This window comes from Topomyia yanbarensis, chromosome 3, assembly GCF_030247195.1.
Source record: "Topomyia yanbarensis strain Yona2022 chromosome 3, ASM3024719v1, whole genome shotgun sequence".
Classification (NCBI taxonomy): Eukaryota; Metazoa; Arthropoda; class Insecta; order Diptera; family Culicidae; genus Topomyia; species Topomyia yanbarensis.
The window spans coordinates 171554437-171698615 of record NC_080672.1 but is presented as its reverse complement, the minus strand read 5'-3'; the positions used below and the strand labels follow the sequence as shown (position 1 = coordinate 171698615).

The 144179-nt window shown below is 37.7% G+C and overlaps 2 protein-coding genes across 2 annotated transcripts; one reads left to right on the top strand and one right to left on the bottom strand.

Annotated features, from left to right (window-relative positions):
- Positions 1-58657: 58657 nt before the first annotated feature.
- LOC131691738 (zinc finger protein 239-like) lies at positions 58658-120890 on the bottom strand. Its single transcript, XM_058978357.1, has 4 exons — positions 120863-120890; positions 120270-120620; positions 60707-61010; positions 58658-60225 (listed from the first exon to the last, which is right to left on the bottom strand). The coding sequence occupies exons 2-4, from the start codon at positions 120275-120277 to the stop codon at positions 58942-58944; spliced, it is 1596 nt and encodes a 531-aa protein (XP_058834340.1). The 5' UTR covers positions 120278-120620; positions 120863-120890; the 3' UTR covers positions 58658-58941.
- A 12401-nt stretch (positions 120891-133291) lies between these two features.
- Positions 133292-137495, top strand: LOC131690381 (pyruvate dehydrogenase phosphatase regulatory subunit, mitochondrial). Its single transcript, XM_058976097.1, has 8 exons — positions 133292-134036; positions 134097-134778; positions 134843-134936; positions 135227-135782; positions 135838-136045; positions 136107-136376; positions 136437-136637; positions 137148-137495. The coding sequence occupies exons 1-8, from the start codon at positions 133474-133476 to the stop codon at positions 137382-137384; spliced, it is 2811 nt and encodes a 936-aa protein (XP_058832080.1). The 5' UTR covers positions 133292-133473; the 3' UTR covers positions 137385-137495.
- Positions 137496-144179: the final 6684 nt, after the last annotated feature.

Genomic DNA, 144179 nt, shown 5'->3' with positions numbered 1-144179 from the left:
CTAGCATAGAACTAAATCAAATAAATCACGTAAAAATCTCCAAAATTGCTATCTTGACCTTTGATTTCCAAAATTCAGGAAGATTTCTGTGTATCTGAATCTATAACTCCTTTGTGGAAAAATGAAGCATTTCACACTGCTATTGAATTTTTCTTGGTCATCCATGAAATTCAAGAACTCAGCGATTATAATTTTGAGGAAGTCTTTGATTATCACAATGCCGATGACTACATGTTAAGAAGACTGATAACTCTTTCCTTCCTCCATACAAACGAGAAGCGACAGAGGTTACAGCACCTCTATTGTGTGAAGGTAGGAAACCTAATGTAAAAATGTATATGTGTGTGTGCATCACTTTGGGAAGTACTACCTTTACCCGCAAGTGGTGCTTCTGTTACTGTCTGCAGATTTTGGACAGAGTTTCGATAAAGCCAACTATGATAATATCAGACGGGAGCTAAGTAGTGTCGACTGGCAAAATACCATCAGTAATGAAGGAAATACTGTAACCGCCCAGAATGTATTTTACACAATTATTTTCAAGATAATTGATGAAACGGTGCCTATTAAGACAAAAGACGACAGAAAAAAGAAGCATCCCGTTTGGAATAACAGACAAATTAGAACATTGAAAAGTAGGAAGCAAAAAACCCATAAGCTATATAAGAAAAACTAAAATAATGATTACTTGGCAAAATACATTTGCGATACACTAAATAAGGCCATACATTCTGCACTTACGGATTAAAACTCAACAGCGGAACAGCAGATCAAATCTTGTCCATAGATTACGTCAAAACTAAATTAAAATCAGACAATTTCCCATCAACAATGGATTTGGATGACAAGGTACATGATAGCTCGGAAAAAATCTGCAACCTATTTGCAACATTCTTCCAAGAAATATATACGACTTTTTCTGAACAAGGCCGTGATCGCGATTATTTCGATTTTCTTCCCGATTTTCCTATGGATATTGTTGTCAATCATGTTATAGTGGAGGACATTTTTAGTGCTCTAAACCATTTAGATGCATCAAAAGGTTCTGGCCCTGATTGAATTCCACCATCACTTATGAAAAACCTTGCAACCGAGTTAACTGCTCCATTGGTCTGGCTGTTTAATGACTTTGCAATCTGGACAGTTTCCCAAAATATGGAGAAAATCCTTTTTAGTGCTTATATATAAATCTGGCAAAAAATCTGACGTACGTAATAATCGTGGGATATCCATAATCTCCTGTATTCCAAAACTGCAGACGAAGAACAGAGACAGCCAACACTACGAATCAGAAGCTTGAAAGCAGTGCGTTACCTAATGTCGCTGTAGTCTAGCATTGAACATGAGTGGAACTGAGTTGCAATTAGAATTAACTCGATAACTGGTACCGTAAACGGGGGAACATAGATCAATTTTTCTACATTTTTTCGAATAACTTTCTTCAAATAAAGTAGATGTAACAGTTGTATTTTTAAAACAAGTGCTGGTACTCATAGACTGAAAACGTCCTAAATGTTTGGTAATTTATTTCGTTTTACTATTAAAATAAAATAAATTTGTAGTAAATTTTCATTAGTTGTTTTCGGGGTAACTTTGATCAGCAAAATATGTGTATCGAAATAAGAAATAACGCTTCAAATGGTGTGTAGATTGCATATCGGCAGGCGATTTTTTGACCCGTTATTGTATCGTCTCGTAAGAAAACAAAATTACCTGGAAGGATGCGGCCGACATTTATCGAACTTCAGGAAAATAGTCGAAATGAAATGATAGCATTAAAAATCTCGGATTTTTTAAATAAATTATTTGACAGAAATATTTACGGTTTCTAAAATGTGATCAGTTCAGTTGAAGTTGGTTGATTTCATTTATATACAAAGAATTGTTTGAACAGATTGAAACGATGCATGAAAGTTGCATAATTTTCATAATATTGTGTTCATAAAAGGTACATTAAATAACGAAATAATCATTGCCGGTAGATGCTGAACATGTTTAGAATATGGTTTGTATTTTGATTTGATGCTTTTGTTAGAGGGAATCATCTTATCGTACGTTACTGAAAAAAGTCTCATTTGATCATTACCCCGGTGATCAAAGATACCCCGTTTTACGGAACATGAGAGAATCTGAATAAAGCAAGTATCCCGAGCAAACGAAAAGCCCATAATACACCCATGCTCATGGGGTTTGACATGGGTGTTTGAAATGGGTTCAACCCATGAAAACACCCATGTCAACTACCGTGGTCCGGTAGATCCCATATAAAATACCATATGTTGGTGTATTTATGGGTTATTGAGACCATTTTATGGTGTCTTTATGGTTGTGAATATTGGCACGGACCACGTTTAAGGTCTTTTCAAGGGGCTATGTGGTGTTTGAACCCATGAGTATTTGCTCGGGTTGCGCCGTTCAGGATTGATTACAAACCCCAAAGTTGGTCATATAAGCAAAAAACAAGCGGTCGTAAAGCAAGAGATAAGCTAAAATGCGATATACTGTTATACGGACACGAAGACTTATTTCAAGAATCGCCAAATTTTTCAAAGAATTTATTGTTGATTTTCTGATGGCTTTTAGAGTAATATGCTTCTTATTTTTCAATACAAAGCCAAGATTTTGGCAATGTAACTAGATTATCAACAATATGTTTGATTTGACTCGGCCAAGGTTTTTTTTTTCATATTTACAAATTGTAGACGAAAAATATGGGTCAATAATGTTTGAGACACAGAGTGTTGGAGTGATTATGCCTGTAAAATCACACATATTGTTGATAATCTAGTTACATTGCCAAAATCTTGGCTTTGTATTGAAAAATAAGAAGCATATTACTCTATGCTAGGCTATTGAGCAGTGTCGAAGCAAACGGCCTGTGCAGATAAATCAGGCAGGCAGGCCGCCGATAAATCAATTTGGCATACATATTATGTAATACGTATATATTAACATTGTTGTGAAAAGTTGTAATTATCTGATAGATCGAATATTCTCCCTACTATAATATGTGTTGAGGGGAGCATGCGCGTGCAACTGAATAGTTGAGCAAATATTTTACAGTCGCATTTATAAAAAAATATTTACATCGCACAGTGGCGGATTTGCCCATAAACCTGGCCAAAAGCTGAAAATTGCATGGTAGTACTTTGGGTTCTAGTACATATATTGTCCTCCAGATGATGCTGCCGCATGCTTTTCAAGTGAAATGCTCCAAAATTTTCAAATTCGAGGTGTTGGCACATCCAAACAATAAACCATCGCGTTTTGCTTATATTTTTTTTTATCGAGCGCTCGAAATATCAGTATTATTCAAGAGGCAGCTGGATTTTGATAAAAGTGCCGGCTTCGAATTTGGAATAATGGAAAGTTATGCTGATGGTATGTAAGCTATTTATATGTATTGATGTCAAAAGATATTATTTTGCTTGTTTATAGAAAATGTCAATAACTTTCACGCTTTTGTAGTAGACGGTTTCAACACACATTTTTGCTAAATTATTGAAATACTTTTTTTGTCCACGTATGTCCATTATGTTTCAAGACAATTTGTGTTCCTTGAACGATTCTCCATTTGGAATATTATAGAATTCTTGCCCGTTTTTTTAGTAATCTTTGATTAGGTGGAGACTGAGACGGATTATAGGATTTTCGCTAAAAATGTGGACTCGTACTTTTAATTACTACTGTACCTCTGGTAGGCTCTTAGCGAATCGCACAATACTGCATTTTGGGCAGGAAGAATTGTGTATTTAGTGGTAAAAATTTCATCGAGATTCATAAACATATTCAAAAGTTATCAAAAGAAACGGAAAAGACGTAAATAATTTTGGTCGTTCATATTTAAAGCCAACGAGGTCAACAGAAGTGATCGCTAAAGGTTCCAAATTTCAAAAATCGGTTATGCATACCATGTTCAAACGTTAACACTAACGTTTGAGAATATTGGAATTTCCGGCCGTGATTTGGCCAACAAAACTCACTTTGGTGTACACTCCAGCTCGGCGAATTTGTTTGTGAGAAAGTTGTCAGTCGTAGTATGTCACACGTGGTTGCTCAAAGCTATATCAGGAAGCAGTACAAGCTTGTTCTGACCAAGTATAACGCATGAGTTTAAATGGACGCTTCATCGTAATAGTGGACTTCGGACAAATCCTCGGTCTAACAATTTAAATAAAACTATGAATCTTAGTGAATTTCATTTGTTTTCGTATTTTTGCAATACTCATTTTTTAGTTACTGCCATTTGCATGCAAACTTGTTGTCAGTTTTCACTTCATACATTTCGTCGCAGAATCGGTTTATTTTCTGTAATTTATTAAAATACTATTTTTCGGTCTTTGAGGAATATGTTCATCTGACAGCAATTGAATAATAATCGCACAGAGAGGTTAAAAGTTTTGTAACTATGTTGTATAATATTTCCAAATACATTGATAGAAATGATTAATTAATAACATCAATTCTCATAATAGCATTAATAACATCAATTCTCATAATAGCTACATCATCTAGACACCCAAACATGCGTGCAAATCAACAAATTGTATCATTCAACTACACATCATTTAAAAGACAATACAACATAAACGCTATTGGCATACACTGGGACCATTAAATCTTCATTCGCTAAAATTTACTTTTATTTATCTTAAAATGTCGGCCGTTTTGTATCCGTCATTCTGAATTTTGAAAATCTGACGTCAAAATCGTAATCTGCTACCCAAAAAACCGTGGTATGTATCTTAGCAGGTCAATCAAAAACATTTTCGAATTTTGGCCAGGTTTTTAGGGAAATCCGCCACTGTGCATCGGGTCGAAATTTCTCCCTGATTTTAATGCAAATTCCCTGAAATTTCCAGATTTTTCCAGGTCAAATACTGATTTTCAGGTTTTTTTTTTCAAAAATCAACACGCTGAACAAGGAGAAATTTTTTTGAAATAAACTTTGCGCGCGAAGAGCACAAAACCTATAACTAAATTAGTTATGGAATTAGCGTTTCGACTTCGTCTCATCGGAATCCGACACTAACTTAGTTAATCGGCTAAGCTAGCGCCGGAATGATAAATGGCTGTTTCATGACAATAAGTCGAAAGGTTACGTGTAACAATGGAAAAATTAGCTATTTTATTTTCACCTAGAAAAGTCAACAATTCCACGAAATAAATATGCTGCGGTGACTATAAAATCTTATATCTTATATAAGTGATATTGTTTGTGTTAATAGGAGCCAAATTTAATAAGGACACATTTCGTTTCTTGTAGTTTATATAGTCGAAATCTGCATCTACAAGAAAGGCACAATTACACAATTAAATACATTTCTATTGAATAATTTCTAAGCGAAAATCACCTTCGCTTCGTGCTATAAAATCAATACTATGTTTTGCTATCCATGTTCAGAATTCAAACGAAATTTCTGTCTGATTTTACTTACTCAAATCACGTAGAAGCACAGAATATGACGGCACGTACATACGGTTTCTCTCGGACCGAGTCAGCAACTTTTTGGAACGACGCTAAGCCTGTATGTGGGTGTTTGCGTGAATGGAAGGTCATAATCTTGAGAGGGGCGGAACAGTGGGTTTCAGCGTTGGCGAGCGAAAAAAAAGCTTTTCGGTGTATTTGTACCGCTAGGCGGACCTTTCCGCGAACGTATCCAATTGAACGACGCGCGTGAGATATGCAATCAGACGCATCACGTACCAACCAACCACCGAGGAGCAGTCGAGTCGGGTGAGAGAAGATACCGTGTTCTTTTGGGACAGGTTGAAATCGCTGGGTCTTTCTTTTGGGTACGTGACATACCAGTAGCAGGGTCAAGCCTGGCGCAGCAGGCTTGCCGTATAATGAATTCCGGTCACATGAGTGAATTTAACAATGGAAAATGATGAAAACTCTATCCATTATGGTGTCGTTTAGACTGTGCTTTGGTTTGAAGATCCAAGTTCGTCTTATTCGATTGATTCGAAAACTACATCATAAAATCTAGATATTCTGTTAAATTTAGTGTACAACACCTTTAAACGCTTTCATCATTTTTTTATGCAAATCGGTTGATTTAGTTTTGTTAGTTGATAGATTTTATAGGCTTCCCCCAATTGTATCATAATCCTTATAAAATCCTTATAAGGTAAATTTTTATTATGGGATCCTTACACTAATTACGTAGGGTAGTTTCGTAGGGTCGAGGGTAGTTTCAAAATATTATCTGAGAGCAGAGGATGTCTGTTTTTTTTTCTTATGTTAAATATCAGTATTAAAAATAAAATCAATTAGAAAATAAATCTTTTCATAACTGTTTTTCATTTGTTCTGTGAATGCTTTTTCGAAAGGGCGGCCCTCGAATCGAAGCGTTTTGCAACGGCAGAATATGGGTGACCCAATTGTTAATGGTATTAGAATAATTTAACAAATTCTTGACTCTTTGGGGTATATTGTTTGGTTCAGGGACTTGAGTCATAATACATCTTCCTAGTTGTGCATGTCCTGCGTTTTTTAAGGCAATGGGAAGCAACGTGATGTGATTTTTACCCGAGAGATTTCTTCTTTCACTATTAGGCACACAACAATCGGTTTTATAGTTCCCGAGACAACTGATGTTTAGAGAAATAGTCAATTTTAGCCATTGTTCTAATATCATTCATTTCAAATGTCCGTTCCAAACCCGCAATGTATTCACAAAATATTTCCTTCTTGCCGGAGGTCTTGTAGGCTGACTATATCGAGAGTGCAGTCTGTATTTACCTTCAAAGAAATTCCTAGATAGCCATTTGGTCGCTATGGGTGTCGTGCTTGCAACTCCGGATATATTCAATAGCTCCCATCAGTTTATTGATATTATGTTGTATTATCCGTGGGGCTTCACGTGGAATTTCCAATGGGGATTTGTCGTGGAATCATCCGTGCAACTTTACGTGGAATTGCACGGTTGTGGGAGGGGGTAGTCTGCGATGAAGAGGGAGGGGTGTAATGAAAAGGAGGAAGGTTTGATGGGGCATGGAACACCCTACCTCATATTATACATTCCACTTGAAACTAGATTTGCGAAGATGGGTTCAGTCATCGCCGAAAAACTAATGTCATTTTAATTCTGGAATATGTCACGATCCCGGAGTTTCCGGAGCTGTCAACAGTGAGCAATATATTAAACGATTAACCATCATTGATCCTGACCTGCAAAACCAAGTAATTTGATATCCATTTTAGTGGAATAATTAGTAACCAACCTGTAATTCTGGAACCAAAAGTCAAATTTGAATGAAATTCAATAGCACCCAATGCTAGTATTTTATCTTTCATTTGAAGTCAAGTTCGTAAAACTCGGTCAAGAAATCGCTTAGAAATTGATGTGATATTAACTTAGGAATTCAGCAAGTTCCCTGGGACACCAAGAACCGTCATAGGTGACCAATGTGGTCAAAGCAATTGATTGGTCACTAGTGATCTAGTCCCGCAAGTCCAACTAATGGTGCACCAATTTTATATGCATCGCATTATTTGGACATTATGGTGATACCACACCCAAAACGGCGCTCTGATTTTCTGTTTTTGGGCTCACAATCTCATTCCCAAAAGCAATCCTTTTTGAACATTGAGCTGTTCGCGCACAATTCGAGATGAGCGCAACACTCACGAAAAAAAAGATGAGACACACTCACACACAAGGAAACTTTGTTAGTATTTGGTTTCAAATCTTTCTTCTACACCTTACATTTCCGCCACCCAACCACCACAAGCAATCTCATCATTATTGCTGCTGCATTGCATTTTGTTTCATTCTTTTCTCCGCTGCTATAAATAGCTTGTGACGTGAATCTTCTAGTAAAAAAAATCCTGATATCAGATTCTAGATTAGAGCCGACAAACTTCTATTCGGTAAAAACACCTCTTTACTACCCGTACCATGACGACACAATAGTCCAGTAGTAAGATGGCATATATAAGCTTCACACTAATGATGAGTGAGATAATATCTTTGCCTCCCCACCGCCGCGTCGGTTTTGCAGCATCGTCATTGACGCATTTTGCTTTGTACCATTTCCCCGCTGTTATTAATCTTTCGTTTATATGTATGTGTTGGGAACTCAGCCTTACTAGAAAAAAAATATTAACGGGCAGCATCAGGACTGGAACCGACAAACAAACATCTACTCGCTAGAATGCCTACTTTACACCTTAGCCCATAACGATACGAGTAGTCATTCAAATGAGCTATGTAAACTTCTTATCATTGCAGTAGCGATCACAAATGGGACAGCATGGAGACGATGGTATGTGTTATTCAAGTTATCTCTGCACTGCATGAGCCAACAGCGTCCAGCTATGGGGAACGATATTGTATTGCACAAGTATGAGATTGGTTGAACGCTAACGCATCGTTTGGGAGCTTTTCGCTCACAGTTCGAGAGCGAAAAAAACAGATGCCTGTCCGCTCTCAAAGATTCGTTTTGGGTGCACGGTTTGTATGGGAATTTTCTGTGTGACCGCACTCTTCAACGTAACTCCGGAACCGAAAGTTCGATCGCGAATAAAAGCCAATATCAGCTCATGGGAGCTTAATATTTCAAATAAAGTTTGGGTAAATCGACTCATCCATATCTGAGAAAATTTATTGACCTTATGTCGCACACAGATCTCGGCATTTACTGCTTGGCTCGTTGAGTAGGCTAGGTTCACCGCCTGGTATCGAATAAATTCACCGCCGATGATTCTAATTGGCTGGGAGCTAATTGGCGCACGAAACAGACATCGGTACCGAGAGTAAGGTAGTTTCACCGCCGGATAATATGGCTCTAGGAAGCGGGTATCGGTGTCGGGAGATATTCATCCGCGGTGACTATTTGAGTAAATGGTAATAAAGCAGAGGGCTGGATGACTCACGGAAACAGGAAAGTCAAACCACGTCAAGCGGGCCTCGAAATTTCCACAAAGTCACCGATTTTCATGAACAATATTTTTTGTATAGGGGACATGGAGTGTAACTTTTGGTATAAATATTTTGTTAAAATTGCTGTTTTTGTTTAAATTACAGGCTGTTAAAATTTTGAAAACAATAAAATTGTACTTTTTTCAATTTCTTATTTCTCAAAAACTATTTAATATAATTGAATCAAATTTTGCACACTTATAGAATGATGTTGACACTGTCATATGAATAGGGTAAGGTTGGGCAAACCCGACCGTTGGTTAAAACCGACTCCCCTCTGTTATCGAAAATCGGCAGCACTACGCGAACTAATATCAATACTATCGTGTAGAGCATCGAAAATAATCATAATGGTGGCATGACAGCATTTTATTAGTCTACGTTGAGATGTTCAAACGACAATAAGTGTGTTTTTACAACTTTTGATTTGATTTTTGTGCATCATTGACTTCAGGATATTTCTAATTGTTAAAGTGATTGCATAAAAAATGTAAGTGAATTTATATTTGTTTTACTCGCCACGTAATGAAAAATGACGTGGTGGGGCAAATCCGACCTCCAAATAGTGGGGTAAATCCGACCGCTTTTTTGCTAAGAAAATGTTTATTTATCGAATTGAAAAATATTTTTATTATTTTTATTTGTTATTTATTTGCACAATGGTTAATAATTACAAACGAAAAACACAAAAACGTGATTAATATAGTATTCGTCGATCAATTGCTCCGATGCAAATGGTAATATCTGTACGTGCTACTGCTCGTGATTTTGACATTCTAAAATTGACATTGAATTCTATTTTCTGCATGCTACAATTCAATAACTTAACATTTATATGTTTATCTATGAACAACCATAAAATTTGGGTAATATATGTACTAAATAAACTTAAAACATAGGCGGTCGGGTTTACCCCACCATTTTTGAAAACAGCAAAAATGGGCTTTTTCGTAAAACGCTTGTATCTCTGAATTTTATAAAGATACGAATAAAATGCTATACATAGAAAGTTGCCCAGAAGTCTAACTTTTAATTTGGTATATAAAACGATTTGATCCGATGTAAAATGAGCATTTGACGGCCAAAACCATTTACTAGGTCGGATTTGCCCCACCTTACCCTGTATATTTATGGAATATTTGTTTTAATAGCAGTATTTTATGTACATTTGTAATTAACAATTTAAAATATTTTTGTGTTCCCTGTGCTATAAAAAATCAAAAAATACGTCAAATGCCGCGGAAAACTCACCTTCAATAATCTGTAAAGATATTTTTGTCCTTTTGTTTCTGTCCAGATATAGTTGTTTTTCAACATGCGGTGCATTTCGATGATGCCCACGATAACGCACTAGCCCACCCTATCTCGACTAACGGGCATGATCAAATTTGCGTTCAGCACATTGCGGTATCTATCATTTAGCACGCGGCAGATTGTGTTGTATAGCAAACTCTAACTTCTATTGTTTAGAACGTCGTCAGTTATACTGTTAAAATTTAGTGTAACATGTGTTAATTAAAATTATTATCATGAATGAGGTTTTATAGTTGTAACGAGGGTAATTTTTCCGAATCGCGGCTTTTTCGAAAAATGGGTTAATTTTTTTGGAAATGGTTCTAAATGGCCTACAACAAGCAATAATAAAAATTCGAGGGGAAAGCTTTAAAGTAGTTTAAATTGGAAAAATAAGTTTTCCCACCTTACCTTTATAACAGTGGCATTGCGCATGAGAAAGTGACGCTAAGGGCGAAGGTAGTGTGATGCGGCTTGGCCGCATAGTCGAGTCCAAGGATTCGAAGCGGCGCAAAGCCGCTGAGAATCCGCTGGACGAGGTGGTCTTGATCTTGCTGTTGAAGGGTGCAATCAAACCTGTAGTCCACTTGTTTGCCCGGTATACTCAAACATAGGGGCTATCCCTAGTTTAAGTCCGACTGAGCGGCAGCGAAGTCGGACAGCACTTGAATGAAGCGATGTGGCGTAGTATGGAAAAAACATTTTAGATCAATTAATAGTGCCAGGTACATTATGAAAATGATGTTCTTCTATTTATATACATTTCGAAAGTGTTTGAGAGAACTAATGATAGGGATCAAGAATACCCAGTGTCACGACGAGGAGAGAAAGTTACAATTCTTTACCGAGTCCAGCGCTGCCACAGTGATGATGATGCCAACGTAGATCCGTGTGTACTTACTTTCCAAAGGGAGTGATTGGCTGGTTACCTCGTCGATGAATAGGAATAGTCCTTCCTGATGCTTTCTCTTACTTAAGTGAACTGGGTTTAGAACTTTGAAACTGAAAACTTAATTTGTTCAAAAAATATTTACAAACGTTATCTTAAAGCTACATGTTGTCCGCGCGATTCATACATCGCTACGGGAAAATTTGTTCCTTTTTATCCTTAAGTTTTTTCCTATTCTCCTGTTATACGGCGTAGTTTTCCTATGGCCTTAAAAGGGTGCAGTTCCTATTTGTTTACTTATATATTTGGCCCTGCCTCTTCAAGACTGACGTATTTAACTACAATACGGATTCTTGCTATACAATCCTAGTCCAGTCCCGTAAGGGCTCACAAAGTATGCGGTTACATTTGTACCTCTTTCTAAGATTTTATTACTATCCTAACCGCAGAGTAAGTGAGAAGAAAAAACCAATGCTAACTAATCGGACTGCGTATGGCACGCTTATGTATATCAGGCGCGGGAGGTTGGTAAATAGACAGTGATCCCTTTTTCTGTGTTCTTTTCATTTCATTTTCGGGATTTTAAGATCTACATCAACCTTCCCTACGCGTAGCAGTGATGCATTTCTTATGCACTGCTGACTTAACTCATTTGCGCGGCAACACCCAGTGTTACATGGATCAAAGATGCCTGTTGTATGAGGTGAACAAAGTTTATTTTTCTTGTTTGCGTTGTGAAACTTTTTATTCGAAAAACATGTTTTTCTAGACAAAATCTCTTAAAAAGTAATCGTCCTTGAAAATATTCATAAATAATTAGTTCGACGTTCTCATACAACCGTTCAAAAAATTTGTGAAAAGATCTTCAAAATTGATTTAAACACATTTTTTCTAAAATATTATACAACTTTTCCAAACCCAATGTCAGATTTGTTTTTAAAACATCATAAACGACCAAATGCTTCACTTTCTTTTTATATTATGATAACTTTTTGCGTATAGATTAGGAGATATGGCCAGGGAATCAAATATCCCCAAGGATCATGTGTCTTCACTCTCCCCTATAGCGGAGTTTCTGTCTGTGATTATCTGATTAAGTTAGCATCTGAAGTCATTTTGGACATGTTCGAAATATTTGAACGCTAAACCGAAACTAAAGAAGTTTCACTGTAACTATTAGAGTGTCCTGATTTTTATAGCATTTAGAGCATTTTTCTAGTAATTTCATTTAGTTAACGAGTGGTTTGTTAGGGGCAAAACGTTTTAGAGCTGTTGACTTTGAAAAATGAGCTATTTTCAACCGAAAAAGTGAATAGATCTATAAATTTAAGCGCTAGTAATTTAATGTATTATATGTATGTTCAATATATGTTTAATCTTTTCTCTATTACCTATTCTGTGATATTGTAGCATAAAAGAATTCATGAAATTGTGCGAGACGAAACAATAGTGCAAGAGGCAGCGAAGATCAAATTTAGTGATGAAAAATGCAACATATCTTGATTCAGAATATTGTTGTCGTTATTTGAATGTTTTAAATATCATTTAAACAGGATTATTTGATATTATATGATACTTGATAGAAATGATAAAATCATATGTATTATAACAGATCAATATTGCTAAAATTTCACGTTTTAAAACAAATCTTTAAGAGGGCCAAACCGAAATACATCTACCCTACCAGCCGAATTTTATTTCGATAAAATGAAAAAGGATGATATCGTGACATATTTTGTATTTCATTTTTATTTATATCTACCACCACCGAACCGAGCAATTTCAAGTTGGATGTATTTACTTTGATCACTTATCATTGTGCAAATTTTCATTTGCCAGAACTTTCTGAAAGCTAATTTTCTAACTTATGACCTTCAGATTGATCTGGTTCATATCTCGGAAACGAGAAGTGAAATAAATGTCTTCAAATAAGTAGAAGCAAAATGATAATAAAGTCATCCACAAGAAACATCTTCGAATACTGTCTGCTTGAGGATTACACCAAATTTTTGGTAGTTTTAAAAAAGATTAATCTAACGATTTCAGACAGAAGTCGGACCCACCGTGCAATTACAACATCATCTTCCACGCCTAACGTATCTTCAATTAACCGATTATTGGCAACTCTGCGAACATACAAACCAAAATAACCCTCTGAATGAGCTTCCGGTAATAGGAAAGATCATCATTACACATAACGGAGAGTCTTGAAACTATCGGCTCTTTTTTCCCAACTGCATCGGTGCCGCACAAAGCCACCGTACACCGCATACCGGCTCCGTCATAATCCACCAAGCATGCATGCAGTTAGCAAATGATTTTGTCTTTCACCGATAAAACTGCAAGTACCAAGCGACGTCATATAAGGTAGATACTAACATATAGTAGTAAGATGTTTCCAAATTAGTTATAATAGTGCTGTAGAAACACTGAACCACGGGTTAGCAAATCTGCTTCATATTGTCTTTTATCTTGTTCGAATGTCGAACTCGAAAGGAGACGCCAGCCCTTGTATTTGGTTGTCGTTTGAAAAGATGAATCAGTTCGTAGATTTTGAGTAATCCACTCAGCCTGGTTGCAGTATCTGTCATATTAGCGGCGGCAAGTGGGTCATATAATTTTCGTCCAAACTAGAGACCGCCCCGCTTCCCATCCGTTCGGCGGCTAAACTCAATTTTACTGTGGAGCTCAACGTCAGTGATTGAACGACGGATTTAATGTACTGGTGCGGTGTGGAGTGGCTGCCAAGAAGCAGAGCGTTTTATTTTCATATATTATTTATCTAACTTTGATCTAAGGTAAAATTGTTCTAATATTTATTATGCAGAAATAGGCAAGGTAAGAAACACTTTTGCCGATCGCTTGTCCAGTCGTTATTGAGTATCAACTGCAAAAAGAATCATACATACATACCTTTCGATAGAGTTTATTCCTTGGGGATCAATAATTTCATCGCCTTTCAGGATCGAATTGATTTGATCAAAGTTTTTCTCAACCTGTTTCTGGAAACAAACGGTATGTTCTCCCTCGCCCTTTCCCATCAAGAGGTGAGCCATGAACAGAACAAGGCGTAAATTGACCTACCCGAGATATGGGCTAAGGCGACAAAAACTCAAATGGACAAGGGCAGCAAAATAAACACATTTAAGTTCGAAACACAACAACATGAGACAAATAATCTGATGGTGAGTGAATACCGAACAAGAAACCTCGTACAGGTACAGGAAAACTCAAACTGCTGATGCTTATCTTATAAACTTCTTGTCAAGCTGTATATCAATTGCCGTCTACCGTTTCACATAAAAAAGAAAGTAAACATAAATTTCTATATTAATAATGCATGCGTGAATTCTTGAAGATAAACATCGGAGATTTCAAGAAGACTAGTAAAGCAAAGGAAATGTAGTTAGTGTCAAGGAATTTTATTGTTTCATTGAGTGAACTGATGGAGCATGGCGCTAATGGAAATATGCTGGAAACGATTTAACATGATAACCTGCGGAACGATTCCGGACAGCTATACAGCTTCTGTTAGTTATATTGTGGGTATTTAGAACCATCATCTAATGTTTGTTTTCCCAAAGGGCTTCCGTTAATCCAACTTTCAAGCTTGTAAAACAACTGAAATTACAGCATCAGATGTCGAAAACCACGTAACAATCAAATAAATTACTTGTAATGAATAAATTATTTCACGCAGTTCTAGCATCTTTTGTGCATTAATTAACAGCAGGATAATTTCAAAGTTGTAATGGAAAAACTTTGCACAGAAAAAAATATAATAAAAACGAATCAATCCAAATCCAATAATAGAACCGGCGAACATCTCTTGCGAATCAGCATTGATGATGCTGGTACTGCAACATTACGCGAAGGAACGGTCACGTGATGCTGTCTGCTTTTTTATGATCGACCCGACTGTCTGCCTGTCCTATGTTCAATGACCGGTGGTAGTGTACTTACGAATAAAGACGCAGAGGTGCCAAATAAAAGTTAAATGAATTTTCGCCTACGTTGAGGATAATAAAAAAGTCAGACTTTAGCATTAAAAGAAAAGCGGGTTTTTTTTTCTTTCGGTGGACCGCTGCGTTACTGTTTGTTGCTGAGTAGGAAGAATATTGTATTAATAAATTGTGTGTGTGTGAAAACCTTCCAAAACAAACTAGCCGCCACTGGGGCCTTGCGATTTTTGCTTTGATTATCCATGATTTCTACAAATGGGACCAAAAAAAGCATATATATATATATATATATATATATATATATATATATATATATATATATATATATATATATATATATATATATATATATATATATATATATATATATATATATATATATATATACAGGGTGTTTGGTTCATGGTTAAGAATCTCTCGGGGGATGATAGACTGCCATATTTGGAGAAAAAAATTGTTCTACACATACCATCAAATCTCAACCGTTACAGAGTTATTGAACTTTTTGTGTAAAAAACTTATTTGTCTTAAAATACCTCTAACTTTAAAAGTATACTTTGTATTTTAAATATTTCAGTTCCATTCGAAAGGTGAGAAAATTTCCTGTTGAATGGTGTTCCCATATTTTTAAGTAATTAGTTTTAATTACCTTTTAGCTGTAAAGTAGTTAAAAGTTAGTGTTTTTGAGGAGGTTTTTGCTAATTTTCTCGAAATAATGAAATATGATTATAGCAATATCCATTATCCAAAAGTTAAGTTTTAGGACAATACATAATTTGTTCTTGGACATCATATTTCTATCTCTTCTCATTTCTTTGTAATTTCATTACTATACTTTTCCTGTAACCGATTTGCAAGTGCTTAAAAGACTCTAATCTAAAAAATATGATTTATATCGTTATTTACAAGATTTCATTGGAAAGCTTAGAAAATGTCCTATCAGTGTATGTACAAATATCTTTTAGTTAAGTATACCAAATGATTTTTTACTAACGAAATAACTCAAAATTTGTGTTTTTTTGGAGAGTTTTTTAATTATTCTAATTATTAATCAACAAAATTTATCGTTACTATTGTTCATTTGATGCTCCTTAATGTTCTCTATAACTTTTTATTAGACACTTTGTCTATATCTCTTTTCATTTTGCTGCTATTTAATAGTTAACACAGCAAGAGCTCGCCACAAATGTAGTGGGTTCGAAATCGTTATTTTTGCATATGAAACGATGTGATAAAAACGATTTTGCGTCGAAACCAAAAGAGATAATTGAACGGAGTCAAAGAAAGAACTGTAGAACTTGCTGAGATGCATTATTTCCATGATAATAATGGTGATGTTTACTATTTACTATTTTAAGAAAATTAACGAAAATGCTAATAATAGCACTAACTTTAAACTAATTTACTTTTAGAAGAATACTAAATTCACTTAACTGAAAGGTATTAATACATTTTTCACTGTAAAATTTTCCTGGCTTTCGAATACAAAGAAAAAAAGTACAATGAGTGCCATAATTTTTCAATTAGAGCTGGTACTAGTGAAAATGAGATAAAAATATCCAAGTTGAATAACCCAAAATCATGAAAATAAGAAAAGGTAAGTGTATCATGTCAAAGAACGAATTAAGCAACTCATCAAGACTAACAATCTGAATTATTAAAATGATAAGGTTATCTATTAGGATTTTCAAGAAATGAACGAAAAATCGTTTAAAATTGTTTAATTTTCAATAAATTACTTTGAAAAGGCTACTTAAACTCATTAGCTGAAACATGTGAGGGCATCACTCAATGCGAAATTTTCTCGCCTTTCGAATGGAACTAAAACATTTAAAATACAAAGTATACTTTTAAAGTTAGAGGTATTTTAAGATAAATAAGTTTTTTACACAAAAAGTTCAATAACTCTGTAACGGTTGAGATTTAATGGTATGTGTAGAACAATTTTTTTCTCCATATATGGCAGTCTATCACCCCCCGAGAGCTTCTCAACCATGAACCAAACACCCTGTATATATATATATATATATATATATATATATATATATATATATATATATATATATATATATATATATATATATATATATATATATATATATATATATATATATATATATATATATGTATATATATATATATATATATATATATATATATATATATATATATATATATATATATATATATATATATATATATATATATATATATATATATATATATATATATATATATATATATATATATATATATATATATATATATATATATATATATATATATATATATATATATATATATATATATATATATATATATATATATATATATATATATATATATATATATATATATTGAAGTATTTAACCAAACAACGCAATATTTCTTACAGGCGTGGAAGTATGTATATTATTTTCAAAAATATATAATTAAATAATACTTCCAACACGATTTCAAAAAAGCGTGTTTGAAATATTATGAAGTGCGGTTGAAACGAAAATCAGGAATACTCAATTAGAACAGTCTGAAAAAGCTTGGCTAAATTGACAGTAGAAGAGACGAAGGAGACTATATTTTTACTAATGTTTGCCGAAATAGCTGCTATGAATTCACTGGATCCCACAAATTTGTTGAGATTTGATCCCCTTCGCCATGATTCATACACACCACTGAACATAACAAAATTGACACCACATTCATTGAAATAATTGTTGCGAGAAAAAAAAACAAAAATATTTTGCCGAAAATGACCGCTTCATCGTATATACACTTAACTGTAACGGGTGTTCAATAAAAAATGAGAATGATTTCAATATCTTTCTGTAATTAAAGAAAAGATCGTAAATTTTTTTCTCTCCAAGAGAATTGCTTGTTGGACTCCCTAGAAATGGGTTGCATGTTTCTATTTACTCGGGTGCTGTCAGTACAATCGAAGATGGCGTCGAAGCAGTCAGCACTCCGCGAGCGTGTTGTACGGTTTTTCGAAACGCATGGTCATCGTGTAAACAAGTTTACGGTAGACCACTTTCGAGACGAAAACGTGCTCGTGAGTACAGTTTACCGGATCCTGGCATCCCTGAGCGCGGAGGGAAAGGCCGGTAGCGACCGTCCGGTAAAGGTAATGACGAAGAAGAAGAAGGAAGCGACAAAAAAGCTGTTCGACAACAAGGACGGAACGAGTTTGCGTGGCGCCGGCCGAAAATATCACTGCTCCCATACCTTGATTCACCGAACCGTCAAGATGAAGGACATCATCTGTGGGAAGAAGACTCGGTCCCCCGAGTACACGGACGAGCAGATGGCGATCGTGAAATCGCAAAGTTACTTTCCGCTTTCGAAGATCCACATCCCAGGAAATGCCAGCTACTATTCCAGCGACAAGTCGCCCACACCCCCCCCCCCCCATGTAAAATATAAGTTTAAACATAAATTTGAAAAAAAAAAGTTTTACTATACGTCGTCATATTGAATAGATGGATTTCAAAGCCGTTGTTCAAGCCGAGCGGTCTGGCCATCAATCAACAAGTGCACCAGCAGGAGTGTCTTGAGAAAATTCTTCTGCCGTTCTTAAAGGATCATCCTGTGGATGGGAAGTACGTCTTCTGGCCGGACAAGGCGTCTTCCCATTACGCCAAGAAGGCGCTGAAGCATCTTGAGCAGAAAAAGATAGCTTACATATCGGTCACAGAGAAAACTCTTATTCAAACCAATACCGACATGAATGCAAAAAGGATTGTTTTTGCTAAAATCGGATCCAAATATCTTGCATTTGCAGTTCTAGGTTCTTGACGGCCGATCGACATCTTGTTGGCCACATTGACTGCCATATATGGTTCTGGAAGTGCCCGGAAAAATGGCCATCTTTCAAAATTAAAAAACTCACATCAGTTTCTCGGCGATGGTTGGACCGATATTCACAAACTTAATCTCAAACGAAATATTATTCCTATAGACTGCTATGAAATTTCGTACGGATCGGTTATATGGTTCCGGAAATATAGAATGAACTGTCCGGTCACATAAGAAATTCCCATATAAGCCGGAACTAAAATAGGGGGGACCCCATGAAATTCCAGAAATCGAATTCCTATTTTTGATGCCGAATGTTCTTAAAATGCATGAAACTTAGTTTCAAATGAACGGTATAACGCTCCCATAAGCTGGTATTGATTTTTTAGTTGATCCTAGTTCCAATTCCGGAGCTACGGTGGTGGAGAGTACGGTCAAACAGTAAAATCCCTTATAAACTGGTAACACCACGGTGTTCGAGTGATGTAATATATATTCAATTAACTTCAACATTATTTGGATTTTCGGGTCTGTATGACTAATGACTTATCAAAGTAGATTTGCCCACATTGGTCACCTATGACGTTTCTGTATCTCGCTATGTTCCTAAACTAATATCACAGCTATTTTCCAGCGAACTATTAACCGATTTTTACAAACTTGATTTTAAATGAAAGTTATAGTACTTTCATTGACTGCTATTGAATTTCATTCAGTATTGACTGTTGGTTGGTTTTGGTTACAGGGTGGTTATGGAGGTCACAAAGGAATTTCTCAGATAAACCGGTACAATCGTAATACCTCATATGTTCAACATTTGAAATGAACATCAAATTACTTCGATTCGCTGGTGATCAAGGCCAGCGGTGATCATGAATCAATGTTTCTTGGAATAATTTATCCACCATCAATAATTCCGGAAGTCCCGGGCTGCGGACATATTCCAGAATTAAAGCCACTTCGGTGATGACGGAACCAATTTTCACTAAACTAGTCTCGAATAGAAGGTATAATATAAAGTTGGCTGTTGCACCCCCCCCCCCCTTCTCCACCCCTCCCCCTCCTTCCTCTCACACCCCTTCCCAACTCTCTCACTCCCCCCATCTTAGGCCAACCTCACACCCGCATTCCCTTCATTCATCTGTATACCAATATATGCTAGGTTGTTTCCAGGGCAACCTCCACTCCCCCCACCCCGCATTTCAAAATATGTTAACTTGAAGACAACATTGAACTCACGCTGATTAAGCTAATTAAATATTATTTTTGTTTGTTTCAAGTGTGTCAGCGTCATGTTGACATGTTGCTCATCAGGTTCGTGGCAGTCGTGCATTCATATATACTTACCAAGTGTAATAAAAATGTAATAGATATTTCCACAATACAAAATTGAACGGAACCAGCTATTAAATCATAGCTTTGATCAATTGCACCACTGAGTGGATTAAAAAAGGTTTTTTTTAAGAATAAACATTATGCTTTCAATAAAAAATACTTAATTAGCTGAATTTTTTGTTTGTTTTTAACTACATGACTGAAAAAATTCTTATTTTTTATTGAACACCCGTTAATTGTTTACAATAGTATAAGTAGAAACCGTGTATCCCACATTTGACGTTCCTCAGCCATAACAACAGACAGCTTTAAAATAATTGATCGGCTTTTTGGAGAATTCGTCAGGTGAGTGATGCGTAACATAACAAAAATAACAATATCCTATCACAACAATCCAATCAATATCGCAATCCATTTATAACGCCTCTTCAATCGTGTGTCGCACTTGTTCGACTTTCATTTGTCTCGAATATCATTAAGAAATCGATTCCTGCAGTTTTTTAGATGTAATTAGTTTAAGTTTCCATCATTGGGGCCGAGTACGGCCTGTTGATGTGCGTGATAAATAAATAAATAAATAACATTTAATGGGGCAAAGTGCCTATTTTGACCCAATTAGAGACGGCTCCACTCTATTTTATTAATTATTAATTTCATTAATTCAGCGTCTTTGCCTTGTTCTTCGGGGTCAATATAATAACAAAAGTGGTCTGAGAATGGTAAAATTCTTCTGTATGAGCGCAGCGAAAACTCGAATCGAGTGCCCCAATTATCGGACTACCATTTGAGCCAATGCGTTGAACAAAGATGGCAGACGCTGTTCTAACCAAACGCTTCAAATGGGTGTGTGGCTGTTCGGCCATCTATGGGAGCTGTCCATCAATGTCAGCTTCTTTCTCCGAACAGCCTAGATAAGCCGTGTAGTGTCGGTAGTGGTTGTTTCAACCGGCTAAGAATTACACTACGGACTACCTGTTCCGGTGGTAACACCAAACAGGGAACCCCAATTCCATAGTGTCATGCGACCCGTGCTATGGGTAAAATTGTTGACGGGGTTTAAAATATTCTCAATGGCGAACGGAGCCTGGGAAGAGCCGGGCGAACTCCCCAGTAACTGGCTGTGGTCCACTAGGAGGTTGATAACTCTATTATCTTTCTCCGGACAAAACCAGCCTAGAGGCCGCGTGGCATCCGGCGGGTTGAAGTATGTCAGTTATGGAAATAACTGTCAAATTCATTCCCAAAGGTGGCCGCGTCACTTATGAGGAGGCAAAGAGCTTTAGACCGATCAGTCTGACCTCCTTCCTTCTCAAATAAGTGGAACGTTTAATCGACCACTACATTCGGGATGGTAGCTTGGGCGAGCACCCGCTGCATGCAATGCAACATGGATATCAGCGGGGGAAGTTTACTACCACCCTGTTACACAATGTTGTCTACAACATTGAAAAAGCATTTTCACAAAAGCAATCAAGTTTAGGAGTTTTTCTCGATATTGAAGGTGCTTTTGACAACGTGTCTTTCGAATCCATTTTGGAAGCAGCACGAGATCATGGAGTACCTTCATATATCACGAACTGGATACACGCAATGCTTAGCAACCGACATCTGTGCTCATCGGTAAGACAAGTAGAGATGAGGAAACTGAGTGTCTTCGGATGTCCTCAAGGTGGTGTGCTGTCACCACTTCTATGGAACCTTGTCGCCGATAGCTTGTTGAGAAAACTAAATGAGCTTGGGTTTCCGACGTATGGTTTCGCCGATGATTGTCATATGGTGATCACCGGTATTTGCATTGGCACACTTTTTGATTTGATGCAACAAGCCTGATGTGTTGTTGAGCGGTGGTGTCTTCATGTTGGACCATCAGTTAATCCAAATAAAACCTCAATGGTGCTTTTCACGCAACGAAGGATTACAACCGGAGCTCGTCCATTGCAGTTTTTTTGACTCTGAAATTATTGTCTAAGATCAAGTTAAGTACGTTGGGGTAATTCTCGACTCAAAACTTAATTGGACTGCTCACATCGATTTCAGGATCAAGAAAGCTTGCATGGCCTTTGGCCAATGTAGACGGGCTTTCGGCAAATCTTGGGGACTCAAACCCAAGTACATTCAGTGGATCCACACAACAATTGTTAGACCAATACTGGCATACGGGTGCCTTGTTTGGTGGCAGAAGGGAGAAGTCATGACAATCCAATCAAAATTAAACCATCTTCAGAGAATGGTCTTGATGGCGATGACTGGTGCGTTCTCGACAACACCTACTGCTGCTCTCGAGGCACTCTTGAACATAAAACCACTACATGTGTTTCTGAAACAAGAAGCAAGACGTACCGTCTTAGGGTTACTGGGCTCTGGAACAGCAACCCAATAGATCGTGTAACTAGCCACACAAGACTGTGGCCCCAAATGGTTACTTGGGATGAATACACACTTGCTCCCAGTGACCTTACACTCACATGTAGTTTTCCTTCTAAAACTTTCAATGTGAGAATTCCTCTTCGTGAGGAATGGCTGTCTGGCTGGATGGAGCGACAACTTGAAGAATACGTAGTTCGTTATACGGACGGTTCTTTGTTGGAGGGCCGAGCCGGTGCTGGTGTCTATTGTCATGAGATGAGATTAAACCAATCTCATTCGCTTGGTAGATACTGTACCGTATTCCAAGCAGAAATCTTTGCGATTCTGTGTGGCGTACAATCCGCACTTCAACAGGGAATTTGCGGTAAAAGAATCTATTTTTGCTCTGACAGTCAGGCTGCCCTGACAGTCAGGCTGGCCTGAAAGCACTTAGTTCGGCAGATTCGAGATCGAAATTAGTAATCGCATGTCGAACTCAAATCGAAGAACTTAGCATTTCAAATGCTATCTACCTTCTAAGGGTACCCGGTCATTCCGGTATTACTGGAAATGAATGGGCGGACGAATTGGCTAGAGCTGGCGCTGCGACTGATTTCGTTTGTCCAGAACCAGTTCTACCACTGTGAATAAGTTGGATAAAGCACAAGATTTGCTCTTGGACTGCATTCGAACATGCCAACCATTGGCGTAGCTTGCAAACTTGCGTTCAAACAAAGGCTTTTCTGCCGGATGTGAGTCCGAAAATGTCAAAAAATGTGTTGCATTTTTCCAAGCACAACTGCAGTATTCTGGTCAGGGCACTGACTGGACATTGCGAACTCAATTATCACATGGCTACTATTCAGCGCGCTGAGTATTATTCATGTGATCTTTGTGAATCCGATTACGGAACATCATATCATTTGAAATGCAATTGCCCTGTATTAATGCAATTGCGCATCCGGATTTTTGGTTCTCCATACAAAGATGAACCTATGTACAGAGAGCTGAAATTTAAGGATATGCTTTTGTTCCTAACCCAGTGTGGTAAAGAGCTATAGTTTTTTAGCCGTATTTGAATGACAATATCTCTTCGGGGGCGTTGTCGTTCTGTTATCTCAATATCCCCTCGGGGGTGTTGATATATCCGCTCACTGTTTGAGTAGAGGTTCTAAATCCCTCCGGGGGTTGGAAGTTTTATTCCTGCTGTTGTAGCACCTGCAGATCGTTCAGCATCACTTCGGGGGTGCAGAATGCTCTGTTTTAATTGTTCTGTGTCGTTGTTTTCCTTACCCTTAACCTTACCACTTCCCCAATCCTTCCCATCAGGAAAATGATGAAAAGACGATTCTTGGCAAGGCACAAATCTCCGATCAACATGGGGAACGTGACATTTGAGCCAGACGCTACTGATTCCTGATTCCATTTATAACATTTAATGGGGCAAAGTGCCTATTTTGACCCAATTAGAGACGGCTCCACTCTATTTTATTAATTATTAATTTCATTAATTCAGCGTCTTTGCCTTGTTCTTCGGGGTCAATATAATAACAAAAGTGGCCTGAGAATGGTAAAATTCTTCTGTATGAGCGCAGCGAAAACTCGAATCGAGTGCCCCAATTATCGGACTACCATTTGAGCCAATGCGTTGAACAAAGATGGCAGACGCTGTTCTAACCAAACGCTTCAAATGGGTAGGGTTATAATAGAAACAAGACAAAAATAGGCTAATTACCCTACAAGCTCTTTTAAACATGTTTTCAAAGAGGAATCAAGTCTCAAATTAGGAATCGAGTCTCCACTAATCTAAGCATTTTCCATTTGTTTGTTGCTTTCCAGCTAATAGTTTTTATGATTTTATGATCCCTAGAAACTATATAAAATTACAAAAAATACTTAATTTTTTATCATTGCACGGAGTTGGATTGATATACAGAAAATGGGATTGTCTCCTCAGTTTCTCCTCCTGTTTACAGTGCTTCAAAATCACTCAATAATCGATTGCCACCAGCAACAAATACAAGAAGTGTAAGAAAATAGACTTAAGAATCCACCAAATGAATTAAAAAGTGTAACAAACATTTAGAAGAAGGCCAGACCTTCCTGTTCGTACTGTTGCAAGAAAATTAAACGTGTCGTAAATATTTGTGCATAAATCGAAACATCGCTCAGTAATGTCGTCATGCAAGGGTCTGACGGTTTCGAACCAAAGTGGTGAGGGCTAGACACTTGTTCGAAAATTGTATCGTGGATATTTGACCAAATTTTTCGGTCTGGCAATGGATGATAATGCTTGTCTTTCTGTACTGCTGTGCAACAGCATGAGGTAACAAAGTAATTTTGAACGATAGAGAAGTCCAATTAACCCAAGAAATGTTTGGTTTGGAATAATTTGAATTATCACAGAATCCAAAAGCCAAAACTTTGTACCAACAGGAACAATCAACTAACAGACAGTGTAGTTACAGAAATAATTTTTCACTTAGCCAGTTCTATGCAGTCATTTGCTTTCATTCCACTACTCCAGGCATGCTTTGGCATCATTATGAAACAAATAATGTCCGTGTTTTACCGAAAGAGTCAAATCTACCAAAAAACTGTCCGGAGCTATATTCTATCATGTGAAATTGGGTTCTCAGAAAGGGAAAGCAGTCTCAATAGAAACATCAGGTAAGAAACAAAGAAAAAAATAAAGTACTATGGAACATTTTTGTTATTATGAAGGTTTTTAGGATCAAAGTAAGGTTGCTGAAGCCAGTTTTTACGCTTTCCATCGATTGTATGCAACGTAATTAATGAAATAATGTGTCCCCCTCCCTAATAGAGCCAAAATAGGTTATTTACCCTACTGTAGGAGTGAGGAGAAATAATACCCAAAACACAGTACATTTATTTTCATTTATTAATTCATTTTATCGCGAGGATCGAAACCGTGACATTGTCGCCCATCCATACTGGGGCCACATCATGCAACCAAGTCGAAACGACTTCTTAATACAAGCTTGTATACAAAAAACCTTTCGTTTCAAGATGCGAAAAGTCACCCCTGCATTGTCCGAACTCTTAACACTTACTTAAAAGGTTAAAAGTTGAGTCTCGACCAACTCAAGAAGAACCAAGCTTTTGCAATCATCAGCTGATAGTGTAAATGATCGTCAATTTCGAACTCTGGAAAATTTCATTATCGGTTGACAGTTATTGTTTTCTGAAATAGCCTACCTATAATATAAATATTCAGAACCCTACTAGAAGATTTAATCATTGCCACGTTTTTCCCCGATCCAAAAACGTGCTACAATAGCAATAACAATAAAAACGGTAGGAGAGGCTCAAGAATCAACATCAGCATTCGGTAGGTAATTCGGCATACGCTTGAATGGTAAACAAATAAATTGACCATGCTCTAATTCAACCACTTCTCCGCCGGTCCGTGAAGCCAACGGAGTAGTACATTACGTTTTGCGGACGGCGTAGCCGGGTTGACGTTTGAGTTGATACGAGATGTAACTGTAAGTGAGGTAAAGGAAAATATTTTCCCCTCTCTCGCTCGTTGCGTTGCCGCCGTTGGTTGGTCGTAGATTGCCCGATTCCGCAACGCTGGGGATTTGGCAACTGGCGCTGGTCATCCGGTTGGAATAACTTTGGGATTAATATGAGGCCAGAGAAAATTCCCAGAGGTAAATAAAACGACCCATAAATGTTGATACCGGGTATGATGTATCGAAATGGAACAGAAGTGCTACCGAACTGCACCAAGAGTTCTGTCGGGTCATCTTGTCGATAGAGCAGAGGGGAAAAAGCTATCGAAACGAATGGAATCGATAATCTTTATGGTATTGGAAAGAAGCGTGAAAGTGGAAAAGCAGATGAACCTGAGTGGATGAAGTAATAAGGCCGGAATTCTGATGTGGCAAAAAGTGACCACATCTCCTAAATGTTTCTGTAACCACCGAATTGACCAGCCCTTGCGATAAAGCGCCGTCTACTAGTTTCAAAATTTTGATAGGATTATCCTTGATTAAACAAACTCACGCTTAGTTAGCATATTCAAACGCGCCTGGTATCGTATTACCAATTTGAATTTGATTGTCTCATCATGTTGTACTTCTCTGCGTTTTACCCTCTTCATTCATAAGCTCCGTCTAAATTAGATTTTCTGGGTGAAAATTTGCGTGAATTAAATTTAATTTGGTTTACAAAGAGCTGTCATCACACAAGTCGGAGAAGAAAGAGCTAATAGCGGTGACATTTTTCATCACTCCTATTTTGAGATGCTGCTCGTCCCGTCGTTCAAGAGTAACTCCCTTTAACGGCTGTTGCGTTTCCCCTTTTTTCCGGCATAGTTTCCGTTGAATCTACTGGAATAATAATTACCCTACATCACGCAATGATTAATTTGCTGAGTTTGCGAACAAATATAAATGTATCACTAGCTAATTGAGAGATTTCGGAGACTATACAGAATAAACAAACAGGTTGCCAACAATGAATGATTTTAATTTTATTTGAAAATACTCGCCTTAATCCACTCAACGGAATAATCATGCCGTTCTAATTTATCATTAAAATAAGAATAACTAGTAAACATGACCCATATGATATGAGCCACTGAAAATAAAAGAACAGAGCGTGCTTTAATTACACAAATATATTAGAATGTAAAAAACCGATATAAACTTAAAAAAATAAACTAGGGGTTGAGTTCTTCGACGGAAGAGTCGTTCAAAAAACCTTCAGCCTTAAAACCGGAAAGAAATATATCCAGTCCATTCTTTTATTCTTGAATGTGCGAAAGAATTATATATATTTTTGTAAGCGATTCTTATGCTAGAGGATCGTAGTCTGATTTTTACGCTTGAAGTCTATATTTGGTTTTTAGATTCGAATATATTTAAGGTTCAACTAAGAATGCCTCAATAAGCGGCCATTTTGGAAAACGATAAAAGCAGTTTTTTCTCACACCGCTGGGAATACTTTAATGAAAATTAATCAATGCATTCGGGGCATTGTTAGAGTATTACTGATCCGTACCTTTGAACAATTTTGTCATGAATATTGAACAAATCTCGCGTGTTTTGACATTAAAAATGTCTTACTCCACTATCTGAGGCTAGGTGTCATTCTAAAATCTAAACTATCTCCCATGTAACGAAACTATGTAAGGTTTGCACGCTTATAACTCCGATATTACTAGATGGATTTTAATCATTCATACACCAACCGATTCAGAAACACCTAACTTAAATATTGGTAATAATTTAATATCTCCCCAATAAAAGCAGACTTTTGGAAATTGGTAAAATTAAAAAGTTCACGAAAACGGGAAAATTACCATTCGTGAGGCAGATTTCTCAGACACAGCCGTCAAGAGAGGGCAGCTTAGTTGCTCAATGAAACACGAAAAGTCATAAATAGAAGCAACGCATGTCCGTTTAAATCAGTTGTTGCTCTTATCCCATAGGAGCAACACCGTCTCCGGGCGATACAATAAGCGCTATCGATTTTCGGTAACGTTGGCATTCGCATCGCACACACTCGCACCGAAGTGACTAAACCATATACGGTTAGTTTATAAATAGAGGTGACGCGTACCCGTTTGAATCAATTTTTGTTCTTATGTCGAACGGGTAAGATCATGGCTGCAGTGTCTGGGCACTACAATAAGCGGTAGACGCTATGCATTTTCGGCAGCGGTGGCCGTGTGCGGATTTTTCGGGTACCAGCACGGTGTCACAGAATGATTTGCAAAGTGGGTGGGTGGGGTGGTTTGGATTTAATTCAATACGGTGTGTGCTGCTTAAGAGTGTTGCGTTTGAAAAAAATATATTTATTTTTATGCATGCGTGTGCGTTGTAACTTGTTAATCCATGTTTACGCCGCTTTATAGCTGCGTAGGGTAAAGAGCCTATTGGTTTTCATGTTTCATATTTCGGTTATATGTTTTTTATCAGTAAGGCATCTGACAACGGGCTTCTGTAGTTATTGCACTGTTCAGCAGCGTAGTATTTTATATAGGAGAGTACACTTAGGTTTTTTTACGCGGATTTTGAAATTTACGCGGTTTTCATTAACGCGTTTTTTTTTTAATTTACGCGGTTTTCATTTACACGGCCTGTATCCCCTGCGTGAAAAATCTGAGTGTAATTGCATCGGAGACAATCACATTCCCAGCAGAACTTTTTGTTTTCTAATTTCAAATACTTTTGTTTCGTACTGCACACAACGGAAAATTTTAAAACAGAACTTACCCAGCAGCAGTTTAAGCGGGTGTTCTTTTTCGATTCAAATTCAAGCCATGTCTTAAGCGTTACTGGACTTAAAATTGTTTTCCCAGTTTATCCAGTCAGAACATCTGTCCTACCCTATATATTTAAAACACAGTTCTAATTGCGTTTTAAAGTATACAACAAATAGAACGGTTGGGTATACTAATTTAAATTTTAAAATAAATCTGTTTTAAATTATGAAACAAACCGCTGTACTGAAGATATAATTATGTCAGTCCTATTACCACATAAAACACCTATATAACATAAAACGCTGCAGAATTGGTTTAATAATACAATGTTTTCACTACAGAGTTATAACACGTTTTAATAATTAGCAACAAGAAAAATGTCACCAAGATAGCATAAAAACCCGTTTTAACTGGTAGTGCGAACGTTGTATAACAATGATGTAATTTATCAAATATTTTAATTGGTTCAACCACTAATCGATCAAGAAATACTTAACCTTAAGATTGTTTACTTAAGTTCATTAGTACATTATTGAAAATTTAAATGGAAAATGAAATTTCATATTTCATGGAGAATCTGTATATTTCCGTTGGCGGGCGTGGGCTTCCTCATCACAGCTCTCAATATGGAACTTTTCTTTTGAATATATTTTCTGGACAGACCAGCCTATTTTTACTAGATGGATCAGCCAAATAATGCCAATCACCTAGTGAGATACTTGAATAATTAATAGATTACCGTTAAAAGACCTTCAATAAATTATGTTTTGATGGGGAGGGTATATAGCAAATTGTGACATATGAAAACAGGCGAGTGAACAAGAACGTGAGTCGATATGTGTGATAGATAAAATTCATTTGCACGCTCTTGAAAAAAGCTACATTTTTAATGTCACCGTGGTCGTGTCCTGTACACAACCCTTTAATTTTTTTAGAAGGACCAATAAGCATACCGTCAAAATTCACTTTGAGATGAAATTCAGGCTTCACCGGAATCGCCAGACCGACCTCGACACCCTACCGCGTAGCTCGTGAGTTGGCTAGATCCACCGCTGGGGATTAGATCGAGTAGACCGTGTCGAAAAGCTAACAGTGGGTTGGTTGGGGCGCCAGCGAACCGGAAGCTACGCTCCATCCGGAATCACTGGACGGACCTCAGCACCTACGGGCTGGCCCGTTGAGTAGCCTGGGGGACTATACCGAGTAGACGGAGCGGGGAGCTAAATAGCTCGCAGAAAGGTACTTCGGTATCGGGAGCAATCTACCGCCTGGAAATTCACGGTGGGGTAGATTCGCCGCCATGGACAGAATCGTGACGAAAAGGGAAACTAATTGGCTCACGAACAGCGTTACCGAGAGAAATTCCGTTGCCGGGGAACTCTCAGTCGAAGTCGGATAATATCCGAGTTGATCCCGATAAAGCTGGCAGCTAAATGGCTCAAGGAAGCGGGTATCGGTGTCGGGGAAAATTCCTCCGTTGGGGAACTATCGGTCGGAGCAGGGTGAGTTCATCATTGGGGACTATCCAAGTTGATCGGATAAGGCCGGGAGCTGAATGACTCACGGAAACAGCCTAGAATCGCTTTAAAACGGGATAACTACGCCTGCGAAAAGTCGACGAAGGCAACGAACGCAATAGCGTAGATGATGCCAAACGTTTGCGGTCCGAGAAGCAGTACGAGTTCTCTGCTAGCTAATGTTTTGTTATCGATAATGCTAAAAGCTGAAGGGAGGATTTCGGCTAATGGCCATACGAGTCGGGAGCGCGTACTGAAGAATTCCGTCGGAGGCAGTATGCGATATTGCCGGGATGATCCTCATCTGAATCAGCCTGGCGGAGGAGATCGAGTTCTACAATCAGAGAATCACCAAAAATGTTAGTATGATGCTGGAATTATTTCGGCTAAGCAGTCTTTGCGTTACTGAAAGAACTTAAGTTGCATCGAAACGTCGGAATAATCACAACTTAAGTTGTTTCAATAACGCAAAGACTGCTTAGCTGAAATAATTCTAGCTTAAAAATACAATACGAAATCTTATAATCAAGTTAAAATGATGGTTAGAATCGATTCGATGGTGAGGTGGCAGTAGTAATGGGATAGTACGGAGAATGGTAGGTGAACCAACCGGCTAATCTCAAATCTGTTGACGTGGGTCAATAGGAAGCATGGAGATGTGAACTTACACCTGACACAGCTCCTGTCGAGCCACGACTGCTTCAGGAAGCATTTTCATCGGGTCGGCACGCAACGTTACCATTATTCCCGGAGAGTGAGAACGTCGAGGAGACATCGGAGCACGTGGCCTTCGAATATCAGAGGTTCGAGGTGATATGCAAGGACATGCTTAAAACAGGGGCGCTGGATATGAATCCGGATGATGTCGTCCTCAAAATGATAAGCGACATAAGTACGTGGAATACTGTCAACAGAATGGTAATGCAGGCTAAAGCCACCGCCGAGCGCTAGTCGAGTAGACCGCGGCCACGGTATGGATCGTCGGGGCGCCAGCGACCATGATCCACGCGGAATCGCCGGACCGATCATGGCACTCTACGGGTTGGCCCAAAATAAATATAGCGAAAACAAAAGAAGAATCGGTATCAAGAGAGCTTCTTTCATCGGAGAGCTCTCCTTCATCGTACAATAGATCCACCGCCGGGGACTAGACTGAGTAGATCGCGATGAAACACCACCACCAGTTGCAGGTCATCGGGGCCTGACTGGTTGGCACTGTTCCGGGAGAGCTTCTCTCGCTTCCGAGTAGTTCGAGAACAAGCCAGAAGCTGAATGGCTCAATGCGGAAGTTGTGCTAAATGGCACGAGAAAGGAGCCAAAGGGCTTAAGGGAGCTGCGGTGCTCTACGGCAGCAATTCTCAACTTGTGGTTCGCGGACCCCTAGGGAGCTGCGAAGTCGTTGCTACGGGTCTGCGAAGAAAAATATATTTTCCGAGTGAATTTTGAAATTGAGTTCATATTGAACTCTTGTCTCCTAACAAACTAAAAATGACATGTTGATAGCATAAAAAAATTGAAGTTTATCCGCAGCAACCCAGGGTGATTTCTAAGGGGTCCGTGGTACGAAAAAGGTTGAGAACCGCTGCTCTATAGCACTGCATAGGTAGCCAAACGGGTTCAAGAAGTAGTGGTGCAGAAAGGCACAAGGGAGCCAAAGGGCTAAATAGTACTAATTCTCGACCCACAGCTAGTTTTCGTTTTGCCATACAGAAATGGCCTACTTGTATGGATTGTCGAAAATCGGTGGTGTGCCGAGGAGTGGTGCTCTAACTCTAGTGCTGGGGAGAAATAAGGTGCGGCGGTTTGAGTAGACATTTTCTGATCTCGACGAACTCAGTTGAATGGTGTATGACACAGGACTCTTTGGGCCTGGATTAAGTTCTCGATTTTAAAAGTTTACATGAGATGGAAAAAAGGATCGTACTCCCCCGGTTTTATTAAAAAGGTAACATTTCCACCAGCGTTTAATTCGCGAATGAATATTTAGCTATCATAGCTGTTGGGAAAGAGACAGATGGAATGGAATAATGTAAATAAACAATTCTCAATCTCATTTGATATCTAGGGAAAGTTGAGTACCTTTCAATGTAGGGATATTTAAATTCTTTTTAGTATATTGTCAAATAGTGGTTAAAAGGTTTATTTATTATTAAAAAAATCAGTATATTTGAATTTAAATTCACATCGATGATTCAACAATTACGACACAATTCGAATTTAAAATATTACCATCATCATGACCGAAGACTTCTTAATCAAATGTAGTAGATTTCCAGGTTATTCGATCTTGTATCGCCATTAGCCAGTCACTAACAGGGCTCATTCTAAATACTGAGCCTCCAAGCAGCTTCCGATGAGTATTGCCGTATCTTTGTTAACTTTTCCATCTGCTATCTTTATTTAACTTTTTCGGCGTTTGTATAATTATTCGGTATGCTACCATATCAGGACTATTATACCTAGCCTTGTGATGGAGCTGCTATCTTGAATACATAGCACTCCTCTTTTGGCCGTATGTTCCGGGACAGACAACATTTAGTACCGCTCCTAACATGGACATATCCAATGAAAGTTTAAAAAAATATTGTTCAAATATTGCATAATTATATGGAAAGTGATTGAATAGACTAAAACTCTTTGTATCGCATTTTTATCGCATATTGAATTTCTCAAACTTGTCTTCAACGCATCCAGTTGTTCATAGGAAAGGCCGATAATAATAGGTACAGAAAAAAGTGGTGATTTGAAAAGCTTTTGTTTGGTGAAAACCTGCCAACAAAATTTAACATCCAGTCGAGTATGAACGCTGTTGTCGTATGTTTTGTTTATTTTTATGACTTTCGGCGTACTAATGTAAATCCAATTTGTCTTCAAATGCTCTACATAATCGTACTAATAATAAAGTGACATCATGAAATTAATAAAAAATTGATTTCTAGGGAAAGTTGTGGGGTGTCCGTTTTTCCCATAATTCCCCTACACACATGCTACAGCAAGGGGAAACGTTATTATGGGGCGATATATAAGGTTGGACTAGTAAATAGATAGGGAAGAATGGGGATTGATGAACTACGGGGATAGGTAGACCAGTAAGGATTACGTCACATACTGAGGATTTTAAAAATAATCGGTAAATAAGTGGCTCATGTATCCCCACTCCTCCCTAGACAGCATTAATTTTTAAGAATGATGCTATCTTTTTGGACCGAATCAACTATTTTGTTGAGCGCCGATCTGGTTTCTCAATGCGACTTGCTTCAGTGATCAGAATCGTACCGAGAATCGTCAAAAGATACAAACAATTGAAATCAGCTAAAGACTAATTGTAAAACCTTGTACATGTTACTTGTTTTTATTGCAATGTATGAGCTGTACGATACATTATGTACTATCGTTCTTTTTTGTTCTTATCAACAAACCACCCTCGCATTGCACTCTAATCCACCCATACAACTTTTTTTCCACGAATTAAGAGCTCTCGATGATATTTATGATATAAAATTGAAGAACATACAAGAGCAAACAAAAAGGAATCTTACTTCAAAATCCCTTTTACGCTGCAGCGCAGTAGGCCCAGCCGCTGAGAATGACAATAAAACAAATCCAGTGTGCAATGAATTACTGACTCCTGGTGTTTTATTTTTTCTGGTGAGCTTCTCTCGTGTCCTGCTATCATTACATTTTCATCATATTTTGACATTTTTATGATTTGGTTGGGATTTCGGTAGAAACTTGGATTTCGTCTGTCTTGCTTAATTTTGCTCTTCTCTCTGCCAGCCGAATTTATGGACTATCCTTTATGAACAGACACAAGACAGGTATGACAAATTGTTTAAACGTAAAAAACTCGTTCTCCTGATTTTTTGCCAATCACTGGTAACTAACCAAGTTTTAGCTTAGCTTTCAATTGTTCCAGATTTGTTCGTTAATTAGACTAGTGGTAAAACAATCATTTCTTGCAGTAGCTATAACAGTTTAATTGAATGTAGACAGGTAAACCGTTCGTGTAACTGTCTGAAGATCAAGATATGCTCTTTCGTCTGGTGTGCCTAGCGGTGGATTTCTGGTGTCATACCAGGAAACTGATACTCATCAAGATAAAGCAGCGTGTAATTCGGAGAAGAGATGGCACTGTCACGAAACGGTTATATATTCCGGAAAGTGTGCTGGACAGGTTTTCTTTATGATGCATAAATTATGTGGGCCGAATCGGGTCTATTTTGTCGCTTCCAGTTGTACTGGACGACGTTTGTTTTTATGAATGACTCATTCATAGACTGCTGGTAGTTTTCATTGCCCGCCTCATCATGTTATCGCCTGAATTGGATCAAACAAAAGTGATAGGCTCGATATTACCCTAATACAAATCTTTGCCTAACCCATATATATGGTTACCAACCATTCTTAACGGGTTATATACATTGCGCTGGGCCAGGAATATCGATTTTTTGCATGTCATCAGTAGTCTTTACTCAAATTTTCATGGCGATCTGCATACTAGAAGTTAATTTACAGCTCTTAATAAGTCGCTACCTCTGAAGTGCATGTGACACATTCTTGCGTGACGTTACAACTATTCTGTTTATTCTATAAATATACGATAACTTTTTTTTAATGAACAGTCAAATATTGTTACAGATGCAGAAAGTAGACAAAATTTCCTACACGAATCGAAATACTTAACTTGGATTCAGTTAAAGACGAATCTTTTATAAGCGTCTAACATGACGTTACAACGCGTTACGAATTAGCACTTTCTACGCAATTTCATAAAAGTCCAAAAGTCTGCTCATGCATTTTATTGGGCACTTTTTTATCAGTGTATCATAATTTAAATAGGAAAGGATGCGGTATTCGATAAGAAATCAAACGAAACTTTTGGTCCGCTGCACTCATCTGCGGCCAGAGTTACAGGGATTTGAGTAACCGAAGTATTCCTGGTATTAGGTTAAAGTTGTAAAACTGACAAAATATTCGACTTTGTTCGTTTTCATTTCAGTTTCTAAATGTTAACAATCACGATAGGATAAAATTTTTGTTCAGGGATGCTATTTATGGAATTTAGGGGAGTGTGGTAATAGGAGAGTGTAGCGTATTTAAGTATCTTTGTGAGGAACAAACTAAATTTAGAGTAATTTGCTTTCTTTTCCGATAATATTCCATAAACAAGTATTTCTTCGTTGCTATTTTCCATTAGGGTCAGTGGCGTAGCCAAAAATTTGGTTGGTGTGAGGGGGGAAAGGATGGGTTGATGAAAATCGTTGATTTTTCGAAAATGCTTTAATTTCATGTAAGTTTGATAAAATATTAAAAGTTTAGGAACAAAATTAATCTAACAGATGCCTTTTATAACTTCTTTTACAATATGTGAATTAAGTCAAAGTATGAAATTACAAAGTGGACGTTTAAAGTGGAATAAATGTTCGAAAACTTTTCTAACGGTCAAGATCAAATAATTTCGAAAGAATCAACTTTGGAGTTTTAATAACCTCAAATAAATAAACGCATCTTTTGATGTAATAATTTTGGTAATCAAGTCTCCTAGAAATAATTATGGAGAATTGACTTTTCAAAAATAGTAAGAGACTTGGTGTCTTCAGTAAAGCTGTTCATAATGACATTTTAAACAACTATGTTGAAAATATGAAGGCCACATGAAAATATTCACTATGGACGCAGGAACAGCAATAGAGTTGGAATAGGTCGAACAAAATCCATAATGAATATTTTTTCTCGCGTATGTCCTGTCACCTTGTGTGCGAACAGCTGAAAAGTAAATTTAGTGCTGGAAACAGAGCTGCAAATTTTCACCGGGTTGTTTTGAACTTGAAGGAAGAACAAATCTCAAATCATGCCCTACTATGTTCAATTCGCAGTTATTCGTTTACACAATTCATTCAAACAGCCGAGCTGTTCAATCATTTTTCATTCATTTTATATTTCATTTACCTTGTGAATATATCTGTACTGGGATATTGACTAGGTTTTTCAAGCAAAACTACTCTGAACATACTTCTTGCTGTTCATGTAAGCTTGAAAACGCAAAATATGTCAACATTTAACCTAAACTGGCCTCTTCAGAGCAGATGACAACTTTGGTTGGTGAATGAAAAAGCATCAATTTGAAATGAAGACGTACGCTTCGGTTATGAAAATCCCGCCAACTTGAAAGTGAATGATTAAGGGAGGCTTTGAATTTGAATTATGGTTGGGTTTGATTGAGCTGAAAGTTGGCATTTGAAAATGAAAATTTGCACCACTGGCTGGAAAACATTTTTTTACGGTCACGATCACATTATTTCGAAACTGTCAACTTTGGATGTTTAGAATATTTGAAGAATAGTACAACGTAAAGCAGCACCTTATCTAATAAAATAATTTTTGAGGTCAATCCTCCTATTAGTAGTTATAAAAAATACTATGCAAACAAATTTAGTTCGAGATTTAATGTCTTCAGCAAAGATTTCGAAAATGCTATTTCAAACAACTTTATTGAATGAAGCGGACATAGTGAAGTTAATCATTCGATTGTCTCGTACGCAGCTCACCTGGGTTCGATTCCCAACCCCCGTTCGTCAGCGGAAAGACCCTAAGGTTAAAGCCTCTATAATCAAAATGAAAAAAACTTTGCTGACGACATTCCATAACTAATTTTGTTGAAGACATGAATGCTCCGTGTATTCAGAATATCGAAAAATATTTGACTATATCTGAAAGAAAACCTTTAAAACAAGTTATTCTGATATTAGCATAATTGTTAAATCTCATCTGCTGTGTATAAACAATATAACTCACATTCTACCTTGAATAGAATCTCTGAAGCTTACAATAAAAAACTATTGGAGAGATCTGGCTTTAAAAGAATTTATTGAATGTCGTTTCATATCTCGATATACTGCATTCGTGTAACCTTCATATTTTCAACAAAGTTTAAAGTTTAAAATTAAATTATCAACAACTTTGCTGAAGACACTAAGTCTCTTACTATTTTTGAAAAGTTTTCCATATTATTTATAGGAGATTTGATTACCAAAATTATTACATCAAAAGATGCGCTTATTTATTACATCAAAAGATGCGTTTATTATTTGAGGTTATTAAAACTCCAAAGTTGACCGTTAGAAAAGTTTTCGAACATTTATTTCACTTTAAACGTGCATTTTGTATTTTCATGCTTTGACTTAATTCACATATTGTAAAAGAAATTATAAAGGCCATCTGTTAGACTAATTTTGTTTCTGAACTTTTAATAATTTATCAAACTTACGTGAAATTAAAGCATTTTCGAAAAATCAACGATTTTCATCAACCCATCCTCCCCCACCCAACCAACTTTTTGGCTACACCCAAAATCCGACGGGTATGTTTCTATTACTTTTGGGTAAGAATCTATTGTGTTTTCGGTAACAGACCACGCAATTGCGCATTGCGGTATTAAACTCATATTCCCGCAAAGGTAGTAGGGGAGAGAGGGTAACAATGAAACATATTTTTTCTACAATTTAATTTTGATGATAATACATGTTATTTGTGTAATCAAAAGTGATACATAGTGCCACTATGTTGTTAACTAATACATATATTTTTTCCAGCTGGTAAAATTCACGGGAAATAACATTTTTTGAATAATAAACAGTTGGTGGTAAAATGTATCAGTGTGCCCCATGGGTAGGAACTATGAAACACGATGTCGTCTATAGTGAAATATACTACTTATAAATTTTATTCTTTTGTTTTGACGAAGAATGATCCTAACGCTTTGAATTAAAGTTATATTGAGGCGAAAATCGTTTGTTTACGAAAGAATCCACTATATCATCGCGTAACATCGAACCACCATATATGCATATTAGCTGCAATCCTGAAATAAGATACAATTTCTACAAAATTTGGCCAAATTTACTAATTTTGCACTATATGAGTAGTATTTACTGTGGAAAATCGGAACCCATTGACATTTTGAGAAAGACCACAAAAACATACAAAAATCACTGTTCCCCATACGCCATCGTTTCACAGTTACCCAATGGGTCTATTCATGAAAATTGTGAAATCACACAGAACCATGAGTAGTTACCAAAAAACTTTGTTCGCGGCAAATGTTGAGCATAAAATTTGCTATAAATAGCAATAGACTAAACATTTATTCAATGAATGGTAATTCATAAAGATGGAATAATGTTTATCATTGCATATTTACTCTGGCTATCACAAAACAAACAAATATCCATTAAAAGAGATAGAGTTATCAGATCTCTTCCAAAATTTAGCAACACGTGTAAAGAATTAGAAATTGTGAAATATGAGGGAATTAGACGATTCCGATCATGCATTGTGATTTTATTGCGAATGTTTCATAGTTCCTGCTGATCCACTGTTACCCTCTCTCCCCTAAACGGTGGAATGACGAATTTCGGTTGCTGTTCATGTATGCGCATCACACAATCAAACACTTTTTCAGTATGTGTCAACCTCGGCTCTGTTCGGATGTAGGATAATTCGGTCGATTGCTATGATAGTATTAGTACCGAGTCAAACCAACCGGAATCCTGGCGGATCTCTGACCAAATTCAGGCTGAAATCTGCCCCAATATTGGCAGAAACCAGCCAGAATAACGGATTTTTTACTGGGTAGGTTGGATAGTGGAATAAAAAGTTTAGGCGGTTCCGGATCCGGCCTAGCTACCAGATCCGAACCAGTCCCCAAATCCAGATCTCCCGGATCCAGACACGTGCCCAGATCCGAACCAGCTCCCGGATCTGGACCAGTACCCGGATCCGGACCAGTACCCGGATCTAGCCCATCCCCTTTTCCCCTTACCAAGTCCGGACCTGAACCAGACCCAGACCTGGTGCTTAAATCCAGACAAGTGTCTGGATCCGGACCCTCGGTTCGGATACGTGGATCCAAACCATAGGTCTTGCTTCCCGTACATGACGGGAAGGACTGTTCATGTTTTATGCAGTCGCTACCTTGCTGTTAACGTCCGTGATAGAAAAGAAATTTCAATTTAACACCAGCCGAAATACCCAACCACTATTCCGAGTCGTTCTTTCTGACTGTGCTTTGAAGCTAGCCGAGTGTGAGCCGATCTTCAAATACGGAATGTGTCGTGTAGAGAAAATCGAATCTCGTCTTTGTCCACACTGTGTTCACTTCACTTGATGTGCAATACAATGACAAGCGAAGTGCTACACACTTCCAGGTAATCCGACGCGATAATATTTATTGATTAAGAATTGATGAAACATGAGTGCGACGCAGAGAAGATTTGAATGTGTTGGTATTGCCGTTTGAGGAATTTTTTGTTGTGACCGTTTTAGCATGAAACGTCTTGCTATTAGAGCATTTTTTCTTATTACCGTAAAGGTATTACGGCCGAGTTTTGGGTGTACGCCACTGACCCTGATGGAAAATAGCAGCGAAGAAATACTTGTTTATGGAATATTATCAGAAAAGAAATCAATTTACTCTAAATTTAGTTTGTTCCTCACAAAGATACCCAAATACGCTACACTCTCCTATTACCACACTCCCTAAGTTCCATAAATAGCACTCTCGCACAAAAATTTTATCCTATCGTGATTGTTTACATTTAGAAACTGAAATGAAAACGAACAAAGTCGAATATTTTGGCAGTTTTACAACTTTACCCTAATACCAGGAATACTCCGGGTACTCTAACTCCCGTAACTCTGACCACAGATGCGTCCAGTGGATAAAACTAGGTGCGTTTGATTTCTTATCAAATTCCACATCTTTTCATATATAAATTATGATAAAAATCCCGCGGCGACCAATTAAGTACCTCTGGAATAGGGTGTCCCAAAATGACTTCATGTTAAAAAAGTCATCGGGCTCACTTCTTAAATGAAAGGTTAGGGTATTGGGACCACTTTCTTCTTCGGAGTGAGTTTGCTAAAACGCTTCCTACTGGTGGCGACTTTTGATTTTTTGAAAAATGGGCCGATTTTGGATAAAATTTCAAATTTATGCCTGTTGAAGTGGTCCTGAACTGTCTTAGATTTTTTTTCAGCATTTTTTATTTTTCTGGAGATCCAAACGGAGAAGTTTGGTTAGTTAGTTTGTACAAATTTGGAATTATAAGAGCGGCAAGGCCATTAAAACTTAGTAAAAAGTGAAATCTAGATTAGAATTGATTAACGTACTTGGAACCAGTCTTAAAAGATCTGGAATTTATTCCAGTTTCTGTGTGCCAATTATCGTTGAAATCCGCTGGTCGATTCCGGAATTATTCCGAATTCCCGTGGGGTATATCCGGTACCCCAGTGGAGTGACGGACGAGTTTTGAAGAAACATCTCTTAAGTTTAAGTATGATTTGTTTGAATAGTGCTTCATATGACTATGTTCCATTGATCCTTCACAAAGGACATGAATTGGACTAATCTTGGCCACCGGAACACTGTTCCGGGTTAACCTAAAACAATTTATATTGATCATTCCGCGTGAAGCAATAAAAAATACAAAATTGAAATGGACCTTCACGGATTTGAACCAATATTGATGAATATATGGCCAACATATAAAAAATCCAAAAAAATTTGTCAATTGAACAACCCCTCGGTCCACGGAAGAACCCCCCGTTTCAACAAATTACTCAAAACCTTTGATTTTCTTTTGCTCATAACTACGATACTATTTATTTTAGAATCAAACCGCGAGCTGTTTTTTGAAGGAAATTTTTCAAGGAATTTAGACAATATATAAGTTGTTAGTGGCAGTGTTGCCAATTATGCAACAATGCAATGAGGTTAGAAATGAAAAAATGCATTTTCTATAGATTCTTGCATTTATATTTTGAAAATTACAATGCCATCGTTTTACTGAGATATTTTTACGCACTTATAATTTCTATATAGTTAGATTTGTTCCCGAGATATAATATTTTGAGTGAAATTTATTGGTCAATTTTGAGAAAATCTTCAAATGGTCATAAAAATGGACCTTGTTCTGCTGGAAGTAAACCAAAAACGCAGTTTTTCATCACGCTAAATACTGTGTAAACTTAGTATACTCAAGTTGTTTTTTGTCGCTATTCGCTTGCGATTTTGATTGAGAAATTGGGAATGTTTTGCTTGAAAATGGTGTACCTCGGGATCACGTCAAATTATGTTGAGGTTATGTTTATTTTTTATGTAAAAATATCTGAGGAGCACAATGGCATAAAAATTTAAAAAATCAAAACATGCGCATTGTGAAAAAATGCGCTTTAAATTTTTAACTGGAGAAATTGCATAATTGGCAGCACTGTCGCTAACTAATATTTTTTCTAGATCCCTTTATCAATTTCCTTCAAGAAACATCTCGCAGATTGATTCCTTATATAATTAGAAGAAAATCAGGTTTTTGGTGGGGGCTGTTTCATTGGACCGAGGGGTGGTTCAACGACACAAAAATTGATTTTTATCTATTGGCTCTAGATGAACAATATCACGAAATTGGTTCAAATCATGAATGTCGACTACATGTGCCTTGACCACTTCACGCGGAATGATCTGTATACTTTTCTGTTATATCAGCTTTTCAGGTTCATATATTTATACAAAAACAAGATTCTTTCACTCATACGGTCCTCAAATGTGGACATTTGATGACATTTTTTAAATCATAGTTTGATTTCCTACAAACTAAAATTCTCGGATTTTTATGAGTAATTGATTTATCTTAGTTGTAGGTTTCTACATACTTGTGCATCATAATGCCTAGGGCACTGTTTTGCACTTTCCTTCGGACGTTATGATACGGTGCTGTAGAGTTGGGTTGTGGGTGGTATCAAATGATTTTGATACCTTATTTCCTTGCTATAACAACTTTGATCCCCAACATTTCCAAAACATTTTTTTGATTTTCATAAACCAGAACTGAAAAATTAATGAATGTTTACGAATAATTATTATGCATTGCTGTATGATTGCACACGAGGGTGACCAAACAAAAAACCAGAAATCAATAGAATTCATAGAAAGATAGTTTTTGATCGCGTAAGCTCTTGTGGTTTTTTTAGTCATTTTTTAGTAGATAGTTTATACATTTACTATTACAAATCTGAACTATTACTAGGTTTTCGATTTATATGCACCGGTACGGTGGTGTGCACTGTTTGACACTTTCGAACAGAAGGCTTAGAACAGCCCTCCCACCAGCGGTGCACGTTCGTCTAAATGTATGAGGGGGTGTGTACAAGCTCCATTTGTGTGTGTGTGTGTGTGTGTGTGTGTGTGTGTGTGTGTGTGTGTGTAAAAACGCCGAATGCTATATGGCTGAAATCATGTGATGACATGTTTGCGCATAGGATGAGTACATAAATAGGAAAAAGGGAAATAAGATAGATTATTTGTTACTACAGTTTGTCGATACATTCAAACGAAAATGAGTGGAACTGAAAGTGAGGTTTCTGACTGCTCTAGTATACCGGATCCAGATACAGTGTACTTAGAGGACGATATTCCGTATGATGGAACAGAAGAAGAGCTTTTTTCCAGTGATATGGAAGACTTTGGAGAAGATTCCGATACGTACATGTCGAAGTGTGGTACGGTGAAATGGGACAAGTATCCACCAAAGAATATGGTTGTTTGCGACGATGATTTTGAGAATCATGATGGCAAGACCCATATCAAGGAAATGTGGTCAACGGACGAAGTCACGAGACGCCTATTTTATTCTGCCGTTATGGGACGGCGTAGGTGAGATTATAACTAAGGAAACATTCCGTATTCCAATTTCAACATATTTTTTTCATCTTATAATTTATTTTACGCGTGAAGGTTTGAGCAGATATATAAATATATACGTTTTGACAATTCTTTGTCGCGGCAACCAGCCCGAGGTTCTCAAGTTCGACAACGATCTGTTGTCAGTCGTGCGATGAAAATTGAAAAACATTCATGCGATTTGAATTCTTCTTTGGAGAAAAGCCAGTCGAAGGCTATCCTGCAAGCTACGTCATCAAGCGCCATAGCGAGTACATCACAGCAAGGCTCTTCGATTTCGACTGGCGGCATGAGTTCTAGTCCGGTGATTGACAAATTACGCCTCATTCGAAGAGTTTCAGATCGAATCAGGAGCAATATTTTATCTGCTTACACACCATCTCGAGATATTACCGTTGGTGAACGGATGATCGCTTTCCGTGGCCGTTGTGGATTTCGAGTCTATATGAAGGGCAAGCCATGTCGATATGGTATAAAAATGTGGTGCGCCGTTGATCCAAAAAATTCAATGCTGTGCAACTTTGATATTTACACAGGTAACTTTATTTTATCGAGTAGTACAAGTTCTACAATATTTTGGTGTACATATTTCCCACTATAAAAAAATATAACTATTGATTGTTTTCTCGGAAAATAAATTAGACCGAAAATCTGACCATTTATGATACAGTTGTCTAAGTGTAATGTTGCTGGTTTTTCAGGTAAAAATGATAAAAAGCCAGAGAAAAATCAAGGCAAACGGGTAGTAACACAGTTGGTTCAACCTTTCGCTAACAGTACCGGACCACCAAAACGACGAGTTACGTTTGATAACTTTTTTACTAGTGTGCAGTTGGTAGATGATTTGTTTGCGAATGGTTTTTACTCAATTGGTACATTACGTTCAAAATAGGAAAGAGATACCCAAAGAATTTCTCAAGCAGAGATCAATCGCTCCCGGAACGGTGAAATTTGGGTTCAACGATAAGAAAATGTTAGTGTCATGGACAGAGAAAAGAAATAAAACTGTTCTTCTTTTATCGACTGACCCTTCAGCGATGCCCTCATGCGATATGATAAAGAACAATATTGAGAATTTGCTGAAGCCACAAGTATTACCTTTGAAACGCTTAAAATAATAATATTTATAATTTTTGGTGATGTTGCTTTTAGGGAAAACCAAAGGTTGTGCATTTATACAACTCACTAAAGGGAGGTGTTGATACGCTCGATAAATCCACGGGAAGTTATTCGTGCAAGCGACGGAGCAACCGCTATACAGTTGCCATTTTTTATAATCTGTTAGACATCGCCAATCATGATGCGTATATTGTTTTCAGTAAAGCTAAACAAACATTTCGCAGCAACGATAGAAGCAAAAAACGAGTTTTTTTGGACTGGTTATCTAAGCAGCTAGCTCTAGAGCACGTCAAGAAAAGGCGAAATGAAAAAAGTCTGCATGCTGATGTGCTACGAAAAATGGACACTTTTCTCGAGAACTATGAGAAGATGTACGGATCGACAAACAGTCCAGTAGCCGCCTGCGATGTTTGCTGCACCAATTTGCACTTGAGTAGCTGCCATGAGTGTAAAATATTGATTTGCGAAGAGCACAGACAAGAAAAAAATTGGTAATTTGTGCGGAATGCGATATAGATACTCCAACGTCCACTAAGATAAGTGACTCTACGAAAATTAGACGATGTGCATTCTGTCGTAGATCTTCAGACATAAAAACCAGTGTTAGCTGTTATATTTGTGGAAGAAGTGTTTGCCACAAGCACCCTACAAAACGCATTACAATAGACGTATGCTGTTACTGCTGGAAAACATGAATACATTCGACATAGCTGATATGCTTCCAAAATAAATTTCATGTAACAATTACAGAACGTTGATCTAAAGATGTTTGCCGTTGTATGGAATTCTATAACTATGACAGTCACTTATTCAAAAAAAAAACCTATGAATTTTAACTTCTAATTTATGAAATCCCAGAATCTATTGTTTGTAAATTTGCAGGAATCAGAATATATACAAACAGCAGGTAAGTTAAACGCACAAGTAGTTCAACTCGCCTGCTAGTAAGCCGAATGCTCTTTATCACATTGGATAAGAAACTTTAGTATGTCTCTGAGTTTCAGTCGTCCAAATATGTAAGGACGGTCGAAAACTCGAAATGGCAATTGCGCTACAGCTGGGCAGTTGCTTATCAGATGATATGAGGTTCCGTAGTCAGATTCACAAAGATCACAAGAAAAAGACTCAGCGCGCTGAATAGTTGCCATGTGATAATTGAGTTTGCAGTGGCCGGTGAAAGCCCTGCATGCCGCAGTGGAGCTTCGAAACATGTAGGAGATGACGCTTTTGTTTGGCGACACGTTTGTGGGTTCCTCTTATAATTGCGGTGCTCGGACGAAGCCCAGAACCAAATTTTTTTCTCTTATCCAACTTGTCGAAATTGGCAGACGGACGCAGGACCAACGAAGTCACTCGCTGAACCTACGCTGAATTCGTCAGCCATTCATTTACAGTAATACCGGATTGCCTGGGCACCCAGCCATGGTAGATAGTGTTGACAATGCTCAGTTCTTTGATTTGGGTTCGGCACGCTTGAACCGTGAGCTAAGGGCCTTGACTGCAGCCTGACTATCGAAGCTGAAGTTTATTACTTTACCCGACAAGGGCCGATTGTACCCCGCACATAATCGCGAAAATTTCTGCTTAGAATATAGTACAGTATATACCTAGTGAGTGAGATTGTTCCAATTTCATTTCACGACAGTAGACACCAGCACCAGCACGTCCCTCCATCAGAGAACCGTCAGTGCAACAGACCACTTGCGTTTGTTGTTGTCTTTCCATAAAGCCAGACAACCATTCCTCTCGAGAGGGAATCTTCACATGGAATGTCCTGTAAGGAAAAGTACATGTAAGTGTAATATCGCTGGGAGCAAGAATATCTTCACCCCATGTAACCATTTGTGACCACAATCGTGTATGACTGGTAGCAAGATCAACATGGTTACTGTTCCAAAGCTCAGTAACCTGCACTCTGTATGCACATGATAGTGCTTTTTTTATTTGAGGTTTATGTGTAATGGTTTGACATTTAGAAGTGTCTCAAGAGCAGCAAACAAATTGGTTATGTACATACATAAACTAAATCATCTCAAGATTTTCTACGCTATACCTGGACTATTCCGATTTATTCGGAAACGGAAACGGATTTGCTATGCCGGAAATAAGTCAACTGTTGTGTTCTATTGCTAAAAGAACAATCTCTTGAAAATTCATAAATTTAACCTAAAACTACGAAAATTCAACGTAGTAATATGAATATCTAAGAATTCTACTCTGCTACCAATTGTCTAGTCTAGTCTACACATACACAGCCAATACATGTAGGGATCCTGGAAAATTGCAGGCGTTCGTCCACAATTTTTGTCATTATTAACGTTTGTGGCACATATGGAATATGACACAAGCATTAAAGCGGCCAGGCCAACTGTGCAGCGTACAAAATGAAGATGATTCAAAATTATACGGCAATCAAACTATTCATTTAATGAATAATTTAATCAACGAATCATTTTGAACCTTGAATAAGGAAGAAATGTGGACAACCGTACACAGCCCTTTCAATTTGATAGGGGTTTGATAAATCGTTGGGAGTGACTTGGCTAAGAGGGTTAATGTCACTCCTTTGGTTCCGGGTTCCTGGGATGGGGCAGAGGTTATTGGCCCTGTCCTGGCTAATGAGCCAAGGTTATAGCGCCTTTACTCGCTCTCTGAAATAATGATAGAGAAAATTGGCCAAAACGGTTAGTTATTGTTAAACATAAAGACAAAAGGCAAAAACGCAAAAAAAAAATCCCACGAAAACGCTTCTATAAAAACAAAATTTCAATGACTTTCCTGTCAAGTGCATGTGTGTGCGCCAAATATTGTTTGAATACATAAATACTTGCATATTTGAGCTGGACGATAACTGAGAAGATTAAAAAACTTGGGAGACAAATTATTGTCCTCGCCACACTTCATTTCAACAAACCTACTTTTGATAAAGCACTCCGGGCTGAAAACGATACCACAAACAAATCAAAATCGAAACCGATTAGTCGCCACAATCAGAGCCCATCCCGAACATCTCCTATTATCACATTGACGAGCATACACACACGGTCATAAAATCACATGTGCAAGTATCTTGACACATCTCCCGCACTGTGGATCTGCAGGGTCATGTACCGATCATATGACGAATTAGGAGAAAAGAGAAGTAGTAGTATTAGTTGAACCTCAAAAAGGCTCGCGGATCCTAGTCCGCCGGTAGGTTCGTGAGGAACGGTTGGCTATAGACTCGAGCAATTCACCAACATACGCCGCAGCGTTGGTATGGCTTCGCTCCCCCCGCTGAATGAAGTCCTGCTGGAACAGTCTACTATAGTTCGGTTGGTGCAGCTCGTCTTATTGCAAGTATTTACAAAGTTTCCTTCAACAGAATGGACGAAGTGCGCGACGATAGAAAATTTTCCTCTGCACTTGTTTTGAGGCAATAAACAACATTGTTTCCAAGGCAACTGAAAACTTTTCTGGCAACGACGACACCATCAGTTCTATTTTTGCAAGCTCCTCCATCTTGCTACCTTCAAGTTTGGAACAAATTCCGAGGCCAACAACAAAACCCTAGGGTTTGAACCTTTTATTAAATCGAAATGAAATTCCATCGGTTTGGGTTTTGGGTAGAAAACCTGAAAACTCGACTATACGAAATATAAATAGAAAACTTACCGCTCCAGTCCGCGGACGCACCGGCGTATCAGTTGTCGAAACCGGTGTTGAAAATTAATGTGAATTGTGAGCGCTGCGTCCGATCCTGAACCTGCCCACTCATACAAAACTTACCGCTTCAGTCTGTGGCCGCGTCGGCGTACCAGCCACCGAAACCAGCGCAGAACAACACAGTTAACTGTGCACGCCGCATCCGATCCTGGACCTGCTGAAAGCAGCACTCATTCCCCGAATACCTCTGGGTGGCTCGAACGTTCTGCGGGGCGTCGGAGTCATTCGGTGTTCTTGATGAAGAGACCTTCCCTTCAAGAACATCCGCAAAGCTTCGAACAGAGGAACCGTCTTTTTGCTTGATCACTGCTTGAATGCTTCCGTGGCTACACCAGCATAAAGCCACTACACTACACTATCTTGACGAAAACCATCCAAAATTCGCGAATAAGCACTTCCAAATGATTTTCCCAACAAAAATGCTAAAAACATGACACCGGATGCTAAAAACATGACACCAATTTTTTTTCGACTGCTTGGTACCACAGCTTACTACGATCTTCAATTCTACTCTGCTACCAATTGTATGAAAAAAGTTGACGTAGATATCATATCGATCCATACGGTACAAGTGCCAGAGTATCCATACTGATCTTGAGTGAACAGTAGGAAGTTATGAATGCAAGAATTTCACATCGCGCGAAATATCATGAACTTTTGCACCCAACATGCTACGATATGGAATATATAGGTACATTTTTGACCTAATATGAGCCTTCCTGGAACCGACAGATCCGTAGTAATCTAAAACTAGAAAATAACAATTCTTTATGAAAACCCACCAATTTTTGAAACCCTCAAATCTTTTGTTTAGCAAAAGTCCTTGTCACCTTGTTTGGATCCCACCCATGTTTGAGTGAACGATCCTCGGTTCCGACAGCATGAAGTAACAAGTTACTTTACGCTTGTCCGGACATGCCGTAGACTCAGGTGATTCGCATTTCTAATGCCAAAAGACCCTGACTCCTACGGTAGCAGACAAAAAGTTAAGTCGCCGGTGAGCTCTAAGCTTGCATATATGATCCTTCCACGCTTTTCTAAACTTTCTCCCTTCAACTCCTTGCTCTCCCTTGAGTACTATGGCTCTAAATATTGAAAAATATACTTCACCTTCCAGTCCCTTGCTAATTAAATGCCGTAACAACTGTTGACAAATTGACTCAATAGGTCGTTAACAAAAATGGTTAACAAAAAAATGGTAAAAATAGATCCTAAGTGAACTTTAGAAGTTTATGATTATGTAGAAACTACGAAAACCAAATTCCTTGTGATGATGATTCTCGAATTTTGATACCCTACAGACTTTGTTGTATAAAATGTCACCGATTGACATCCATCCGATTCCATATATATATATATATATATATATATATATATATATATATATATATATATATATATATATATATATATATATATATATATATATATATATATATATATATATATATATATATATATATATATATATATATATATATATATATATATATATATATATATATATATATATATAAGTTTTAATTTTCAAAATTAAAATACATGTATTGCGAGGAAAATACCGCTGTATGCTCATTAACATCCAAACACTAAAAGAGCGCCGAGAATATGCAATGGTTTCATTTCTAAACGATATAATTTCGTGTCGTATTGATTCAGTCGAACTTCTATCTAAACTTAATTTTTATATACCTTCCCGGCAGTTACGAATCCGAAATACATTTATAACAAACAATTATCGTACAAATTATGCCAAGTTTGGACCATTAAATCAGATGATGGCAACTTACAACAAGCACTGCGAAGCTATTGACTTAACAATGACAAAAAGCAAATTAAAAAAATATTTCAATTCTATTCGCTTATAAAGAACATCCTAAAGTAGTGCTATGTAAACCAGATAGTGTTTAGTTTAGTTATTAGTATTTTATGTTTTAAGTGTATACTATATTTTATCGTTGTAACAAAACGGTCTACTCTTGTTTGACGACAATAAATAAATCTTTTCTTTTCTAACTGAAAAAACTCGCATAATTGACAACACTGTCGCTAAAAATTAAAGATTCCTTGAACAATTTCCTTCAAAAAACCGCGATGATTCTAAAGTAAATAAACCGCAGTTATAAGCAAAAGAAGGTCAAGGTTTTGGTCAATTTGTCGAAACGGGGGTCCTTCCATGGACCGAGGAGTTGTTCAATTGACACAAATATTTGAAGTTTTTATATATTGGCCATATATTCACCAATATTGGTTCAAATCCGTCAAACAATTTTGAATTTTTTATTGCTTCACGTGGCATGATCAATATAGGCCATTCCGCGCGAAGTGATAAAAAAGATAAAAACTTGAAATCGACCTTCACAGATTTGAACCAATTTTGGAGCAATTGTTCATCTAAGGCCAATATATCACCCCTCGGTCCATGACAAATTGCTAAAACTCTTGATTTTCTTTTGATTATATCTCCGGTTCTAATTACTCTAAAATCAAACTGCAATACCGATTTTTGAAGGAAATCATTCAATATAATTTGAAGGAACAAACTCGAATTTTACCCTATAAAATTCTATTTTTATCTGCCCCTGATCTGCTAGAGGCAAAACAAAAACGTAGTTCTTCGTTATTTCTCGTGTACTTCACGATAAATTATCTATGAGCTCAGTTTACAATAGTTGGATTTTTGTCGTTGTGCGCCCGCGCGTTTATATTAGAAATTGAAGTTTTTTCGCTTCAAAACGGAACACATAATAGAATTACTACTCTGCTACCAATTGTATGAAAAAAGTTGACGTAGATATCATATCGATCCATACGGTACAAGTGCCAGAGTATCCATACTGATCTTGAGTGAACAGTAGGAAGTTATGAATGCAAGAATTTCACATCGCGCGAAATATCATGAACTTTTGCACCCAACATGCTACGATATGGAATATATAGGTACATTTTTGACCTAATATGAGCCTTCCTGGAACCGACAGATCCGTAGTAATCTAAAACTAGAAAATAACAATTCTTTATGAAAACCCACCAATTTTTGAAACCCTCAAATCTTTTGTTTAGCAAAAGTCCTTGTCACCTTGTTTGGATCCCACCCATGTTTGAGTGAACGATCCTCGGTTCCGACAGCATGAAGTAACAAGTTACTTTACGCTTGTCCGGACATGCCGTAGACTCAGGTGATTCGCATTTCTAATGCCAAAAGACCCTGACTCCTACGGTAGCAGACAAAAAGTTAAGTCGCCGGTGAGCTCTAAGCTTGCATATATGATCCTTCCACGCTTTTCTAAACTTTCTCCCTTCAACTCCTTGCTCTCCCTTGAGTACTATGGCTCTAAATATTGAAAAATATACTTCACCTTCCAGTCCCTTGCTAATTAAATGCCGTAACAACTGTTGACAAATTGACTCAATAGGTCGTTAACAAAAATGGTTAACAAAAAAATGGTAAAAATAGATCCTAAGTGAACTTTAGAAGTTTATGATTATGTAGAAACTACGAAAACCAAATTCCTTGTGATGATGATTCTCGAATTTTGATACCCTACAGACTTTGTTGTATAAAATGTCACCGATTGACATCCATCCGATTCCATATATATATATATATATATATATATATATATATATATATATATATATATATATATATATATATATATATATATATATATATATATATATATATATATATATATATATATATATATATATATATATATATATATATATATATATATATATATATATATATATATATATATATATATATATATATATATATATATATATATATATATATATATATATATATATAAGTTTTAATTTTCAAAATTAAAATACATGTATTGCGAGGAAAATACCGCTGTATGCTCATTAACATCCAAACACTAAAAGAGCGCCGAGAATATGCAATGGTTTCATTTCTAAACGATATAATTTCGTGTCGTATTGATTCAGTCGAACTTCTATCTAAACTTAATTTTTATATACCTTCCCGGCAGTTACGAATCCGAAATACATTTATAACAAACAATTATCGTACAAATTATGCCAAGTTTGGACCATTAAATCAGATGATGGCAACTTACAACAAGCACTGCGAAGCTATTGACTTAACAATGACAAAAAGCAAATTAAAAAAATATTTCAATTCTATTCGCTTATAAAGAACATCCTAAAGTAGTGCTATGTAAACCAGATAGTGTTTAGTTTAGTTATTAGTATTTTATGTTTTAAGTGTATACTATATTTTATCGTTGTAACAAAACGGTCTACTCTTGTTTGACGACAATAAATAAATCTTTTCTTTTCTAACTGAAAAAACTCGCATAATTGACAACACTGTCGCTAAAAATTAAAGATTCCTTGAACAATTTCCTTCAAAAAACCGCGATGATTCTAAAGTAAATAAACCGCAGTTATAAGCAAAAGAAGGTCAAGGTTTTGGTCAATTTGTCGAAACGGGGGTCCTTCCATGGACCGAGGAGTTGTTCAATTGACACAAATATTTGAAGTTTTTATATATTGGCCATATATTCACCAATATTGGTTCAAATCCGTCAAACAATTTTGAATTTTTTATTGCTTCACGTGGCATGATCAATATAGGCCATTCCGCGCGAAGTGATAAAAAAGATAAAAACTTGAAATCGACCTTCACAGATTTGAACCAATTTTGGAGCAATTGTTCATCTAAGGCCAATATATCACCCCTCGGTCCATGACAAATTGCTAAAACTCTTGATTTTCTTTTGATTATATCTCCGGTTCTAATTACTCTAAAATCAAACTGCAATACCGATTTTTGAAGGAAATCATTCAATATAATTTGAAGGAACAAACTCGAATTTTACCCTATAAAATTCTATTTTTATCTGCCCCTGATCTGCTAGAGGCAAAACAAAAACGTAGTTCTTCGTTATTTCTCGTGTACTTCACGATAAATTATCTATGAGCTCAGTTTACAATAGTTGGATTTTTGTCGTTGTGCGCCCGCGCGTTTATATTAGAAATTGAAGTTTTTTCGCTTCAAAACGGAACACATAATAGAATTACTACTCTGCTACCAATTGTATGAAAAAAGTTGACGTAGATATCATATCGATCCATACGGTACAAGTGCCAGAGTATCCATACTGATCTTGAGTGAACAGTAGGAAGTTATGAATGCAAGAATTTCACATCGCGCGAAATATCATGAACTTTTGCACCCAACATGCTACGATATGGAATATATAGGTACATTTTTGACCTAATATGAGCCTTCCTGGAACCGACAGATCCGTAGTAATCTAAAACTAGAAAATAACAATTCTTTATGAAAACCCACCAATTTTTGAAACCCTCAAATCTTTTGTTTAGCAAAAGTCCTTGTCACCTTGTTTGGATCCCACCCATGTTTGAGTGAACGATCCTCGGTTCCGACAGCATGAAGTAACAAGTTACTTTACGCTTGTCCGGACATGCCGTAGACTCAGGTGATTCGCATTTCTAATGCCAAAAGACCCTGACTCCTACGGTAGCAGACAAAAAGTTAAGTCGCCGGTGAGCTCTAAGCTTGCATATATGATCCTTCCACGCTTTTCTAAACTTTCTCCCTTCAACTCCTTGCTCTCCCTTGAGTACTATGGCTCTAAATATTGAAAAATATACTTCACCTTCCAGTCCCTTGCTAATTAAATGCCGTAACAACTGTTGACAAATTGACTCAATAGGTCGTTAACAAAAATGGTTAACAAAAAAATGGTAAAAATAGATCCTAAGTGAACTTTAGAAGTTTATGATTATGTAGAAACTACGAAAACCAAATTCCTTGTGATGATGATTCTCGAATTTTGATACCCTACAGACTTTGTTGTATAAAATGTCACCGATTGACATCCATCCGATTCCATATATATATATATATATATATATATATATATATATATATATATATATATATATATATATATATATATATATATATATATATATATATATATATATATATATATATATATATATATATATATATATATATATATATATATATATATATATATATATATATATATATATATATATATATATATATATATATATATATATATATATATAAGTTTTAATTTTCAAAATTAAAATACATGTATTGCGAGGAAAATACAGTTTTCTTTTCTAACTGAAAAAACTCGCATAATTGACAACACTGTCGCTAAAAATTAAAGATTCCTTGAACAATTTCCTTCAAAAAACCGCGATGATTCTAAAGTAAATAAACCGCAGTTATAAGCAAAAGAAGGTCAAGGTTTTGGTCAATTTGTCGAAACGGGGGTCCTTCCATGGACCGAGGAGTTGTTCAATTGACACAAATATTTGAAGTTTTTATATATTGGCCATATATTCACCAATATTGGTTCAAATCCGTCAAACAATTTTGAATTTTTTATTGCTTCACGTGGCATGATCAATATAGGCCATTCCGCGCGAAGTGATAAAAAAGATAAAAACTTGAAATCGACCTTCACAGATTTGAACCAATTTTGGAGCAATTGTTCATCTAAGGCCAATATATCACCCCTCGGTCCATGACAAATTGCTAAAACTCTTGATTTTCTTTTGATTATATCTCCGGTTCTAATTACTCTAAAATCAAACTGCAATACCGATTTTTGAAGGAAATCATTCAATATAATTTGAAGGAACAAACTCGAATTTTACCCTATAAAATTCTATTTTTATCTGCCCCTGATCTGCTAGAGGCAAAACAAAAACGTAGTTCTTCGTTATTTCTCGTGTACTTCACGATAAATTATCTATGAGCTCAGTTTACAATAGTTGGATTTTTGTCGTTGTGCGCCCGCGCGTTTATATTAGAAATTGAAGTTTTTTCGCTTCAAAACGGAACACATAATAGAATTAAAATTTTCAAGCACAATGAAATTGAAATTTTCAAAATGGAAACATATATGTTGCGAGAAAAATTTAAAATTTAAGAAAGAAAATTTAACTGAAAAAATCGCATAGTTGGCAGCACTTCCGCTAAAAACTAATATTTTTTCTAGACTCCTTGAGCGATTTTCTTCAAAAAGCAACTTGCGGTTTGATTTTAGAATAAAAGGAACCGAAGATATAATCAAAAGAAAATCAATTTTTTACCAATTTGTTAAAACGGGGGGTGTGTGCATGGCCCGAGGGGTTGTTCAATTGGCACAAAAATTTGGATTTTGATATATTGGCCCTAGATGAACAATTCCTCCAAAATTGGTTCAAATCCGTGAAGGTCGATTTCACGTGCCTTGATCATTTCGCGCGGAATGATGTATATATATTTTCTTAGGTTAATCCGGAACAGTATTTCGGTGGCCAAGATTAGTCTAATTCATGTCCTTTGTGAAGGATCAATGGAACATAGTCATATGAAGCACTATTCAAACAAATCTTACTTAAATTTATGAGATGTTTCTTCAAAACTCGTCCGTCACTCCACTGGGATACCGGATACGTCACCCACGGGAATTAGGAATAATTCCGGAATCGGTCAACGGATTTCAACGTTAGTCGGTACACAGAAAATGGAATAAATTCCAGATCTTTTAAGACTGGTTTCAACGAAATCGCTCCAAAATTGACAAAATTAGAGCAAAATTAAAGTGAAATTTTCGGAAAAATTTTAGCCTGGTACTGTAAAGGTTAACTTTTTCCACAAGCGTCATATAATTTCGCGGTCTTCGAGATTATATTTCCTCGATAAATTTCCCATCAAAATCAATTTCGATTTATTTTTAAGAGGCAATGGGCGGCTCTTTAAAGATTTTTTTTTCTAATGTGAGGGATTTGTTCACTTGCATTCCACGTTTCTTTTAACCGCGAGTTTGATGTTGGTATATGAATACATAGATCGCCATGCAATCCACCTAGCAGTAATAGCTTTTTCGTATAGTTCATATGTACAGTGTGGCTGATATAAAGTGCTAGCTATTCAGAAACCTATACCATCTTTTCGTTCAAATATTATTAAACTCATTCGATGACAAAAAATCTTTAGAAATTTATAATTTAGAATTCATTCACCGAATGTGATAATCTCTTGGGGATTTGGTCCATTTACAGGCCATAGTTTTCTTCAGCAATACAATACTAGCGTATTTTCTACTTCAAACATTACTCTCCAAAATAGAATGAATAGAAAAGATTTGCGTCGAATAGAAAATACCATAGGCCGGCGCCGGTATTGACCATTAATCACTTTAGGATTATTAGAAATTGCACATTGAAAGATGTTTCGCTACTCCCAAGCATAATTATCTACTGATTCACTGTGCAACTTCAGCTAGTCCAGATCCATAACGGAGTAGCAGCCAGGGGTGGTCACACAAGCTCAAGCTCTGCGACTACCTTTTATGAGAACTAACTACGGTCGCCACAGCGCTGCACAGTGGCGGCTCTTTAAACAAAAGTCGGACAAAACCTCAAATGTTACCTAATTTGGCTGAATTTAAGCTAATTTTGAGGTGCTGAGCTCATTTTTGATGTCAAAAGTCGTAAAATATTAAGTGCATTTTTCCATACAGTGTCGTTGAACTTTTCTTATAACTATGATCCCGTTTTCATGATAGATTTTCCGTTACCGGTTACCAATGTCAACAATATAATAAAAAATGAAGAACACTACTTAAAAACCATTGTTGAACGTGTTGGTTTACTGTAGATTGTCTATTTTACACAAAGCACCATGCGTCTCCATATCAGCAACAAAGCTTCAAAATCTGCTTAAAACTTTTTGCGCAACTAGGCGCAGAACGAAACCATGATATTCGAAAAGTAGAGGTAATTTCACATAGAATGTATACTATATGACCGTTCCGAACTGATTCCGAAATTTGTACAGAATACATTAGTGAACAAAGTATTTTTGATCTGACCACCTTAAACATATTTAAACTAAAAAGTCATAGTTCCAAGCAAATTTACCAAATGAATTTTACTCACTAACCAAGTTCTTTCGTTCCTCTACATAATGAAACTAGTTGTGCTAAAATCGGACCAAAATCAAAAGAGCAACATGCATTTGAAGTGAACAGAGCAATGGTGGTTTCGGACTTTGGTACATTTAAACTCGTGTTAAAAATCGTGTTCTTATACAATAATCATAAAATTTTGAATATACATCATTCAGTACATGAGAAATTTAGGAAAAATATAAAATATCAATATTTCAAAAATAAATTTTTGAGGTTTTGGCCAGCCTCCGGCCACTGTGCGCTGTTACAGAGCTTTAGCGAGTTTTCAATATAGTTGCCATAGGATTCGACTTCCACTGGAGCAGAAATATGATTCCAAACAAGTTTTTGTCTATCCTCTGACTGGAGCAGAAATATGATTCAAAACAAGTTTTGTTTAGGGGATGATCCATAAATGACGTAGCATTTTTTTGAGTGATTTTTAACACCCCCCCTCCCCCATCGTAGCATTTCGTCACAAACCTCTAAATACCCCCTGGTAATTACGTAGCTTGACGGTAACTCTGCCCCCCCCCCCCCTTTTCCCCGTAATTTTTTTAAAAATTCTATTCTATTCCCCTTTAAAAGAGCTACGTAGCATGACATGACCCCCTACCCCCCCCTGTCGTCGCACATCATCACAAAATACAAAACTCCTCCCTCCCCCATATAATGCTACGTCATTTATGGATGATCCCTAACTAGACTAAAAACCGCCATTGGGGCCAAGGGGTCTGTTGGGGTAAACAAATAAATTGGTCAAATAAACAAAACATAATGAAAGAACAAGGTAGTTATATAAGAAATATCTCATCTCGGCCATCTTGCGCCCAACCATCAATGTTGGCCCTTTTCCCTTCATGATTTTTTAATTCGTATCCGTTTGTATAATGCGTTCCCTTTAGTATAACCCATACATGGTTCAACATTCAACTCATTATGACCAGATCATCGTCAGATGAAGCCGACAAAAGGAACAAGTAATCCATCATTCTTTTAGATTTTGACTAATTTTTCATTGTGGCAACCGTGATAGCAACAACCGGTGTGCAAAAGAAAGACTAAACTGAAATAGCTCAAGTAGCAATGCGTCGATACTTTGAACCATTTTACGTGAAATCAGACATGTACTGTGGTGTTATTACCACCCAAAGAATCTTCTTAATTTTCATGAGTATTTTACTTTTCATAGCTTTGTGTAGCAATACTACATAAGATTGTGCTTTCGGCCTTTAATCACTTAGTATAATGTCATGGGAAACGTTCGTCATATTTTTATCCAACCTGCCACGATGAACGTAATTAACAATGACACGGTGTCTCATTTCGCTGACATTCGGTCATCTTTGTCCCCTTCTGTAGACAAATGTCTTTCATGTGAACAGTAGGTACTGCTATTCCCTTGATACCCATATTCAACGATTATTCTATTAGGCTTCTTCATAAGGTATAGCATAGGTCATTAGAGCCACGACGCCCCTTGCGTTCTATTTACCCACACGGATGAAGCGTCATTACCATTTTATGACTTATGACGCGTGTTCTCCACGCATATATGAGGCACTGGGAAGACCAAATGTACCAACCTTCTTTGCTGCCAAGACGACAAAAACCATTCTTACGGGCCGAAATGGGAATAGACTTTATGTTTCTTAACACTCTTTCCCCTTCCCTTTGCCACAGACGTTGCTGTCGGATTGAAAGTAGCAAAGTGTAAAGGGACAAGATGATATTTCTAATCTCGCAAGAGGATTTCGGAAGGAGCACGCTTTTATTAAATTAAAATAAACCAGAGCAAAGGTACGGTTCCAGATATGACTAATATGGTTTTTATTGTAATTTAAATTTATGAAATTATTGCCCTGAAAGAGCAAAGCATTCCAACTCTTTGCCTTTTGTATCCTTTCGATGGAGATTCGCTGCACGGGGATCTTTTCGGGAACGCATAATTAAAACTAATCTTATCCTAATCTAAATGTGGTACAACACAAGAGTCCTATATATTTATTATACATATCACAACACTTTTCCTTTCGCTTATCTAGGAATGCATAAAGTACGAGGGCGCACGTGTAAAACTCTATCCCTTTGCTAATTACGCCTGACTCAGGTTCAAAATCCCACACATCCCGCACTGGAAGGGACAGTCGTCGGCTTCATGCAACTTAAAGTGTGTTGTCAGTTCACATTCCTTCTCGAAGGATTTGCTACATATGACACATTTAAAGGGCCTTAGTTCCACGTTCCTGTGCACGGTTTGGTTGTGATTTGCTAAAGCACTTTCCTTTTCGAACAACAAACCGCAAATTTCACATATTAACGAGCTGCCCTTGCGGTGGGACTTTTTGTGGAACGTTAGGTGGCTTAGTTTAACAAAAGTTTTACTACAAATATTGCACTGATGCTGAGTTTCGTCTCGGTGGATATGCTGCATATGGCGCTGGTATGAGTTTTTGTAGGCAAAATTGCGTCCGCACTTTGTGCAAGAGTACTGTTTATCCTTGGTGTGAGTCATCAAATGATCCTCGTAATGTGATTTGAATCGAAATGTTTTAAAACACGTGGAACACTTGAAGGCATGATTTCCGTTGTGCAGTTGAAGGTGAGCCTTTAGATTGCAAGATTGGGTGAATGATTTCCCACATACATCACAGATAAACGGCCGCAGGCCTTTGTGTACTTTTTCGTGCTTCTTAAAAGCAAACTTTGACATGAAGTCCTTCTTACACACATCACACTTGTACTCTTTTTTATCCTTGTGGAGCTCTTTGTGCACGGTTAACGCACTTCCCTGCACGAAAGTTTTCCCACAGATGTCGCATCGAAAAGGACGCTCGCCGGTGTGAATTCTCAAGTGCTGTCGTAAATTGGACCGGAGCTTGAACGTCTTGCCGCAGATGTGACAACGGTTTGAGTTCTGGCCCGGATGCTGCAGACCGAGATGCTCCCGGAGCAGTTTTTTCTTCGAAAACAGTTCCTCACAGATTTCGCATTTGTATGATTTATGGCAGCTAGCTTTCCGCTTTTTCTTGTACTTGATAAGCGCTGAATTAATGTCCTTTCCATCGGTGCCCTCTTCCTCTTCCTCCTCCTCGTCGTCGTCGTTGTAGTCGCCGACCACGTGGCTGCGGTAATCGGTCTTGTCTTTGGGACTGTCGCTCTCGATGGCGTTGTTGTTGTTGTTGTTGATATCGGTAGGACTTTGATCATCACCGGAATCATCCGTCGCGCTGAGTCCAATGCCTTCATCGATACTGGAAATGGAATCTTCAAATATCGTGTCCGGGTTGACTTTGGGCATTTGTTCCGTACAGAAGGATTCCAGCGGCGGATATAAGTTATGCATTGGGAGTTCAAAGCTTTGGGGAGATGGGACGGTCTGAAATTAAACAAAATGAAGAAAGATTATCAGTTAAAATCATACGCCGAGGGTGAAAACGATTGAATGGAATCATGGTAGGATGTAGTAGGAATTGAATTACTAACTGATTAATTTAAATTTTCTACAAATAGACAAACGGCCTTTTCTCAAAGATGATAAATAAATTATGCAATTTTTGGTATGTTCTGATAGTTCTTTAGATCTGATGGAATCAATGGGATTATGCGCATCATAATTATCAGTTGAGTAGAAATTAATAGTCGCCTATCTGTCCGGTTTTATGTTAAACATTTATGATTTATGAACTTAAACGAATCAGCGAGATTTTCGAAATCCAAGATTTTCACAATGTCGTGAAACTTATCAAGCATGTTTCAATTTGACCATCGTGATTAAAAGCATTTTCCTCCAATATCAACTAAATTATTATAAAATATTTATAAATATTGGAAATAAATTAAAATTAATTTGAACTCACTTCACTTCTAGAGACGAAACTATCCTTGACGAGCCAGTTTTGTGCCATCATCAAATCCAGATGACTTTCTCCACAATCAGCTAGAGTCGTCTTGCTCACGCTGGAACTCATCCGGTGCCTTCGTTTTGCCATTTTCAGCTGCTGGGCCGCATTCCCATCCAGAGGTTCGCCGGACGCAACAGGATCGTCACCACCCAGAGGACTTTGGATGTCGTTAACGATTTCCACCGTGGCATACTCGAGCGTAGAAAACTGGACAGCAGGTGTATACTCGACCGTATGTGGCACGTACACAAGGTACAATCTGTTTGGGCAGAGGGGAGAAGAAAAAAGAAAAAAAAATGAAATATGACACATATAAATGACCATCAGAAACCATTTAAGGATACATTTAATATCATTTCGGTGACTTTAGACTTGGTTCCGGATTTCGGACGTCGCCTGACTGGGCCGTGGATAGGCAGAAATTTCATCCGATATGGGAATAATCGTATAATTTTGTCATTTATTTTGGCTCAGGGATGCAATATTGCTTTATTACTGGCTATACAGGGGAAAATTAAAGTAATTTTGCACGGCCTGTAATTGGCCATGGGCGGGGTGATTATATTGAACGTTTCACAGCATCAGTAGACTTTTTGCATTTATCCTGGATGCCAGTAATAATATTAGGGAAATATATAAATTCAGTTAGATAGTTTTTTCTCGCTGATCTTGAATTTGTTTATAGTTATGCGAACAGAGCATGAACAGAAAATTGATGATGTTCTCAATCAAAACCTGTTAGTGTATCATCACACTACTGGTATGGCGAATATACAGGGTGTTTGGTTCATGGTTAGGAATCTCTCGAAGGGTGAAATTTGAAGGAAAATATCGTTCTATACATACCATTAAATCTCAACCGTTACAGAGTTATTGTACTTTTTCTGCAATTCACTTGTTTGTCTTTAATGTCCTCTAACTCAAATCGTATACCTTGTATTTCAAATAATTTAGTTGTAAGGTACGTCATAACTCAAAATCTACTAGACCAATCATTTTGAAATTGTGCACCATTCTTCTTCACAGTATTGCTCAGGTAGTGACGAAAGCTTTTTTTCTCAATTTTTGAATTTGTCGTATCACTTTGAAGCCTAAATCCAAATTCTCGTTAAAAAAATTAGTTAATATGTTATTTTAAAAATAATAATAATAATTTTTTAAAACGCTCCCGGTGTTACCTGGGCAATGATGTGAAGAAGAACTATGCGCAATCTCAAAGTGATTGGTCCAGAAAATTTTGAGTTGCTTCGCTATCTGTCCCTTCCGAAAATTCCTTTGCTCTTTTGGATTGCTGGAAAAGGAGAAATCTAGCGTACCCTAGACTGCCTCGTAGGGGTGCCAAGGTGTTGTCCCCTGAGAGTGCGCCAACTATAATTCATAAATCCAGCGGAAGTGATGCCCTAAAGCGGAAGTGATGCCCTAAAGCCGAAGTTGCTCCAGGACTTGGAAATTTTAATTCTAACATGGAGTATCCACCACTTCCAGTGACACCAAAAACCACAAATGTCCCCTTTTTTCAAACAGATACTCAATCCAGTAATAGACTAATCAAATTTTATGACATAATTTTGCAGCTCTCAATGTTACTGATCCTTTTCAAAACATTTTGATAAGTTTTTCTCCTATAGTGCAAACATTTTTTCAAGCAGTTGACTGCTAAATGGCCCCTCTTTGAAGCGATCGTATCCTTCGATGGCTCAGTCAACAAACGAGGTCACTGATTCGATCATTGTCTTACAGTGGAATTGCAGAAGTATCCTCCCGAAAATCGGTTCCTTCAAATTTTTACTAAACAGTTTAAAATGTGATGCTTTAGCATTATGTGAAACTTGGTCAACATCCGATATAAATCTCAACTTTCGCGACATTAATATATTTTGGAGGATTAAAAAGGGTTATTTGGGGGTATTTTGGGGGATTAAAAAGGGTTATTTTTTCAACCGAATTAACCTCCCTTCGACGCCAGGCATAGAAATTGTCGCTTGTCAAGTTCTTATCAAAGGCGACCTTTGCATTGCTTCCATCTACATTCCTCCTGGAGCCTCGCTAGGGCACCGAACGCTTTGTAATATCACGGAATCCTTACTGGCACCGCGCGGAGACTTTAACTCGCACGGTACGGTATGGGGCTATCTTCATCATGATAATGGATCAACATCAATCCAAGATCTTTGCGACAATTTCGACATGACCATCTTAAACACGGGAGAAATGACATAGATTCCAACACCACCAGCTCGCGCAAGCGCGTTTGATTTATCGCTATGCTCGACATCACTACAGTTAGATTGCATGTGGAAGGCGATCCCCAATGCCCACGGAAGCGATCATTTGCCTATCGTGATTCCAATTGCTTAATTGTTCAAGACCATTAGAAGCAATCAATGTCTCATATGACCTTACACGGAACATTGATTGGAATCCACTCAAAAGCTTCCTCCGGAGGAAGAGTACTAGTTTTTGGCTGGCTTGATTCTCGACAGCGCGAAAACCTATGGGCGGTCTCCCACCCCGTGGTAGCACAAGGAGTGCTCAGAGCTTCCGGGACGACGGGTTACTCGCTAGCTATCAACAGTACGCGTCGTTAGAAAGGTGAATGAAGAGTTTAATGAAAGCCAAAAAACGCAGTTATTGGCGCCGGTTCGTCGACGGGCTAACGAGAGAAAAAGCGATGAGCACTCTTTGGGGTACGGCTCGACGTATTCGTAATCGAAACAGTACCAACGAGAACGTGGAATATTCAAACCGCTGGATATTCGCTTTCGTCAAGAAGATATGTCCGGACTCTGTCCCGGTAGTGAAAACATACCGCGCCGCGTCTCCTCATGATACCACGAACGAAACACCGTTTTTGATGGTGGTGTTCTCACTTGCATCACGATTTAGCTAAATGAGTCTTCCCCAGGGCTCATGTCTAAATCCCCTACTCTACAATTTTTACGTAAATGACATTGACGATTGTCTTGCCAATTTATGCACGCTAAGGCAACTTGCAGACGATGGGGTGGCCTCTGTTACGGGATCCAATGCTGCCGATTTGCAAGGACCATTGCAAGATACTTTGGACAATTTGTCTGCTTGGGCTCTTCAGCTGGGTATCGAGTTCTCCACGGAGAAAACTGAGCTGGTCGTCTTTTCTAGGAAGCGTGAGTCGGCGCAACTACAGATTCTATTGATGGGTGTAACGATCAATCAGGTCTTCACATTTAAGAAGTAGAGATAAGAAACTGAGTTTCTGCGGATTTCCTGAAGGTGCTGTCACCATTTCTATGGAATCTTGTCGCCGATAGCTTGTTGAGGAAACCTAATGAGCTTGGGTTTCCGACGTATGGTTTCGTAGATGATTATCATATAATGATCACTGGTATTTGCATTAACACACTTTTTGATCTTATGCAACAAGCCTTATGTGTTGTTGAGCAATGGTGTCTTCTTGTTGGAATATCAGTTGATCCAAATAAAACATCAATGGTGCTTTTCACGCAACGAAGGATTACAACTGGAGCTCATTTATTGCAGTTCTTTTACTCTGAAATTATTGTCGTAGATCAAGTTCAATACGTAGATGTAATTCTTGACTCAAAACATAATTGGACAGCTCACATCAATTTCAGGATCAAGAAAGCTTGCATGACCTTCGGGCAACGTAGACGGGCTTTGAGCAAATCTTGGGGATCCATACCCAAGTACACTCAGATGATCTGCACAACAATTGTTTGACCAATACTGGCTTACTGGTGTCTTGTTTGGTGGCAGAAGGGAGAAGTTATGACAATCCAATCAATGCTAAACCATCTTCAGAGGATGGTCTTGATGGTGATGACTGACGTTCTCGACATCTCTGTTGCTTTAGAGGCACTATTGAACATAAAACCACTTTATGTGTTTCTAACACAAGAAGTACTTTTTTGTGCATACCGCCTTAAGGTTACTGGGCTTTGGAACAGTAACCCAATAGATCGTGCAACCAGTCACACAAGACTGTGGCCCAAATGGTCACTTGGGATTAGTGTATACTTGCTCCCAGTGACCTTACACTCACATGTAGTTTTCCATTTAAAACTCTCATCGTGAGGAATGGCTGTCTGGCTGGATGAAGCGGCAACTTGGAGAATACGTAGTTTGTTATACTGACTGTTCTTTTTTGGAGGGCTGGTGTTGGTGTCTATTGTCGTGAAATAAGATTAAACCAATCTTATTCGCTTGCTAGATATTGTACCGTATTCCAAGCAGAAATCGTTGCGATTCTTTGTGGCGTACAATCGGCACTTCAACAGGGAATTGTTGTAAAAGAATCTTTTTTTGCTCTGACAGTCAGGCTACCTTGAAAGCACTTAATTCGGCAGATTCGATATCGAAATTAGTAATCGCATGTCGAACTCAAATTGAAGAACTTAGCATGTCAAATGCTATCTACCTTTTATGGGTAGTACCCATTGGGTACCCGGTCATTCCGGTATTACTGAAAATGAATGGGCGAACGAATTGGCTAGAGCGGGCGCTGCGACTGACTTCGTTGGTCCAGAACCGGTTCTACCACTTTCGTTAAGTTGGATAAAGCACAAGATTCGCTCTTGGGGTGCATCCGAACATGCCAACCATTGGCGTAGCTTGCAAACTTGCGTTCAAACAAAGACTTTTCTGCCGAATATGAGTCCGAAAATGTCAAAAAATTGTTGTACTTTTCCAAGCACAACAGCAGTTTTCTAGTCAGGACACTGACTGAACATTGCAAACTCAATTATCACATAACTACTACTCAGCGCGCTGAATATTATTCATGTGATCTTTGAGAATCTGATCACGGAACATAATATCATTTGATATGCAATTGCCCTATAGTAATGCAATTGCGTTTCTGAACTTTTGGTTCTCCATAGATAGATGAACCTATGTACAGAAAGCTAAAACTCAAGGATATGCTATTGTTTCTAACCCAGTGTGGTAACGAGCTATAGTTTAAGCCGTATTTGAATGACAATATCTCTTCTGGGGTGTTGTCATTCTGTTACGTCAATAACCCCTCGAGGGTGTTTATATATCCGCTCACTGTTTAAATAAAGCATCCATCCGGGGGTGCAGAATGTTCTGTGTCCCTACCCCTAACCTTACCACTTTCCCAACCCGTTCCTCCGGGGAAATGATGAAAAGATTCATGGTAAGGCACAAATCTCCGATCAACATGGGGATCGTGACATTTGAGCCAGAGATTTCTGATAAACGATCAATCAGGTCTTCACATTTAAATATCTCGGGGTCTGGTTCGATTCTAATGATACCTGGGGATGTCACATTAGGTATCTGAAACAGAAATGCCAACAAAGGATCAATTTTCTCCGTACAATAACTGGAACATGGTGGGGGGCCCACCCAGGCGACTTGAACAGGTTATACCAAATAACGATATTGTCGGTGATGGAGTATGCTACCCATGATCGCAAAGTTGTCCCGTTTTCTATGGGATTTCCTATCTTTATGGGACTGATATGCGATCATGGGCAGTATGAGTGTTTCTACCCCGCTGTACTGCTAACATACACTTCATCAAATTGCAAAGAATCCAGTATCGTTGCTTGCGCATTGCTTTAGGTTGAATGCCATCGACCCATACGATGAATCTCGAAAAGCTGGCGGGTTTCCCCCGCTGAAAAATTGATTTTGGGAACTCTCATATCGATTGCTCATCCGATGCGAAATTCTGAACCCGCAGGTGATTAAAAACTTCGAGAGGCTTGTCCTTGTATTTCGACTACATCAATCCTTCTTCGTATAGTCCCAACCATGTCCGTTTCCTAGATACGATTTTACTGTATTCTTCGATACATCCATGAAGGAAGAGATTCGTGGAATCTCGGACTATATACGCCCGCAGGGAATCCCCAATATATTTCATAATAAATTCCGAGAAATGGACTGTGACAAAATGTTCTACACCGACTGATTCAATCCGAGAAATGGACTATGACAAAATGTTCTACACTGACGGATCAAATCTCGATGGGTCCACTGGCTTCGGTATCTTCAATAATACTATCACCGCTCCATTCAAGCTCAATGATCTCGCTTCAGTTTACGTCACAGAGTTACCTGCTATTCAGTACACCCTTGGGATCATCGACACTCTGTCCACAGATCACTACTTCATCATTTCGGATAGCCTCAACTCTATCGGGGCTCTTCGTGCGATGAAGTCCGAAAAGCATTTCTCGTATTTTCTGAGGAAGATACGGGAGTCCTTGTGTACGTTTTTTGAAAAATCTTACCAGATAACATGTGTTTGGGTCCTCTCTCATTGCTCTAACTTGGACAATGAAAAAACTGACTCTTTAGCAAAGGTGGGCATTAGAAGGTTCAACGATTTTTTAGTATTTGTCGTCAGAGGACAAAACCTCGTGGAGCAATGGGGAACTTAGACGATGGCTACATTCTATTATCCCAAAGGTATCAACGAAGCTTTGCTTCATGGGGAAGGATGTGGTTCGGGATTTTATTCGTGTAATGTCCCGGCTTATGTCCAACCACTACACGTTGGATGCGCATTTGCGGCGTATTAGGCTTGCAGAGAGTAGGCTGTATGCTTGTGACGAGGGCTATCACGACATCGAGCACGTTGTCTGGGTATGCATTTGGTATTGTGACGCCAGGTCTCAGTTTAAGGGTTCTCTTCAGGCTCGAGGTAGACCACCCAATGTCCTAGTTCGGGATATGTTGGCCAATCGCGATATCCCCTATTTATATTTTCATGAAAACGACAAATATCCCAATATAGCTCCTCTCTTTTATTTATCGCCCTGTGGAGCCGATCAGCACCAGAGTGCCACTATGTGTCCGCCGTCATCCTTACTACGCTATTTGAAGCGAGAGCGACCCGATTCTCCGCAGGTTCGATGAATTCCACCCATCAACCCGGGTCTTGACGCCTGGATAGCATGAGACTCTAAGTCATGTCTGATCCTCTTCTTTATATCCGCCTACTCTCTTCTGTCCCTGATATAACTGCTGCAACACCGATGTTGGAAATAAACCAAATTTGCATTCTGTATTCCTAGTTTTAAGATAACTGTATTTTTGTCATAAAAAAAAAACTATTTTTTCCTACCTTGTGTATCGAATTGTATTCCTGGTTTTAAGATAGCTGTTAAATTTCACTCGTTTTTAACGAGGGAAAGTTTCTTAGTTTTAAGATAGGTGAAAATAAAATTCGTAAAAAAAAATTAATGTTCCCCCTTTTGTATATCAAACTGGATTCCTAGTTTTAAGATAGTAGCAAAAAAATCAAAAAAATATTGTATTCCACTATTGTATATAGCATTGCATTTCTAGTTTTAAGATAGCTGTTAACACTTTCCTCTTATTACAAAAAAATATTTCAACATTGTAACCTCCTAGTTTTAAGATATAAAAAATGTAAAAAAGAATTTGGCACCGCCAAGCTAACGCATTTGTGCCTATCAAATAAACGAACTGAATAAAAGAAATCAAGATTGCCTTTTACGATTTGCAGGGTGATCTATGTGCACTTTCTGGAAGCTGGTAACTAAATTTTGTTGAAATCCTTGGAATGTTTTAACACTATCTGATGTTTCTTGAATATTTGCTTGTCAACTACCTATTGACAGCGGTTTGGGGGATTCAAAACGATAGACCAATTATATATGTACAAGCAATATCATAAAATGTGGTTCTTCCAGCAAGGGTTGAAGTACATGATGGCGGCATTTGAGGTGCGATTATTCTAGATTCTATTGGATAACTACAAAGAATAAAAACCAACCACAATAAATTTGTCAGTCATCATAATTAACATCCCAAATTGGCACGACCAGAAATAGATATCGAGCCGATACACCCAGCAATAGGCAACTCGGTATAGAGGAAATTCCCTCATCGTTCCTGAATGATGATTTATGGTTCTGTATCGGGGGGCGGTTGGTGGCATCGAACGAATGGGACAAGAATGATACATAATTTACTGCTGTCGATATTACATTCCTGGCGGCGCGTTACAGCACTATGTTCACTTGCTGGCCTCTTGAATTATGGAGGAATTTTTCATCTTAATTTTTTCTTCTTCGACTGTTCTGCCAAGTGAAATCAACCCTTGGGCAGAAGGGTGCGATTTTTTGCACTTGCTTGCCTACTAGTGTTTGGTGATATAACGGAGGGTTCAAATCCAATAATTTGTCGTTTTAGTAGGCAGGATCTGCCTTCTTATTAGGGCATTACGGGGCAATTTTTTTTTCCTTCCACATTACCATTTGGTTTTTAAATTAAAGACATTCTTCTTTGGTTGGTGTTGAGAGTCCGGCCTTCCATTAATTAATGAAACATGAAGTACAAGTGTGAGGAATTCTCGAATTTTAATTTTTTCTTTCTTAAAAAAGACCGTAAAATGTAAATTCGATTAAACAAAGGCAATAAAAATTCTGCTGCTTTTGCTCAGTAAGACTGTAATCCTTTTGATTTGTTTAAAAAAAATCGTCCAAGTTTTACACAGCGCTGCAGCGGGCCGCTTTTTCTAAATTACGCATTGCTAGAATACTGTCAACCGAAGAAGCCCCAAACACTTCATAAATAACAAAGTGAAGCTACGTGAAAAAATTGCTCCCTCGCGACATGACAGGATAAACTGCAAAATACACAACTCAAGCAATTATAATAAACACTGTAATCATCTTGTAGGTATAGGCACTGCGCACTTTAGTCACCCAGTACAACAAGACGGAATACGTTCTGCTTGTTTTATTTGAAAAAGATGTACCCATAAATTTTACATCTGGCGCGCGGAGGTGCAATTTGGAATGCAAAACAGGTCCCGGTTGAGTTTTTTTGACTTTCCTTTGAAGAACGGCAGCAGAAATGCTTACTTCATAGTTAGAGTAGGGGAAGGAACCATTTTTCACATGCAAATCATGCTAAATCAATTTTGAATGTGGAAGCTAACGTTTCTTTTTTTACTGTGGGCTTGAAAAATAAGAAGATTTTCCAACAGGAGCGCTATTCAGTTTATCGTATCGTAAACAAAATGCAATAAGCCAATACGGTAATTTTAGAATTCTGTATAAAGAAACTCACTTGTAACTAGGTGAGAGGATTGCATGATGGCTAAAATCTTTACTTGACTAAGCGACATGCGACATTTGTTTTGAGTTACCCATGAGGAAGTCATTACTTGACGGGTTGTATCGTTCACCCTAAAGCCTCTTTGCAGTATCAACTTTTTGAACTGCTTTGAACGATCCACTTTGTTTGTTGCGTTCCGGTGATCGCGTCTTTGCTCCATTTCCGGAGGAATGTACAACGCCATCACTGAATTTATTCCAGTAGGCAATGATCACTTCTGTGCAAGTCACTTACCAGAAATGCGATAATTTTGGCAACACCGATACCACTATCCGTTTCGTTTTGCTCCGCCACTACTGCGTACATTTCGCCGGTTGCTTGCCCTCGACGTACCGTTATGTCGCAACTTAAAGGCTACCGAACAGCCGCACAGTGTCCTTCGCAACTACGAAATGTTTTCCAACCGAGAAGTGGCCTGAATGTTTGCACCAAATAGATTGGGTTTTACAAACGATGTGTCCTAAAAAACGGGTAGGCGACACATTGAATACACACGTTTGGCATAAGTGCGTCGAATTTGTTATTCGAGAGGCGTTTTGAGTTGCGACGCTTATTTAGTGACAGGACTAAGCTAGTGCCGGATTGATGCTAGTCCCAGATCGAAAAAACAATTTGTATTTTTGAGCAAACCCCTAGTGCTGAGTGATGACCTGCAACAAAAGTAGTTCTGATTAAGCTGATGATAATCATTGGAACCGAAAAATGGTTGTGGAGTGGCGAAAATTTGGGTAAAAACTATTGTTTCTCCCCTAAGGAGAAAATTATTTTAAACCACATTTGCGCCTGAAAGGCACAAAACCCTTTAACTAAACTAGTTATTTGAGAGGCGTTAGTGTCTCAGGATCTCGGATTGCCCTGCCTGTCAGGAAAAAGGCCGAAGGACTGTATCCGTAGTATGATTCATCCGTTTTTAAAACCGTTGCAGTGGCAGTAACCTTCGGCAACACCAGAAAGGTCATGCTGCAAGCGAATGATGCGCTTCGCGATCGTATTGAGGAATTGATCTGATGTCGCACTCTCCTAGAAGTCAAGCCAACTCCCGACACAGAAATATCCACCCCATCCTTAGAGATATTCATGAGCTTGCACAACCTTCCAGAAATAATTCTACATTCTGATCCTAGATCGAGTAGAGCACGTGTCGGATGACGTTCCCCATCATCATCTTCGACCAGAATTACAGCTGTTGCACGATGATGTACCTCGTTAGATACAACTATATTTACCACCTTTGCATCTTGTGTATTTGTAGAGGCTTTCCCTTCTCCAGAGGAAGCCTTGTTACCATTCTCGCCGTCCGACTTAAAACCAATTATCGTATGGTTTCGACCTTTGCACCTTCTATAAGACAATTTTGAAGGGCAAAGGGCAATTCCGGCAAAGAGAATGTGAGCAAAGAAAGGACTCCTTTTGATAGCAACTGACAATTGTTGGAACGATGAACATAGGTGACACCAATGGTTATCCGAGCAAGCAAAATATTTCCCCGTTGACGATTTTGATGCGTTATGGATGGTGCGGACCGCAAGGGGTTTTCTTCTGTCCATTACGGAATCTGGGCGACCTCCCGATGACTGGAAGTGATTCAAAAATCCGAATTGTCCGCTGAATGAATTCTGTTCGATCCTTTAATGTGTCTTGGTCCTTGTCAGGAGACAACTCCTCCCATCCTCGTCGTGTCAGGGCTGGCGGAAAGCGTGGGTAGTAAGGGTAGTACTACCCACTCGAAAATAACCGAGTGGGTAATTACCCACTCGAAATTTTGAACTATTTCAAAAAATTAGATGTGCAACGCATGTATCTCGCACTACACACATTTGAAAACATCGATGTACCACAATTCCATTTGCATAAACGAACGTGACTTAATGTGAATGTAATGTGTATTGCGAAAAGGGAAAAAATCATTACTAATGGACCCCTCACCCTATGCTTTCAACCCACTCGGGTGTAAAGTGTTTCGCCGTCCCTGTGTATATGGATCTAATCTAGAACGGAGGATGTCCACCAATAGAAGGTCCTTATAATCCACTGACTGCACTATCTGATCCATAATTTTCCAGTAATTTGTGTAGCTCGGTGGGCGATTACTTAGCCCATCAGGCAGTTTAAACAGTTCTTACACCTGCTCTTTTTAGGAGCTTACTATTGTTATAGCATTTGACCATCAAACCCCAGGCAATTTGGTAATTGCCTGTTGTTATCTTCAAGGGATTGAGTAACGCTTCACCTTCGAAGCATCCCATGAGATAATGAATCTTCTCAATCTCTCGTAATTCAGTATCCCAATGCATCAATGAAGTGAAAAGATTCCGAGCCATTCATCGACGTTGCCATCAAAGTTTTGTAGCTGTATCTGTGGGAGTTCAACGTGATCCATGGATGTGTGCTGATTCGTGTCGGTTTGTCTAACTGACTGATGTAAGACGGAGGTATCTTGCAGCTCTCTTGCCTTATCCATCAGGACAGATATCGCATCGTAGCAGCGATCTTCGAAATCCACGCGTTCCTTGGCAAAAACCTCTTCACTTTCCCCGAAGTCATGTGTGTCTATACCCTTGTATGCACAACCAATTCTAGTGCTGTTGGATCCAGTATTCAACGGGATCTGGATGTCACTCAATAGCATATGCAACCTATGAGAAAATGAAATGTTATTCGGCAGAACATATAAACTCTTGCCTCATCTGGACTAAAAGATTATAGTAGTAATCGAAAAAACTAACAGTGAAAACCGTTTCTACGGTGAATAACCAGAGCTCTCATCCAAAGAAAAGTTACTCCACACTTTGTCGAAAGAGATAATTTATTTTAATGGGCTGCATCAAAAGTCCAGAGATATGGAGAAACTGTGACAAAAAGGCTTTTTTGAGATTTACTGTCAACATTCACAACAAAGTCAAACAATCTACATATCTTGAGAAAGCTTATTTCAAATAAGCAACAGTCTGTTGAAATCGTGTTTTCTACTTTTCCAATGAGATTAAAAACAGTTTCAGAAAATTGACAATCGTACCATCTTCAAGGCTAGATTGAAACAGTACTTTTAACATAGGCTTAACGAAATATTTAATTAATGTTATTGTTTTATAATTTAATGTAAACATCCGTCAGCAGTATTTTAACTTAACTTTGATTTGATTTATAATGTGGACCCCTTAACAGGAAATCTATTTCCACTGGGATTCCACCTTAGTTAATTATCTTAACTTAATTGCACAACAGATAGATATAAATGTCTGTGTCAGCTCAGCTTGCTTTGTTTTGTTGCCATTGTTCATGGGCTAAGATAAGTTGCGACCACTACCAGGGGGCTCTTGAATGAGTTCTTTGGTGTGGTGGGTAATTATAAAATAAAAAAATATAATAAAGTATATATAAAAACATGCATTCAATTATTAACGACAAAGCGGCTAATTTTACTCCAATAATATCTTCGGAGCATTTATTGTAAAAAATTTCTTTCTTTTCATATTGTGTTTTTATCGATTTATCCCCCTATGAGTGAGATATTTTCATTAATTTTATTTTAAGTGATGACGTCTTCGGAAAATTTATAGTATTTACTTCTGCTAACAATTTTGTCGAAGATACTAAGTATCCATCTTGAATACTTCAGAATTTATAGCATGTTGTTCATGGATTCATGTTCAATATAAGGATGATCCGTGTAAATAAACCAGCCGAATTTTATTTCGATAAAATGTAAAAAGATGCTACTAGGACATATTTTGTATTTCATTTTTCTATCTACCGCTAAAAATAACCAACGAACAATTCCAAGTTGTCAGCGGGTACCTTGATCACTAATCAGTAAATAAATTTTGAATTTCCAGAATCTTTCGGCAGCTACTACCGGATCAATCGGAAACATTTCTTAGAATATGTGAAGCGATATAAATCGGAGTAGTAGAAACAAAGACCTTCCTCATCCACAAGAAACTTCTCCGAATACTGTCTATGTATTATTATTCAATGTGTCCCACATGAAAAGGTACAACTCATTTTTTTGAGGACTTTTTCTATATACTATTTCAATTTACCAATTTCTGCCAATGGGTGGCGAGTATACTTCGTTTGGTAGGGTAGTTTATGTTACAAATTGTGTCCTAAATACTTAAGGGTTTATATATGTTTCGGATCGAATAAGAATTTTCTAATTTCTTTTACCAAAATGGCAAAGTTTTATTAAATTAACTATTCCATTAATTTTGTTGTCTATTGTCGGAAAATTTAAGGCTAAAAGAAGACAACGAAATTGAAAGACGAATAGGTATTTTAGCGCGAATCAGTTATAAACTTAGAACGGAAAACTAGGACTAGGCAGGACCAGGGCATTTTTATTAAATGCGAATCACCTTAGTCAGAAGCATGTCCGTATAGTGTCAAGTAACTTAGTATCTTATCAAATCAAATTGGCTCAGCCTATTGAGCCAAAAATTAGACAACATAAAAAGATATATAAATAATGCAATAAATTAAATTGATTCAAACTAAAATTACATGAAATGAATAATAGGAATGACTGAACAGAATCAATACAATTAGTAAAATAAAGAAACTGAATGAAATGAATGAACTGGAAAAAATAATAAAATTAATCAAATTAAGAAAATTTAAATGAACAGAATAAAGGAAATGAACAAAACTAATAAAATATACGAAATGAATGAAATGAAAATGAATTGAATAACATAGATAAAATAAACCAAACATTAAAAACAATATGGATAATAAAATCAATAGAATAAAGAAGCTAAATGGAATTAGTAAAATAAAAAAAAGGAAAAATAAACGAAATAAATTGAATTCAATGATTAAAGTGAAAAAAAAACTAAGCAATATTAAAACAGTTATTAAAATGATAGGATAAATTGATATGTGCCACATTAATAATCTGCATGAAATGAATAAAATGAATAACTAAAAAAATGGATTATCAAAGTGAAAATGCTGAATTAAAGCATTAACTGGAAAAAATGAATAAAATGGATAAAATGAAAATAATGAATAATATAAGTTAAATGAATCGTATGAATAAAATGATCTAAACGTATAAACTCATCAGAATAAAATAAAAAAGTTTTCAAAGTTTGAGCGAATCCTATACATTTCTTTTGTAAGAAATGTAAAAACGAATAAAACAGATAAAATGAACTGGAATGAACAAAATTAATAAAAAGAATGCTTAGTGAAATATTTGGAAAAATCCCATTATTTAAAGAAGATAGTTTCGACAGCATAAAGTGCTAAGTTGCTGAGTCGTTTGTTCAGTATTATGAGAAATACTATTGTACCGTCGGAATCGGCATTGCAATCGTGATGCGGAATATCCAAGATCGGCCATATCATGTACAAAACTAACATGTACACACTCATTTTTGTTTTGTTTGTGTTTATTTTTAGTATTCTGTCAATAAACCTGTGAAACGACAATAATCACCTGAAATTGCAAATTAAAACTCTAACGAACAGTTTAAGAACAAGTTTATATAGATTCGGCTGAAAATGTGTCTTAAAACTGAATTCGAAATCCGGGTAAATATAACCCGCTAACACCTTATTCGTAACTTTTTTGTACAGCACTACAGGAATATCCGAAACTTCTGAACTCTATTGAAATTAGTTGCTCTCCATGAAAGAGAAAAAGTCAAGAAATTCAAAACTTCTAGGTACAAAACTTAAAAAGTTATAGCATTTTGAAAGTTCATTTTGGGTCATTTCGATCCCAACACCTAAAGAAGGTTAAAAGAGAATCAACAGAAAGTGCTTGAGTTTTGAAAATATTAAGATTAGTAAGTTAATTGGTCGGTGTTAAGTGACAGTGCATTGATTTCGAGAAAAACGCGTTTAAAGTTTGAATCGCAGCATCCTTTACATTATAATTGGAAAATAATTTTTACCATAATTCTTGTTTATTGTTTCATATTTCAAATCTGATGAAAGTGGAATGTAGAGGAAGAAGTTCTTTATCCGGTGCTATCATTAACTCATTTTTTGATGTTTTGCGACTTGGTCCGGTCTGACTTAACACCGACCAATTAAAACTTCATAAAACAATAGTAGCAAATAATTTCCATTTTATATTTTAGCCTGTTGAGATAACCAAATTCAGCCATCAGAACGAAAGCGACAATACTACCGCACAGAGTGTATTACACCAGAACAAAACACTTCACCCAGCACATTTATCGAGAGCCATAATTTGATAAGACGCGGCAACATCAGGGTGGAAAGTCACCAGATCTCCTTAGCTCCACTATCGACAATCCAATAATCAATCGATGATCCCAGTCAAGTATGAGCAGAATAAATGCTTTTTATTGAAATGATACGTTCGGAAAATAGGGAGAGACACATGACAGCACTCAAAACGTCACTACCGAGCGCGACACGAGCCATAAACCGAAACACCTTCCTTCGATTCTTTCCAAGCCAACAATGGCGATAGTAACTTTTGATGTTCATACAAGATTTAGAAGCTGTGCGATGATGCGACAGAAGGCCGACGCACAATAAAACGGCATTACTCGGTAATCTTTTTATAGGACGATTATGAGGGAAGTAAAACGTGCCCACTCTGATACACTTCTCACTTTCAACAAAATAACAACACCACCGGATTAGGTTTCCGAAAGTCAGTCGCTTTCCTTGGTTTGAATTTCGCTGGGGTTATCGTTTTCAGTTTTTCTGTTATTCGAGCTAAAGAAGCTGCTAAGGTAAGCATTGAGGAGGTGAGTTTCCCCCATGGGTATTGTCTGCGAATTGTCGAGCAGGGCATAGGATTTTTTTTTCAAATTTGGGGAAATGAGGCAAAGAGAGGTGGAAAAGAAAAATGGTTCTCCAGAGAATCAGCCGACAGGAAAATAGCAAATTTATGAAAAATCCAAACAATCACGGCGTCAATCGTTTGCCGCATGATGGATTTATTGATTCTTGTGCGAATAAATTGTGATAGATGCGGAAATCCATTTGCACGCAGTACAAAACCTTCCAGGTGCGACGCAAAAAAAAATTACCCTATGTAGGGGTAGCAATATGTATCGCAAATGTCGGACTAACATTCCCTATCGAATTTGAACAGATAGCTTTGTTTTTAGTGTTAATATTACTAGCCAAAAAAGTTATGATAAAGTTAAAGTTCGGAGGTTTCTATCAAGTGTACTGCCATCAAGCTCGAGTCCTAGTGAGCTACTTTGGTCGACATAGTGCGCGTTATGCCGTAAACGTTGCTCTTTCAACACCTTTTTGCCCTTTTCATACATTCCTTTCAAGATTTCAGTCGCATTCCCAGGAATCATCACAGAAAGGACATAAATCTTATTGATAAGCGAAGATCAAGCAGCGAAAATTTGTCGGGATTTATGTAAAAATGTCATCCTCCGCGCTTGTACCACGTGGTGTTTCTATTCACACCCTCGGCGCAATATGTTGAATTTCTTCGTCGGCCTCCCACATGTATCCCGCAGGACCCGATCAAAGGTGGTATTAAATATTTAAAATAAATTCAATAGAGTTTTCGTCTGCTGCCGGGCATAACGATCCGACGGGGTTCAACGTGCGAGTAGAATAAATCCAATTTAATGTGACTTGTTGCACCGCACCTATCGACCTGGCTTTGTGGTAGTAGCTCTGGGGTGGACAGATTTTTCCTACCCTCCAGGGCGTCCGACAGCCACTGATGTTAGGGAATGAGTAAGGAGGTTGCTGCTTTTATGTTTTCGGGCGGTAGCCTAAACGAGGGAGACGACACCAACAACAAGAACAACAACTGCGACGAAAAACGAAGCATGACTGAATAGGAACATTTGGCGGCGGTAGCTAAGTGGTACAAAAGGCGCGATTTTTTTTTTTCTTCTACTGAAGTATTATCAGCCTATAGGAAACGCAAAAAAGTCTTTTATTTTTATCGCCTTCACGCTTCTTCTGTTCAGACATTATTAAAAGCCGTTCAAAAATGCGAACAGTCCTACTGCTATCAAGTGGGATAGAATAGCAAATGCGAGGGGATGAATGTTTTCAGATGTAAAACATATTATTAGGTCTTGATGTTTTTTTCTTTAAAAATTATTGCTAATAAATTCGGATGGAATTGAGAAAATATGTTACAATACTGATACTTTGCTTTGGCATTACATATAAGGGATTTCAGATTGGAAAGTAGTATCATTTGTCAAATTTCCCTTTAACTAAAATCGTATATTACGTAAAACAGGATGGATGATTTCAAAGTACATAGAAACAATTTAGTTAAATAAACACATGATTTGTGTTAGAAGCATTGCGATTTCAAATAATATAGTTATAACGACCCGAACAAATCTAGCAGAGCATACAGACTCGAGCACTGCTAGAAGCTATAGAAACATTAACTGTACAGATTATCTTCGATTTCCAAGAAAATCCGTGTATAATAAGTTGCTACATATGTATATAATGGTCATTCTAGCCCAGGTACATCAACTTTCATGAAATAAAACAAAAATTTCGAAAGAATTGTTCCCTGGAATCTAATGTATTTGTAGTCAGCTTGCTGATGAAATCTTTCTCAGAATGTTGACGTTATTCTTCTCGAGAATTCTAACTAAAAATTTCTGATGAAGCTTTTCTCAAGATTCCGGTGGAGCCATTCTCACGATTCCAATTGAGCTTTTTCAGAATTTCGAAGGAATCCTCGGAATTCGTATGAAATACTGTTGCAATGCCAAAGTCATTCTCAGGATTATGGTGGAATCCGATTAAAAATTCTGATGGAATCCTTCCCAGGATTATTGTAGAATATTTCGCAGGATTCTGATGGAATCTTCCTCCTGTTTTTACGCTATTTTGCTCAGAATTCTAATGCTTTTCTACTCAACATTGTGATCTTATTTGAATGTTACCGCTACTTGGCTTATGGCGCTATTTAGCTTACTCTGTTCAGGATGTTGATGACCAGCATGAGCATGATGACTGTACAATTCAATAGTTACTACTCCGTAATTGGCAGAACAAGCGAAATTGCATAGAGAATCAACGAGGGAGTAGATATCCATTTTCAATGTGCACGTTCCGAGAGTTCTATGCTTTGAATCGCCAGTAACGGCGTCGGTCACGTCCTTACAGTCATCGGGTAAGGAAAGGAATGTTAGTGTATCAAACGTGTACACCTCTGCATCTCCACGTTGGCCATGGGAAGGAGCGTGTCTCGAGATATTTGTCGATATATTTACAGGGTGCACCATCTGAATGAATCCTTTTTCAACATTGAACAACTCCACCATTTTCCAGCCGATTTTGACAGATATACACAATTCTGAAACGTCCTTCAGTGCCATTTTAGCTATTAGTTGATTTATGAACACGCTGAAATCGTAGGAATATGCAAATGCTGTAGCAAGAATGATTGATGCAGAGCCTGATTTTTGGGACAAAATTTTAATGACGGACGAAGCTCACTTCATCCTTTCCGGCGGAGTAAATAAACAAAATTGTCGAATTTGGGGAACACACAACCCACACGTTATACATCAATGCTCCAAAACAATCATCGGTCCTTATTTTTTCAAAGAGGGAGAGACCATAGATGACGCACGCTACCGTTGGATTTTGGCGTCTGCCCACAAATGCAGAAAAAATATCTGAAAAACTTCTATTTTTAACAAGACGGGGCACCTTGCCACATCGCAGCCGCTACAATCAAGTTCTTGCAGAGCGAATTCCCAGGACAGGTAGTCTCAAAAAATGGTGATTTGGAATGGCCTCCTCGTTCTTCGGCTTTAACGGTACCAAACTTTTTGCTGTGGGGTTACTTGAAAAGTAAAGTTTATTCTAGCAAACCTAAGAACCTTGACGAACTCAAAGCTAATATACGAGCTGAAATTGCTGCGAATAAGCTCGAAATGTTGTCCAATGTCATGCAAAATGCCCGCAAAACAGCTGCTTTTTGTATATCAAATGGGGGTGGTGATTTAATCGACGTTGTATTCTAAACCTGGTTTATAATAAAATATCCTAGAAAAACTTGTTTACTTGTGAAAATCGGTTGAAAAATGGCAGACTTGCTCAATGTTGAAAAAGGATACATCCAGCTGGCGCACCCTGTATGTAATTAAAACTTGCGTAATACACGTATTATTTAGCGTGTCTAAATTTTGGTATTATTATTAATAACAAGTATGTATTGGCTTCTTTCTCCGTAGGCTATTGATTACGATGTTATAATTATTATGCGTTGTTATGCTATATAAGGCACATTTTAAACGATATAAAATAAGCTTTACCGAAATACCTGCAACGACTAACTTTGTATGTCGGATATACAACCGATAACTTTTACGCTCATTACCAGAACAAGGTTGAAAACAATTAGAACGAAAAGAAACTAACTTGACACCTTTTGCTTCAATAATCAAGCTACAATATTTTTATACTCATCAAGAAATATGGTTAACGTGACAGTAATATAGTGCATGTAGTACTGCAAGTATTCAATACAATAAGAACAATTAATATAATTAATTGATGATTTTGTGGACTAAAACTAATGAATATGACAATAAAATATTAAATTCTTCGTGCTGATATGACTGCCGAAAATTGATAACTGGTTTTGAATTCTTCTTGCGATTTGTCAATTCTCAACCCACATACATAATTCAAAAGTCATCATTCATTTAGACAAGATCATGCGTATTCCCCACGCGCCTACCCAGTGGATTAGATATGTGCAATTCAGAATATAACGAAATTTAAACTGCTTAATTATTTGCATTAAAATAAGATCGGGAAAGTTAACGGGTGTTCAATAAAAAACGAGAATCATTTCAATACCTTTCTGTAATTAAAGTAAACAGCGTTTTTTTTCTCTCTCCAAGAGAATTGCTCTTTTGACTCCCTAGAAATGGGTGGCAAATTTCTTTTCGCTCGGGTGCTGTCAGTTTAATTCAAGATGGCGTCGAAACAGCAAGCACTCCGAAAGCGTGTTGTACGGTTTTACGAACCGTATGGTCATCGTGGAAAAAAGTTTACGGTAGATCACTTTCGAGACGAAAACGTGCCCGTGAGAACAGTTTACTGGATCCTGGCATCCCTGAGCGGCCGAGTAGCGGCCATCCGGCGAAGATAATGGTGAAGAAGAAGAAAGAAGCGTTGAAAAAGTTATTCGACAACAAGGGCGAAACGAGTTTGCGTGACGCCGGCCGAAAATATCACTACTGATGGAGGACATCATCTGTCGATGGAAGAATCGGTTCCCCGAGTATACGAACGAGCAGATAGCGATCGTGAAATCGAAGCGCCGGTGGATGACGAAGAACTACCGCGGGACATCGTTCGTGCTGGACGACGAAAGTTACTTTCTACTCTCGAAGACCTACATTCCAGGAAATGACAGCTACTATTCCACCGACAAGTCGCTCACACCCCCGAAGTAAAATATGAGTTTAAGCATAAATTTGAAAAAAAATTATGCTGTACATCGCCGTATCGGACAGAGGGATTTCAAAGTCGTGGGTCAAGCCGAGCGGTCTGGCTATCAATCAACAAGTGTACGAGGAGGAGTGTCTTGAGAAAATTCTTCTGCCGTTCTTAAAGGAGCATCATGCGGATGGGAAGTACGTCTTCTGGCCGGACAAGGCGTCTTTCCATTACGCCAAGAAGACGTAGAAGTATCTTGAGCATAAAAATGATACCGTACGTGCCGAAAGCAAGGAACATGACCAACTTGCCTCAATCGGGAGTTTTTCGGCTCCCTCAGTGCACTAGTGTACAAAAATAATAGGCGGGGCGAAGGATTCGAAGCAGTTGACCACCAGGATCCGGAATTGTATCCGGAAGATGGACATCACTGCCGTCCAGCGCTCTTGTGAGAGCATCGCGACTAAGTTGCGTCGTACAACTGACCAGTGCCCCTTTCCCAATATTTATTGACGTTTTTTAAAGAATAAACATTATGCTTTAAATAAAAATACTGAATCCGCTGATTTTTTTTTGTTTTTTAACTATATGACTGAAAAAAGTCTCATTTTTAATTGAACACCCGTCAATTGCATACCGAGGGTGTTCATTTTCAAAGGTAGCACTGTTGAAGAATCATGTTCTAAAAATAAGAGAGGCGGACGAAAATAGCTGACTACGACCTTTACCCTACTCAGGATAGTGATGATGCAGAAATACTAAGAAGGATTTCATCACAATAGCGAGCATTTTGCTAGTATTGTGTGGGATTCCGCCAAAATCTAAAACTCCAATACCTATACATTTAGATGCGTCATGATCCATAACAAAATGTCATAATAATCAAAGAGAGTTTCACTAAACTTCAGGGTAGGATTACACTTAAATGCTAAGAAATATGGCATTAGAATACTGAGAAGAAACCCATTACAATCCTGAGAAGGATTTCATCTGAATTCTGAGAAAGATTCTATCAAAATCCTGGATGGATTTCGTCGTAATCCTAAACATCATCATTGCAAAATACCCCTCATAATGTGCTGAAAATCCATCAGAAAGCGAGAGATTCGCTATTCTGAAAAGCATCACTTCCAAATCCTGCAAAAGCATAATAAATCGAAGCAGAAGTGACCGAACGTGGTCTTCAGTCCAGGTAATAGCCTTCAATTTGCTTAGATCCAACCGACTTGCCATTGCAATGTTTCCTTTTGGTAATCTTGGATTGAAACACGATATGATATTATTCTTTATCATTTTATTTGGTAGTATCGGGAGCCTTAGGGTGCCAAGGACTTTGATTTGCATGACAGATCGCTTGTCATATATTTATTCATTTTATTTATCATGTATTCATTACTTAATGTTCGTTGTGTTTCTTCACAATAGTTAGTACATGTACTATACATATTTATTATTAGTAGCAATTTATTTCAGCAGCACGTGTATTTTATCAATTATTCATCTTATTTCATTATATTCATAATTATTATATGCACTAAATTCCCTTCACTGCATTTATTAATTATTGTGTTGAAGTCGGATGTGGATTCCATGCGTTATGGTCGGACTAAGGTTTAATCCTTTATTTATTAAACATATTTGATAGATTTATTAATTTTATTACATTCATATGTTTTATTTTATTCCTTTTAAGTATTTTATTACTTTTTATTTTCACTATTTGTACTACATTCATTACATTAGTTATATGTATACATTATTTTCATGAGGTTTATTCATTTTATTATTTGAGCAGGGAGGGTGCATCAGAGCATCATACAAACGGTGTCATGGATTAGGGTACGTGGACCGCCTGTCTCTAGTCAGATGCTAATAATATCCGCACTGACTTCCTAATTCTTCGGATTTATGTAGTTGCTGTGAGTATTCCTATCTGTCAAGGCACTATAAGTTTGACGCGCTCTTCTCACACAAACCATCAGGCAGTGTCTTAACGAGTATTGCAAATGCCGCTATTCAAACTGCTAGATTTTATTGTTAGAAGGAGATTCTTTGTCCCTGTAGAGTGCGTATAAGAACTTCTGCTTATGGATCCAACCCTTTTTGGCCCTTCATACAGCGATAATTTGAAAGTCGTTTGATAGCAAATTTTGACATTACTGTTTAGAGCAATTGCAGTTACTGGCGTAGCCCTTGCACTGATGGTGGGTTCACTACATCATCATCATCATGAGTAGTGGAAAAGCAAACTACTAGAAGGACAACAGAAGCAGACTAATGAAATAGAAGAAAAGAACACATGTAACATGCGATCAAATCAATTGTACTCTCTTGAATTCCATGATATTTGCAACATAAAACCGTGATAAATTCTCTAAATTGATTATTAAATTTCTTTTGTTAGGTTTGCTATTCAACTACATTGACTATTGTAGGTGCACCTTTGAACACATAATAATTCGATAAAAAGCGAAATTTGGATTTCCACTCTGACCTAGTGCTACTATTCCATTATGTAACAATAAAATATTTATATTAAATGTGTCAAACATGGATCCCTAATGTTAATGAATGAGAAAGGCACAATTTCACTACTAGTTTGATTAAAACTGTTTTTTTCTTACTTTGTATCACTGTGTTATAGGTCACAGGATCAAGAGTTAGCCTATCGCTTTCAAATCGAATCACAAATAACATTACAGTTTTTACTGAAAACAGCGTCAAGCCAATGTTCTGGAAAATGCTAGGAACCGCCTTGTCATAGCATGAAATTGAATGCTAATAAACTTGACGGAAGAGAAATGGTCAATACTTTCGTTACTCGATTTCCCCAAAAGAATAGAACATTTTACCTACAACAAACTTGAAGAAACTCACCAGACACTCCATGCCGCTCCTCTGAAAAGGGCGAAATTGACCGATAGCACACAAAACTTCATTTATCACGACGGGTTATCTTGAGCCGGGCGTGCAAAATTCATTCAAATCACGTTCCAGATACATATTGTCGACAATATATGGTTGACTTTTGCCGTGGCCCATAGGAAAACTCATCAATTATTTCTGTACGGGCCAATGCTACCATCTCCACGGTAAGAGCTAGAGCAGAGCGAAAGGTTTACTTCCACACGCTACATCGAAAGAATGAGTTTCCTGCCTATTTCCGTTTGATATTGTCTCTTTCCACGGATTGCCGACGGGGAAATACTTGTTGGCCTTGTGCTGCTGGTTCCGATAAGCATAGAAAAACTTTACACATTTATTAATATTCTATAGTACTTGAATGGGTACCATATGGTTTCACACTCCGGGGCATGTTTCTTTAATTTGAGTTTTAGTATTACCTAGTTTATATTAAAAGTTCTATGAAACGAATTGATTGCTGATTTCATGTGTCCACTGTCGAATCATACATTTCTCACACTATTATTTGATCAGTCGACCTCTTTTTAATAATTTATGAACCACTGCTACCGTCCCTTGTGTCGATGGAACTGATCTGGCAAATCCTCCGGCTACTCCCCGCTTAATTGTCTTGCTAACGTTTTGCCCCATCCGCCCATTGCACATCGACTGTGCGCTCAATTTGCGTTACGACAGCGAAAAGTCATGTTGGCTATAATTACGTAATTAAACCGTAGTATTACACAAATTGGGTATTTATGAAAATAAGTTTTTCGCACGCCGAAGGGAGCAAGCAGCAGCGAAATAACGTTGCCAGAATAAAGCAGGGAAAATTGACAGCCATCAAATTACACACCCAGACACCCGGCGAGGCCCGGCAACTAGGACCTGGAGGGGAACACAAAGCCGATGAAAATATGATGTGAAATTTGCGAGCGAAGCGTTTTACGAGTGTGGAAAGATTAAAAAGTTTTTGGTTTCTAATTTTATTATTGTGTCACTTCGTTTAGGATGCGGTGTCGAATGGCATGGGGTGAGCAATTGGCAAGAATGTGAGGTTTTGTGGTTCGTTACGAGGGAACATGTGTTTATTATGGTTCAGTTTGGTCGGGACGCTTGAAATTGGCAGATTTTGTGGTTAATACGAAAGTAAATCGAATCGAAATGTATATTCTCCAATCAATATTATGAAACAATGATAAAGCGTATGTCATCGTTATTTAATGGAAGATTTTTATAAATTTTATTGGCACTATTTAGTAATTCCGACTTTCTGAAATCAGGGAATTCTAGGCTAACTTTATTTGAATGATAAATGTGAGTGACAGCGGCAGATTCATCAGTGCTGTAAGTTTAATACCATTTCTAATATACGTTTAATTTGACAGTTCCAGTTCACATATATCATATTTTAGTTACACAACAGGAGTGTCAGGTCGTATCGGCGGCCAATGCATGTAAAGACAGTAGGTTTGTTCCAGTACACGGAAGTCACTCCGGAGTAAACAGGAGCAAAAAATTTTGCTCCTTTTTACTCCGGTTTGCTACCAGAAGAAGAAAAAAGAGAAGAAGAGAGTACAGGAACGATTTTCTCCGGAGTACTTCCAGTTTCTCCTGGTACTGGAACAGACATAGTATATCCTGGAAAATGACAGACGCTCTCTTATCATTTTTCTTATTTCTACTATTGTTTATGGAATACAATGATACCGTCATCAGGGCCTACTGTACGCCAAATATTGCATTTTTGTACAATATACTCAAGAACTACCATTACGCAACTTCAAATATGAAACAGTATGTTTTACATATGGCAGAAGTACCTCCAAAGACGGTGAAAAGACCTTTTGGAAAATCAAGATTGAACATGAGATATACAGAAATAAAAATTGTCTCAAAGTCGCTTCCGAAGGGAGGCTACTTTACGCCAAATATCTTTTTCTAAGATCATGTAAACTTCTTGGTTTATTATTAATGATTATGCTCGATTATTTACGTGTGAATGTACATTTGTGTCGTGCTCGTAAAAATAATAGGGTATGTTCAAAAACTGCGTAACATGCATCAGTCAATAAGTCTTACAATGAAAAACAGCAAGCCGAAAAAACACTGTTCAAGATGTACTTTTTCATTGAGCCTTGATTTAGACAACCTTGTTAATATTTTTCCCAAAATATTTTTAATTGTGTTCCTGCATGCAAAGGCATTTCCGACAAAAATGCTAATGGAATGCTATATTTAATAGGCACGTCAATTCATCCATCTTTGATGAGATATCCATTTCTAACATACTGAGCTTGTTAACACTTTTATTTTTTATTACGTGTTTTTCGTAAAAACCACGAATCGACTCTCGTTGGCTTATTACGAATCGGCTTCATCAGGCAAACGAATTGTTCGCTGATATATACGTATGACTTTATAATATTTATGGGCAGCATTCGTCAAACCGTCAACGTCAAAGGAGCTTCAATAGAGGTAGAATATGGTGTCGTCGTTGCCATACGTCAGATAATTATTGATCATCACGACGGTTACATAATCAATAACCGTATCCGTGTTCGCCAGTTTCACGAAGATTTCCTGAACCTATTTCGCTTCCAGTTGATCCAGAATCCGAAACAGTACGGATTCGATCGGATTCAGTTGAGCCATCGCGAACTGTTCGTTGATTTTGTATGAATAAAATTGAGTTTTTCTCTCTTCCCGGGATAATTGACAAAGAAACCGAGCTCGATCCATATTCTGCCGGAGCAATGCCAAAATAATATGCTAATAAATACGAAAACTTTTCTAAGATGAACGAATATGAATTCGTGCGACCAACGAAATTTTTCGTAATATGAACAAACATTTATTAAAACAAACGAAACATTTTGTTTCATTCACGAAAAATAATGTTATCAACGATAACATTCGTGCAATGTAATTAAATATATAAAATTTACGAAAACTTTCGTTCAACAAGCGGCCATACTTCAGTTCATGAAATGAACGAAACCTACTATTTAAAATGCTCAAAAACACTTCGTTGCAGAAAACGACGAATAAACTCGTGTATTGTACGATCAATTTCATTATATTTACGAATTTATAATTTCATTCTTCACTACATCCGGCATCCCACAAGGAAGCCATCTCGGTCCAGTAACATGCCTCTTCTACTTTAACGACGTCAATATCAAATTACAAGGACCCCCTTTCTTTCGCCGACGTGAAAATTTTTCGGCAAAAACGGGTAGAACCAATGCTGAGTTTGTTTCTTCAGAGTGAACTGGAGAGCTTTATGACGATGTAACGTAAACAGAATGGTTTTGAAACCGAGTAAATGCTCAATCGTTACGTTGACGCGGAAACGCCATCCGATTCAGTTCAACTATCATTTATTCGACTCGAGCATTCCAAGACACTCTCACGTGAAGGATCTCGTAGTTATCATGGATTCGGCACTAACCTTTAAACTCATAAACCGTGAATAAGGCACCAAGACAGCTTGGGTTCATCTTTCGAATAGCGAAAAACTTTAGAAACGTACACACCAAAAATGATGAAATTTAAACGACATGTAAATCAATAAAAATGTAAACATACAAAGCTTGAATAAAAAAATTTATTGAATTGAATTCGGTGCACTCAATACGAGAATCAAAAAGCATGTGATTTTACACTTTCGTTTGTGTGATATTACATGTCATTTATTTTACAGCAATATTGGATTAAAAATACATTGATACATGAAAATAAATTTAAAATAGCAAAATATTTTTTTCTGCGTATACTGTTTAAAAGCACTATTGCGAACTGGTTCGATCAATTCTAGAATATTGTTCAGCTGTTTGGAATCCATACTACCAGAACTAGGCGTTGACAGAATCCGTCTAACGTCGGTTCATACGCTTTGCACTTCGACATCTTCCTTGCCAAAACAGATTTCAGCTTTTGACTTCAACTTGACGAGGAATTCGATAAAAGCTTAAATATTATCTATTCTGAAATGTAATTAGTTTAAGCTGCCACCATTGGGGCCTAGGAGTCTGTTGTTGAAGGTAATAAACATAAACATAAACAAATGGGAATTTTTTTTAATTTTATGCCTTGATTGAAAAACTATGCCCAACTTTTACTTTCATTTTCACAAATAGTCAGCTCATTTTGGCGACATGCTTGACCTGATGCACACTCCGAAAGAATGCCTACTTTTGGCATTTTCTATAAATCATTAAAAATATGTAAAACTGACATTAACCCTAGAACGTTGCACTGGGGTACAAATGTACCCCACGCCTTCTTTGGAGCTGTATGAATACTAGAATTCGGCATTTACTGACCTAGGGCCCTAACCATAATTCAATTTAGAGTTCCTAGTAAGAGTGTGTAAAGATGGTAAAGCCAGTTTGCTTATAGCCTTCGTGGAAGCAGGTTTCAAAATTGGCGTGGGGTACATTTGTACCCCAGTGTACGGTTGCCGTTAGCGTTTCGTCAGGTTATGTGCTGTCAGTGGAAATGTGACTCGTACAAAAACCAGTTTAAACCGTAAGTAACAATTAGTGTTATATAATCGTTTTTAATCATTTGTTCAATTAATTTAATTTAATTTTGAAAAAAAAAAATCGTTCTCATTTTTGCTGATTTTTATTGTTTTATTGTTTATTTTTCATAGTACATATTTCAAAACAATGGCTCGCAAGTATAATTTGCGCACAGTAACTGCTGTAGTAGTAACGTTGCCTGTTACCAATATATTGCTGGTCAGAAATATTTTTTTCATTTCAATTTCCACCCCATTTCGTGGTATTTTCCAAAACCTGATTTTTAAACTTTCACGCTTCCAAATAATTGCACTTTTTCAACAATATCGAAATTCCATTTTCAACCATTTCTAGACCATTCTTTAAACTTTTAGAATCATTTGATTTTTTTCAAATTGGTTGAAAATTCGCAAAGTTATAGTAATTTTTGTAAAAAAAAGTCAAATCGACGATTTTTTCACTTTTTTTGTTAAAACCAATTTATGTATCATTCATTCAATAAATTCCGTACACAACCGTTTCAATTTGATGGGGGTTTGATAAATCGTTGGGAGTGACTTTGCTAAGAAAATTTAGCAAATAATGTTCGGTATTGAGAGATCATAGAAATTATACCATGAGCATATAAGTGGTAACAGTCCTTCATGTCCGTGCTAAGAACGATATCAACATTCCATGATGACTAAACTAACTTTCAAAAAGCTGATTTGATCTAGATATTTATGTGGTCAACATATTCTTTTTTCACAACATTCCTTAAACAATAATGATTATTCAATTATAAGCTCATAGTGTTCATAGATGAGAAAGGCACATTGCTCCACTAGGTCACCCAAAAAAAAAGGTTTTTTTTAAAGGATTGAATCTAAGCAGTGTGTTAAATAATTTGTTGAACCCATTTCGTCGCTGTTGTGCTATCTTATGACAAGCGCCATTTTGCACATTTCGAGAAAAACGATTTTTAAAGTTTGAGATTGAATATCTCGAAACTTATAAATGGTATAAAAAATTCAAGGAAGGCAATTGATGCTTCTGTCTATTCTGTGTTAAACACTCAAATTTTATAAAGATCAGTTGATTATGTTGCGAGCTTTTAGTATAAATGTAAACAAAAGTCGCACTCACACGTGTCATAGATGTGTATTGATGTCAAAATTTGTATAGCGTGTCATAATCGTGCATGGAAAATTTTCCATAGAAAAAAATCATCAACTATTAACTTTTATTCATATCTTTGGCTTCATTTGGTCTATAAACAATCAGTGAAATGCATTTTGAAGGAAATAAGTCAGGGAATCTAGCAAAAATAGTTATTTTTGGTACAGTGTTGCCAAATATGCTATATTTCCAGTTTAAAACTTAAATAGCATTTTTTTTCATAATTCGCGCATTTTTGTTTTGAAAATGATTATGCCATTGTGTTTCTGAGATAGTTTTACATATAAAAACATCTTATTCATCAAGATAATTTGAGCCAATCCCACTACACAGTCATTTGAAGCAAAAAAATTAAGAATTTCTCAGCACATTTCTCGCTATATCTCAGTAACCATGCAGAAAGTCGAAATTCTGTAAACGCCACTTTGTAGAGATTGTTTGGACAAGTAATGTGGCATATCTCACTCAGTTTACCTCAAAATGGCGTTTGTCATAAGATAGCACAACAGCGACGATTTGTTATTCTTGGTTAGTGGTGCTTGTTAAAAGCTGTATGCTGCTCCATTTTGAATTAGAAGATTAAAGCTAACTCAAATTGTTCTCAAATAAGATCTGTATCATATATAGTACGTCATTGGCAACGACAAGTTCCCAGAAAATACTGCACCGTCAGGTGTCTGTGCATTTTCCATTCTATTCACTGAGTGTATTCGTGTCGGGAATCTCAGAAGAACTTTCTATAAGATGATAAAATTTATTTGAAGAAACTATGTGCTTGAAGCTTCCCTTTATATTCCGGAAGGGTGAACGACTTCCACCTACCCAAACGCTAATTCAATCAAAATGCTAATTTCGTTCCTTTGCAGTTGCAAAGATTTGTGCTTATTCATCCTTCAGGAATCAGGTATATCACTTGCTACGGAGAAAAACAACTCCAATAAAGACGCTCAATCGAGCTCATCGCCTGCTGTGCTGACGACGCCTGGAGTATGTGTATGTTCAACGATATTGTGAAATCTTAATAGCAATCGTTGAAAGCACGCATAAATTTTCGTATAATTGCTAAAACTTTGAAAAGAACCTTTGCAGATGAACTTATTAGATTTTAAAACAGATTGACGTCGGTCATAAATATTAATTTTCATTTATTAGCTCTAAATCATTCATGATATCCCTTTTGTAGAAAACCTACAAATGATCGGCTCGACTTCATACTCTACATCACTTACAAATGGATTCGCCAACTGCCGGAATAGTTCCGTTTGCACACATTCCCTAGCATAAAATGTCCAGGAGAAGACCCACAATTGACCCTCATTAGAGAGTTAATCGACCAGCGTCAATGAAGATGATTGGAAGAGATAAAAATAGATTGCAGTTTCCGCTGGTTGACCCCGGAGCACACGATTATTGCTTTTCCCGATCGGTATCACAATTCAATCGAACATGCAAAAGACGAGCGGAGAAATGGCACAATCGAAAGACGAGATCCGTTTGACTCAAGGGATGTTCAACAAGCGTCACCTTCCCATTATTATTATTTTTATTACTGCCGGCTACTAATGTCTGGGATTTCGATTGCCGATATGCTTACATGTAAAACACCCACTAGGACACCCATGCTTTTGCGGCTTCAGCAAACCGGAGGCACGTGTGACATACGCCTTTCGTATTTTACATATAGATGTTTATCTCATATGAAAAATTGCTGGGATTGGGACTATCGCTATTTCCTTTTTTTCCACCCTCCAACTTTGAAGGAAGAAAAGATGTTTCCATTCGGATCACCCCTTCGGAGATTTTTTTCTAGACTTTTTTTTTTGCTTCCAAAAACGAAGAAAAACTTTTTGGGGGAAATCATAAACTGTTGTGCTAATAAACACAGGCCGCACTCGAGATTCCGCTCGACAAGTGTTCAAGAGGGGTTAAACCATCTCTAGTTTGTGTTGTGCTTCCCCCATGAAGACAGTCCCGATTACGGCAGTGTAATCTTTCTGATGTACACCCTCATCTCTAACACTTCGAGCATCGCATTTCATACGTCCAAATACTCGGGTCACGCTCCGGGCTGACTTGCAGACTGCTTGTCGCCTCGGGCTGAAGATATTTCAATTCCTGTGCGCTGTAAGGTCCAAGTCTGTTTGGGTGAATTCTGGACTTTTGAAACAGCACCAGAAGGGTGACTCGGCTTGAACTGAAAACTGAATTAATGCAGACCGGGACTCAACTGATTGCAAGGAAATTGTGCTGAATACAAATGTTTTCCCAAAAGCCTATTGATTTGACGAAAATTGTCCCGAATTGATCGAGACCTTTTGTTCGTTATGTCGAAATAAGTGAAATAAATAATTCATTAGATGATAATCCGTCGATAGTGCGAGCCGAAATGACCATGTGTGTGGATTTGAGTGCTGGAGGTGAAATGACCACCACTGTCGCCGTTCTCTCTTTCAGTGTGGATTGAATTGTAATGAAAGCTGCAGCTTGCTGGTGGGTGGATTTCATATCCTAAGCTCGAACTTGCGATTACTGGTTGAAGTAAGTTGACTATCGTTTGGTGTGTATGTCAACTGAATGTGGCACTGTAATTATCTGAGAATCTTGAGTGCGGTATTCTATGTCTGAATTTAGTATAATTCATGTTAAAGGGTGTTACGATCAAGAATTGGTCAAATAGGAACGTGTGTAAATCAAAATTAAATCATTAAAAAGGTTGTTTCTTTTACATGCTCATTTCATATACAATAAAAAAAACCATTCACTTGAGCTTCGAATGATAATTGCTCTTTAATTTAACTCCTTCCATCAAATTTTGCACAGCCTCCTTGGTCAATTTCCTCGCAGCAGAGCACCAATTTGCCCTGAACTATATCTCGCCGGCAACTGTCTTTCGCGTCTTCTTGAGATTTTACTTGACGATTGCTCAATGTGGTGGGAGGATTCATGTCCTTGGGCACTCCCTGGGCGTTGTCTGTGGCAACTACTCCATGGTCTTTTTTCCAAAATGTAATCCAGCCAAAACAGACCTTGAGATAAAGCAACACACGTTTTTCCAGGGGCTCTTGCACATAAATATCCTGTTTGATAGTTCCGGTTACGATGTAAATGTCGCTCTTCAAGCCACAGCAACACATGGTCTGCCACACGAGATATTTCTTTGCGAACTTCGGCAGTTTTATGTCTTCGAAAAAATCTTGCCACTTTTCCTCCTTCAGACAGCTTATAAAATTTCTGTTCAAAAAGTTGTTTAAAGTCTAGCTTGACGTAGGTTTCGTTATTCTGTACCACGCAATCAAACTTCCTCAGTATCTCCATGTACTGGTTAAAAAACAGGCCCGTAGCCAGGATTTTGTTTCGGGAGGGGCTTTAATTTTTTTTTGTATAAGTGTATCAATTCTGATGACTTAAGATAGTCAGGTACCTGAAAATGCAACGTATTCTAGACCACATGTTTCAAAGGTGTGGAAGACCCAAAATTTGAATGAGTAGAAATATATCTAAATAACCGGTCTCACTTTACATGCAATTGCTAATCAAATCGTGTTCCGCCGTGATGGAGGACAAAACTAACGTCAAGGTTATTCATTCACAGATCCTATTTTTTAATGACTTTGATACTTTTTATATGCATTGGACTCACGAATTAAAAATATTGCAGACTAGCTTTTCTAGCTCGAAAGAATTCCTAGATCCCTGAAACTATGCTAAAAGTCAAAATGTAAAGTGTGTGCAAAAACTACTGATTTGACTGCAAAGCAAGAATAAGAACCTTAGCTCTATTGACTTTTAGTAATCTTGCAAAACCGTTGAGACTTGATAAGATTACCTAGATTGAAAAAAATTTGTGTGAACGCTTGAAGGTTTAATTTTGAAATTCATGAGTTTTTGGAGATATATATTTCAATGATTTAATTTACTAATGGAAACTACCCAGAATTTACTGAGGGAAATTGCTCAGAAATTGTTCACTAATCGGAAGAAAATCACTTAGCGCTGATTACTGAAAGCTTCTGATTTACGTAAAATTTGTTATCATGACATTGACTACACCACCAAAATAACTAGAAACTATAAATATGTGTGTGTATTTAATAATTTCAGCATCACTTGCTTCCAACATATGGAAGAGAATACATCGCACTTTCTTCTCCTACGCGTAAGAGGCTTTCTTGTAGAGTTGTTTTTAAATTACAACAAATTATCCGATTTCTGTGAAAATTTGTCAATTTGTTGAACAAATATGTTGACACTAATCTGCTCAGTAATTGGTTAGTTTTTGTACAGAGGCGACGTAGGGTTCCACCGTCAACCTGTTCAATATACCACAAAAGCACAAAGTCACAATCATCTCTAAATCGATTCCACAAGACGTTTCTGTTCAACTGATTATTTCGATGTCGATTCCATCCAACAGCTAACGAACAATACCCATGAAAAATGTTCGAAGACATTTGTTGTCAAAACCCACCAGTAAATTGTCCAACAAACGTCTTGTAGAATGCTTAATTTACCGTGGAAAAAGGGCAAAAATATATAACATATTTAAGAAAACCACTACTTAATTAGATTGAAAAACTTTACTTAATTGCAATATAAGCGATACAACATCTTTTAAGGCAACCTAAGAAAACAAGCGTTCGACCAACAGCTATGAACGTACGGCACAACGTGTTTTAAAATTAAAAAGCGCTCTCGTTTTGCACACAGCTTCAACGCCCACACGGGCATCGCAGAAACGCACGCTGGTTCCATATTTGATTAGAACCGGTGCAAAAGAGAATAGAAAAAGCCTCGCTCATGACACTCATCCTGCTATTCCAACCGTCGCTCATACAGCTGCTCCATTTGGTGAGTGTACGAGCTGTGTGCATGTTTCTGGCTGATCCGGTCATAGGAAGGCAGAAATTTTCTACTCTACTACTATTTTGTTACTTACTTTTTCGCGCTCAATAAGTTACATTTAACAAAATTTGATTCAGATGCACGAGAAAATGATAAAATTAAATATAAATGAGCAAATGCACCAGAGTCCGAACTTCTTGTTTTTTGCCAAAGGTCAATTCCATTTCTAAGTTTTTTCACAATAGCAAAACAAAATATGTATGATTTATGGCATAGAGTAGAAAAGTTATTAGGAACAGGGAGTTTTTGGGAAAAACTCTCCCAAAACTCCAACTTCCCGTACTTTTTGAAACACGAAAATATTTCCATTGAATTTTTTTGAATATTTGCTCAAAAAGGTATACATTGTAATTTTCTAAGTAGAGTAAGGTAGGGTAAAAGTGCGCGCAGGACAAATGTGCGCATTGGACTTTTCTAAGCATACAAACGTTTGAAAATTATAATCTTTAGAATAGCTTTTTGATAACTTTACGATTCCAATTTTTTTTATGAATAAAGGCTTCAACATTTAAATCATCATATTCGAAAGTGTGCGTCAGCCGATTGTCTCAGAAAATAAGTAATATCATCTCTTAATCAAACTGCAATCAAGTAAGTCAACTAAACACCTGGCTGACAAGTTTTCCGACCATTTGCATCTAAAAAATGTCTATACTCCTAACCGCGGAACTTTGAAAATACATGTGGAAAACGCAAATATTAGCAAATCAAAAAAACGCGTCAAAAACATATTTCAGTGTATTAACAATTAGATGGTCATTTGTGCAATGTAACGATCATTCAAAGTTTATCGTTAGCGTTAAAAGATATTTCTGAAATAACGATATAATCTTGATAAAAGTTTGCTGCCAATGCTGATTAGGATATCATAAAGATAACACAATGAGTAATAAATATCAACATGAGATATAATTTTGATAGCTTTCTGTTATGACGTTCTGATCGGGTACACACCCAAAGAATTTTGGAAAAAGTGATGATTCAAATTAATTCGGACAAGCTCGGTAACATCGACAAAATTTTGAAAACACAGCTACAAATTATTCGTGACACGATATGCATTGGAAACGTTGCTCCATATATTTCCACATAGGGTTCGTCGCGGTTGCTGTAATTACCGCACCCGCACCGCAAAATCTGCGGTGCGATGAGACACTTTTTCCCGCAGATGCGGTGCGGGAAAGAGCTTTTACCGAGCGGTTTTACTGCAACCGCGCCGCAAAAAAAATGATAAAGTGATAATTTTGATTATTCTAATTGATAATGAAAGAAAATCTAGCTGTGTCCGAAATATTTTGACGACATATTTTGGACTAGTTATTTTATACTTCTAAGTAAAACTTCATAAACTAACCATTTCAAATACATAAAATGCAAGATCCAAATAGAGACAAAATTATTAGATAATTTAAAAACAATACATGTTTACTCTTAAATCCAATTTAAAGGTGAATCACTTCTCTCGATTTCTGTTAGAGATCGTGGAATTATGAATCGAAAATCATCCATTTCATTTTCATATGTCAAAAACATTGAAAATATGAAAATTTAAAAAAAAAATATGCAACTTCATTTCTTATTACATTTTTATTCCACATTTTTCAATTAACTGAAGGGTTGCTAAAATAAAAGTTTTCCTATTACTGCAGTAGAACGTTTTTGAATGTATAATGTTTGCCTTGGTATAATGTATAATGTATGGAATTTTATTAATAGAAAATGCAAAAGTTGATTTTTTCATAAACATTACATTCTGAGGAGTCTCTTAAAGTTAAATTTCGTGTGAATAAGAATAACATTTTATTATATATGGTTACACAAATGTACAATTTTTCAACACCTTTTTAAAAATATAAAAATTTTACCGCATTTACCGCATTACCACGCGGTGCGGTGCGGTAAATAAAGTGCGGTTGCGGTAAGCGAAGCGGTTTTATTATTTTTTTGCGGTTGCGGTGCGGACAATCCATTTACCGCCCACATCCGCACCGCGACGAACCCTATTTCCACATGCAAATGTAGATTTCCACTTATTTACGCAACAATATCTACCAGACGCCGTTTTTGAGCACCTGACTTTGATTCGAAACCATTTTCAATTCTACAGTACATATTCCGCAAAGCCATCGCAGAACGCAATCTAGCGGACACAAAGCCGAAGCGTGACGGCCACGATCGATCGTTTTCTGTTTCGGTATTCACAACACGCTCGCCGCGACTCATCTTCTCCGCCGCAGTCGAAAATGGGGTGGGTATGGGCGTAAATGCGGCAGCTCGATGACGGGTGGAGCATAATAATCATAAAAACGAATACGCATGCTTTCTCCCCTTCAGCATATACGCTGTGGTGGGTATTGGAGTCTGCTCATGTGTGTATGTAGAATTCGTGTATCGGAGCTGATGTTAGTTAAAACGTGCTGTCACGTACTTGCATCAAACCGACCGGGGATCGCTTCACCAAAGCATAAAGTTCTTCGAATCTCACAGCTTGCGGAATAGATAGGACTTCCGTCCTGTACAGCTCTCTCTATCTAGCTTCCAAAGCTCTACACAATGGACTACACGCACTTGACTCCTTTTTACAGCCACTTACCCGCCAAGAGTTTCAACAATAAAAAAAAGAATCGTTTGCATAGGAATTTTTCTTCAGGCAGTAGTCAAGCGCATTTATTGCTTTATGTAAATTTCTATTTAAATTTATTGCCAGACAATGGAAGAATGTTTTTCTCCATTTCGTTTGTAAGCACTAAGCTGCAAGTCTCTTTTTTACGCTTCCTGCCAAAGTCAAGTGCTTGAAAATTCCTTCTTATTGCTTTGAAATGACGCTAATGCAGATTTATTGGAAATACATTTAGAAAATGCTGTAGTCACCTTCGAATTCGCCACTGAAGCGAAAAAGGGTGAGGGGATATTTTCCGGGGCTTTCCTTATTTCCTTCTGCATTGCGACAGCTGGAACACAACGACGGCGAACAATTTGGTCATGCAAATTTAAATTTTATTGTTATGAACCAGTGCTAATAGCTGATGAGGGTAAGCATAAGTTCATTTTGCCATCGAAGTGTTTCTTAGTTATTTTTGAGAGGAAAGAAATCGTAGGATAATTGCATTATATTGAGGCCAAGTGCAGGCTATTGAGAAAACAAATTGGAATCTGCTGTCTGGAAAATGGTTTGATTCTAATTAGGGTTGAACAGAGAATGGACTAAAATCGAAAACGAAAAAAGCAGGTTTTTCCACACCGTGTGTTGGATCTTCAAAAAAATTATTCAGCAGTACTGAAATAACATTCTATATAAGCTGCTTTTTTCGTTTTCAATTTTTGCCGATTCTCTGTCCAACCTTAGGGTCGTGTAATCGTTAATATCGATATTTGACCATAGTATATTGATATCAAGTGGACATTTACATTTTTTCGTATAAGAACCTCAAAAACATTGCCCATCAATTTACATTCCCAGCACCAATACTCTGAAACAACACCAGTGCCACAGATATTTCGTTCGTTTTTCAATGTTCCACCATAACCTTCCGACGCGCAAGAACCGTACGTAACAGTCACCTACCCGTCATCCCCATACAGGGCAAATTTGGTACTATATAATTGATTTCACAAACTCAGTCAACGAGGCCCAAGTGATCGATCGATCGATCGTTCCGGACGAACCGATCGGTATGGTGTCAGTTAAACTTGACCAGCCGGTTTGTGCGAAATATGTATCAGAAAAACACGCATTGCTTAGCCCAAAGTACAGAAGCAGGAATTTCGCATTCCCTTGATCACGCAATCACAACAGAATCAGGAAGAAAGGAGGAAAAAATGTGCAGAATTGGAAATTAAACGACAGCAAAAACAATCTCTTAAAAATAAATTAGTGAAATGAATGCTGGTTTCTTCTGGCAGGACTGTTTTGTGATGTATCCTTGGTAGTGGTGGTAGCACACAGTGTTGAAATGTGACTTTATCGAAGTTAGGTCACCTAGTGTTTCATAATTTCTTTATTGACTCTTTTAGATTTATCGTATATGTGAATAGAAATTCGGTTCGGAAGCAAATATATTTTGTGTCGACCAAAAAATCACCGAAAAAGTAACATTTTGCAAACTCTCGTTTATCGTATCATCATCATCCAGGTCGAACAATTCACAGTAAAGTCTCAGCATTACAATCCCTTTATGGTATTTTCGCCTTCTGTGTCAACAGACTTCGGTGCTGATTCTTAGCGTAGAGGACAATTGCATGGCTACGATTCTACTGACCCTAAAATTCCTTTCTGGTCGGGTCACGAACACACGACCAGCGCAACATATTGTATATGTACTTGGGATGAGTATACACTTGCTCCCAGTGACCTTATACTCACATGTAGTTTTCCTTTTAAAGGACGATTCAGATGATACATCAGCTTCCGTCAACGTCAATAGAACGTCACCGTTCCGTCAGGATAAGTTACATGCAGTTAAATGGAGGTAGTCACACACAACATCAACGGCACGGAACGTTTTGACGTAAGGCACGTGTGAACGGGTACAAGAGAAACGCATTTAACTTATCCTGACGGAACGGTGACGTTCCGTTGTCGTTGACGGAAATTTATGTATCGTCTGAAACGTGCTTAAAACTTTCAGTGTAGGAATCCCTCCTCCTTATTCTTTGTTGAGGGTCGAGCCGGTGCTGGTATCTATTGTCGTGAACTAAGATTAAACCGATCCCATTCACTTGCTAGATACTGTACCGTATTCCAAGTAGAAATCTTTGTGATTCTGCGTGGCATACAATCGGTACTTCAACAGGGAATTTGCGGTAAATAATATAATTTTGCTCCGACAGTCAGGCTGCCCTAAACGCACTTAATTCGGCAGTTTCGAAATTAGTAATCACATATCGAACTTAAATTGAAGAACTTAGCATTTCAAATGCTATGTACCTTTTATGGGTACCCGGTCATTTCGGTAATACTAGAAATGAAATAACGGACGAATTGGCTAGAGCAGGCGCTGTGACTTGGCTCCGAACCAGTTCTACCACTGTCGATAAGTTATATAAAGCAAAAGATTTGCTCTTGGGTTGCATCCGAACATTGGCGTAACTTGCAGACTTGCGTTCAAACAAAAACTTTTCTTCCGGATATGAATTCGAAAATTTCAAAGAATTTGTTGAATTTTTTCCAGCACAATTGCAGTTTTCAAGTCAGGACACTGACTGGGCATTGCAGACTCAAATATCACACGGCTACTATTCAACGTGCTAAGTATTGTGATCTTTGTGAATGCGATTGAGGAACCTCACAACATTTGATATGTAACTACTCTGCAATATTTTTGGTTCTTCATACATAGATGAACCAATTCTGGTTAGTTGTTTTGCTACCAAGCAGAAAACGCTTCAAAGGACTCAGAGCAAAATACTGAAAATGGTTTTGAAGCGTCCTCCCTGGTTTAGCACAAATGAGTTGAACAGACTCGCAAACATAGAAACATTAAAAATTATAACGAACAAAATTATAAGCAATTAAAAATAAAATCTTTGTTTTAATACAAATTTAAAGAGACCATTGAATTTCGCATCTAACGACCTATTTATCATTAAAATCGGTTGGAAATGGCAGAGTTATTAATTTTTCTCAAATTAGAAACTTGCTCGCATCAACTGTTAAAGGGTTAGCGAGGCATTATCGCGCTATACTGCCGTTATAAGCTTAATTGCCCCATATTCTGTGGGATTCCCTATATACATGAGACAATTATGTGTAGAACGGCAGTATAGGATTCTAGAAATATCCGTTTTCACCAATTTTATCTTCACCATACACATACGTTTAAATGTATACATAATCGAGCAAAAGAAACGGTTCTTTGATAATTGTATATGAGACCGTCCCCTTAAAAGTTCATGTGAGCAAGTTTCTAATTTGCAGTATTTCTAACTTTGTCATTTTCAATCTAATTTGATCATAAATAGTTCGTTGGATGCAGAGTAGATTGTTCTCTCTAAATTTTCATTAACATAAAATGAAAATGTTGAACGATTTTCATATTTTTCAGGAAAAAAAATCGTAAAATAATGGTTACTTTCATATTGTTGTCCCAAAACTTTTCAATAAAAGAACATAACATAGCACACCGTTGGAAAAGCAATTTTCTTATCCTTTCCAGAACATTCAAAGAATTGAAAATCGAATTAAAAATGACGACGCAGAATTTTTTTTAATGTCGAAAGTACTGAAAAATATATTTTTTTCAAGATTTTACGGGTATATTAAATAATTCAAACATAGTTTTGTTTTGTATTTGACTAGACCTGCAGCCTCTAACAGATCACTTGAAAAGTACATTAATTTTTTATATTTTTAACACCGTGTAAGTTTTCGTATCAACTTGCCTCGGTCTCTTCTACAATCCTTGTCAAAGTTGTGGAGCATATAATATCGAGGAACTTTGCTGCAGATATTAAATTTCTATTTCTAAGGGTTATATAGTGCGACTATTTTAATGAAATTACTAAAGGTAAGTCTAACTTCCTAATTTTTACATCTCGTAAATAGTAATTTCAAAAGAGTTTTGAGGCTTATTTAGATTTATTGAGGCTTATTATGATAATTTGATGAACACAGAATTTAAACATTCTGATGATCATAACTAATATCATTTTATGAAAAACATCGATGGTGATATATAAATATTATAAAGGTATGTCAATTCAGAAAAAAATTACATGTCGCCATAAGTAACCATAATCATTAAGCCATTGCACAATATTGGATATACATTTGCACTAATGTTGCATTGAAACTCCATTATACAATTAATAATGCAATAAAGCTCAATAATAGCATCATTAATGCATGCATGCATAGCCGAAATATAGCATTATCGCTTGCTCTGTATACGTGTATAAAGCTGATATTAGGCGTACATGTTCAAGGATCTTTAAAGCATGTTTGCTTTGCATGTGCATTTAATGCCACTATATATAAAATATATAGCCGATACAATGCTAGTATAATGCTGTGGGTTTATTCGTTATGAAACTCCTTTTGAAGATTATATTCGGCATATTTCACTTCATTCGAACATATGTAACCCGTCTGGGTAACAATTTAACATTGAGTGGAAATATACCTATTTGTGCGTACTCTCTCCGTAGAGCGTATTGTTTACGTAAATTATGCTCACCACTGTGCCATACGATCGTTGACTTTTTACGTAAAATTTTCTTCATATTTTTGTTTGTGAACGATTTTATTAGTTCAGATAGGTGTAGTAATTTTTGGTAAACATGTGTAAATAAGTAGCATTGGGTTTAGTTAGGCCACCGCTCTCCTCTTGCTGCAAAAAGTGTGCTGGCTATGCTTCACGAAGCGATGACAACTATGCGGCGGTGCGTTTTTTAGTGTTTGTGTTGGTGGAGTGCAGAAGGCGGCCATCGTGATAAAGGAGAAAGTGACGGACCACGGTAACGAGAAGACCAGAAAATTGTTGTTTTTTTTGCGACAGATTCCCGCTACCATAACCAACGTTCAGTGCGCGTGTGCGACGGTAGATTTCCGTCGAAAGTGCCAGCCCGTGGTCCGGGTGCTCGGTGTTTTATGGTGTTGGATCGCCGGATATCAGAAGCTAATCGCCAAAGAGCCGCTCGCTTCCCCGGCTAAATAAAAAGGACCCAAGTGACACCAGTACCGTTCTCACTGTGGAGGATCAGTCGAACGAGCCTAGCTCTCCTCCACAGTTAATCGCAAAGGAGAACGAAGCAGGGCGGACAAAGATTCCCCTTGTGGTAGGTCACTTCGGTGTCTACCTGGGCCATTCACGGGGAGTGGGTGGACCCAGCGAAAGTTCGCCAAAGTCGTTAGGGAGGTTCCAACAAAGGAGCCAAGCTCGCCTCTCTAATTAAAAGACAAGGACCGCTGCCGGAGCAGCCAACGTAGATACGACCGAAGGAGAACACGGCCGTTGTTGACCCGACAGGTCGGAAGATACCGCTCATTGCCAGCAGCAGCCGATTATCAGCGTGTAGAGCAGTGAAGAGAGAGTGGACGTAGCGAATAAAAGTCGGTAAATCTATTAGATTATTTGTTTTTTATTTTTTTGTTGTATACGAAAATCCGAAATTCTGATAGAAGCACCTAGGCCGCCCTGAAAAGAAGGGTCCGCCGGGCAAACAAGAACTAGAGTAGTGGGTAAAACCGCTATTTACACATATGCAATAAAACCTAGACAGCAAAAGCTGTGCACTTGCCGTGAGGAACGAGGCAAGGTACCTCTGTTAGAGGCTTACTAAAGTTAATTTTCATAGAACACAATTCATATCGTGTGAGAACGAAATTCTGATAAGGATATGCATTGCGGTGCATTTACTGTTACAAACAATATTTTTATATTTTTCCTTTTTGTTCATCATACCGAAAAGGAAACATAAAAAAACGATGCAAAACCACATTGCGGAAAATGACAGCCAATTCAAGCTTTCTAATAGCATGACATTTGTGCACTGGTGCTATATAATAGCATTAGTACCGCACAAACGGGCTGTCAATCTCTGCACAGTAATATCAGTATATTTCACCTTTACCTTATATAATGCTGGTTATATCACAGAGAACAGACATATAAGCTAGAACAAATTTTTCCGAAAAACCTATGTAAACATATGAATGAAAATACGTTGAAAATGATCACCGCATGCAGGTTCGCATGTTTGAATCCCCATTGTATTCAGGTTTGCATACAAGGTTCGTCTTGCGATTGCTGAAATAATTTCTTCATTATGCAATTGTATTTAAAATATTTCCTTTCTATTAGGCTTTTGTTGACAAAAAAATTAAGAAAAGATAAAAAGGGGATATTTTTTAGTTTAGTAGCAGATATTTACAGATTTTTTAGTTTGGTTTCAGATATTTTGAAAACAAAGGCTTTTGGTGGCACTAGTTTCAAATTACAGCTTTATTTACTTCAGAATTTTCCTCTATAGGCTATTTCTCTCTACTTATCTTGGGCTATAAATGCACTATTTTCGTTTAATATAATGCATCATTAAGAAGTTATTTTTGGTCTAGAATAGTTTTCCTGGCATTCTATGGACCTCCCAGACTTTTAAAAGTATTATTGCAGACATTTGAAAAAAGTATCTGGCATCTCTGGATGAGATGTGCAAAGCTTCAGCTTGTCGGATTCGGAGATTTTCTAGATTAGTGGATGCATCTTAGTAGAATTGCGCATATTGAAAAACTGTTTGCATATATTTTCTTCATGAAAAAATTATGAGCCGAGAGTTTCTTCAGATATAGATGCCGCATTAGCCAGTCGCCAGTCGGTATTATTATAAATAGAATATTGCGAAACTGACTGCATATGTTGGCAAAACAGTATGTTTAAATAGTCTACACAAACAAATACCTGACCTGTCAGCACAAATCAAATTAACAGGTTTTAAAGCATGTACATATGTTTTACTTTCGCAAAAAATAACAAAATCGTTATCGCTAGATCCTACAAAATCACCCACAAGCTGAAATAATAATACAAGGGCATCGAAAAGCATATTAAATTCTCCAAATTAGTTGCAATTCATTTCTCGTACATTCGGCATTTCTATCCTGCTTTAGAGGTGAACTAAGTAATTTCAACGATGCATAATATTAGTTTCAGTAAACAACGCACATGGCCATCAGTTTCCGTTCGATTTGAGTCATTGAATTATTGATTCGATTTCGGAACAGTTGGCCGCATTTACAAACAAAAATATTAACATCTGCAACTATGTCTTGCCCAGTGTGCATTTAATTTCGCGATGAGAAATATTCAAGCGTTGACGAACGCGAGCTAGCTCTTTTTTCGAAAAATAATTATGAAGTTACAAGGAATGACCATTGTGACCGCAAGAAATTGGTCAGCTACACTCGCTTATTGCAGATTCCACTCTGGATCACTGGAGTACGTACCGTAGAGAGATGCGTGAGTTAACTGTGCTGGTGCTGCTGCCAGACTTTTGTGTTTCCATACCGGTCCCGGCAAGCTGCGCCGGCACCGGCATGTGTGATTGATATGAAAAACGGAGCCATCAGCCGGAGCAGAAAAGAAGCGACAACGGAGAAGGAAAAACATACAGATCAAAAAGGTGGAACATGATAAGAGCAAACGACAGCGGTTTCGCGGTTCGCTCAAAAACTGGTCCGCGGTGATTTATTTGATGATTGTATTTTTACCGCCGACGCCGCCTGCGATGGTGTAGCTGGAGCCCAACGCGGGCTACTGTGTCTGGAAGTTTGCTGAATATATTAACAATTGAAATTAAACGGATGATAATTGAAATTACCACATGTCGTAGCTGACTTGCGAGAAAAAGGGTTGATTGGGGCGTGCGATTGACTTCCGAAAGTATTTTAGTTTAAAAAAAGGTACCTGAAAGAATAATTTTAATTGTTCCATAGCCATTCCGTAACACATAAGATGTCATATTCTTTGTTCGTTAAAACCAATCTGGAAAAAGTGATCTGATATAAAACACACATGCTATCAAACATTGCCAAATTCAGACCATTTGAGGCGTTCGACCGCAGTAATCCCACATACATCACCCTTTCACCCTAGTAGTTATTTCGCAGCAAATACATGCTTAAAATTATTTATGAGTTTAATCCGCAATTTAATAACTTAAAATGCCTCCCCCTGGGGGGAAACATATGCTTAGAAAGCATGGTACACATGATTTCAAAAGGTCACAATCGGAAGAGGGAGGGTAATGGTTGAAGCTGTAGTCAACCCCTTGGTTTTGTGGTCGCAATAAAAAAAGATTTGTGTTTTAAGCACTGGGCGGTGGATTAGCAATCACAAGTGAAGGATTACGTCGGAACTTTGGAAGCGGTTATAGAAACATCTTGTATTAGGATGATTAGCTTAGGCCACTAGCTTATTAGAAATATTAAAAAACATCTCAGATTGAAAAAAGCTGTAGGATCGAATGTTATATATGAGTTTAACCGAGTTTGAACCCTGGATGAATATCTTCCGAATTCGGTAAAACTTTAGCTTTGATAAAAAGCAACTGTCAAAAAATTGCTACAGCCTCTGTCATTACCATGCTGGTCATCGGAAATCATTATGTCACTATTATTCGATCCGAACCCTCTAATTCGCATGGCAAAAATAACAAACCATTCTACCCATATGAGTATTATTTCTCGGCATTGGCGGATGCTGAAATGGAGGGATGCGAAAGGCAAAAGGTCTGGCAGAGCAAGCTCAAATAATCATTCGATTCGAACGGTGTGGACCGGTCTTCCTTACTGCATCGGCTGGCTGCGATGCATTCTCAATCGCCTTCTACAGCATGTCAACGTTCTCCGGTACGTATCCCCCTAATCAAGCCAAATCAATATAATTTGAGCGAATAATTTTGGGTGGAATTGTGCAGCGAAAAGCCTGGGAAGGTTATTTATTACAATGTCGTATGTTTCTGGAGAATTTCTAGAAACACCTTCAACATATTTGTATGATAAATGTTACTGAACGAATTTTTTATTTGCATTCTTAGCAAAGAAACTGGTTTAAGATCAGGGATGATGAGTTTTTATACTGTTCAGTCGGATATGACCATTTCCATTATGCATGGTATACACTTTGTGCTTAAGTATAACTGTAAGTTACATGTTTAAAAGTTTGGATCTTGGATTTGGAGCTTGGATAAAATTTCTAAAACTATGGTTTGGCACTTACGCCTACGTCACAATAGTGAAACTAATAAATAATATAGAATGTTCAAATACACTTAAGAACCCCGTCGTTCGAGAAGTCATATTGATGTGCTCCGACTTCGATAAAAATTGCTTCGATTTTGTTTGTTTGAGCTTATGTGCAATGTACTACAGTTAAATATCAGATTTCTACTTTGATGGAGTCTGAAGACATTGAAAATTGATCCGAAGAAACATGTCAAAATTTTATAATCTAACTCTAGTTTAACTTGCTGAAATCTAATTCTGTTTAGGTTTTCTGAAAGGGACTTTAATTCAAGAATTTATTTCTTCCACAAAACTTGTTCATTCTATTTTTTATTAATTCTGAAGCTATTGCCATGTGAAAAAATATTTTGGGAGACCATAAACAATGTGATAAAATACTTTATAGATTAAATATCACTCTAGACTACGTACACTAGACTACCCAGAAAAGTACTGAAGTTTTGGAAGCTCAATCGGGCCACCCCTGAGTTCCACCATGAGTGCTTGCTCCACATGTTAAGCAACGTGCCTGAAATTTGTATATGATTTTTCGGCAATTTGCATGGTTAAAACTTACTAGTTAACATTGTCATCACTGCAAGTCAATCCGACTTTGAAGAAGTTATTGAACATTTAACAAAGTAATGTGAGTCTTTTTTGCACGGGGACCAACAGTGCATATAGTTGTTTACTAACAATCTCACAAAAATATACTTCATGGGAATCGAGTATTGATACATAACCATGCAGTGCTAGGACCCATGCAAAAGTGACTCAGGCATCATTTTGTTAAAAGTTTAATAACTTCTTCAAAGTCGGATTGACTTGCAGTCCTCGACAAAGTTGACAAAGTGGTGAAAAGGTGAACTAGTGGGTTTTCTCAATGTGAATTGTCGAAAAATACCATGAAACCATCAGATACGTTGGTCTGGGAGCTATACATGTTCAATATAACCTCTGAGCACTTCATCACTCACTGGAAGACTCTCCGAGGCTACTCTCAGAAGGTAAAGGGAGACCTCGAAAAGTGGACAGACCGCGAAAACCGAGTTGAACAAAGAGCGCTATCTCGCCTCCGCGTGGGACATACGAGGCTCACCCATGCCCACACCATTACCCGCGTCAACTCTCCAATATGTACATCTTGCAGCACTAGACTCACGGTGGATCACCTACTAATAAACTGCAGGGAGTTCGACAACCTACGGCGGCATCACAACTTGCGCTCCTTGATTCGAGACACACTGGCAAACGACCCAGTGCACGAAGAAGCACTACTTGTTTTCCTGAAAGATGCCAATCTTCTCGAATCTATCTAAGACAGACAGTGAACCGGCTAGCTTCACACCATCCTCTACTGCAATCACTACCACTACTGCTCAGCGGGCCCTCCGCCACACGCGAACCGGGTGCTGGGGAGGTTCTCCCGCGGCCCTTCTACAACCGCAATCCGTCAGCCCAACTACTACCACCGCCCAGCGGGCCCTCCACCACACCCGGACCGGGTGCTGGGGAGGTTCTCCCGCGGCCCTTCTACAACCGCAATCCGTCAGCCCATCTACTACCACCGCCCAGCGGGCCCTCCGCCACACCCGGACCGGGTGCTGGGGAGGTTGTCCCGCGGCCCTTCTAAACCGCAATTCGTCAGCCGAACTACTACCACCGCTCAGCGGGCCCTCCGCCACCATCTGGACCGGGTGCTGGGGAGGTTCTTCCGCGGCCCTTTTAAACCGCAATTCGTCAGCCCAACTGCTATCAACGCCCAGCGGGGCCCTTCGCCACACCCGGACCGGATCCAGGGGAGGTTCTCCCGCGGCCCTTCGACTGCGACAATCTGCCAGCTCATCAATCAGGAACGCTCAGCGGGACCTCCGCCACATCCGAACCGGGTGCTGGGGAGGTCCCTCGGCTAACTGCAAATAAACAAGTCACCCACCACCATCGTTCAGCGGGTCCACCGATATACCAAAACCGGGCGCTGGGGAGGCTCTCCCGCGGCCCTGGCAAGCTGTCTTCATTCCGGAGCTCAACACCTCATCGATCCAATAGCCAATTGAACTCAAAGAAGATAAACTTAATTCTGTGAAATGCATTGCACCTATCTCTCTTCTTATGGCGAATGACCCTGTGCGGTTAAAGCCCAATAAATAAAATAATGTTCAATATACTTAAAATTTGGAAGAAGTGCTCCTGGTGGGACTAGGAATCGGCTTATGGGTGGGCCGGTGGGGGTCATTTTTCTTGTCATTCTAACGTACACTGATGGCTTTTTGCAAAGAGCAGTCTTTCGATCGTTCAGATTTTTTCATAAAATATATTATTATATTTTTTTCCTTTTTTATTAACGGCTAAGTGTGAGTCAATTTTCCTTTTTTATGATGTAACGATATTTAATTAGCAAGGGACTGGAAGGTGTAAAACATTATTCAACATGAAGAGCCATAGTACTCAAGGGGAAGCAAAGAGTTGAGGGAAGAAAGTTTAGAAAAGCGTGGAATAGGGTCATATGATTAAGCTTAGAGTTTCCCGGCGACATTAACTATTTGTCTTCTACCTCAGAAGTCAGGATATTAAAACACCCCGGCAGGCAATTAGTGAGGGCAAAAACTAGCTCATTTAATAAATTTCAACGTGGCAAATGCTTAGTGTGGAAGTTTTTCGTGACTTATTTTTTTGTCGGTTCCGACACCATGAAGTACAAAGTTACTTTGCGCTCCAGGACATGACACAGACTACGGTGATTCGCATTTCAAATGCCAAAATAACCTGACCTCTGAGGTAGAAGACAAAAGGATAATGTCGCTGGGAAACTCTAAGCTTGCTCATATGACACTATTTCACACTTTTCTAAACTTTCTTCCTTCAATTCCTTACTCTCCCTTGAGTACTATGGATCTTAATATTGAAAAAATATTTCACACCTTTCAGTCCCTTGCTAATTAAATGTCGTTACAATATAAAATTATGCATGACTATAATATGGTCGGTGTTAAGTCAGACCGGACTAAGTCGCAAAACATAAAAAAATGAGTCAATTTCTTCATCTACATTCCACTTTTATCAGATTTGAAATATAAAACAATAAACAAGAATTAATGTAAAAATTATTTTTTTTTTCGAGGGTTGTCCTACTGGAGCTGTAGAGCTAGGTTCTCGGAAGGGCTCCCCGTCAGAATCACATACTACAATTTGCAGACGAGACAGGCAATGTCGCCCAATAAAACACTGCAATAGGCCAATTGTAGCGGGCCGTGATTCTGAATGTGATATTCATTGTACGTTTCAGGCATGTGCGGGCGTAGGGACTCGCGATCGCGTGTATCATCGCGAAGGGCTCGAACATTTGTACGTTAACGTGCTCGATTGCGTTTGCATGTCGCGTGTGCTAACGTGTATGAACTTCGCGTGTATAAATTCTATTTCATAACCGTGTGCCTTTCGCGTATTCGCGTGTGTTCTAGAATGATCGCGCGCGGACCGTGAATCTGATACTTAATTTTTTGTGTACGGTTCAGATTCCAGAAGAAAGTGGGTTCTTACATATCATTAGAATTCCCATTCATGTCGCCGTAGAAGGCGTGGACTAGTGGATATGAGCTTTATTTTTTTTTGATTGGTCCAACTGAATGTATGGACCTAAATTGCTAGAATGAAGGCTAAAGATTTCCGGACGTGACCGATTCATGATCGCGCGCGTTTGCGGGTTCGCGTTTGAGACCGCGTTTGTAACTTCGTAAGTACTAAAACGTTCACACAATTGCCGAAGTGTTATCAAGTTTACGCGATCGCGGGCATAGGTGTGCGTAGATGATCGCGAAAGGCTTAAGCGTTCGTATGTTTTATTTATTTTATTTATTGTTGACGTGTTTGTCGCGTGTGCTCGCGTGTATGTGACTTCGCGTGTATAAATTCGATTTTGAAACACTGCGGCCATTCATATATTCGCGGACCGTCTTTCTGATCTTTAGCTTTCGGTGTACGGATCACATTCTGACAGGGAGAGAGTTACCCCATATCACTAGAGTTTCCGGTCATGTCGCCATGGAACGTTTTGTCTAGTGGATATGGGAGTTATTTTTCAATTTTATTATTTTTTTTATTAATTAACAAGGACCTAGATTGTTGGTACCGAGGATAGAGTCTTCCGGACGATCCCGATTCATGATGGCGCGAGCGCGGGAGTTTGTAGGTTGACGCTTGAGATCGTGTTGCTAAGTTTATGAGTGCTGAGATTTTCACCTTATCGCCGGGGTGTAATCATGTTTGCGAGTGCGTGGGCTTAGGTTGCTTGGAAAATCGCGAGGGGCTCTAACGTTTGTGCGCTGCGTGATTTTGTAACGTGTGTTCTTGAATGGTCGCGCGAGCCGTGAGTCTGATATTAAATTTTCGGTGCGCGGTTAGAATTCTGGCAGAGAGTGGGATCGTTTATATCGATAGGGTTCCCGGTTATGTCGCCATGAGACGTGTTGTCTAATAGGTATGGGCGTATTTTCTTAATTGGTCCAGCTGAAGGCATGGACCTAGGCTTCTAGGATCAAGGATAGACTTTCGGACTTGACCGATTCGTAATCGCGTGCACGATGGCATTTTTGTAGGTTCCCGCTGAGACCGCGTTTGAGAATGTGTGAGTGTTAAGATGCTCACTATCACCATCTTTGTTGACCCAGCTGAAGGCGGGTGTATAATGGCAGTATAGGACTCGAAAAGAAGAAATAAAAGACAATATATGAGAGACGTAATAGATTAGATAGGTACAAGATACAGCTGAAGTTATGATCATCACATGAGACATACATTAGTACTTCAAACACTACTAATACTTGAATAGCCAATCACCACACATAACACATCCTTTCTCAATTATCTATTTGTTACTGGTTGATTGTTGGTCATGAGCTGGTAAATAGAGGAAAGGTATAGAACAGAAAAAAGGCTCATATCAGCCCTCCCGGCCTCCTCGACACACCACTATCGAGGCGTATTGTAATCAACATCTTGAAGCGGGCTTCTTATATAAATCAAATCCTCAGTAGTCATAATGTTTGGTGGATTATTAACATGAGAACTAATTAACCTCTAGTAGTAGAACTTGGTGCAAATAAAAACTAAAAAGAGCGAAGGTCCTTATATTTAGATAACTCTATTGAATCTATTGTGGCTTGATGATGTTTACAATACCGTCAATCCCATCAACCTGCGAGAGGGAAGAAATAATGTAAAAATTATTTTCCAATTATAATGTAAAGCACGCTGCGATTTAAACGTTAAACGCGTTTTTCTCGAAATCAATGCACTGTCACGTAGTCCGGTCTGACCTAACACCGGCCATACAATATATGAAATTGGGATATCATTATCTGAGGAACCTACAGTTTGTTTGAATATAAATTGTTCCATTGCTTCAAGATGACGCTAAAGCTGAGTTTTATGATCAAAGACTGTTTTGATACCCTACTTCCATATATTGACAAGGAAACCGTTCTGATAACACGGGGCATGAAATATTTCACAAAATCATAAAATAGATAAAAATAAATTTGATGCATGGTTCCGATATTTTCACGTGAACCATTTCACAGAACTTGAATGTTATACAACGATTCATTTTCGCTTCGTGAATGGGGTCTTGATTTATAGTATATCATTCACTATCTATTCTGCCTTGTCGTGAATAAGGTCACGAGCTTGTGAATAAGTTTTATTTCATGAGCTTATTCGTAGTGGGGATCGCCTGCAATAAATGATGACTTTGGGGCAGGCAGTCGAATTGTTCAATTGAGAGGATTGAATACCCGCACTGCCCACGTGCAGTGGCAGTTCTTCAACCAATCGATGTATTTTGATTTCAGCCAAAAGGGCGTTAATCGATTATCAATTCTAAATTATTTATTCTAAATTTATTTGAGGTGATTCAGCTTCCTATAACTCAAATTAGTATCTAAAACCTCATTGATATTTATTGCCAATTTAGTGCTGAGTTTATTGGTTATTGTAATGTTTTGATGTATTAAATCAGAGACTTGCAATCGAAAATATCGAATTCGAGAACTTTATTTTGAAGACATGTTTTTATCTATTGCGAAAACAGATATCTCAATGAAGCAACTATACCACATAAATTATTGGTGAATCATTTATTATTCTGATAAATCAGCCGTACCCAGACTGGTAAAAATTAATAAACTGCAAGTTTTCTCAAGGTAAAATACCGGTACTCAAAAAAATAAAAGAAAGGAAAACACCCCAAAGTGATCAAGCGTTGATGATTTTATTGGTGAATATTTATAAGTCTAAGGGGAGGTTCTTTTTCTTTTGGACAAAAATAAGGCAAAGTTTGTTAACCCGCTGCTGCCGAGCCCCACCTTTTGGCGGGTTACGGGAATATCGCTATAGAATATTCAAAACGCGATTGAATGTTGTCACCACCATGAAAACCTCTACACATTTCCATTAATCATACAAATACAATGTTTACATTTTGAAATCACTATGTTGAATACATTCAACGTCGAAAGTTGAAAATTTGAGGAAAACTTGAAAAAAAAAAACTATTTTAAGTACGGCAGTGCAATTTAGTTCAAAAACGTTTATACTTTTTTTTTAAGAAAAAAAATTTAAGTTGTTAGCTTGCAGTACTTCTCTGTAGCTGTGAAATTATGTTGTGAACGATGCGGAAATAAAAGTAATAAGAAATAAAATCTTGACTCGTTAATTGTCCATGTTGGACATTTTTAGAGGTAAATGAAAAATCCGTAGTTTTCATGAGGTGGCAATATATTTTTCGGCTTTCTCATTACAAAAACAATCTACAATTCATTTTTAAGCAAAACAAAAATTTGGGCTGCAGATGGTTAATTTTTTGTGGAATAATTATAAGGCGTTAGAGGTTTTGATGGTTAAAAAAGACTTACAATCATAATAGTCCAAAGGTGAAAGAACCTCCCCGTAACAAGTATTCTGATTTTGTCGAAGATATCTTCGTCAAAGTAAATACATAATCCTCATGAGCAGAACAAGAATATAAAGTAGATGTTGCGATATTCGCATCTCGTTTGTATGTAGCGGTATTCGAAACTGAAAATGCATAGTGAGGCAAATTGGTCAGGTTGCCACATGAATGATTTCAACATTCAAGCATATATCATACCCTCCATTTGAGACTTGGTTTGTGAATATCGGTTCAGTCATCGCTGAAGAACCGGGACTTTAATTCTGGAATATACTTGGGACCCAGGACATTCGGAATTGTCACTGGTGGACAATAGGAGTTTATTCTAAAAAATTTTTGATTGGTCATTTGCGAATCGAAGTAATTTGATGTCCATTACAATAGATTTTTAAGCTCTGAAGGATTGCACCGGTTTATATGAGAAATCCCTATGTGACCGCAATGATCAACATGTAAATCTGATACCAAAAGTCAGATCTGAATAAAATTCAATAGCAGTCAAGCAGAAGTATTATATCTTTAATTTGAAATAAAAAAATCGGTTGAGAATTCGCTGATAAATAGGCGTGCCATTAAGGTTGGACAGAGAATGGGCAAAAATCGAAAGCGAAAAAAGCAGTTTTTACCAAACCGTGTGTTAGATCTTCATAAAAATCAATCAGCTTATGTAGAATGTTGTTACAGTACTGCTGATTGATTTTTATGAAGATCTAACACACGGTGTGGAAAAAACTGCTTTTTTCGTTTTTGATTTTTGTTCATTCCCGTTCCTCCTTAACTTGGGAATGTGGGGGGTGGGCCAGCAAGAACTGTTATAAGTGGCCAATGTGGACTTTGATTGGTAATTAGTGATCCAGACCCGCGAATCCAACTATATTTGCAGCCATTCTAATTGCATCATTTTGACATCATGGTGGTGCGATTTTATATAGGAATTTGCTTTTTGACCGCTCTCTTCAACCCGTAACTTCGGCATCGGAAGCCCGAATAACTAAAAATTCCACAGCAGCTTTTGGAATTGGGCTATGGGATCATTCATAAAATACGTAACGCAAAAATTGCCCAAAATTGACTCCACAAAATTTTAAAAGCATGGGAACCACTTCAGATAGTTAAGCTATTGAGGCGTAAACAATACTGTTCTACAAAATAAAATAATTCGAATATGCTTAGTCCGCATTTTGTTTTTCGGAAAATTACGAAAGATGGCGTTTTCTGTTTTTCTCTAATACATCAGAATCGGTTTTTTGAGAATATGACGATATAAAAAATTTAGTATAACAATAACACCCTAGCTGGGTTTAAAATCACGAAAATTAAACAAATATGTCGAGTTAGTTGCAAGTTATGGTGTATATTTGAATGCTGAATTGATTGCCGTATTCAGATTCCGTATAAGGTCTCATTTCCGTGTTAGGTACCTTAGAGCGAAGGAAAATGCAGAAGATTGAGGTGAGTGTTGAAAATTTGATTTTTACGGTTTAGATCACAAAATTCTGAAAAAAAAACAAGTTTTACAATAGAATACAGCGCATCTTTTGATACAAAAATTTGGTGATTAAACCTCCTAGAAGTAATAATGCAAAATTAACTTTTCAAAAAATAATTGGAGACTTCGTGTCATTAGCAAAGTTATTATTATTTTTATAATTGGTGGCACAAAAAATCATCAAATCATCATAAAAACCGATAATTTGAAGAGTTTCCTATACTTTTAAAATTTTGTAGATACCCAGTTGTGCCCCCAGAAGTAATACCGAGAGGTAGTTCCTGGGGGGAACGATGGCGGAGCCCAATGAAGTTTAGTCGGTATTAATGGCAGCGTCACCATTCGAGCCCGACACGCCCCCAGTACACCCCGTGTGGTAGCTTGGACACCTACCAATAACACGTGTACAGGGTTAGGACGTAAACGTCTTCTCCATAGTAAAAAAGATACCCAGTTGTGAAGAAAAACTAACGAAAAACTCCAAAAATTACATTTTTTTTACTAAGTTTTAATGGCTCTGTCACTCATATAATCCAAAATTGGTACAAACTAACTGACCAAACTTCTCCATTTGGATCCCCAGAAATATAAAAAAATGCTAAAAATATCTAAGACAGTTCAGGAACACTTCAACAGGGATGAAATTGAAATTTTACCAAAAATCGGCCCAGTTTTCAAAAAATCAATATTCGCCACTAGTAGGGAACGTTTTATCAAATTCACTCCGAAGAAGAAAGTGATCCTAATATCCTAATCTTTCATTTACGAAGTGAGCCCGATGACTTTTTTAACATGATTTTATTTTGGGAGACCCTATTGCATGGCCTTTCTTTATATTAGAAAGCCAAAAAACATAATTTACCGTGTTTCCATTTTACTGTACTGGGACAAAACGGAAAAAAGAAAATAAAAAAATTACGCACAATTCTCAGAAAAACTTAAAAATCGTCTTGTGAAAAGTATTAGAGGACTAAGTTTCATGCAAGATACATAATTTTTTTATTTCAATTTTGATCATCTAAGATCGTTGACTTTCTTAAGGTTTTTACTCTTTTACGATCATTTCATTTTTGGTTTCCTTACATCATGACAAACACAGAATAGACGTAAACGAGATTTTTTCGAAGTTCAACAAGTACACTATAACGAATATCGTTGGAAATTTTTGAATGATTTCTCGATAAGCCCAAAGGTTGATATTAATTATTTTTATTTATTTCTATTGTACTCGCTCATTTACTACAAAAGATTTTTATAATCAAAATCATTTTACATGCACGTTGTCTCTCCTTTCTAAAAAACTGCAGTATGAGATTCATCTGTCAATAATAATATTTTAGAATGACGTTTCTAAAAATTACATACAGTTAGACAGTCTTACGATTTTCTAAGAAATCAAGAGGTTTGAATTATATATATGATTATATTATATTATATTATATTATATTATATTATACTACGTTCACATTACGAGTTAAAACGTGTTTTAACGCTATCTTGATGACATTTTTCTTGTTGCTAATTATTATAACATGTTTTAACTCTGTAGTGTGAACATGGTATTATATTATATTATATTATATTATATTATATTATATTATATTATATTATATTATATTATATTATATTATATTATATTATATTATATTATATTATATTATATTATATTATATTATATTATATTATATTATATTATTATTTTATTTTATTACCATATTCCTTATATTTATTATTTAAAATCATGTATAAATCCGCAATCAGAGCAAGACTCAAGCTAGAATGGTGACTACATACATACATTATTTATCATGATAGGATCTTTGGTCATTATATTCGTAACATCCATTATATGCATTATATTCAGAATTTCATTTTATACAAATTTAGTAACAGGGTATCATTCAAGTTGTAACTTAGACTTGATGTCGTGGGTCGCCAGCTTCTAGTCACAAAATAGGAATACTAATTTAGCGTCGTATTTTGACAAAAGCAAAACATAGTATTATTCGCTGGTTCAACACAAACATAAAAATGGATATAGGTTTAAGAAAATGCTTGCAAGTAATCGTAGTAGGCGATGAAACTGAAATCTAAAATATACTTAAAAAGTATTGTAACTTAAATGCTTTTGAGAAAGTGCGATATACTAGTCAAATTCTTAGATAAGGGACCGTACACTAATTACGTAAGGCTTTTTTAGAGCTTTTCAACCTCCCCCTCCCCCCAGATAAAAGTTCGTAAGATTTTGGTGAACTCCCCCTCCCCCTACATAAGATCTTATTATGATTATCGTAATTAAAAAATCAAATTGTTAATTCATCATATAATAAGATAGCGAAAACGATATGTATAGAATTATTACAAGAAAACTCATGACAAAATTTAACTGTAATCATCTGCAGAATTTTAATTGCATGCCAATCTCGCCCAGTAGAAAGAATAACTGTTGTCAGATATTCAGTAACTCCAATTTGGTCCACATGATCTACTTTGCTATATTCCACCTCCTTTGAATCTATTTTCTTGTGATGTAGAATTTAAAAGAGTGTATAACCTCTTCTGGCATGAATTTATTCTGAGTTCCAGCTGTGACGCTTATCGTACGCATAGCTCTGAGTAAACCATCTTCGAATTTTCTTGAATTAAAATACAGTTCACACTCTGGAAATATTCGACACTCAAGATCTTTGACAATCGCATGTTGGAACATTTTTCAGATACCTTGCGGGTTTGAATCGAACGTTTGAAAAGAACAAAGTCGGTCTAACCACACGAAGAGTATCAACACTTCTTAACTTGTAAGGCATATTGTGACTCCAGTTTCCGAACAGAACAATGTACAACCAAGAGCCCAAAAATTACTCATATTGTTTGGTATACAAGGATTATATGGTATGAATGAAAATAGTTCCCTTTTCTTAATAAAAAGAATATTTTCCTTATGGATTTAATTTTTTAAACTTGCTTTATGATATTACGTAAGAAAGGACAAACCCTCCCTCTCCTCAGATAAGAATTTGTAAGATATTTTGAAACTCCTCCTCCCCTCATATGCCCTTACGTAATTAGTGTATGGCCCCTAAGAGGATTTAGATTACATGAAATTAACCTGGCAATGAAATGCAATTATTTGTGTTTGTACTTTTTATCCGTATTTTTGTTTGTTTGGAAATTGGTGACCATATGTCCATTTTATCTAAAATTGGGGATACTTTACGCCAAGCTTTACTTAAGTCTATATTGCACAATCTGTATATTTGATCTAAAATTTACTCTTATTTTGGGATTTGATTCTAATTCAAAGCAGATTTTTATTAGCGTACTAGTTTGACTGTTTTGAAAAATAACAGTAATCGATAATTTGCAAGTTGAGTAGTGTAATTGCAATGGCACACACATATAAAAACGCTATCGTTTCTTGAAGTATTTAAACTGTGTATAGAAGCGATTTGTTGTGGAATGATAGAAAAAGCTGCTGGAAATAGTTCTGCGGTGAGGTAAATGACCTTATGGTTAAAACCTTACTAAACAAAAAGGTCCTCAGTATATTGGAAATTGATATCTCATTAAAGATGAATGAACTGACCTGACCATTAAATATAACAGTAGGGGAGAGTGAGAACATTTGATCCTTGGGGATATTTGATTCCCTGGCCATATCTCATATTCTATACGCATAAAGTTATCACAATTTAAAAAGAAAATGAAATATTTGCTCGTTTATGAAATTTAAAAAGCAAATATGCTGTATTACGTTTGGCTTGGATAAGTTGCGTAATATTTAAGAAAATATGTGTTTAAATCTAGCTCGAAGATCTTTTTACAAATTTTTTGAACGGTTGTATGAGATCATCAAACTAATTATTTATGAATATTTTCAAATACGATTACTTGCTAAGGGCTTTTGTCTAGAAAAACACATTTTTCGAATAAAAACTTTTACAACACACACACAAAAAATTAAATTTTATTCACCTCATACAACAGGTATCTTTGATCCGTGTAACACTGAGTATTATTGATCCCTATCATTAGTTCTCTCAAACACTTTAGAAATGTATAGAGATAGAAAAACGTGATTTTCATAAAGTACCTGGCACTATTAATTGATTTAAAATGTTTTTTCCGTGACCAAACTACGGTATTGAAGGTTGGAAAAGCCAGTTAAACAGCACTGATTTACCGAAAATACTTGTCTTGACTTTCTGCTGTAGTTAAAGTTTGTCATGCATCTAAAATGGTAGTCTTATTAATTAATTTGTCAGGAAAGGTTATTTGCTGAACTTTCGTGTCTATATGTCATAGTGTGCTTTGTTTCTTTGGCCCTAGTAGGCGGGGTATCAAGTTACCACACTTTTTTATGAAAACCTCGTTTTGGCATGATTTTCAAAACTGTTCGTAGTACTGACAGGGCATAGTATTCGGAATTACACATTATTCATAGCCCTTACAATTCGAATTGACTAAAAGATGGCGAATTTTGCAATTAAAATTTTGATTTCATTGAAAAGTTATGCAAAAAAACAAAAGTGGGATCAATCGTACCCACTCTCCTCTACCATTCGCGTTTCTGATAGAAAAGCCTTTGCACTCCGGAAAACAATTAAAGCTACTTTTAGAAAAAATACTAAAACAAGATTGTCTAATTCATAAGGCTCAATAAAAAAGTATATCATGAACAGCGTTTTTTCTCGGCTCCATTGTAGGACTTATTGACTTTCCAAAAACAAGGTTATTGGATGCGTGGTACGCATTTCTTGAACATACCCTTTTATTTTTACGAGCACGACATTCATTTACATTCACACATAAATAACAAGCATACTCCATAACAATAAATCAAGAAGTTAACATAATTTTGAAAAAAAAAACTTTTTGGCGTAATGTAGCCCCCTGTGGGGGCGACTTACGTCAATTTTTAGTTTTGCATTTTTTATATGGCTATTCAACAAGAATTGCACTTCTTTAAAATGTGCAAAGAATGTTGACAAAACTTTTCTAAAGACTCCTAAGTAGGAGCAAATGAAGTGAAAGCAAAAAAGCCAGTGGGTGATGTTTATCTAGAAAAGGCAAAACAAGCAATAGGTGATGTTTTTCTAGAACATTGCATTTTTTGTTTGTTTTGTGCGGATCATCCAGCTCTTAGTTGATTCATTGGTATTTTTGTCTTATATCTAACATCGATAACGCATACCTAAATATAATGTAACTACCGCCTTAGAGAAAATCTCAAAAAAAATCTACAATCTATGCTATTTTCAATCACATAGTGCACCAATATTATAAGAACAGTCGAATTTTTTATCACTATGCTCCAGTGTACATTTAAGTCTAAATCTCATACTTACGTGTTCATGGTTCTCGCTGAAGGTAACAAGAGCCTCGCGCGGCAGGACCAATTATTTTTGCTCCGACACGCACGAGCTGGATTGAAAATCGTTGATCACAGGTTACAGAGGCCGCGCTTTGTTGGAAATCCGTCTGTTCCGTGTTCGACCTTCAACCAGGAGGATCTTTTGTTGTACAGACTATAACCGTATCTTGTCGGTGTTAAGTTTGGTCTTCCAGGGTTCGATAATGGTAGCTCAAATTAAATCACGCCCCTGTACGAGCTTCCATCATGAATCCGGCCAACAGACACAGTATATACACTTGTACGCTTATATTCTTCTTTTTTCTACTTTTGGGGTACTGCACACCTATATAATAGATATTTCAACCAATTTGCAGTGCCGTCACGTCGTTCGGACGAGCGAGCTGAATATGAATGAGGAAGGATTATGCTTTATTCTTCAACTCACAACACCCGCACTTGCCTTGGACTAATCACTAAACGATCCATTCACATAGTACAACGTGTCAAAAGCAGTCCAATTATTCCACTGTCACGAAATCCTCTAAAGCACAATTTGAACTTATTTTTGAAATCTGAAAAACTCACCACCGGATTTATCAAAACAGCGAAAAACTACCTGCCGAAAAACGTGTGCTTCTACTGCAAAAGCCAACAGAAGAATGAAGAAGCGACAATCCTCATTCATTGGCCATGCAGCACACGCGATTCCGTGCTATATCCGATTCATGTGAATGTGTGTGCAAGCCAAGGCAGAGCCTCCTTTCTGGGTGGGGAGAAACTGCGCATGTGTTCGAGTTTTGTTTACCTTTTCGTTCAACCACCGGCATTTCACAAAGTAAAACAAAACGCTGTACTCTACTGTAAACTAAGATTGCAGCAAGTTTTTACCAGATACTGAGCTAACTGGACGAATGTTATCTGTACAATCGAAGAAATATCCAAGAAAATATTTAAATCAGGCTCACATATTGTCATTGATCGAAGCAAATTCAGCCGAACAGTAGTATGGCAAATATCAAACGAAAAGCTTACGCAACAGGTTGAAGGGGTATGCTAGTGTGTGTAACAGCGGTTTGCATCCAGAACGTGCGATACAGCCAATCGTTTGTTCGCTTTTTTGGTAAGCGTGTTTCTTGGTTCCTGGCCAATCGAAAGCCTGCCAAGTTGGAGGGGAGGAAAATTTTGTCTTCATGCTTAAATATGTTGACCCTTCTCCGCTGTCGAATCAAAGATGGTGTCCAAGTCATTTGCATTCCGCTGCACTGCTGTATAGACAAATTACGTATACAGGCAAGGTATTGTAATGAATATTGAGAGTCGGTTGGTGTTTTAAAGGTGTAAAGTATTGATAGGCTATCCTAGTTTTTATGTTATAAGATATTAAAAAAAATTATAATAAAATTAAGGAGCACAAATTGTTAATTCCGAGAGAAAAAGACTTTTCAATCGTTGTCACAACCTTCCATCACTTTTTTGTCAATAAAACGGCTCCATGCTTACCCTCTAGGACTCATAACAAGCAAAATAAGTTAATTTGTTAGATAGCTCACTATGAGGTCAGATTAAAGTGAGTTTTCTTCATCTAACTTTGGCACTACATCCTACTTGATTCAACGTGTCCTCTATTTCCACTAATCCACATTGGTCACGCCAATAGAAACTGGTTCAACAAACAACAACAAACAACAAACCCATCTAAATTTTTAACAATACTTTCGATTCGACTTTAAAAAATGAACCTAATAACTTTTCCCTATGGATACTGGAATACTTGCAGTAGTTGGCAGATGTGTGCGCAACCTCTTCCATTTGGGGGAAGAGTTTCTAATTCACGATTTATATAGTGTAATTCAACATGAGGTTTTTTAAAAACATGGCATTTTTTAGCGGGTAACGGGTGTTAATAGCAAACTGTGATGCTATTAAACGGTGCTACGAAATAAAAAAAATGAATGTACTTTTAAAGTGATCTGTTAAAGGTTGTTGGTCTGGTTAAATACATCACGAAACCGCGTTTGTTCAATTTTATATACCTCCCAAATCTTGATCTATAACAAAAAAAAATTTTTTAGATCTTTCGGCACTAAAAAAATTCTGCGCGGTCATTTTTCAACCGATTTTCAATTTTTTAAGTGTTGTGGAAAGAAGAATAAACGTCTCCAACGGTATGCTATGTTATGTTCTTTAGTTAAAAGTACTATGCGTTGAAAAATCACCACGTAGAAGTTTTTTAGCACTGAAAGTTCCGAAAAATCGTTTTTTTGCTATTAATCACGATTTTGAGAGTATACAACATTTTTCATACATTATTTTGTGTTGAATTTGATGAGATCTACACCCCATACTAGGTCACTTTAAAAGTACAAAATCACTGTAACACCGTGTTATTGTTCAGTATTGTTTGCCATTTCATAATAAAACGACGTATACCGGCATACTATCTTCAAATTTTTCAACAGTATTATGAGAATCAGCGTTCTGTGAGGAATGTGTTTCGTGCGCTTCGACCATGCTATGGTCGACATATTCAGTCCACTATTCGCCATACAATCGAAAAGTTCACGTTATTGGATGATAAGCTACCAAATCGTCCACATCCAGCTCGCAGTGCAGAAAACAAAGTGACACACAGTGGTTTCATTCCTTAAGAGAGGCGATCATAAATATATGAAATGCAAATATCGATACCCACATAAGAGTGTGATATAACTTTTCTTATTACACTAATCATTCACATTTAATTATTATTTTTTGCTCTAACATTTTTAGAACTGAGTCAAAAAATTTTGAAAAAAATTAAAATTTATCTTACTTTATTATTAGTTCCGATCTTGAAATTATATAGATTAATTATTATGTTCACAAAATTTGTTTTCGATCGGATCATTTCATCTTGAGTTATATTAATTTATTGGACACTACTTTTTGAAACACATGCCCGTACGGAATATTCAATGCACGAGACAAATAGCTCACGCCACTACAACAAGACGCTGATTAGACCGGTGGTCTACGGCCACGAGACCTGGACTATACTACAGGAACAAGAAGACGGGGTACACAGCGAGCACGGTGGTTCGACCAGATAGAGGACGACCTGCAGACCCTTCGAAGACTACGAGGCTGGCGACAGGCAGCAATGGACCGAGTGGAGTGGAGACGGCTACGTAAGGTAAGTAATACCACAACGATTTTCTCGAATACGGATTTTTTGAAAAAGTCCAAAGCGATTCATACGATATCCGCAGTTCCAATTTACAAATACATTTGAAGTCATGAACTGTTGCTGCTTTTTAAAATAATTGGTACCATAACGAGGGTATTTTTATTTACGCGATCTGTTTTATTTTTACAGTGGGTAAACTCTTTGTATTCAAAAAAAAACTACTTTTAGGGAAAAATCACATTTAGTTTCAAATTTTGTCGTGAACTTGCTAATATAATCACGAACAACATTTCAAATTGATCATTGGGCTGTGAGTTGGTTCACGAGATATCATTCTCACTGGAAACGATATCAAAATATTGGCGTTCAAGCACAAAAGCTGCAGCTTCGAGAATTTTTAATGAAATATTTTGATTTTTTTTACAATCGCATCAAAATTTTTACTACTTGATACTCTAAAAAATTAGAGTTAGAGTAAAAAATAATAATTGAATGTGAATGATTAGTGTAATAAGAAAGGCTATATCAAACAGTTAGGTGAATATAATCAATCTTTAATCGTGAAATTCGGGTTCGGCGACTCAAAATTTACTAAAGAAATATAGTTTTGTATCGATATTTGCATTTAAGGAATGAAACCACTGTGCTATGGGGAAACCACTGTGCGACAGTGGCCGAGTTTATGTGATGATGGCGAACAATCCATTCGACGCCGTTCTCAATAGCTTAGCTTGTTGTATGCAACCACTTGGCGTACTTTAAGGAAGGATTATCGTTATCGTGCCATGTTAACAGACTACTTACTGTCTGAACTTGAAGCCCGTAGTCTTGGTAACATTTCGTTCCAGCAGGACGGTGCCCCAATTAAATTAGAATTAGGGTAATTTTGTGAGAGATGCCGCACATATCTAAAAATCAATCATGCATCAAAATAAACCACACAATATTTGATTAAATCATTTTCATCAATTACGATAAGTATCTAAAACACACTGAAACGGTTTTTGCCAAGAAAAAAAACACCAAATTTCCACGAACATTTAAAGAAAATTTCATTGCCACAGAAAACGGTCATTGCCACAGAGATGCCGCATGTGCGGGTGAGACGCTGCACCTTGGTCCCAAACTAAAAAAATAGTTAACAAAATTACTTTTTAGCTCTCGGCTAACACCTTCACTTTTTTTTAATTCGTTTATTTGACACGGCTCAATGTGTTAGCTTAGAGGAGCCATGGGTCTTTTATATATTTACAAGATGTAAAAAACAAAAATTACGATACATTTTATTTTAGCCTGTAAGATCCCGTGCACGCAACTTGCTATTGCGAGCGGTGATCTTTTTTCGCGTCGGGAAGATGTTCCTTCTCTCGCCAATTTCGGGGTTGTCGATGTCTCTCTCGTTGTCGATTACGCCCGTATCAGCTTCTTGATTACTGCATTGATACTCGCGATCAGATGTTCTTCCTGGCTTCTTTCCCTTGCGGGTCACGAATGTGAACACTCCATCCTTGGTGGTAGTTTCTTCACTGGTGGTATTAGTCGTTAAGTTTGAAGTACTTGACGCAGCATTTACAGTTGTCATTATTGCCTGAACAGCAGCCACAAATTTGGCAACCGTTTGTGGTTCAGGTGAAGATATTGGAGCTTGGGTGTTGGCATTTTTTTCTGCAGGTGAGCTTTCCTCAGCGGTTTCTGGGCAGAGTTGTCCGTAGTGTACCTTTTGTTCACAGAACTGGCACGTATTCGTTTGTCCTTGATATGTACAAAGAGTCCGCTGTGTAATGGTATCACCCCCTTCTGGTTTGTACTGCAGGGTAAGGTTGGTCTACCCGCATTCTCACCACAAAGACACCATTTGAAATACCTGGGAAGTAGTTTCTCCATGTGTCCTCCGTAGTAGATTCCACTGCTCCGAAATTCGACATGAATTTTTTAATTGCCACTTTGCAAGTAAATAGAGATAAATCATGTAATTTAACTTCAATATTTCCATTATCCATGTATATAGGGATCTTGATTTCAACGTTGTCACAAATAAGCACGTGTTTCAAGTTGTTCTGCGAAATAAATCTTTTCGCCTGGGCGAATTTGTTGAAGGTTATCAGCACCGCATGCTTGACGTGTTCAAGCTGTTTGGAGGTGACTTCCGAAAACCGAAGCTGCATTTTCACTTTCAGCAGATGTTCCACATCACGAATACTTGGTCTTATGCGAAAAGACCTGAAGTCAATCGCCACTGTGTTAGGCCTAATAATCACGTTTTGTTGATGAGACTCAGTCATCTTGAAAGATCACCCAAGAATACAAATAACGGTATCCTTTGTTCTTCAAACAATGCACACAAGTAACTGTTTTTTTTTCGTTCGCTTTCCACTGGCTCGGACAGAAGCAGGAGCACACTGTGTATCGTGACCTTGTCTTTGATGGTTGAAAATAGATTGACCTTCACTTTTCTTAAGGAGTACTCCCATTTCTAGAAACACTTTTTTATCCCAAAATACAAAAATATGTTTCTTTCGCAACCTTGTGTAATAGTTAAGTGGTAGGGGAATTATGGTTAAAACCGACACCTTAAGCTTAACAATTTTTCTAAGTTGCCACCAAACCAATAAAATTATAGTTTTTATGCAGAATTCTTCTTCAGAAAATTCTTAACAAGACTTAATTTTTTCAGCGCTTCAAAAAATTAATTTCATTAAAAATTATTGGTTGTAAAACTTGGAAAACAAAGTGACTTTTTGTAGGCACTGCGGGTAAAACCGACACCCTATAGGGGTAAGATCGACACCCCCTTTAATTTATTTTCTCTCCACTTTATTAAAATCTTTATGTTTATTAAACATGAGATATATGCGTGAATAATTAAGTGTGAGTATGTATGATGCTAATATGTGCTTTTTATTGCTTCATCATGTAGTGAGGGGAAGAAAGTTCGAAAGCGTAGTACTATAAATAAGAGTATTTTATGCTATAGGATTATTTATTGATGAGTATTTCCAAATAATCCTTGCGCACATCGTTGCAACCTCCAGTTTCATATTATTTCGTAAGAGAAGATTTGCAAGCGTTCTACGTTCTGCTAATTGGATTCATTCACTTATAAGTGACACACACACTTCTTAGTAAAACTATCTTTTTCAGATTTGATTTTTCGGACTCTGATCATCAACGATCTATTGGTGTACACATAAGATCACTGTCTCATTGTGATAAAGTTCGTCTATGACAAACCAAGAGAACACTAGAAATTCGGTTTGATGAGCTTTTTGCAGAAATAGCAACAGCTTCGATAGAATCAGATAAGCAAAAATTCCAATTTTCGATTTTTAAAGAGACTTACAAGAAATAAACACAATAAGAGTATTTCTGTGCATTTCTGTTGATACTATAGTGTTCTAATAGGCTAATTGAAGTGTCACAAAGATCCCCAGTATTTTGAAATGAATCGCAAATATACACAACCATCTTAACAGCGTGTCGGTTTTACCCTAACCATAGGGTGTCGGTTTTACCCCAACAGCGCACATTTTTTTATAAAAGCGATTAAAAATATTGAATTTCTCAAACTCGTCTTCAATGCACCTAGTTGATCATAGGACAGGCCGATAATAATAGGTAGTGAAAATGTGGTGATTTGAAAAGCTTTTGTTCGGTTAAAACCTTAAAATCTACCAACGAAATTTAACATCCAGATGAGTATGAACGCTGCTGTCGTATGTTTTGTTTATTTTTATTACATTCGGCGTACTAACATAAATCCAATTTTTCTTCAAATGCTCTAAATAAACGTACTAATAATAATGTATCATTATGAAATGAATAAAAATTTGATTTCTAGGAAATGTTGTGGGGTGTCGGTTTTACCCACAGTGTCGGTTTTTCCCACAATTCCCCTAGTAACTTTGTTAAAGTGGGGGTAAGGATTCCAGTTTTTTTGCCAATTTTTTTTTTAGAAAGATGGGTGAAGCGAATTGATCGAAACTTTTGTACATTATACTACATCATTGAATCTCTCTGGAAAACACGATTTGCGGTGTTAACTGCCATTCAAAAACGACTTGACCAATTTATTTCCAATTTTGCATACACATTCTAAGTAAATAATACCTAACCCCTACGTTGAGTTTTTGTGATAATTTTTCAATTAAGGGGGCTTTTTACTCATAAAATGGCGAAATTTTTCTTGAAATACAGCGATTTCGCCATTTTATTAGTAAAAACCCCCTTAATTGAAAAATTATCTCAAAAACTCAACGTAGGGGTTAGGCATTTTTACATAGAATGTGTATGCAAAGTTTTTCCAGAGACGCTCCACAAAAAGCTTCATCACCAAGTCGCTTGTAGATATTTTTGCATGAAAAATTTACAGATGATCAGAGGCTGATCCAGAAAAAAAACTTCGGGGGGTCTGAAAATTCGATTTTAAATTAAACATTGTACAATTCGTAATGCATAATAACCTTATTTAATGATTATATATTTTGTTAGTCAAATTTAGCTTGGAATGATTTTGAGTTTGAAACTAATGTAAAATTTAAACTAATTTAAAATTCAAATTTAAAAGTAAAAAAAAATCGGAGGGGGTCCGGACCCCCAGGGGATCGTTGTGCTTTTGTTGTACCTTTTTCTTCTGCTCTATCTCGGAGCCTCACTTGGTTCATGGAATAGCTCGATCTATGAGCTTTGATTTAACTTTCGATTCTTCTCTTACTTCTTGTCTTCATCTACTACGTCGCCATTAGCTCTCGTACCCGTGAGCCGTTTAATGGTGATGATTTCTTGAGTCATTTAGCTCATGTTTCCGTGAGTCATTCAGCTCACGGCCTTATCGCGATCTATTTGGATAATACCCAACGGTAAACTCACTCTACTCCAACCGATAGTTCCCCGACGGAGGAATGTCCCTCGACACCGATATCCGCTTTATTGAGCCATTTAGCTCCCAGCTTTATCGAGATTAACTCAGATATTATCCTACTTCGACTGAGAGTTCCCCGAAAACGAAATTTCTTTCGTTACCGGTGTTTGTTTCGCGAGCCAATTAGTTCTCCTTTTTTGATAAAACACGAAATACCGTGAATTCCCCGGTTGCAGATTGCTCCCGATAACAATGTACTTTTCTGTGAGCCATTAAGCTCCCCGTTTCGTCAAATCGGTTTAGTCCCTGTCTAGTGTTTCGTCGGCAGTATTGCGGGGGGAAGCGGCGCGGTAGATCTTATGTGCCCAGGTGGAATCCGCACAAACCTTTTAGGCGAAAGTGAATATCCGACGGTTTGAATATTCCCCCTCTCTCGTTAGTACTGTTTCGGTTTCGGTTTCTCTCGTTAATCCGTCAACGAACCAGCAACAGTAAGCGTTTCTTGGCTTTCATCAAATTTTTCATTGGCACAGGTAACCCGTCATTCCGGTTGATCTTGTTTGAGCACTCTTTGTCCCACCACGGGTTGGGAGAACGTCCACGAGATTTCGCGTATGGTACACGCTTTCTGAGCTTGAATAGCGGTGTCGAGAATAAAGCCACCCAAGAACCCGTACTCTTCCTCCGTAGGAAGCTCATGAATGGACTCGATTTTGCAGGATGTCGCGGATGCTAATCTCTTCAATCAATATTTCGTTTGAGGTCATACGAAACATTGATTGTACTCGGTGGCTTCGAGCCGTTAGCAATAGTAATTAAGATTGGCAGAGGAATACTGCCATGTGGATCAGGAAGTACCTTCCACATGCTATCTAACCAAAGGATGTGGAGCAGAGGGACAAGTCTAAGGTGCTCGGGTGCGCTGGGGAAGCAGGGATCCGTGTCATTTCACCGTTGTTCAAAATGGTCATATTGAAGTTATTACAAAGTATTTGGAGTGAGGTAGATTGATTATCATCTTGAAAGCAACCCCATGCTATGCCGTGGGAGTTAAAACCAGCTAAAACTGACATTTTATACAGTATCCCAACGTATATGGATATTGACAGTATTAAAATAAAGATACATGACCTGGCACCACGTACTAGTTCCTCCGCTATCAAACAAATCATGTGGAGAGGTGAATAGTGTTAAGGAAGATACTTGGAGGTACTTCTTCCCAGGACTCCGCAACGGCGTTCATGTGATGGGAATGCGTCCGACAAAGCCTACTCCCTCTTACTTGAATTTTACATGTAAATCACCTCAATGAGTTCAATATTCTCAACGAACGCTAGTAACGTATCCAGAGCAAATTCCTACATGTCAATATTGTGATCAGCCGCTACACCACGGGAAACCTTGCGCAGATACTGCTAAGGAAATTCCACCTGATACGACCAAAGCCGGTATACCAAACCACAACCGGTTGTTAAACCAACGACTGCGGGCCGGGCATTCACGAACACCAGCTCAACAACGATCGGGCCCAGTACGACTAAACCAATATGCAATACCGATGACGACATGGACGTAAACGGAAACGCGAGAGAAGACGGACCGAATGACCTCCAAGGTGCGGCAGACAACGCACCTATCATTTCACCATCAAGGAAGAGGATCTCAACACGCAGCAGTAAAATGCGCCAACAAGACCCGACGAATAGGCCGTAACGATAATTTTTTTTCTATTTTTACATCTTGTAAAAACACGGCTCATTTGTGCTAACGCATCGAGCCGTGTCAAATATATTTAAAATAAAAAATTACATTCCACGACGTCATTCAAGTTTTTCTGCTTGACTAATGTTTTCGAACATAATCAGTACTGCATGACGTAAATGGTGGAATTGCACCGCTTTAACTTCTGCTACGATGAGCTTCATGTTCATCTTCAACATTTGCTCCACTTCACGAATTGATGGTCTTACCGGACATTTCGAGTAGTCAATAGCAGTATAATGCAGCCATCTCACGATAAATTTTCAAATTTTTTGCGCAAATCGCCCCGAAATACTTACAAGAATAGATTCCAATAGATAAAGCCAAAGATTTTTAATATCTTGGCATTAAAATTTAAATAATATGCAAACTTGTCAAAATATCGCGCATTTACATACAGAAGATAGCGCTTCCCAAGCCCGGTACGACAGATGTGTGTACCTACTTCGCTACGCTTCTATGAATGACGTCATCATCGACTATTTAAAGAACGGATTTGGCCGGACAAGCTCAGTTGCCTGTTGAACGACAGGAAGAGCAAGATCACTGCGCTGTGTGCTTTCATAGCCAGTGTAGCTTAGTTAGAAGTCCGTTATACTGCTTGTGGAGGTACGCTATCCAGTGCTATGCTTTCTTTTGTGTTGTGCTCGTGTCCAGCACACTTTTATGTACAATCTCGAACACGGTTATTCCTACACAAAATCGCTTGTACATTCTCCATTTGCAAACACGGTTAACATAGTATCGTGTTACTAGTTGTCTCTTTAGCTCTACCCGTCATCATCAGCGTTGACTCATTTTGCTTTGTTCGCTTGGGTTCAATGTTTGAGGCGAATGTAGGTATATCTAATTTGTTGACAGGGTTACTATATTCACAGATTTTTCTGTAATGTCAGAGATTTTTTCACAATTTTTTATCACAGATTCTTTTTAACAGATGGTAGATCTTTTGCATTTTGATGAAAATTTGATAGATTTTTGGATTTTTTTATTGTGATTTTTCACAGATTTTTCAGAAATTTATCACAGATTTTTTTCCTGTTTCACTTATCACAGATGGTAAAATGATATTTTTGACCGAAACGCAGATTTCAATGTGGCATCCCTGTTTGTTAACGGATGCATGCGCAACCTGCATGATAGCAATCTGTGCTTTCATTGCGCAAAGACGAAAACTTTCTCAGCAATAAATTAACGCGGATTGATAGAAAGCACAGATATATGATTAAGACCACTGCACTCGTTACATTTGTATACGTACTTTAGGAAAGTTAAAATGATGGCAAAATAAAACTAGAAAGCTTGGTCTATACATAAAATGTGATTATATTGTCTAAAATTTGATTTTTCTTCACCGGTTCGGGTTTTTTTTACCACACGCAATCGAAGTTTTTACAATTTTTAAAAGCTGATCTTGTGCTATAAAGATTTAGTTTCAGATATTAGTTCGGTCACGTTTTTCTGTCTTCTTTCTTCAGATCTCAAATAAGTTTAATTGGATTCGATCGCCTACTACAAATGAAATCGTCGCTGTTGTGCTATCTTATGACAAGCTCCATTTTGCACATTTCGAGAAAAACTATTTTTAAAGTTTGAGATTGAGTATCTTGAATCTTATAAATGAAATAAACAATTGAAAGAAGACAATTGATGCTTTTATCTATTCTGTATTAATATCTCAAATATTTCGAAGATCGGTTGACTATGTTGTGAGTTTTTACTATAAATGTAAACAAAAGTCGCACTCACACGTGTCATAGGTGTGGATTGATGACAAAATTTGTATGGCGTGTCATATTCGTGCATGGAAAATTTTCCATAGAAAAAAATCATCAATTATTAACTTTTATTCATATCTTTGGCTTCATTTGGTCTATAAACAGACAGTGAGATGAATTTTGAAGGAAATGAGTCAGGGAATCTAGAAAAAATAGTTATTTTTGGTTACAGTGTTGCCAAATAAGCTATATTTCCAGTTTAAAACTAAAATTGCATTTTTCTCACATTTCGAGCATTTTTGTTTTGAAAATGGTTATGCCATTGTGTTTCTCAGATAGTTTTACATATAAAAACATCTTATACATCAAGATCATTTGAGCCAATCCCCAGACACAGTCATTTGAAGCAAAAAATTAAAAAAATTTCAGCACATTTCTCGCTATATCTCAGTAACCAAGCAGAATGTCAAAATTTTGTAAACGCCACTTTGTAGAGAATTTTTAGACAATTAATGTGGCATATCTAACTCCATTTACCCCAAAATGGCGTTCGTCATAAGATAGCACAACAGCAACGAAATAGCATGATAACCAAGAAGGTTTGGTTCAATGTGTAACATTCGATGTTGCTTGGTTGTGCTTAAATTATTCGTAAGAAATATATTTGATTTATTATTACACTAAATGTACAAAGAAAATAAATGTTTTACATTAAGATAGTCCTACGTCTACAGTTCGTGCAACCCCCCCTTGTAGTTTTACATTTCTTATAAAAGAAATGTATAGAATTCAAGATTTTTTTTCATCGACAATAACTTACGCACTCCGTTCCCTTCAGAAAACACAAGATTGAAAATCGATTAAATTCAATTTTCTTGTGATGTATGTATGTATGTAATGTTCAACGAATTTCCCGTGCCCTTTATTCCTAGCGGAACATGAGCATTGCATACATACAGTATTATCATTATACATTAATAAACCAAAACACTCAACACATCTCCAAGCTTGGGTGTTTTAATGTGTAGGATAGTAATAGGAGAACAGTGAAGATTCCCTTGCCTCGTAACACTAATTCAAATTAGTGTTACGAGACTTGGAGATTATTTCGATATAGTTGCCTTATTCAAACTTATGTGAAAATGGCTCCATATTCTACATGGTAGTGACTTCTATTAGCTAATCTGATTTTACTGAGTCAGGTGCCAACCCCATCTGCTATCAAAATGACGATTTTGGGGTCACCACGCTATAGCTCCATCTATCGTTAATTATTTTGTGGTGAATAAAATGTTTGGTTTCAGCACCATCTTAGGTAATTTTTGCGTGAGATATTGAGCAGTAATGACACCTAGTTTGGATTTTTTTTAAATATGCCCGTAACAGGCATCATTCTAGCAAAAAAAATGTTCGTGACAAATTATTCTGATTGCAGTTGAAAACTGGAAAATCCAACCAGCGAAATTTTCTCTGGTTCTAAACAATGGAATCACGTCGGAAATAGTGCGCTGTAGTTGTATAATGATGTCAAAAGAAAGATTGAGATTAGTTACAATACCTTTGATCGTACCCTAGTGCTATTTACGTTTTTGTTTATGGTTTCTTTCCCTAGTTTGACAGTTCTCAGCTGATCGAAAATTTTGTGACAAGTTGCAATCGGATATGTGAATGTTTGTTTTCAGTAATAATTAAAATGTTTCCAGCCCTTAAAAAGTCTCGCTTATGCAATTATTATGTGACTTTACACAGACGATGGATTTATCCACCGATTGGTGCCATTCACAGCAATGGGTTGTTAATTCAACGACGGCAGAATGTAATTGCGCGTTTCCTGTGCTCTTCGACCACCAAACAGACTGCCGGTGGAGATCGCTGGGGTGAGGAATGCCAACAATATGGACTGAAATTTGAATCCCTCAGCAGCACGCCCCCGAAAAATGCCCGGGTTGTAATATGTGGTGGTGGAATCATGGGCGCAGCCGTAGCATACCAGTTGGCGGAACGCGGCTGGGGCCCGCATACGGTTCTTATAGAGAAGGGACGGATTGGTGAAGGCAATCCATGGCATTTCAGCGGTTTGCTAGGTGAACTTAAACCGTCCTACTCACAGGTGCTATTGGCTCAAACTTCACTAGACCTAATAAAGGAGTTTGACAAAAAGGGTCTTCCTACGGGCTGGAAGCAAACAGGCTCGCTCAATCTGGCCAGAACTAGGGATCGCATGACGATGTTCAGGAGAATGAAATCGCAGAGCGTGTAAGATATGCAATTTTCATTGATCCGAACTAAATAACCATGTAGTTTTGACTCTTATAGTTCATGGAATGTAGCTTGCGAACTCGTAACACCGGAACGATGCAAAGAGCTTTGTCCGATAATAGAAATTGACGATTTGGTAGGCGGACTGTGGATTCCGAATGACGGAATAGGCAATCCAAATGCATTCTGCCACAGTCTGGTTAAGGAATCGATAGACAAAGGTGTAACCGTAGTGGAACAATGTTCCGTCACAAAAATAGTTCAGGACGACTGGAGAGTGAAAGCAGTAGAAACCACTAACGGAACCGTAGAGTGTGTTTATTTTGTGAACTGCGCTGGTTTTTGGGCACGCAAAGTTGGTCAATTATCCGAGCCATACGTTAAGGTACCTTTACATGCTGCCGAACATTATTACTTGCACACGAAACCGATCTACGAACTTAACTCAAGTATTCCGGTGGTTCGCGATCTTGATGGTCATGTGTATTTCCGAGAGAATAATGGATGCTTGCTTGCCGGTGGCTTCGAAACGAAAGCTAAACCAGCTTACGAAGACGGGGATGTTCCAGTTTCGATGGCAGAACGAGAACTTCCAGCCGATTGGGACCACTTTCATCCGTTGCTGGATGAGCTTCTACATAGGATTCCTTGCTTGAAGGATGCAACATTGGAGCGACTCTCGAACTGCCCCGAAGCCTTTTCGCCCGACTGCAAGTGGATTATTGGAGAGGCACCTGAGGTCAGTTGCGGGTGCTTATGGCACTAACGTTGTTTCATACTGATTCCAAGTTGTATATTTGCAGATTCAGAATTATTTGGTAGCCGCGGGAATGAAAACCATTGGAATGTCTGCTGCTGCAGGTGTTGGTAGGGCGATAGCTGACATTATTACGCAAGGTAAGATTTTAATTGTGTGGTCTTCATGTCGTTTTGATTGATTAATGGCAATAAAGGTCTAGCTCTGGACATTCGGGAAATTTTTCGCAGTCCATACCGACAGCGTTTTCCTTTAGGTGCTGATCGGAAAGCATGGTGAAATTTTCGCTATTGCTACCCAATTGCTTATTTCTTGAAAAAAATCAACAGGACGACTAGCAAAATATTGAACTTTGTTGAATTTTTCCGGTGAAGTGAGAAATAGAATTAGATTTACAGCTAATAAAGCAGCATTTCATTTGAAATTTCAGGATATTCAACAGTAGATCTACACGAACTCGATATCTCACGTTTTCTCGGGCTGCACAACAATCGCAAATTTCTCCGGGACCGAGTTCGTGAGGTACCTGGTCTGCACTATGATCTGAGCTATCCATTTCACGAGTTCCGTACGGGACGAAACCTGCGCATGTCACCAATCTTCCCTGCACTCAAGGAAGCTGGTGCCGTGTTCAGTCAGGTGATGGGCTATGAGCGACCTGCCTGGTTCGATAAAAACGATTCGCTTGATGAGAAAGGTATTCCCAAGTTTCGAATTGCAACGACTGAAGGTTTTGGTAAACCACACTGGTTCGATAATGTTCAACGTGAGTATGATGCTTGTCGGGAGAAAATTGGTTTAAGTGATTACAGCACCTTCACGAAAATCGATTTGTGGTCGAAAGGGCACGAAGTGGTAGATTTGCTTCAACATTTGTGCTCGAATGATGTTGACCAACCGGTCGGAGCTATCGTTCATACTGGGATGCATAACCGACACGGTGGATATGAGAACGATTGTTCGCTTGCGAGACTGTCAGAAAACCAGTGAGTTTGGGCAAAAAAAACTATTCAAAACAAAGCTGAACTTCTTTTTTTTTAGTTACATGATGATTGCACCGACGGTGCAGCAGGCAAGGTGTAGAGCGTGGATCGAACGTCATTTACCTCCAGGTGGTCGGGTGAGCGTTTCGGATGTAACTTCAATGTATACTGCCATCTGTGTGATGGGTCCTTTTACTCGAATAATGCTATCGGAATTAACCGATACTGATCTGTCACCAAAGAATTTTCCTTTCTTCACTTGTAAGGTAAGTCAGCTATGGTCCTTGTCGAGTAACAGAATCGAACTAAATCTGGAACTGCATGTAGGAACTGGACGTAGGTCTCGCCAATGGAATCCGGGCACTAAATTTAACGCATACAGGCGAGCTGGGTTATGTTTTGTACATACCAAACGAATTTGCCTTGCACGTGTACACCAAGCTCATGGAAGCTGGTCAAAAGTACGGCATCAAGCATTGTGGATACTACGCGATGCGAACGCTGCGAGTAGAGAAATTCTTTGCCTTCTGGGGTCAAGATCTGGATACTTTCACCACACCCCTCGAGTGTGGACGAATGTGGCGCGTTAAATTCGATGTAATTTTTTTTTTAACTATTGTTCTATGCAGTTAGTATTGTTATCGATTGTGATTTCAGAAACCAGTCCATTTTATCGGTCGAGATGCACTGCTTCGGCAACGTGATGAGGGAGTTCAGCGAATGTACATTCAGCTATTGATCAACGATCACGATCCAGACATTGATTTATGGAGTTGGGGCGGTGAACCGATTTACAGAAATGGTGCCTATTGTGGACAAACAACTACTACGGCCTATGGGTTCACCTTTAAAAAACAGGTTTGTAATTTAGTACTCAAAATGATAAAAGATCAGGAATTAATTTCACTACTTGATTTATTTATATTTCCTATGGAACTGTGCCATTAGGGAATTTGTTTCAGAGTAAAAGATCATTAATACTTTTTATACCCTAAATCTGTTTACATTATAAAATTTGGCACCAGTGATACAACTCGATATCTATGCAATTATTTTCAAAATTTCAAAAACTTTTATGGAACAATGCGTAGTTTCTTTCTGGCGTTCATCATGACGACGTGGTATTTCGAGCAGCACAAATCAAATACCCGATAAATTCATCATTCGGTTGTGGTAGTTTATTTGTCCAGTTATCTGGAATAAGTAATAAAAATGAAGTTATGTTGAATTATTTATATCAATTCGGCATACCTACTTGGAAGTGTTCGTAAATTGGTTCCGAGGTTCTCGGAATAATTTTAAATGAAAAATGAAACACCGCTGGAGAAAAAAACGTTCTTCTCTCATTCCCCTTTTGTCAATTTTCAGATTTGCCTGGGATTTGTGAAGCATCTCGATGCCATGGGAAATTCTCTCCCGGTGACGAATGATTTCGTGCTGAATGGCGACTACGAGGTAGAAATTGCTGGAATTCGTTACCCGGCCAAGGCAAACCTGCATTCACCGAATCTGCCCACAAAATATCCGGATCAGGAGCGCGAGGCGTACAAAGCAACAAGAGACAAATCGGATGAGTGTAATTTGCTCGCCTTCAGAAAGCGGTAATCGGTTCGACGCGTCATCGGTCCGTTCGAAAAGTGTGTGTGTGTGTATTTACGCGTGAACGTGTGCTAATGACAATATGTTTTTCATCAAAAGATATCAAATTGTATTCAATCATTTTAGAATGAATAGAAAATAACGTGTTCTCGTTTAGAAATTGCGCCGAATTAATAGGTCTTCCTGTTTTTGTTAATTATTATTTACGCTGAAATGTGATTTTTGCTTTCAATATTTATACCCATCAAAATTAAGTATTGTATTCGAATTTAAATACATAAAACTACTATACAGTGCAGTGTTTTCATTTTTTAATATAATCGCAACATCTCTTGGTTCGACGGAAGGGTTATCTTCTATCGAAGAATATGGATTTCTAGCGGGTTTGATTATTGAGGCAGCAGCACAACCCTAAACGAAACCCATGACAATAAATAGACGGCCCCCTAACCCTTGTTACGATAAAAAGTGCTCTGGTGCGTATGAAGATAAACAAATCGCTTGCGAAGAATTTTTTAAATTAAGAAGGACCCATGTGAGTCTTTTGGAAAAATTACGATTTTGAAAGTCATATGAACCGACTGCAATGCTATCCTGCATAAGGAAATTGTTGGAGAAAATTATCCTACGAAGTCTCGACAATTGGGTTAAGGCGGAAGGGGAAAATGAACAAACATTTGGTCGGTGTTAAGTCAGACCGGACTAAGTGACAAAATATTGATTTCGAGAAAAACGAGTTTAAAGTTTGAATCGCAGCATCCTTTACATTATGATTGTAAATTAATTTTTGCCGTAATTCTTTATTGTTACATATTTCAAATCTGACAAGAGTCGAATGTAGCTGACGAAATGCTGTATCCATTGCTATAATTATCTCATTTTTTGATGTTTTGCGACTTAGTCCGGTCTGACTTAACACCGACCATTTGACCAAGTTACTTACGCAAAAATGAAAAAACGGCGTCTGTGTTCTTCCGTCCTTGTATTATGTATTTTTCGAAAGGTGGCTTGACAGCATTCAAAATTAATTACATGGACCTTCCGCAGGAATCAGAATATTTTGGCTCAAATGGCACGTTCACCGTATGTAGGCGGGGATTTGTGCCTTGCCGTGTTTTATAATTTCCTGAGCAGGGGGGAAAGAGAAAGTAGAATTGGAAGGGTAGGAAAAATAACAACACAAAAACAAACAGGTAAGTTAAACTCACAAAAAGTTCAAATCGCCTGTGAGTAAGTCTAAAGCTCTTTACCACATTGGATAAAAAACTTTAGTATTTCTCCGAGTTTCAGTTGTCCAAACACGGTGTCGCCTATGTAAGGACGGCCGAAACTCGAAATGCTGGGCAGTTTTTCAGTGTATTTTTTAATCGAAAACTAAACCAATGAAAGTCATAATCATCTCTGAATCCTATTTCCCAACTGATACTTGCCTGATAATGCAAAAAGTATCAGTAACGAGCTTGGTATATACTCATAACCAGGCATTGCATTTATCGCTCATATGAGTAAATGCGCCCGGATAGTTTGCTACTGCGACAATAAAAACTCACATTTTCACACGAAAAGTTATTTACACTCACACAACTTCTCCGGATAAATACAACGTGTTATTTCTCCGGATAAATAAAACAGCCGGAGAATGAGTGAATGAGTTTTTCACGGTATCTTTTCTTCGCTCGCTGCTTTCCTGCCGTTATTCCAAAACACGAAAAAACAAGTCTATCATTTTTCTTTGTCGCTTTTCTTTGTAATTAAGTGTATTTTTTAAGTTTTTATTGATTTCCACGAAATTAAAATTTTATCACCTTCTCCGGTGAGAAGGAAAAACTCAAATAAATTTTATCCGGAAAATCATTCTCATGCTATTTGTGGAGACGGAGAATTTTGCGACTCATCTTATCTCGGAAAAGTTGGACATTGGATAAGCTTTTTTTCGCGTGAGTGAGAGAGAATTATAATGCCTGCTCATAACAAACTTGAATGAGGGCAAAGGTAAGCCATTTAACATCATCGATATATGCGAGATTTAACTAAATACCACTTGGCCGTGTACGAAGAAGTCTCCTGTCTATGTACCCGCCCGGGAAGTAGAGATTGATGGTGTAGTCTCCAACAAGGGCCTTAATTGCGAAGTATGGGATTCGTTCCCTTAATAACTTTTTACTTAACCCAGTGAAAATTCTGGTTCCCAAGTAATTGCGTTCAGGAAAAATCAGGGAGTATATGAAAACAACTTATTTTCCATCAGCCTCCTTTCGATTCTTTTGCCGAATCTGCTCTTCCAATCTTTGATCTTTGGACGGGTCTACCTGTTCTCCTTTTTGTGTCACGATGCATGAACTGCTGTCGTTGCAAACAATTGGGCCTACAGCGACTTATTGTAGAAATAAGGCACGCTGTGGAAAATGTGAAGAGAATCATAAAAAGTTTTCCTGCTGTGGAGAGACTCCGCATAATCTCTCGACATATCCCGCATATACATTATGTGGGTTTAAAATGAAACATTCTTTTAAGAAACGCTCCGATAAGAAATGCAAAACAGCGCTACGACACCGACAACAACTAATTTTGATTTTTTTCAGTGTAGGAGTCGATGAAGATTTTTTTCGATGTCTGAAATCCGACGTCGGAATTCCGATGCTGGAAATCTGACGTCGGAATTCCGATGTCAGAAATCCGACGTTGGAATTCCGCTTTTATTCACAAAGCGTTAGTATTAAGTTATTTGTCCACCTATTTTAACAGGCATTTTTTTTTTGTTTTACCTTTAATTTGATTTGACTTTCGAAATTTCTTGTAACAATGTTGTTCCATGCTAATTTGATCGATATAATATCAGATGTTGATTTGATCGTTTCTATGAGGCCTGTCACTATCCCATGTAGTATGTGTTATCAAAAACATCGCGAAACACTATTTTTTTCCTTGAATATGTTTATTTAGGCCCAAATGCGGTAGCAAACATCATGCTGCATGCTGAAAATCCGACGTCGGAATTCCGATGCTGGAAATCAGACGTCGAAATTTCGATGACGGAAATCCGACGTCGGAATTACGATGCTGGAAATCTAACGTCGGAATTCCGATGCGGGAAATTCTATGTCGGAATTCCGATGCTGGATATCCGACGCCAGAATTCCGATGCTGGAAATTTGACGTCAGAATTCCGATGTCGGAATACCGATGTCAGAATTCCGATGTCAGAAATCCGACGACGGAATTCCGATGCGATTCTAATAATACGATTCTATTAATGGGGATTTCCAGCATCGGAATTCCGACGTCGGATTTCCAGCATCGGAATTCCGACGTCAGATTTCCAGCATCGGATTTCCGAGAATCGGATTTCCAAGAATCGGATTTCCAGCATCGGAACTCCGACGTCTGATTTCCAGCATCGGAATTCCGACGTTGGATTTCCAACATCGGAATTCCGACGTTGGATTTCCAGCAAGGGAATTCCGACGTCGAATTTCCAGCATCGGAATTCCTTCGTCCGATTTCCGACATCGCAATTCCAACGTCTGATTTCCAACATCGGAATTCCGACGTCGGATTTGCAGCATCGGAATTCTTTCGTCGGATTTCCAACATCGGAATTCCGACGTCGGATTACCAGCATCAGAATTCCGACGTCTGATTACCAGCATCGGAATTCCGAAGTCGGATTTCCAGCATCGGAATTCCGACGTCGGATTTCCAGCATCGGAGTTCCGACGTCGGATTCCAACATCGGATTTCCGACGTTTGATTTCCAGCATCGTAATTCCGACGCCGGATTTCCAGCATCGGAAATCCGACGTCGGATTTCCAGCATCGGAATTCCTACGTCGGATTTCCAGCATCGGAATTTCGACGTCGTTTTCGACATCAGAATTGCGACGTCGGAAATAAAAACAAAAATCAAATAAAAAAATTCACAGTAATTGTAGTATTGTTTTTTGCCTATTTTTCATATAGCATACATAGCAACTTGAAAATTCCTGTGAGTGAACTAAAGTTTTCTGAAAAGCTTATATTTGACAAATGGTATGAGAAGCCAAATACCGTTTGATTTAAGTGTTTCGAAAAAAAAATCAAAATTTTTACCAGTCTAGTGTAAATATTTCAAAGTACGTGTGTGAATAATATCAAAGACTTACGAAAATTTTTAATAAACAGAACTGTCTTGTGCTCCACAACGTAGTTTTCTTCATCGCTTGCGGTCAGCGATGCCAGATTTACAGACATGTCTGTATTTTACAAACTTTTGATAGTCACCTACAGACGTAGCCAGCAACCTACAGACTTTTAAAAAAGTAAAAGTGTTTAGCAAAATTGCACTATTACAACTGTATTCGAATACAAGTGATTCCTTCACAATAGTATTCGAATTTCAATCTAATTTTGAAGTAATATTCTAGTGTAACTAGAGTTTACAAACCATCTACAGATTTTTACAGACATTTTAATTATTCTTCTACAGACATTTCACAAAAACATGTGGCATCCCTGCTTGCGGTGCACGTGAATCGCTCAACTGAGTTCTACAAGATGACGACACGAATGAACTCATAATGAATGAAGTTCATGTTTGACAATTCTCGGTGGTTTGTTTACTTTGTCAGATGCGTGAGTGCGAGCGCAACGGTTGCTCATCTGTTACATTCGAACTCACGTAACTTCCATGTAAACAAACCACCGAGAATTGTCAAAAGAAGTTCATCCGGCTCGTTTTGTGGGGTTATGTCGGTTGGTGTAAAACCTAACTGGAGAATATGGAGCTAAAGCAAATGTTTGTTTTAAACATTCATTAGGGTTTAATGAAGAATTTCGCAAAAATTGGTTCAATAATAGCGACGGTTTTCACTGCCCATTAAAGCATAAGAGTCCCATATTTAAAAAAACAGCAAGCTGAGAAAAACGCTGTTCAATTTTTTTGGGACAACTATGGTTTAGTATTTTTTCGATATTTTCTAAACAAACCTGGTAATCTTATTTGTGCGTTGTGATTCATTGGTGATGCAGAATACAATTCAATAGGTAACTCATTTTCGACAAAAATCTATATTTTATGCATTAATTTTCAGTTCAGCTTTTGAGAGTCCTAATTTATTTTTGGCACTAGGATTAGTAATAATTTGTATTTGTATTTGTATAAAAAGTCCAACTGACAATTTGTCTAAATGAACTAAACTAAACTAAGTTAAACTAAACACAATTAAACTAGTGACAATACACGACGACGAAACTGCGAAGAATTCACGACGAAGTCGAAAATTTCAGCAAACTCGTTGAAGCGACGACTCATTGCTAAAACCGGACTATTGGCAGCGTAGTTAGTGCTGCGCATTTCAGAATGCAGCAGGGCTCGTGGGCGAAGAGAACGGGTAGGCGCGTAGAGGCTGATTTGCGCTAGTAGCTCCGGATCATCATATTCAGCCAGCAGAATCTTTGACACGAAAGTAGCCTGCGCTGCATGTCTCCGATGCGTTAAAGTATTAAGTCCTAGAAGACGACAACGGTCCTCGTACGGTGGCAGGTTTAACGGATCGTTCCACGGCAATCCACGTAACGCATATCGTATGAATTTACGCTGGACTGCTTCGATCCTAAGGCTCCACGTTGCTTGATAGGGGCACCAAACGACGTTTGCAAATTCCAACTGCGGGCGCACCAATGAGCAATAAAGAGCCTTGAAACACAGAGGATCCCGAAATTCACTGGAAATTTTGAAAATAAATCCCAGTAATCGATTGGCTTTGTCGATGGACGCAGAGACGTGATGAGTATACGTTAGCCTTTCATCAAGAATGACTCCTAGATCCTTCACGTGGTCAACGCGTTGCAGCTGAGTTCCTGCGATGTTATAGTTGAAGGTAAGCATATTTCTCGTTAAAAAATAGCTGATGACAAAACATTTTGCAACACTAAGGACCATCATGTTTCTTACACACCAGCTATAGAAGGTGTCGATAAGATGCTGTAGCTCACGGCAATCGGCTTCATTTCGTATAACAAGAAAAAATTTTAAGTCGTCGGCAAAAAACAACTTTCCTCCACGCCTTAGAACGAAAACTGCATCATTCACTAACAGTGAAAAAAGCAGTGGACCCAGCGTACTACCTTGAGGAACTCCGGAAGTGTTGATAAAGGATTCTGAAACAATATCGCCAATTTCAACAACGACTTCACGGTGTACAAGGTAGGATCGAAGCCAATGGCAGAATCTAGTAGAACACCCTAGCTTATCAAGCTTTGTTATCAGTATCTCATGATTAACTCTATCAAAAGCTGCTTTTAGATCAGTGTAGATAGTATCCACCTGCAATTTCTTAGACAATTGATCCGTGCAAAATGACGTGAAGCAGACGAGATTCGTCTCGACCGAACGTCCGGGGAAAAATCCGTGCTGGGATGTACTGATGTAGTGTCGACAAGCAGAAAATAACGCTTCGTTGATGATTGATTCAAATACTTTAGATTCGACTCCAAGCGAAGTGACTCCGCGATAGCTCTCCATGTTGCATCTGTCACCCTTCTTGAATACCGGGAACATTACTGAGCGTTTCCAATCCTCAGGAAACGTTTGCTGCTGAAGCGATAGGTTAAAAATATATGCAAGTGGTGTTACAAGGAAGTCCGAACATTTTTTCAATACAGTTGAAGGTATAGCACTGAGGCCGGGTGCATAAGATGACTTGGTTTTCCGAATTGCAGATATAACCATTTGTTCGGAGACAGTAAACACATCCATATCAACAGCACAAGCAGGAACGTCACGAGTAGCATTTTCGAGTTCGATTGCGGTTGGCGAGTTAG

Coding starts and splice junctions, on each gene's coding strand:
- LOC131691738 (XM_058978357.1), bottom strand. Junction 60,226..60,706: donor GTTTCGTCTCTAGAAGTGAA/GTGAGTTCAAAT, acceptor GTTTAATTTCAG/ACCGTCCCATCTCCCCAAAG.
- LOC131690381 (XM_058976097.1), top strand. CDS start 133,474: ATGTTTCCAGCCCTTAAAAAGTCTCGCTTATGCAATTATTATGTGACT. Junction 134,037..134,096: donor AGAATGAAATCGCAGAGCGT/GTAAGATATGCA, acceptor TGACTCTTATAG/TTCATGGAATGTAGCTTGCG. Junction 136,638..137,147: donor GGTTCACCTTTAAAAAACAG/GTTTGTAATTTA, acceptor GTCAATTTTCAG/ATTTGCCTGGGATTTGTGAA.